Source organism: Melopsittacus undulatus, chromosome 4 (genome assembly GCF_012275295.1).
Source record: "Melopsittacus undulatus isolate bMelUnd1 chromosome 4, bMelUnd1.mat.Z, whole genome shotgun sequence".
Classification (NCBI taxonomy): Eukaryota; Metazoa; Chordata; class Aves; order Psittaciformes; family Psittaculidae; genus Melopsittacus; species Melopsittacus undulatus.
In genome coordinates this window covers 9,308,092-9,452,270 of record NC_047530.1, presented here as the reverse complement: position 1 = coordinate 9,452,270, position 144,179 = coordinate 9,308,092, and the positions used below count along the sequence as shown (strand labels likewise).

At 43.1% G+C, this 144,179-nt stretch overlaps 3 protein-coding genes across 8 annotated transcripts; 1 reads left to right on the top strand and 2 right to left on the bottom strand.

Annotated features, from left to right (window-relative positions):
• Positions 1-50,734: 50,734 nt before the first annotated feature.
• Positions 50,735-71,687, bottom strand: LOC101875364 (potassium channel subfamily K member 16-like). Of its 3 annotated transcripts, XR_004549604.1 has the most exons (7): positions 71,386-71,687; positions 69,478-69,598; positions 65,153-65,319; positions 63,448-63,616; positions 58,972-59,132; positions 52,426-52,575; positions 50,735-50,862 (listed from the first exon to the last, which is right to left on the bottom strand). XR_004549604.1 is itself a non-coding variant. In XM_034062696.1 (6 exons), the coding sequence occupies exons 1-6, from the start codon at positions 71,578-71,580 to the stop codon at positions 52,564-52,566; spliced, it is 825 nt and encodes a 274-aa protein (XP_033918587.1). In that variant the 5' UTR covers positions 71,581-71,687; the 3' UTR covers positions 52,383-52,563. The 3 variants fall into 3 exon arrangements, 2 of the variants coding, with proteins under 2 accessions (XP_033918587.1, XP_005144000.1); XM_034062696.1 differs by lacking the exon at positions 50,735-50,862 and having other exon boundaries at positions 52,383-52,575; XM_005143943.3 differs by lacking the exons at positions 50,735-50,862; positions 52,426-52,575 and having other exon boundaries at positions 58,202-59,132.
• Positions 71,688-80,002: 8,315 nt separating this feature from the next.
• On the top strand, positions 80,003-101,559 carry LOC101875529 (dynein light chain 1, axonemal). 4 transcript variants are annotated; one of them, XM_031044481.2, is made up of 10 exons: positions 80,003-80,558; positions 83,361-83,563; positions 84,977-85,159; positions 90,445-90,483; positions 92,531-92,640; positions 93,304-93,359; positions 96,094-96,149; positions 97,371-97,497; positions 97,902-98,026; positions 99,845-101,559. In XM_031044481.2, the coding sequence occupies exons 1-10, from the start codon at positions 80,024-80,026 to the stop codon at positions 99,851-99,853; spliced, it is 1,443 nt and encodes a 480-aa protein (XP_030900341.2). In that variant the 5' UTR covers positions 80,003-80,023; the 3' UTR covers positions 99,854-101,559. The 4 variants fall into 4 exon arrangements, with proteins under 4 accessions (XP_030900341.2, XP_033917309.1, XP_030900342.2 ...); XM_034061418.1 differs by having other exon boundaries at positions 97,902-98,042; XM_031044482.2 differs by lacking the exon at positions 84,977-85,159 and having other exon boundaries at positions 97,902-98,042.
• An 8,136-nt stretch (positions 101,560-109,695) lies between these two features.
• MIDEAS (mitotic deacetylase associated SANT domain protein) lies at positions 109,696-130,041 on the bottom strand. The gene is made up of 12 exons (XM_005143898.3): positions 128,587-130,041; positions 122,911-123,228; positions 121,853-122,198; positions 121,320-121,386; positions 117,247-117,389; positions 116,230-116,333; positions 114,788-114,863; positions 113,571-113,659; positions 112,286-112,435; positions 111,915-112,088; positions 111,315-111,514; positions 109,696-109,912 (listed from the first exon to the last, which is right to left on the bottom strand). The coding sequence occupies exons 1-12, from the start codon at positions 130,039-130,041 to the stop codon at positions 109,696-109,698; spliced, it is 3,339 nt and encodes a 1,112-aa protein (XP_005143955.2).
• Positions 130,042-144,179: the final 14,138 nt, after the last annotated feature.

The following is a 144,179-nucleotide window of genomic DNA, read 5'->3' as shown; positions in this document are numbered from 1 at the left end:
GCAGGGTGTGGAGTATGGCTTTTGCCTATGCACGGTCCCTCCTAAAGGACAGCCAAGCAAGTGACCGGGAAGATGACAGGGAGATGCAGAACCACAAGGAAGTTATTTATTTACAGGGTGCATTAGGAGGGGCACTTGCTGCACCTTAGAATTGTACAGGTGAGTGATGTTAAATGGGTTTAAACTGGGTAGATGCATTTCTGGGAGACAAAACCACCAGGTACAGGTACAGGCAGGGGTCTGGGATGACAGCCACCTGCTCAGCAGGCAGACACGTCCATGAGATATACCGAGATACCCTGGGATAAGTTTCGTCTATCTTGGGTTAGCTCAGATGCAGAGCCCAAAGATTATTAAAGTATTAACCATGCTATATTTTATGGTATAGAGATGCAGAAAACATGGAATGTATCATGTATTGTGTTCACATCTCAGTGTGGCTGAGCATGTATTTTAATGTCAAGGGCAGGTGTTTCTGTGTGATACCCACTTAGTGGTATTCATGGTGATATTTATTCCAAGGCTGCAGTTAATACCATTGTCCTTTGTTTTATTGCACTCTGAGAATAAACTGCGTGTCTGGTGCATCATTTATTCAATTATTAAAACCTCTTAATGAAGGTTAATAGCACAGTGCAGCATGGTTGTGCATAAATGAGACGCATAAATCTGTCACGCGTTACACTGGGAAAGGCAACTGAACTGCATATCCTGAAATGCAGATGGAGCAGACTAAAAGTGCATTAAAATAGTGCCAGAAACACAGCTCTGAGCACAGGTCTTATGGGAACCAGAGCTGGAGAAATGGAAAAGAAGCTATAATGCATCTCCCTGGTTTCAGCTGCCAGGAAGGGCTGAGCAGTAATATGGCATTTTAGGTTTCTGGCTTGCTGATCTTGGGTGAACCCTTCTGTGCTTTGAAAGACCAGCTCCAGAGCAGATATTTCTCTGAACATATCTGGTTAGGCTCTCCAGGTCTTTATGGAGACACTGGGGCTCTGCATAGCCACAAGGAACACTTTACATGGCCATGCAGACAGAAGAGGAGTCCTCCTTTTCTGGGGCCTCTGTGGTGGTGAGGACTGATCCCAGCAAAGACTATATATGATGGCACTGGGGCTATTGGAAACCACTGGTAGGATTAGACCACAGTGCCTGCGGAGGAGCTCAAGGCTACAGAAATGGTGTCCAAACCTTTTCATCACCTTGGGGAAAGGTTGTCAGCACTGCAGGAAAGCCGTGAGCAAGTTGCTTGCCACAGCAGCTACTGGGGTAGCGGTCAGAGTTTTTTGCTCCTTTGGCAAAAACTGCTTGAAGCCTGTGAAAATGCTGGAGGACTTCACTGCCATTTTACATGACACTGTTAAGTAACAAGTTAAATTTCCAAATGAGTCTGGAGTCAGGGAAACCCTGTGGCTGTCTTTGAGTTATCTACAGCTGACTTGCCACCTGATGCCTTGACCACAGGCTAAAGGCTGGCTTCATTAAAACAGGGATGATGTTTCTGTTTCACAGCAAATATCCATGGCCATCACAAAATGCTTACATGACACTTTCCCGACCCAAGCCTTGGGTGACAGCCATTGGATTCACATCATGCAGGAAGTAAAGAGAAGTGCCTCTTGCTGAGCAGTCTGTTGATGTAGCTACACTTATTGCCCAATGATTCAATACTTAATTGCATTGCTACCTTGATAAATTTTTAATCAACTCATGATCTATTAATGACTTTGGAGCAGTAAGTGTTTTCCAGCCCAGAATATGCCAATATTCTGGGGAATTACTGGGAAGCCAGGCTGGGAAGCCAGTCTGAATGATCCTCAGTATATCAAGTAATGCTACTGTACCCTATCTTTTGCACAGAGAGGGTTATTTAAAATTATACAGATGTCTTAAACATAGAAGCCAAAGTCAGCAGCAAAGGTATTTCCTGTCTTCTTCCAGAAGTGTTCCTGTGCCCTTTGCACATTCCTTTAGATTTAATTATTTCATTCATTTCTCTTGTGGTGAAACTACTTGTCCTAAAGCTCAAGTGCTCGTAATGTCCCCACACAATTCAATAGCCATTCATTGATCTGCTTCATGGTCCTGCAAGCATTACCATTACCTACTAGTTCGGTAGTGGCCATGCTGACATCACAACTCCCCTTCCCAGAAGTAATTAATCACTCACTGCCTCATTCTCTACAGTTCATTTACACACTGCAGCGGCAGAGGCCGAAAAAGAGTCATGTGAAGAGGAAACATTCCTGAGTACAATGTTGGTATGGTTGTGAGTACACTGTTGTGTTTATCTCTTCTCTACACATTTGCAGATCACTGGCTTTCAACGATATTGTCCCAGCTCAGACTAATGGAGAGGAAGACAGAGTCCTTCGTCAGAAACTCACTCATCTTTCTCTGTGTTCAGTCAGGTTTGGGGAACCATAAAATAGACCTTTCAAGCATATAAAGATCACCCGGGTAGAACACTTACCAGGATTTAATGGGGAAGTAACATGAGTGTCGCTGATGCAAAGGAAAGCTCTCCATCACCTCAGTTTAAGTCCCAAAGGTAATGCTCCATGACACTTCAAAAATATAAACAGTGTAGTGAGAATAAATATGATGTATGGGCTTTGCCAATGCAAATGAAAAGCAATTATCCCAAATCGCAGTCTTAATTTATAAGCAGTCAGTATAATTTGAGAAATTGAAATCTGATCTTGCTAAATCAAATTCCTGTAATTCCACTGGGCATTAAGCACATAATAAGATTACACTGTGCACTGAGCATGTCCTTGTTAAATCTGCTGGCTACTGCATTTTTATTGCTCTCCTGGGGGTTTATTGAGTTTACACTTCCAGTAAAAGGTAATGTTTTCACAGTGTCTTTGGTACACTGGCCACACAAGTCTGTTTGCAGCAGGCAGAATTGTTAAACCATATAATTTGCTTACATCCCTTGGCACCTCAGTTGGAAAAAAAGGCAATTAAAAGACACCATGCAGTTGTATATAACCAAATTAAAAATAATAATAATGAATCTACTGTACTGTAATCAGTAAGGAAAGGAAGCCATGCATAATGGTGAGGTTTAGCTGTGAGACAGCTAAATTGATGAGCTCTCCTGTTTAGATTTGGTTTTGAATGCCTGAATAGTAGTGCTAATATGATATCTGTGATTTATATACAAAAGTGACCTTGAGAATTACTGGTCTCCAAACAATAAAGAAGAATAGGATTTCCTTGCAATGGGCTGTCTGCAATCTTGGAAAATGGATGAGAATGCAGGATATAATGGGAGGACAACAGGTAACTTGGACATCGGTCAGCAAACGTGCCTCAGAGAAGCACAATATTTCCTAAGAAAGACCCAGAGGTGAAATATACCATTTTAGAAGAAGTCAGAAAGATATGAAGAAACAAATTCCCCCCCAACAACCCAATGCAAGACAAAATGAATGCAGCAGAGACACTGAAGAACTGCTGTTGCTCATGCACCCTGATCTGCATGCCTCTGAGCAATTATGAAGGGCATCCTTGCACGACCATCTCAGTGTGAATCTGCAAATGTCCTCTCCTGGTGGTTGATTCCCTCATGCTTTCTAACAAGGGTGTAAAAGTCTCCTTGAAAATGCTTATCACTAATCAGGATAATGCCGGATAATCTTGATAGACACTTTAATTTACATTTCAAATCTTTGCCATTGTGGCTGCGACAATTCATGTGGCTGTGAACAGGCAGTGTAAAACCATAGGCTCAATCTGTCCTAAGAAGTAGCATAGTTTTATTCACCGGGAGCTTATAGCATTGCATAATGATCCTGTAATATTTAAATCTCAGTGATTTTGTAGGATCATCCTTTTTCCCCTTAGTAAGGACACTTTTACAGCCAAAGTTTCAAGAACATCTCCAAGTCTGCATCTGGACACCTTGCTTTTATAGCTGAATTTTGTCAGGAAAGAACAGGTCAGTTGTGAATTCATGTCTGGAAACCAAGATAATTCTGCTCAGCAGGACTTGTGATAGCAGCATGAGAACAGTGAACCTTGCAGCCACTTAGAAAGTCCAAAATTTTTGGTTAAGACCAGGTCTGAATTAGGAAGAGAGTCTTTCTCTGACATGCTCTTGCAGTTCCCAGCAGCTGACTCTTGAAAGATTTCTTGCCTTGCTTTGAAAGAAGAGCTATATATTTATATATTATTTCTGATGTGTACAGGAAGATTCATGGACTGCCTTTTTCCTGCAATGCTTTTTTGTTTTCTGCACCAGCAGATACAGCATTACAGGGCCAAACACATGTGAGATCAGAGTATCACCCATAGGGTGTCTCACAGCTCACAACAGCTTGTGTGGGAAAAGTAATGGAGGGTAACTTATCATACACTGAATGCTGCTGCTGTCTGTGGGGACTCACTTTGCTCTGGATTTAATGGTTTGAAACCTGGAGGGGTTTCACCTGTCTAAATCCATGGGTCCTCTAGCTAGTCACTAGCTATTCCTGGTATTTGAATGTCAAGGCCAAAGTTTGCTTCAAAACTGCCTGGGCAGTTTTGGAGGCTTCTGTTTGACATTGTTGCAAACAGTCTGTTTTCTTGGGGGTCAAATTCACCAAGACTTTGACTAAATTCTTCCATTATTTGTGATTTATTGCTGGCAATGTACAAGGTCTTTTGAGAAGGCCTTAACATGAGCTGACAGTAATTCAGCAGAAGTTTGGCATGGTTTTACCTGAGGGAACTGTAAACCAGCAAACCTTTCCATGATGAAATATCACAGAGGTCACAGAGCAATAAGGATTACGGTTACAAATGTGTGCATTGCTGTCAGGGTAATTATATCTTCTAGCTCTGTTATATAGGCATCTTAAGACATCTACTTTGGAAGACTTACTGGGAGAAGGAAGAACCATAAACCTCATGTGATTTCTAGTGGAAGGTGTCCATTAGTGGAAGGTGTCCCGGCCCATAGCAGGGGGATTGAAATTAGATGATCATTAAGGTCCGTTCCAACCCAAGCTATTCTATGATTCTGTAAGTGCTGTATGTGCCATGCAGGCTGCCCCTTCAGTGTTGATAACGTATTAGCATTGCTAGGGTGGGTAGGAACTAGATTGTCACTCTCTTTTCCACTACAAATACTAGGAGGACTAGGACAAGGAAGCTTGGAGAGACTCAGAGCAACTAAAAGGAGGTGCACTTTCCCACAGTATGCTGTTGCCTGTGGAACAGCCCCAGTCCTTTCACCAACTGTGGATACACCTGCTAAAAAAATGATGTGGGTTCCAGGGAACATTAAACAAGTTCATGTAAGAGAGATCCACCCAGGGTTACTAACTGCACAGGAACCACATCTGTCTTGGGAAACCCTTATGCTGAAAATGGCTGGAAGCTGGAGAAATATCGGTAACCTCATGAGCTTAAAGTCTTTCCTAGGCATACCTTTTGAGTTGGGCTGATATGTGTTCTGATGGCTGTGGCCACTTTGACAGCTTGTTGTGCTACAATATCCCTCTCACATTTGGGCTTGAGAGGCAGAAAACAGCCCCTCATTATGCTCTCCCTTCTTCCCCCTGAGACCCTGACATGTTGCATCGGATGTGTGGGATCAGAAGCATGCAACCCTGTTGCATGACCTTAGGCATGCCATATCTTTCATCAAGAAAGAAGATGTAAGGTATGTGCTCAGATTTCACTGCAAGAAAATTATCCCAGAGGGAAGGTAGTTTTTATTGATGACCCAATCAAATTAGCCATAACTCAGTTCATTCCTGCTCAGAGGCAGTGCTTTTCCTTTGAAAAAAAGAGATGTAGCCTTTCATAAGGACAACACTTGTGTCTCTGTTCCATTGAAGAAAGATGAGGATCTTGCATGTCTTTCCATGCTGTAAACAATTTATTGCCTTATGGGATCCGGAGCTCCCCAGGAAAGCGTCATGGATTGTGTCATGATGTACACTACTTGCATGGAGTTCTTTCATTCAGCTGGCAGACATAAAAAGAAGACAAAATGTGTTTAGCCAAAATGTTCTGTAATGACTGCATGTGTGCAGCTGCAAAAAGAGCAATGGTAATTGAGCTAAGATTGGAAATTACTAGCAGCAGGGTCTGCATTCATGTGTGCTTCATTCCTGATTTACAGTTTCTTTACCAGCTGTGTAATGTAGCTTGCTATGTCACTGTTGCGTTCCCACCTAACTGTTGGCCACCCTGCTAGGTTTCCAGGGCCCTCCTGAGACCATGGCTGATGCCCTGCTCTTGACATTGGCCTCCACTGCCCAAGAGTTGGGGAGGTGCTCTTGAGTACGCTCCAGACATAAACATCTGGGGTGATGTAGTGGAGTAAGAACTTACAGGTCTGGAGAAGCTGGAAACAGACTTGGAGCTCAGGAATAGGGGCTGAAGCCAGAAAATCAGAGCCATCAAGGGAAAGCTGTTTCAAGCTGCAGTCCAACCTTTTGTATAACTCAGCCAGTAAATCCTCACCTAAATCTTAACAAAACCATCCTGACAAGACAGATGTTCTCCTCAACCTATGTTTTCCTCCTCCCCTCACCCTCAGTGGGTCTGAGAGCTTATCGACAGAGCTAATGTTGATCAAATGCTGGTTTATTACCTTTTTCACCCCCTCCTGCTGAGACGGGCCGGATGTGGGGTGCAGGCTGAAGTTTGTGCTCAGGGCAGCATGGAAATGGTTGAAGATTCTGAGGACACAACCACTTCTTTGCAGCTCAAGTAATTTTTACAGAAACCACAAGAGCCAAGTGGCCGGCAGTGGGATGAGGAAACACTCATATTTATATGTCCCTAGATTAAGCGGTGCTGCAGTCTCTCTCCACTTGCTGAGGATAGCTTGATATTATTCCAGGAGCAGACTGAGTTGAAGAAGCAGATGCTTGCAGCTTCCCAGCTTGCAAGTTTTCCCTGTATTTCTATAAGCACCTTAATGACTGAGCTAATGTCTTGGTCCCAGATTTTGGGTCTCCAGTGGGTACACTGGTCAGAAATACCAGCACAAGACTGAGAGGTCAAGCGTTGCAGCACTGTTGGTAGGTGCTCCTGTCAGCTTGCAGAGTCTGTTTGTAGGAGGAAAGGGAGAAAGAAGGATGTTTTCTCTGGCTTATTAAATCACAGAGTTTCTGCTGGGCAAAGAAGATGTCCAGATTCCTAGCCTTACAGCAGTGAGGAGGCCAAGGGACCGCTGCAAACTGGTAGTTTGAGACAAAATGCTTTCTTGCAATGAATTGTTTTTCCAGAAAGTTGCTCTGCAGACTGGCTGGAGTCTGCACACAAACCTGCCCCCCTCCTGGGACAGGCCGCAGATCTCTCCCTGGGCTGCTTTAGCTCAGAGTTCACAAGTTAAACAGAATTATTTCCTTGTGCAAATGAAATCCTGGTCCTGCTTGCCCTGAATCCAAAACTCCTTTTACTATTAACCAGCAAGCCTCTGCAGGAGCTCCACACATCTATCACAGCATTTAGAAACATCCTTCCCACTCCTGGCCAGGCTCTGCCCCATCCCTGGAAAGGATGTGGGACAAGAGCCAGTGCCCAGAGCCTGGCTGGTGTTATCCACTGCTGGGGACTGCTGAGGAGGTGGGACCTCCACTTGAGATGTGTGGTTTGTGGAGCTTGTGAGCACTAGCCAGGCACTGCCACTGGAAAGTATGGCTTTTATCTTAGAGGTAGGGAACCTCAGCAGGGACCTGCAGGGCTCCCCTATATATAACTGAAGCCCTGGGGTAATTCCCGAGCTTTGCACACGGATGAGTGGACGCTGCTGACTCAGCAGTTTGAAGTGGAATTGCGGCTGAACTTGGGCTGCACTTTGCTGTGGGCCATCAGAGCAGAAGGCACAGTGTTCTCAGTGCTTTCAGCTTCTGTCTCTGCTACTGCAAACTGCAGAGATGCTTCCTCTCACACTGAACTCTGGTGTTTAGGGAGGTGTTACTTCTGTGGAAATCATGAGCTTTTGTTGTAAGTCTTCCATCTCTCTCTCCCTTGTAATGGCAGAGGGATTCTTGCAGACACAACACAGGTTTATTTTAAAGGTTGAAACAGCAAAGTGCAAGTGTAGGTTGTACAAGGAATGGGGAACAGATCCCAGCTGTATTATTCATTTGCCTTGTAAGACATACAGCTTTTCGCCTTATTTTTTAAAGTTATTGGAAAGACGCTTAAACCTTACAAGTTTCAAAATCCTGAGCCTGCCATTGTTAGGTCAGGTCTCTGAGTCAGAGACAGGGAAGGGATGCTGCTTTTACAGGCACCCCAGCAGTCTTAGGCACCCACCTTCAGCATCAGATTCACGTGAGGGTGAAATCTGCAGATGAATGTGTCTCCAAAGAATCTCTGCTGCTGCCTCACATTTTACACACAGGTCTTTCTGGATACTTCCTTATCCTTTGCTGAGGTATTGGTTTCTTTTCCTGCAAAGGAGAAATTCCATCCCTAGCAGGGATACATCCTGTCAGACCATCACCTTAAACCCTGGTGGATGGTTTTCTGGCCAATACATCCTGCTTGAATTTGAGGTTTTATTCAGACTTTCCTATGTTTCACTGCTAGTAAGCATGAGGAGGAAGGTAATGTCTGGTATGTCAATTACTACTGCTCTAAATAACTGCTATGGGAAGGATGTGCCTTCAGCATCAGGTGTCTATGGGCTACATCCCTCCTGCTTGAGCCCAGCTGCATGCCAGCACTTCCTTTTGATAATGAGGGAAGTTTTTCCCTCTGGCTATTTGCAGAGCTGTTGAATTTGCACATAAAAACCCTCCTGGGCCCAAGACTCCCAGCTTTGATTCCTGGCAGAGTCCTGAAACTGCCCCATTTCCTTCCAGCCCCGTAACTCAGAATAAGATATGTAAAGTTTTCCATACACAGGAGATGGGGCTTGTATTGTACAACATCCTTCAGAGGGAAGAATGCAGTTTAGGAGACATAGGGTAACTCAGCTGTCAATAATCCTCTCTATTACAGAGAAGTTATTTGGAATCAGATACAATTTAATGCAATCTCAGGTCTTTTGTGCATTCCATTCTCTGTTTTCACCTGCATTTCTCCACCCTGGGTTTAGGGAAAAGCCTATGCATGGTCCCAGGGGTCTCCCAGGGCTGCTGGGCTGCTGTAAATAATCCTGTCTGCAGCTGGCCATGGGATGCTTCCAGTCACTCTCACACACTCTCCTCTCTTCCCAGTTTTACAGCTCTTTCACTGAGGCCTGCCCAGGTTTGGTTGCTTTTCACTCTATTTGCACCACCAGAGATCAACAAACACAGCAAGATGCTGTCTCCTGGGGGCAAGTCCTTAGACAGCTGAGGGTGAGGTGTAAAGGTGGGGAAAAACTGGCAGACACCAGAAATCATGCTACATCCACTGTGTTTTCAGAGCAACCTGACAGTACTTAGCAATAAATGCAATTGATACAGGAGATGCCATGTTTCAGCAAGCTACTTACTCCCTTGTTTGAGCTGGGCTGTGCTTATTCCTGCTAAATCATAAGGCTAGTGCCACAGAGAGGAAGGCAAAACTGCTCAGAGGGGTATGAAACTGGTGGAAAAGAAGCAAAGTGTAGCTGCAAAGAGGGGCTGGTTATGGCTTGGGCTTCCTTAATGGTCCTATGGCCTCCTTTGTGTTTTGCTGTGATTAATTTATCCTCATGGTTGGCATTGACTGTGGCTCTTGAGTCATTAGGAAATCTCTTGGGACTGTTGTGAGCTCTTGTCCCAGAGGGGACTCAGGCTGTGTTTCCATTAGGTAGGCTCAGACTGTAGCTTTGACGGTGTCCTGTGTCCCTGGAAGTAGGTGATAAATGAGTGGGCACTGCCCATGTGGCTGAGGTGGTAGAACCCAGTGCATCTCCCCTTGTTTTCTGCTGAGAGCCAAGTTCTCCCTTTCTAGACACCACAGAGAGGATGTGGATTCTAGCAGGGAGATGGGTTTTGGAGCCTATGTAAGTCCAGCAGACTACTTCTGGGCATTCTGAAGCTCTATCAGCCTTAGGGCACAGACCCAGGCACCTTTGGCAGAAGCAGGTACACAAGCGCACTGTGTCCTGGAGAAGAGTGGCAACATCTCAAAGGTGCCTTGCACAGGCATGCAGGATGAACACTGCTTCATAATGCCATGCAAATACCTTACCAATACAAATTACCTTAAACGCTTTGGGCAGTCAGTCTCCATGGACAATTAACTGTCCTGGAGACCAACTGGTCTGCACTCAGTTTGTCTGTAAATACACTACCAGGGGAGAAGAGGTGAAGCTGATAAGGAGCAGATTGACCTAAAATTTTAATGGAGAGCCAAAACCTTGCATTATTCCTGAAGATCATGAGTTGGATACTGCATGGAGACACCAGAGGTACCTAATACCTTCTCCAGGTGTCTCTATTAGGACTAGGAACCAAATTTATCTTCTGCACTTTCTCACTCTTTGCAAGACCCGCATGCACCATTATCATTCCTTTTGAAGATCTAGGTTCACTCTTTCTACATAGTAAATATTTTTTTTAACCAGGTGACAGCATAAATACTTCTGCAAAGTTGAACTGAATTGTCATGCAGGGCTGGCCATGTACATTGAGATGCAGCCTCCCTGTGCCATAGGGGGCTGATCCACAGAATGCAATATTGGCTCACTCCAAACCCCGGAAATGATGAACGACTTACATGTGGGACAGTGAAAATCTGTATTTTGCCTGTAGAAATCCCTGCTGCTGCTAGTTTGGAAGAACAGATCTCTGCTGAGAAGGAATGAGACAAAAGTGCATTTGGGTGTCAGGACCAGCCAGTTATGATGCTCCTTGCAACCTCCTTTGTATGTGACCAGGTCCCCTTGTCCCTCAACATCAGTTGTTCCCCTCTTTCCACACATCCAGCCCTCAAAAATCCCTGGTCTGCAGAACAGTGAGCTGGTTTTAACCACCATGCATGCACAAAATGGTCCTGTTTTCTCATTAGGATCATCCACCCATTCCTGGCTGGGATCTAGCACCAGAACTGCTGCTACGCTGTTGGACCAGCTGCTATTGATTTTTATAGTTTATTGATATTATATAAATAGTGCAGGTGGGAAACCCTGGAAGGAGGCATAAATAACAAACTAAGAAAAGCTGTAGTGGTGCAGTGAATGAAAAGCAGCCTGGCATTTACTGGAAAGCAGAGTTTAGCGGGTAATTTTTCAATGCAAAGACAGTTTTTCTACAGGAAATGTTGGGCCTCCTTTCCCTGCCAGTTATATAAGTGGAATTTGGAAGCAGCTCTGGGCCATTGGAGAAAGCAGGGTCAGAGTCAGCCCCACTGCTTTTCTCGTGCCTTTTCTCATGCTGCAGCCACAGTGCATGTTAGGCAGGAGTGTGCTGCTGTCACTGTCAAATACCCACAATAATGATGGCTCCAGTGATCTATTAGCAACCCCAACCAACTGCTTAGCAATTGCTCCTTTTTCAGCAAGACTTTTTCTTTTGGGGAATAAACTAAATTCTCTTTCTTGCTTGTGCAGGTGGATTTACTGACTGCATGACGGTTTGAAGGGGAGGGAGGCCCAACCTAGGGTTTGTTTAACACAATATGAGTTCATTATATAAGGCAAAAAACTTGCAAAATGTCCTGGGCAAAAATTATATGCTCCTTTTCTCCTATCCAGCACCTTTTATTTGGTAGATACTGCACAATGCTGTGAAAGGACAAGGTCATGTGCCAGGGGACAGGCAGGAAAAAGGGACATGTCATTTCTGAGATGGGTGTATGGTCTGAGTTTTGTTGCTGGTGTTCACCAAAGCTGCAGGTCATGCCCTGGACCCCATCAGAAGAGCCACAGGCTATAGGTGAGACCTTTAGTTTCCTCAAGAGGATCCATTTGGGATCAACACAGAGCTCCCCATGCATGTCACAGCAGCAACATGCTGGGAACAGCTCGCCTACAGTTTTCACAGTTATCCATTTATAACCTTCACTTTAGTGGAAAACATAGAATTTATATCTAGAACTAAGCCAGCTGTGGACAAAGTGAGGAAAGGACCTGAAAACTACTTGGGAAGAGCAGCTGAAAATCTTGAGTGAACAGGACAGAGAACTGGAACCAGGAAACCCAGAGTCTGTGCCCTCTGGTTCAGTGGGCTTTGAACAGGTTTTTGAACCACATCAGACAGAGCTCAGTTTCACCTAGCACCCTGTGCAGGTCCAATGGTCTCTCCCTACTTGTACAGATGGTGCAGATCTGAGAGAGGCTGCCCAGACCTTCTGCCCTCACAAAGCTGCCTGCAGCATCAGGAATCTCCTGTCCCTTCTGGTTTGTTTTTCCAGCAAGCAGCATGAATCAGTCAATTTGCCCAAGGTGCAGGTATCTGTCTGGAACTCTAATTTAAAACCCCATTTACCAAAGGGGTCTAGAAATGGTCACTGGGGGATTGCAAATAATGAAGCAAATGCCTTTTATTGACACGTGTGGAAACTGTTTAATTTGGGATGCTGTCCGTCAGAAAATAAAGCCCTTTTGTATCAGTTTCCTCAGTGAAGTGAGTATTTCTCAGAATATTGTGCTAATTTCAAGGTTTGCGCTTGCATTTTAAAGTGGGCTATTTTCAGCTGTTAGGTTTGGAGTTTCTTCATAGCAATAACTTATCAATTCAACATGCATCTAAGGGTCTGATTTGTCTCTGCTTGCAAGCTACGATGATTTCTGCCAAGAATTTCTGCCAGGAAAGAACATAAGCATTTTCATTTTTTCCCCTTCCAAATGCAGCTCTAAGCCAAGCCCTTGAGCCTGAACCCCTGGGTGCCTTTCAGCCCCCAACTTCTGATTTAGGCATTCTGCTTCCTATTTAGGATATGAAACTTGGTCTTCTTGGGGTTTCTTATATGCTTAAAAGGAGTCATGTTCTTTGTCACTTTGTTGTGCAGTCAGCAAAAAGGACCAAGATCCCTCAGAGAGGGTGATACTTAGAACTGAACAGCACAGGTTTAAAGATCAGGAATACAGCCCCTGCTAGCATGCAGGTGCACTCTTCCTTGTACTGCTAATATATGCTGGCTGTATTTAGCTCATACAAGATCATAGGAAGCCCTCAGCACCTCAAATATTGGGTGATGAACCTGGATGGTTCAGCAGGAGAGGTCTGCAAAGGGTCAGCTTTGCTCCTTGCTCTGGCTCCCACCAGGGCTGAGAGATGCAAATTTGGATCCACATCTTCCCATTGGGAACTGGAAAAAAATGTTTATTCTTATGTATGTAATGTGGGGTGAGGGGAGAGGAGGGAGAATAGTGGGATGCTGATGTTTTTGGAAGGACAATCTTGTCAAAACATCTCTGCTGCCTGGCAAAGCAGCATGCCTGGGCTGGCCCGGCAGCAGCTCTGCACAGCGGAGCTGCTCACACCCCCAGCAGAGCCATCTCTGAGAGTAAAGCTCTTGCAAGAGTCTTTAATAACATTCTCCTCTCCCAGAGATATGTATACATTTGTGCTTGTCTCACTTCTTTATTAGGAATAGGACCAGGGGCAACCTTGTGGGTCACCAAATCCCATCTCCTGCAACTGTATGTAGATATACTTTCTAATCCTTTTATTATTGTATAAGGGCAGAGGCAAACATCAGCAGGAACCCGAGTTCATGCAACCTGTCAGCCCTGGAAATGTCATTGGGAAAGGTATCTGTCAGGGTTACATCCATCTTAGGGCATGTCTGCCGGGATGGTGCAGCCCAGGAGGAGGCAGCCTGGCTTATTAATTTTAAGTGCACTTGAGATGCTGTAGTATGAAAAGCTATCATCATGAAAGTGCTCAGCAGCATGCAATCAGTGCTTGGCCTTACAAAGAGACCTCTGTTGTGCTCAGGCTTCTCCAAAGGCCAGTTACAATCTATATTATTTATGTGGAAAAGTGTTATTAGCTGAGTTTCCTTTATTTTCATGGAAAGATTTTAAGGGAGTTCTTTGTGAGGAGAGCTCAGAGGCTCTGGGACTTTCTCTGTTTCCTGGTGGAACCAGAGGTTTTATTTATTTATTATTATTTTTTAACTGAATATTTCAAATACCAGGAAGCGATATAATGTTAAAGCCAGGCTTGTCAATGCGTAATTGTGGCACCAGTCTAGCCGGTGTGGAGAATGGTATTTTCTGTGTTATTATGAGAGCCTGGGAACTTTAAGAGTTTACCTTTTAATAGCCTCCATAAGCACATGGGCACGCATTAATGCTCAGAATAGGCAATTAAAAGCAAAAACAGTTGACTCCCTATATGGCACAAGACAGGGTTTGTAATGAATTAGGCCTAGGAATAGATATTAGCAAAAAGGAGCTCCGTAATGACTTAAAAGAATGAGGTCGAGTTTGTGGCTAGATTGCACATTGCAGAAATCAGTGTGGGTCTTCCCAGCCACTGTGATAGCTGTGCCTGTGCCTCGGATCTGTGGAAAGAGGAGATTTCAGTGAGTGTCCCTTGCTTGTGCTAGCCTGGGCATGAGTCCTCCTGCCTGGTGGGCGATTGTCCTGGCAGCAAGTCTTTGCAGGCAAAAGATGGAGAATGGACCAACCTACCAGTTTTGGGGTAATCTGGAGCAGGTCGAGGGCTGATCTGCTTGTATTCAGCAACTTTTTAAAGTGTGTTTTTGCACTGACAAGGAATTACCTCCAAACGGTGGTTTATGCAAGTGGGCCCTCAAGGAGCTGTGGGTGCTGCCATAGAAGCAATGACAGAAAGAAGGCACCTGATTAGGGTCTGCTCTGGTCAGTAGCGGACTTAATCCATCTATGCGTTAACTCATTAGCTCCTTGATTTACCAGACATTTGGAATAAATAATGGTAAAGACTGAGCAATGGCTTTATGCAGCCCTGTCAGCACAGGATGATGGTCTTTGCACCTTGAGGTGCAGCCCAGCATCCCGCTGAACTGAACCCTGTACCAGGTCTAAGCTGGCTTTGGCCCAGTATCTCTCTGCTCCCTTCTTTCCAACCTTGTCATACAGCAGGATTCTTTCTGCTGTGAGTTTTACCCCTCATTTTTGGCAAATATTTACAGCATTGATTCCAAATTAGCCTTTCTTTTATAATGCAGAGAATTAATTGCTCATTGAATATTCATAATTTTAAGCAAAAAGCTGTGTCCAGTATTTGCAGTAAATATGTATAAATGGTTACTGGATCTTTCCCAGTAGCACCTGTTTCTTCTGATGAGCCCTACGATATGGAAAAAAAATGCAAACAGGAGCCTTCTAAATGTAATGACAAATTTAGCCCGTGTAATGTACAGAATACTAATGAGCAATCTGACGGAGCTGCTGCGCATTCATGCATTACTGGCACCGAACAATGACCTTGCTCAAATATGTGAGAGAAGGGAGTCTTTGCACTTGAGAACAAATAGATGACTCTGATTAAACTACAGCCACCTCACCTCCCTGGGGACCTTCACAAACAAGAACAGTGAGATTAAAGAGCTTATGCTTCCAAGCAAGTGCCTCAATTCAGTTCATGCTCTGCAGTGATTTTGTACCAAGCCTCCATTTCCCTGCAACCCCCTGAGCCCCACCACTGCCTTCACTGCCCCAGTATGATAGGTGAGCTCCCATATGAATAAAATTAGCAGATTGGCACTCTGTTCCCTCCTGCAGCCTCAAGCTGGTCAATTATTCTGCTTTTTATATGGGTGGGCCTTTGCTGTGTTTATAGCTAATGAAGTAATGAAGTGATGCAGTGATAAATTACTTTTCTGTTTAAGGAGGGGATGGGAGATGACAAGTGAAGGGCTGTGCAGGTGGGGATTCAAAGAAGTTCAGTGCACTGCTGCACTTCAGAGAAGCAGTCCCCACCCCCCAACCCCCAAATGTCTGCCTGTCTCTCGGTTTTGCAGCAATTTTAATGCTTAAGCATAAGTTTGTCTTTCATTATGCGACTGAATATGAAAACGCTGAAATTGCCTTTGTTCCGCAGGTTAATTTTCTAACTGATGATTAAAAAGAGACAATCATTTAAGACAGCAGAATAAAAATCACACTTGGGAACTTCACTAGACCAAGAAATAGAGTGAAGGGGGGTTAATAAGGGTCTGTCTAATTTGGATTTCTTTCTTTTTAACCAGAACATGGAGACTGCTTTCCATTGCATAAGATCAATAACAGGTTTTTTAAAATCCCATTTTAACATTTAATCATTTGCTCAGTATTAGTGCTGGATCTTTCTGCAGTTCAACATGACCCCAAAATCCAATGCAGGGGTATTTTCTGCAGTGGCCTCATTTGGAAGAACATTATGTCTTCCAGCAACAATTGTCATTGCTCTGTACTGGGGAGAACAAAAAGATGAAGAGCAGAGGAGATGTTGGCATGGTGGAGGGTGGGGTATGTGATGGGGTCTGAGTCTTATGTGGACTTTGAGCCAGGGAGAGGATTTCTCATCACATGTCAACAGCAAATCCCTCTGTGCAACATCTGCAGCCTGGGGGTCACTGCTGGAGTTGGCACAGCTAAAGGGACTCACGCTCTTACCTTGAGGCCCTTCCACCTTTTCTTTCTTCTTTTTCTCAAGAATGCAGGAGACCAGAAAGATTCCTCCCCTGGAAAAAAAACTTCACTGTGCTGCAGTGACTGAAAGTCCTGCCCGTGCTTGTGAACATCTGGAAGACCTCAGATAAAACAGGTAAGGAGCCTCTTGGATGCTTTTATGGGCCAAACCTTTTTTTCTCTGGGTCTCTAAGTGCTGTCATGGTCCTGCAGCTGTTATTTTGCTGGGTGATGTCCTTAGCTCCTGGTAGGAACCTGGAGCAAGGCAGCCCCCATCAGTCTCCAGAGTGTCGTGGCTGGGGATCATCATGCTTTTCTGGGTTTGGTGTGAGATGCGTGGATGGATGGATGGATGGATGGATGGATGGATGGATGGATGGATGGATGGACATCTTCAGTGCTGGTGGTGTGTGCCAGTCATGGGAGGCATGAACCACTCAGCCATGCTCTGCATCTCCCTCCATGCACAGCTGGAAACCCTCTTAGAAAACTTGTTAGAAGTTAAGTGAAAGCCAGGCTACCCTGGAGCAAAGACATCTCCCTCAAAAACAACATTTGATTTGTAACCCCTCCCTCCCCCAAGCACTGCTCAAAGCAGCCCTGTGTTCCGGGTAAGGATGTGGCTGAGCAGCTATTGAAAATATGTAAAGCTGTAGAAAATAAATGGGCTATATCTGCAATAACTCTCAGTGTAGCTGCTGGCCTCTTGAAACAACCATTTCATCACCACACACTGCTGCATGTCTCCTTACATTTACATACACAGGATGCAGCTTTTCATGGCACACAGGGAGTGGGATGAAAAAGAAGCCCTGGGCAGCCAGGATGTGATACACAGAGAGCTTGCAGTAAGGGTGAAGTACATGAAATGGGGGGGAAACAATTTCACAAGCAAACCTCACTTTGCAAGTGGGGGCAGGGCATTTAAGCAGGTTATGGCAGCAGGGAGAGCTAGTCCTGTGCCCGCTATGGCCACATACCCTCTCGTGGGGCTCTGTGGCATCCCCTTGCACACAGCTGTATGCCACGTGTAAGTGCATCCCTATACTTGTGCAATGTGTAAATGCATCTCTATATTTCAATGAGTCTGTGCTCGCTTGGTTTCCTGGTGTTGCCAGACAAATGGACAAAGAACTGGGCAGCAAGGAGGAAAGGGGAAAGATGTGCCTTCAGTGCACTTGGAGAAGTACCTGTGCACAGCCCTGCACCACACCTCTGCAGTCCTACCCTAACTGGCTGAAATTAATCTCTCTCAGCACTGTCATCCTGGTGCTGACAACTACTGCTCCAGGAGAGCAACTTTGAGGCTGAGCAGCTTCTGTGTGTGTGCCCATGACCTCATAGCTGCCTCTTCACCAAATGGCCATCAGAAAGATCTTCAGGAAAAAGAGAAAGTCTTTACGTAACACACTTTAGCTTGCTCTCTTCCAGGCTTTTTCTACTGTGTGGCTAGTTTCTGCTCTTGCTGGTAGCCCACTTCATAGAATCACAGAATATCTCAGTTTGGAAGGGATTGATAAGGATCATTGAGCCCAACTCCCTGCTCCTCACAGGATTACCTAAAACTAAACTGTATGCCTAAGAGCATCATCCAGATGCTTCTTGAACTCTGACAGTCTTGGTGCCATGAGCATTCCCTCTTCCAGTGATTGACCGTTCTCTCAATGAAGAACCTCTTCCTAATGTTTAATCTGTCCACTTGTCATCTTCTCTCTGCACAGACTTTGGAAGGTGGTGCCTTTTCTCCTTCCAGCTCTATGCAGTTTAGGCCCTGGCAACTTTTCTCTACCTGACCCCACAATAGCACCTCATATCTCTTTCTTTCCCCATCAAGAGTTAGGAAATTGAGGTTTTTACTGCCTGCTTCCCTCCTCACCTCCCTTTTGCACTCTGCAGGGTTTCTGTATGCTCATCTCCAGGGTTACAGCCCAGCTTGATTCACAGGCACAGCAGCTTCCCATCATGTGAGAGGTAGATATGCATGGTGACCCTCAAACAAAGATGTGATGAATTGTCCAGCCTGTGTCCAGCCTGTGTGGGAGGCTGTGAAGGGGGCAGACATGAACAGGCACCGGGCTGCTGACCAACCTGCAAATGACCATGCTAAGCATTGTGAGGCAAACACTGTAATGAATTATAATTCTGGCTGTGGGAAGGTGCTGCCTATCCCAGAATAATGATGTCTCCTGCTGGATAGAGCAAAATAATCTTGTCTGGCAGTATGTACTGTCCTGCATTCATCCAATGAGATTGGCCTGTGGTGGTTATTGATCCTACAGAGCAAGGGCAATAGGGAGGGAGACAACAGAGCTGAAAAGTCATTGCCTGGCACACTGGAGAAGGCCATGTGGCAGGGTATGATTAGGGAACTGGGGAACTCTTTGCCTCCGATCTTCCCCAGGCTTCCAGGCAATGGCCTAAAGTCTTGGGGAACAGTCAGAGGCAGGAGGTGGGAAGATTGGCCTTTTTGGCCCTGTCTGGTTCATGACACAAGGTCTGGGTCTGGAAGCACTCTGATGCTCCTTCCTTGGAGAAGGAATTCTCTTACCCAAGGCCACCATAACTCATCATAACTTCATAAGGATTGGCAATGCAAAGCCTGACACCTATCCCTGTACACTTTCATGCACAATACTGTTCCGTTCCGCAGCATGCCCCAAGGAGTCCCTCTTGTCTGCATGTGTCTGCATCAGCTCAAATGTTCACATGATGTCAGTCATGCACATATCCTCTGAGATCTCTTCCTGTCTTTCTCAAACACGATAAATGTGCAAGTGGCAAAGCCACCTCCAGCTTTCAATGCTATTTCCCTGCAGAAAATCCCCACTCAGGCAAGAAGACAAACCTGTGTGACAAAGCTTTTTACAGCTTGTTGGTGATCTCCTGCAGGACAGGAAAATCTTCTCCATCAGCTGAACAAGTAAAAACTCTTGAGTGCAGTGGGTGCAGAAACAATCTCTTATCTGGGAAGGTATGGATCCCAGCTGCAGGGAAATGTAGCAGCTGTATCAGTTTGGGTAAAAAGCACAAAACTGTACACCTTGATTTACCTCCAACCATAGCCAGCAGCAGATGTCTGGGGAAAAGCTGCAGGACAAAACCTGCAAGTAGTAATAAGTTTCCAACAGACTTTTCCACTGCTCTGCAATGCAGAGGGTTCACAGGTCAACATTGGTATTTTTGTCTTTAACAGAACTTGAGGGGCTTTTCTGCTATGAATATTGCTTAAACTTTGCTTAAGCAAAGGAAACGTCCAGCCATTGCTGTGACCTAGGGTGAGAAGCACTGTAGTTAAACTCACAATGCGTGATGAAGCAACTCTTTTTCTTGGTGACTATTTGGTGCTGCTGGTTTTATATACCACTGATAATTTCCCAGGATGACCCTCAGCTTTTGCAATACATGGGATGATGAGTAAAACCTACCCATTCACCATTCTTCATGAACTTTGGATTCACTCCTTTTCTACATGTCCGTGTCTCCATCTCCTGGTACTGAGCAGCTTCTGTACTCCTGAACCTGTTGGTCACCCTCCTCTGTGCATATCTGGTTCACTGTCATCTTGTTGAGATGGTGAAAAGCAAACAAAATATTCCAGGTGGAGGTCTGTCACAGCCTTATGTAGTTGTCTAGCACAGATTTCTGGCTTATTCTCTATTCCTGATCAATCATTTCTCAGTTCTCCTTGCCAGGGGTTTTCTCACAGCTGACAGCCTCAGCGCTGTAGTTTCTATCACACTGTCTGCTGTAGTGCCTGTTTCCCTTTGTGGTGTCTCTTACACATCAGTTTAGTGCTTTATCTTTGCAGCTGAGCTTTCCCCCACAGTCAGTTCCCTGAAATCAGCTGCTGAGTTGTAGCTCTTAGCAGGAGTAGGCAACTGGATCAGTCTAGGTGATGCGCACATCTCCAAGCGCCATTGGCAAAGAGTTTAGGAGATGCATGGCCAGAGTCTTGGTAGTGTCAATTTGAAATCCCTAGAGCTCTGGGTTAACTGCCTAAAAAACTCAACTGTGCATTGTCCAAAGGCTCTGCAGAAAATTAGTAGAAGATGTAGACAAATGGACAATACCATAACTAATAGGAGGTTATGTTGGCTCCTGTAGAGCTAACTGAAAATGTTGCCAGCTGGATACAAGAAAGGAAAAGTAATACTGAATAATTTATTTTTAAATAAAACACGCATATGTTGCAAAGTGACTGGATTAAAGCTTTTGGGACTTGGGGAATTTTGTGGAATGCGTGTGAAATTCAGAATGTGTAGTGTGCTGAGTTGAAGATTAGGCTGTTTCCATCTTTGATATTTCTTAGCTTTCCCTCACCTGCCTTCCAATGGCCCTGGGCAGTTTAAGCTGTGTTATCAGATGTGCTCTGGACATGTCTGATGAATGCCAAGATCTCACAGTTTGAGCAGACAGCTACCACTCTGATCTGAATCACTGCAGACTGTGTTTAAGCTGAAAGTGGGTGGTCTGAGTTGTCTGCAGACAGTCTAACTTGAGAGCAGTCTTATTCCTGGAGCATATCTAACGCCATATATCAAAAGTTACTTTGATTCTTATCAATATTCTAGAGGCAAAACTTCAAAATATGCCATTAAAACAAAGAGGCATGACTGATCTTTGTAAGAGCTCTTGGGAATTTATTGTTCTCTGAAAGTCAAACAACCTAGGAACAGAAAACATATTTTCTGAGTAGATATCTAGGTTAAAACAACTTCCTCTGTGAAAAAAAAAAAAGAAGCCTTTCAGAAAGTCTGTTTCTTCATACCTTCCTCACGTTGCTCTGATTGCACAGAACAGTCTTCTTAAAGCAGATCTCACAGTGCAGCTGAAAATTACCTCCAGCAAGAAACAATTTCTTCATTAAATAGCCAGCAAACACCCTATTAAAGGAAGTGTTCTCATTCCTTAAATGACACAAAAGCTAAAATAAGGTGCTTGCACTGTCTTTGTTTCTAGATGATGTACATTCTGAGCCTAAGAAGGTTTTCCAGCAAGAAGGGAGGGTATAGATAGTCAGAGGGTAGATATGCAGCTATGTAAATCCACAGAGATAGCTGCTATTTTATACTCATTTTTATCAGCTGAAGATAATAGAACTTCCTTCCCCACCTACACCACAGAATCATGTTATGTTTGTACTAGTTTGTTTGAAAATCTCTGTGAAAAAGGTTAGGTTTTTTATGCAAAAAAAGTGAAAGGAAAGGGAAAACTTTGCTGGGAGTTCTGTGCTCTCCCTAACCCTTATTTCTTTTGCTCAGCTCAAATTAATAAATTATTTAAATTTGGAAATGTCTTACTGAAAACTCAAGAATCAGGATGGTAAAGACACTATTACCTAAACTTGTTGTCTGTTTCATTGGAAGGGGAGGTGTAATTGACAGTGGTAAATAAAATCCCCGCAACCTCTTCCACAACTCACTGCTTGTGTTTCAAAACCCTAAGGCACAGACTGAACATCTACATTCCTTTCTTGTTCACTCTTAAAATATTGGTGAGCCAAAGTTTCTACAGCTGCTTTTGAAAGCAATCAGCTCCCTTTCAGCTGTACCAAGTGGTATTTATTTGTGCATGGCAGAGGGCAAAATGTGATTCAGCTCACTTTTCAACCCAGTGTATGCTTTTAACATATAATGCTTAGGTGATTTTAAGCAGTCTTGTGTTGGAGACAGCGCCCTTAGAAAAAAATTACTCTCATTGTGTAGTTACTCATAACAAAGCATAATGTAATTTTGTAAACAACAAGCACTTTGGTCTTTTCCAATTTCACATTAATTTTATTGGCCCAAAATTCAAGGCTGTGTTTTTGTATTTGGGCTTTTACTAGGCACAGAATATCTCCTGCAAAAATGTTGTTAACTTGCTGGCATTGTAAGCATTTCCTTCTCCATAGCTCTGCTGTGAAAGAGCTGGTAGGTTTATATACACCACACACACTTTCCTAGTGATGAATTTTTATTGGTGATAGTATTTCCTAGAGGGTGCAGGCTTGTTTCTTTGGTTTACACTGTTCTCTGACAGTGGGGAAAAGCATATACATTTGTATCGGTCAACTAATACAAAGAACTACTGTTTTAGCCCCTGTAGAGGTATATTCCCCTTGAAGAGGATTGTTTGGTCTTGTCTTTACTGCTCAATTTTTTAAATCCCTTTTTCAACCCCAGGGGAACCAGTGTTCATCCAACATCCTGAGGTAAAAAACAGGTAGTAAAACTAAAGCACCCTGTGAGATAAATTTGCAGAGGTCAACTTCAAGTGGGAACATAGCACTGACCTTGGTGAGTTACCCACTGTAAAACTCAAGTCCCCCATCTTGGCTGTGTTGTTTACCTGAAGAGGGCTGCTGGCCCTGAGTTACCTTCCAGTAACAAAAAATACAACTGTTCAGTAGTTTAGACAAATCTTTGAAGATCTGACAAAACCTCAGCTTTTGGATGTGTTGTCAGAATTTATATAAAGTGGAGATGCTGCTGGCTTTAATTCCTGAGAGCAGCCGTATCAGAAATGTATTTAGGAGCGCATGTGCTGGTTAAGCAATTCGTCCCTGGCCAAAGCTGCTGCTTCCCTACCCCACTTGCTCTTTGCTGTGTCACCTTGAGCAAGTTCACAGATGGACATGGACCTGGAGCTGGAGGGCTTTAAGTCCATTGCCAAACTGTTGAATCTTCACGCATCCAGAAAGATATATTTGGTATTATACCAAGATGAGTCAGTCTGGAGGGTGTTTTTTTGGTAGTAGGGTGATGGCTATAGAGGAGCTAGAATATGACATTAAGAGACCAAAGGTGATTGTCCTTTGGGCTTGGGAAAAGAGCTGCAAGACTTAGCCAGGCTTCACCTGGCTCAAACTTAAACCAGCTCTTCTGCAAACAAAGTGGAGAACATCTATGTTCATTTTATTCCCTGAGTTTGGAGTTGTAAAAGTGGCACTGCCAATGGTTTTACGTTATTCTGAGTAGCTTCATTGTAAAGCCTGTGTGCATACTGTTTTTCTGCTTTTCTTTGAATTCAGTGGGATGGGACAGGATTGGTGGGACCAGCACTGAGCTGCTGATGGGGTTGTTAGCATGTCTGTGGCTGCTGGCTGTGGTGCTCAGAGGCAGTATGGAAAGCAAATACCGATGGAGATTACTTTAAACAAAAAAGGAGAGTGGAGACAGGCCAGAAACCACACTGCAAAGGTCCTTAGGGAGTGGTAATAATTCCTCTTACTGGCCAAAGGCTACTTCCTGCTGGTCTGTGCAAACAACACTGCTGCATTAATGGGGTCCTCAAGCATCTGAGGAGAAGTGGGATTTGGCACTAGTCATGCTGAGCTCCTGAGTGGGTCTACAAAGGGGACCTGTCCTCTGCAGACAGGGGTTTACATAAGCCCTGGCTGCTCTTTTCGCCCATCTCCACTGGGGCTGCAGCTCACACCCAGGAATTAGAAACCAGGCTGAAGCCCAAGGTATTTTTGTTTCTGACATTAAACATGGTAGGAAGACGGGTTCCCAACCATGGAAGAGCTCTCCTTCCCAGCCAGCCACCCTGCCAGTGTCAGATCAAGAAGTGCTCAGCTTTTGTTGTTTCCAATGCTAATGTTTCAAGCCTGAGGAAGGGTTTGTTCCTGAAAAAAAAAAAAAAAGGTGAATTTATAAAAAAAAACAAGACATTTTTAGATTATCTCAGTTGCTTCTTGTAAACCTGGCCTGGAAAAAGTAACTGATCCCCAAGGGAGCTGGGTATTTGAGATGGTCCTGACCTCTCCCCAAGAGTAATGTGTGTGTAAGAAGGGCTTTCACCAGGTGTTGTTTGTTTAAATAGATTTCTGGTGGCAGCATGGTTACACATGACCTTTGGGAATGGGGTTGATAAGGAAGGAGCAGTTATAAGAAAACCCTGAAAGCAGATATGGAGACCCATCAGGAAGCTGGGGATGCAGATGAAAGTGCATTGGCCCTATAGCTCTGAAAAAACACAGGGAATCTCTCCTGTGGGGCTGCAAGATGGCTGGAAGAGGCTAGTACTTCTGGGCAAAAGAGATGTGTGAAGTGAGTCCTGGGATTACAACCTTATGTTTTTGGTAAAAGTTCTATTGTATCAATATGCCTACGTGCATTGCCAGTTTTGTTGTCTCAACCGAATCAGCCCAAAGACCTCAAATATGACCAGAAAGGGTTGTAGTGATTTATTGATGATTTTGAGGTGGGAGGTTCAGCAGGTGGGAAGCTGGCAGAGAGCAGGCAATGTGCACAAGTCTATCTAGGAAGTCCGTGGCAGAGAGGCTGGTCATGGTTGTCTTATACTCTAAGTGAATGTGCTAATTGCTAGAACATCCTTTTCTCTGACAAGAGGTCTTGAGTCCCCGTTCTTTCTCTACCAGGGCTATTGCAGAAAGCAAACAGTTCAGCTTCATCCATTCCTTAATGTGTGGGAAATAAGGGCAAGCTGATCCTCTAGCCAGCCAACAGCTAATAGGAACAGATAGAGACATTTCTCCTCTCTTTCCGTCTTCAGAGGTGCTTGGTTGGGTTTCCCTCCTCTTTGTGCAGGTGATGAACTTTTCTTTGTCTGTTCAGTGAGCAGCAGGAGCATTATCTTGGCGGCATCTACCCCTCTTCTGAATGTGGTTAGAGTTGGCAAGCTGGTTCAAAGGCTTCAAGGTGGAGACAAGCCAACAGGCTGTATCCTCATATCCTCATTTACTTGCTTCCTAAAGTAAAATTGCATCCTACACCTTCTGCACAAACCTAACCTTCTGTTGGTGTGTATGAGGCAGCTAACTGCCTCCAGTAATAAACTCATCTGTTCATGACCTGCCCTGACTATGTCAAAAGGAACCCTCTTTCAATCTCTTTTTGCTGCCACCCACCACCCTTACCACTGCACACCCAAACCTGCTCTGCCTGCCAGGGTCTTGTAGGTTTGAGATCTCCTTTGATCCAAGGCTTAGCTCTGTGAAGACTAACTCGCTCGAACTGGGATGTGTCCAGCCGTTATCTTCATACCTTTGAAGCTGCCTATCTGCAGCACACTTCCCTGTACCATTATTCTTACTTCTCTAAGTCCTTTTCACAGCCCCTTCATAGCTGCATTTGCCTCCAACCCAGGCGTTTGGCAATGAAAACCAAACAGGGAAGTGGAGCTGCCCATAACATTAACAAGATATTCCCCCTCCATCTCATGGGCTGAAGAAGCTGGTTTTGGGAGGAAGACTTGCTGGCTGTGATGAGGGCTGCTTTCATTTGCCAACATCTCACCAGCTCTTTCCCATGAAGCAAATTGCAGCTGTCTGCCATCACCCCAGGGCTAAGAGCAGCACGGCAATGCAAAACCAGTGCAGCTATCACGTTGATTGAAAATGAGCCCAGGTGAAAATCCCTGTGTCAAACAGCTCTGAGCTTTGGAGAGAAGTTTTAAATCTGGACCAAGAACTGTTTAGTAGAGGGTTTTTTTTTCCTGAATGCACTTATCCTCTGCTCATTGACAGGGTATCTGAGGCTCTAGCAGTGATAAAAAAGCAGTGTCTGCCAGATGCTGAGGTATCCAAAAGCTGATCAGATGATGTGAGTGTTGAACCTGTGTAATTATCCACCCAACAACAGTACTGGTTGTTGCAGTCTTTGCAGGACAATCACTATAGATTATTAGAGCTCATTTTGAGGGCTAGGTGAAATCTCAGAATGCGTGGTGTTTAGCTGGGAATAAGTAAATGAATTCTTCATTCAATTTGGCCTTTGCTCAGGACAAGTGGTTGAGTCTCCCCTCCCTGACCTCACTTATTGAAAACATATCTCTGTTTAAGGCTGTAGGGAACTCTTTGGAGTCATCTGTCTCTTAATCATGAAAGATTAAGGTGTGCATACATTAGCCAAAGCAAAATACATCAGGCCAAGAAGAGAAAATAAAATGGGCTGTATTCATTAGAGTGGAGTACAATTGTGTGCTGCTACACCAGTGAATATGGCCCTGGATTTCTTGCATCTGGTCCTGCACAGAAATAATTCAGGAATGAATATGGGATCTATTTGTATGTCAGCCTGTAGGACTCTAAGCGTGACTCCCAGAGGAGGTTACTTGGAACAGAGCCCACAAAGCCCCACTGAGATTCCCATTGAGATACATATAGACCATTGTGTATTGCACATTAATGCAGAGTAATTATGTCAGAATGGAAACCTTTCAAGTCAGCATTCATCATTCAGAAATCGTCTTAAACCAGTTTGTACTGCTCTTGTGCTTGAAAGTGAATTGTGCGAAATTGGCAGCCATAACCACCACTGCAACAGAGTGTATAAAAGCCCTTTCATTGTGGAGTTAGTGGTTTTACTGTAACTTCCCTGTCTCATCAATGAGCACAATAATTCACTGCAAAAATCTATAAATCCTGGAACATCCTGAGCCTTTGGCTTGCTGACCATGAGTGACTCCAGTCTGAGCTGTGGTGGGATTGTTTCTCCCCATCCCAAGCACATCATCAGAAGGTGGACAGCAAGCCTGGATGGAGAATCCCATGAAAGTTGGTCCTGATTGCACTTCCCGGGTGGTACAGCTGTGCTTGCTGCATGGAAGTAGGGCAGTAGGAGGAACACCATCCTCAGCAGTAGTCCTCTAGTTGAGCTAATATAGAGGCAAGCAGGCATTTGCAAATATCATGCTGGGCAAATTCTCCAGAGCCTCTGTCACAGCTGCAACATGAAAGAGATGATAATGAATATCTTGCCTGTTTTCTTTGGCCTTTTGGGCTGTTCCGGAGTTTGTGGCAGGATTACAGCATGCAAAAAGCAAGCCTCCAGCCTTGTGCACCAAATTAGGTGGTAAGAAATAATTGTGAAGCAATTAGTGGCTCAGTCTCATTATGTTGTTTTTTCTTTCTTTAGAAGCTGCAGTGTGCTACAGACACTTTGGAATCCTTTGGAAAAATGATATAAATAAAGGAGTTCAAAGATTTTGGTTGGTGAAGATCTTCCAGCTCAATCGGGTGTGAAAGCACACATCCAACACACCAGTGAAGAAGTACTCATCCAGATTGCCAGTGGTGAGAAAGAGTAAAACGAAAGTAAAAGCTTTTGAAATTTACAGATACACTGTCCCCACTAAATTCAGTGCTAAAACCTTCACAGAATTCATTACAGCCAGATTTTCATCAGGCTCTAATTTTAGTGAAGCTGCTCACATGCTTACCACAAGTGTCTTAATAAGCTTTTGCAAACTTGGAGCCTTAACTCATTGTCCCAGCTGCTGGAGGTATGAAAGACATACTAGTACAGCTTTTGCCATGTGGAAGACTGCTCTCTACATGACATTAATTGCTTTCTGCCTAGCTTAATAAGAGTCTGCTTTCAGCAGCCGAATATAACCATGTAATCAGAAGAATTTCTGTTTATTGTTAAAATGTTTTCATGCCTAGAAAATGAGGACTTCTGGAATGTGTCTGATGGCAACATGACATGGGCATTAGGAGTGAGTGCAGAAGTCTGGAGTGCTGAGCTGTGATTTGCTCTGCAGCCATTCCATGCCTTGCTCTGCAATCAGCTGCAGCTGATGTAGAATTTAATTTCAGGTTAAAGAGCCTAAGGCAGCAAGGGCTTTTCATTATTAGTGAGGAAATAGAGTGCCAGTTATGCTGCCTGCTTGCATGTGCTTTGTGTGTGTGAGCAGACGAGCATAATTAGCTATCCACCACAATTAGAAATGATGAGCAGCTGGGATGTGTCCTGAGCACATGCATGACTCGTGGAGTGGGGGTGAGCTGTCAGATGTGTTACTGCTTTCCCACAGCACGGATGGCATGGAAACTGCATTGATAACACCCTTCTTCCCCATGCCAGCTGTCCATACCACCCCCCAGCTACGGCTGTATCATGTGTGTGAGGAAGGAGAGGACAGTCCATCCTCTGGGGAGCCAGCTTGCACTGGCATGCAAGTGACATAGCTGTCACTTTTGGCCATGTCTCTGGCAAACAGCATCCCCTCTGGTCCTCTCCACCCCAGGAGGTTGTCCCATTTGTTCTGCACAGGGAGAGGGTTTCAGGGCACTGAGCTGTCTTTCTAGACAGGGACTTTCTCCAGGAACCATCTCCCAGGTACCCCCACCTCTTGCAGGAGCTGTGCTGGAGACACCTGGGCTCAGTAAAATGCACCTTCCCTCTTTCCCTCCCTCCCTCCAAAAAAACTAAAGGAATAAATCTCAAACTACTGCTGATCGTTTTTAATTGGGCAGCACCTTCTCAGCTAAATTAACTGGTGCTTGGCTGGTTCATCCTGTCTGAACACTCCCCCACCACAAACCCCAGACTAGGGTCCAACGGATGTCACCTGGATCTAATTAGGGCTGGAAGAAAATGAAGGAAATACATTTGAAAGCTGTGTCAGAAACAGGCATTTTTCAAAGGCTCTTTTGCTCAATGAAGAAAGATGCTATGCTGGTAGAGCAGGCTGTGTGTCCAGGGACATAACTGCAGCATGTCGCCTGCCTCTAAGCATCTTGGCGAGTGGTTCCCATAGGACTCAGTGGCTGAGCTGCTGCAGTGGCAGGGACATGTGTGCCACAGGCATCCCATGCACCAGCCAACCTTGGCTTTACCTATTTGTTTTTCAGTAAGTGCATGTGGGCCAGGAAAGTTACTGCTTTGGCTGCTTCTCCCTTCACCCATGAGTGTTTTTTTCATCTCCAGGCAGCCACCTCTGTGTGGGGCACAAGAGACTCAGTAAGGAGCAAAAAGCTCTGATTTTTTTTTCCATTGCATCCTGCACGTTTCCAAGGGGAGACCTCTCCCTTCTGCCAAGGTTCAATGCAGCTCTTATGGCCTGGGTCCACAAAAAAAAAGCAGTAAATACAGCACAGAAGCATGCTTTGTGTGCTCTCTGGACCAAGAAAAGTGTTATAGAGCAACTAGGGTTTCAAAGCTTCCTCCGATAGGACGTTGTATTCCCCATGGGATTTTGGGCACCGTGAAGCCTAGCTAACTCAGCAAATGTGTTTACTTTTGTGAACCGGAGAGCCACAAGGCAGGAATTCACAGCAACCCCAACTTCTTAGCACAGAACCAATAACATTATGAGCACCTCAGGGCAGCTGTGAACAAGGGCTTCTTTTATAGGCAAGAAAGTGTAATACAAAGTGATTCTCGGTCACAGGAAAAGGGAAAATCGCCCAGGTGAATGTGCAGTGGGAACTGCAGAGTGGATTCTTTCTGAAAATCTTAATAATTCTGTGTTATTTCGTGAAAGCTTTCCGGTATTATAAGTAATAACCCCTTCCCCCATCCCTACATGTTAAAGTAATTAGATTGCAAAATGCAATGGCTGTAGACTGTATTTTTGGCTTTTGTTATTTTGGTTTTCTGGTTTGTTTCTCTACCCCCTTGGTGAGTCTAATTGAAATCCAAATGAAATCAGAGGATGAAATAAATGGTGACAAGCTGGGTGCTCCCTCTGGGTCTGCAGCCCCAGAGACACGCATATTTTGCCCAAAGCTTCTAGAAAATGTTAAGCCAAATTAGAAAAGTCTTACTATGCCAAGATGCTTCAGGAGGTGTTTGGCTGTTCCTCAGGAACTGGTTCCCCATATTAGTTCAAGTGTGAGGATTTTCCCTTCCAGCCAGCCTAGCACAGTGGCATTGCTAAATGAAATTACACAGGGATCACCAGCACAAGGAAAGAAAACGAAAGTCTACCAGTCCCCAAATGAAAGGTTGTAGTGTATTGATTGCCCTGTCAGGCTGGAAGAAAAATCCAGCTTACAAGGGAAATAGAAATGTTAGGCTCTTTTCTGAAGAGTAAGCAACACCACTGCTAGGTGAAATTTAATTAAAGACTCATGTAATTGCTTTATATGTTTTCTAGCTGTTAGACCAGAGAGGAGTTTGAATGTAAACTGAGCAGCTACCTGGAGAGCTGAGACACGGGCAGAAGTCCTGGCGACGCTTCCATACCCGCTGAGGGTAAAAGCGGAGGTCACGTCCTGAGCTATCAGGAGGGGGAGCTCTGACCATGCAACCCAGCTGCAAGCTTCCCTGCTGACAGATACTCAGATGCTGTGCTCGCCCTGTTCTACACTGGCTTGTGCCCTAGCGTCCATCCCCATCTCACTTGGCTATATATATAGCTGCGGTAACGAGCTCTGCTTTGCTTCGGCCCGGTCAGGGAAATGAGATTCCACCGGCACCCCTGACATGTTCTGCATTCCCCTTAGTGCCTGGTAGGGTGTCCCTTTTCCTGTCACAGCACAAACCATCAGCTCCTGTGGCCCTCTCTGTGTTTATAGTGCACCAGGGAAGGTTTTCATAATCAGCTGCTCTTCATGGGAGTTTTTCACACCTACACCTGTAACGCTGAACAAGTCTTGCAAAATGCTTTTGACTAAATAAATGTAATTCAGTTATTTAAATTAATATTTTAAAACCTGCAATGCATATAAGGGTATAAATGCATGTCATAAAGGGATGCTACAGAAAAAGCAGATTCTGAGGGCTAGCTGTCATCTGCTGGTATCCAGCTGATCAATAGATATCAATCCTTGTGACAGAACAGGGCAGAAAATGAAGATAGGGATTTTCACAATCATAACTAATTCCTCTAGCACCTGACAGCTTCCCAGTGTCCTAATTAATCTGAAGGGGACCTAAGGCACAGTCCAACATGCCACCTGTGTTTCAGGTTTAGATCCTTTTAAATCTAACCCTCAGTATTTGAGGAGGACGCTGTAGCCCCAAGACATTGTTTGCTTCTGTATGCATCTGTGTTAGAGGAAAATGAAGCACTTGGGGGATTTTGTTGACATTCATTTGCAGCAGTAGGTTTCAGAAGCTTCAACAGCCCCACATGTGTAGGCAATTGTGCTTCATTTCTTCTGCCAGGGCATCTTGAGTTCAGAACTGTGCTGGTTGGCACTTTCTTGCTGGAAAAAAAACATACCAGAATTTGCACTAAGCTAAATGGTGACACCTTTCTAAAGTGGGCTTCTCTAGGACCTTTCTGTCCAAAAGCTTGCCTGACAAAATGAATATAAAAGGGCAACATGCCAGGATTAGTTTAAAACTATGCTCCCTAAGAATATACAGTTACATCTCAGATTGTATATTGTAAAGAGAAAAGGTCATAAGGTTCAGCCCTTCAAGGGCTGGATTGCAGGGAGGATGCCAGGGGAGGATGGATCTAGCTCTGTTCCAGACCATCCATCTCTTCTGAGACCCCCATGCGTAAATGTGCTTTGTTCCTTCTTTAAGCTTATGTGTGAATTAAATGGAAAGAGAGGAAATGGTTTCCTCTCATAAAATCACTGGGCTCTGAAATAAAGCCCAACAGCTGAGGCAATTGTGAAAGGGAGTTTACAATATACTCCCTGCTCAAAAATATACTTTCAGTTGCAAGTGTTTAGTTTCCTCAACCAAACTTTCCTCTTTCTAGGCCACAACATGGCTTGCACTTCCCCGCACTGTGTTTTTTTATTTCCAAGTGGTTCCATTCCATTCCATTACTTCCACTCCAGAACTTTCTCATGGGGAACTTTCCTTTCCTGAAGCATTTTTGCACTCTGCAGTTTAAGCACAGCCCCAGCCTCTTGTAAATTAGAGGTCTGCACGTTGAACAGTGAACACTCCTAACCAAGACTGAACAAAATCTAAAAGAGGTCCCAGTGGAATCAAATGCAGCTGGAACAAGAAGGCTTCCTTACATGTCTGAAATGTTCTCTTAAGGCTGAGGAATGTGGCAAAAGAGGACATTTTCCTTTGGAAATCGACACTAGAATTCCTCTGCTTCTGAATGCTGTCAAGAATACAGCCTGAAGTATAAGGGTGAGGCCAGTCCCAGTCCTTAGTTGCTTCTGGGAGTGCTGGGCTCAGTCTCAGAGTCTATGAGCGGTGTTGGGGCTGACCTGGCCATCTGGTAGTGGTGATGGCTCTTCACAGGGTTGCAGCTTCCCCCTGCAAGCTTTAAAAATCCAGTGTAAAATATCAAAATACAAAGCAAAGAAGCTTACTTGGAATGGAGCATCGGCTTCCCTCCCTACAGCTGGCTTTGTGTGCTAGTCTGAAATATGATTTGTGATGTTATGAGATCCAAAGTGGTCTTCAAATTGATGGTGTCCCTTTAAAATGACTTTCAAAAATCCCTTTAAAGTAGATGGCAGGATTTGAATACCACCCGCAGAGTTCAGCATGTATCAGTGTCACTGCTCCCATACAGCTGTAAAAAACCCTCTCCATCTGGACTTTAAAAGATTTGACTTTAAAAAGGCAAAACAGCAAACCACTGATCATTAACCAAGAATCATTTGCAGTAGACAGCTATGAAATTAAAGAGTGCTCTTGTTAAATTACTTCCATCTAGTATGTATGACACATTACATTTGTTACACTTTGGGAAATCATGATATTACTTCTGCTATTACTAGGCAGAAACATAAAAATTCCTATGAAAGAGCACACACACATGAAAAATCAGCTTCTTGTGGCATTCTCTTTGAAGTTGCTCTGGCTCCACACCAGTGAGTGGTCACAGACTGATTTGCAGCTGCCATATACACTTGCCATGTTGCTGGACACTGTCTGCTGAACTCAGTGCCAGAATTTGCATCAGTGTCTTCCTGTCTCTCGTGCTGCCATAATCACTCTGGCATTTTGAAGGCCTAAAAGGATTTTCTTTCTATTTCTTGCTTTTCAGAATATGCAGACCGTTTCTATCTTAAATGCAACAGGTGACTGCACTGAGAGAGCTCCAGTTCAGCACCAAGGGATATTGCATGCCGTCGAGGACAAAGTCACCTTTGGGCATCTTCTCCAGCACCAGTCCTACATCTTGCGCTCAGAGCCTGCTCTCTCTAGATAATAGTTTGTCCTCGTTTTGACAGCCATCTGCCTCTTGCTTTGTGCACATTATGCAAGGATATGAAGCAGGACACTTACCCTAAGTACTGATAACATTAAAGATGTGTGGGTTATCTGAGGCATGAGTTGTGAGCATGAGAAACGGTCTATTTAAATCAGATGTGCAAAACTGTTGAGAAACATGGCAAGCCCCTGTGAAGCCTTGCCTCTTCCTCATCCTCCCACATTCCAGTGTGTGTGGACCCTGCCTCCACTGAAAAATTGTACAAATAGCCAGGAACTCGGTGTGAGGGACAAGAGACAGTGAGCCTGCAAGAACATGAAGGAAGAAATGAGGAGACAATTTTCCTTGATGTCTTGCACAGGCTGATCTTTGTCTTCATCTTCTATGGAGAGATGATCTTATTTATCAGTTTCTTACAAATTCATTGTGAGATGTATGCAGAAAGGATGCCCACAAATCCAGCAGATGGATGGATGGAGGGATGGATGGATGGACTAATACAAGTAGATACACAACTTACCCTCTCCTATCTATTCTCCTGCTTCTCTGTTTTTTTCTATACAAATCTGCACACCCCATCATTAACACTTCCTTCAGTCCTGACAGCTGATGAGAAATTGTTTAGAACTCAAAGTTTTTATTTAGTTTTCTAATAAAATTATTTAAATTTACAAGTTGACACAATAGACAAAGAGCCATAAGTCCCACTGCTTTCCATTATGTGTGAATCTCCTTTGAGCAAATATATAATCACAGCCCTAAGTTATAATAATTATGCAATATTTCTTGATGGGAGCAATTGGAATCTATTGTGTAGGGAAGTAATTACAGCCTACTTTAGTTCTTTTGTTTCTGAGTGGGTGGCATTTATGGGAAAAAATTATACATGCTCAAAAATCTTTATAAATGTTGGGTTCTCAGAAAGCCTTGGACTTCCTCAGATGTATGGGATTTTTACGGAGTAACAACTTATCTTTATTTTCTGCAATGCAAAAGTGTTTATTCAGTTAACCAAGAAACATGTAGTTCTGAGGATTATAGAACATCAAGGCAAACTCTTTCCTTACAGAAAAAGGAGAGTTTATATATTTACGCATTCAAATAGGTTTGATGGGTGTGTGCACATGTTCCCTTCACACACAGAGGATGTGAGCTGCTTCCAAGCTGACACCTTAAATACTGAGTTTTACCTTGTAGCAATTTTATGGTGGAGGGTTCTTTTTTTTGTCATTAAATTGCTGAGAAAGCTTTCACAGCAGTGACAGTGCAAAAAATGTCTTGAAGGAATAAATTAACAGCACTAGCACAAAAGAAAGAATGTTCAACAGACTTCTACAACACTGTCTAATTCACTTTTCTAATTGCACCTGTGAAGGCCTGGAAATAACCAGACACAGTAATGTTTATCTGGAAATGATAAAAGCTACTATTCTGTCAGATATCCAGTTGGGTTATTAATTACCAGTGGAAATGTGAGATGGGGGATGTATTGGTTCAACTGCTTAACTACTCACTGAAGAATGTTTTTAAAGGGATTTCCTGTAAAGGAATAAGGGATGGTTGGGCAATATTTTTGAAGTTTGAAAACAAAAATGTTAAGTTTCAGTTCCTGCCGTGGTCTTTATAAGTCTTTCATCAAGTGTTTAGGGACTGGTAAAGGTTGCAGGAAGTGGGCTGAAGAGGAGAAGAGATCATAAAAACATAAATATTTATCCTGGAGGCATGGGGTGGCTTTTTATATACAGAAAACAAAAGGGCTCCCTTTATAGCACAGTGTACTCAATCAGTCCTGCACCCACTATGGTCATGCTGGGTGCCAAAATTAGTGTTCAGGAAGCTGGAACTGGTGTTTTCCATGTCAGAGGTGGCACTTGTGTCATCTTCAGTCCTGGCAATGTCTTTTCTCTGTTCTTCTCTGCTGACTCTGGAGACTGGATGTGACACCCCTCAGCATGGGGCATGTCTGGTTACAGAGATTTCTTCAGGACTGTGCTTTCCACTTGGATTTAATTTGTTCAGATAAAAAACCCCACATTTGATGTTTTAGATGTTACCTTTCTCCTTTTTCTGTGATGTTACCCTTCTAAAGGATGCTTTTCCCAAATCTGCCCCAGTAGATTGCCTTTCTGAAGCAAATTGCATTTCTTGAGGTTCAGAGTATGCAAGATGTATTTGGGGTAACACCATGGCAGCTCCTCTATCTCTGTGCCCATTGTTTAGATCAGAGCAAGAAGGGATTGGTGGGACACCAGTGGCCAGTGTCTTGTGTCACTCACTCTGCCATCCTGTGGTCTGAACCAAGGGCAGTCTTGCTGAAAGCATTTGCCAGGGGGTTTTGGGGGTACCACCTCAGGTAAGGGACTATTTGGTGCTAATTTTCAATTCCTATCTTCAGTTTCAGTGGTGATAAAGCTCAAGGAACCATCTGGGAGTCTCTGTTATCACTAATGTTTAGTCACCAGCACCAGCTGAGAAACTGGTCCATGGCTGCATTTTCTCCTGATTGACACAGAGGCACTCTTCCCATTGCACATAGACCCAAATATTCTTACTTCGTTTGACCTGATTCCCTGCCTCCTGATCAGTAGGTCAATGTTTTAGCCAGTGACCCCTTCTAACACCTTCTCCCAGCCATTAGAGTTTCTTGAATTTACAATAACAATTGCCCTGGTGGGAGTAGAAACTGGCAGCATTGTTCCAGCCCTGTGCAGTGCTTACATCTAAGTAAAACATTTCGGTGTGCAAAAGACCTGCAAGGTGGGAGCTTATTCTCAGTGGATGAGTTGTACTTAAGACTTTTTCATGCATAAATTTCATTCTGGATTCCCACCGCTTAAAAAAATGATGGCATGGTAGCAAAGCCCACCCTCTTCCACGTATTTTGACTAATTGCCTTGAAATGTTGTGTGCTAGATTCAGGCTGTGTTTTACACCCACATCATCACCATTTCCTTGTACCTTTTGTTTCACTGGCTTTCCAGTCCTTGGAGATAAATTAAAGGTCAGACTCTGCTCCTCAGTGGCATGGATAAGGAGAAAGCCTCAACTGTTCCCATCCTATGGGACAGCTCCTGCATAGTTGTGAAAAACTTCATTTGCCAAGAAGATAAAGAAACTTCATGCTGAATTTCATGATAAATATAATTGATCAGCGTGGAGCTGCTTGAAAATCCACCCCCCCTCCGGTCTCTTCGTACACGATTTTGAGAGGTCAATCACTGCTGGGTGCTGTCCTGCACAGTCCTGGCCATGAAGTCTGCTTTATCTCAAGACCTGAGTCTCCCCTCAAGGGAGGCTTTCAGGAACAGACACTTCAGGGATCTGTCAACTACACAGCTGCTGCTTACCTTATTGATGCTTTGTATTGAGATTCAAATTCTTTTTGAAAGATTACAATTTAAGCATCAGTTTTATTGTAGCTGCGGAGATTTCTTAATAACTTCCTGTCAAGTACAAAATGCAAGTTAATTTCTGATCCTAAAGAAGTGCTGTGACAAAGGCAGCTTTAATGGCAATGTTTGGTATAGCCAAGCCCCAAACCAGTCTGCTCCTGCAGGTCAGGGTGTACAGCTCATGTGCCCATAACTGCTGCCCTGATGTCCTTCACTCCCTAAAAAGTAGCACTGTAATTCCCACTCAATTAGAAAAAGGCAAGACAAGTTAAGAAAGGAATTGTTTTCACCTGAATCTTAGAGTGATAGATTTGGTCTGTTGGTTTCAGAAAGTGAAAAGCTGTCCACCCCACATGACAGCTTTAAGGAATATGCCTTATAGCTCCATAGTGTGACTTGCTTCAGCACCCTGCATTTCTTCACACGTACACTTATTTCTGCCTGCTGTGGTATTAATAAATAACACCTTCATTTTCATGGAGTACATGCCAAGATGGCAAAATGTCCCAGGAGCCAAACTTATGATTCATGAAAGAGTTAATGGGCAATCTTGTGCCTTGCAGGGAGACCTTTGCTACACATTTTTAATGGCATGGGATCTTGGTAGGTGAAAGGAAAGTTCCAAGCAATAATTCAAGTTTAAAATACTGTCTTGGTGCCAAGTAATCAAACCAGTTTTAAGCGAAGCAATTAGCAAGCATTATAGAAAGGCAGCTATTTCCTCCTTGAAGGTGGTAAACTCTGTGTCTCTTACTGTGATTTCTCTGGGGATGTGAGTAATGGGCTATGAGGTGGGAGGTTCTGAGGGAATAGGGTTTTTTTGCCTGTTTGGAAATACTGGCAATGTCCTAACTTCTTCCTAATTTACTAGCTAGAATAATGATGAGGGTGGAACAAAGTCCATACTCTTTTCTGGTGCCTTGAACAATACGTGTGCCGAAGTCAAAAGGGTGGTTTTCTCATTAGCTGCTTTAATACAGTTTTCTCTGTTGTTGGTCCAGCCTCACTGTCTCACCATACCACTGTCTTTGGGACCAGGCTAGCACTGGTGGCTGGAATGATCAGACTGGGCAAACCCTAGTTATTCTGCTGCATTTGATAGGTTTGACAGACAGGGACCACATCTCCCTAGAGGTTTCTCTTTGAAATTAGCTTTATTTTCTGCCCAGGAGAGCTCTTAGAGCCTGCATTTCCAATCTCTGCATCAGACGGGTGGCTCCTGGTGGGTGCAGCTGCATCAACAGTCTGTTTTAGCCTAAGCAGGTGCTTTTGGAGCCGATCATCCACTTGCCCTTATTTCCCACACTTTACTTTGTACCAGGAAGCTGCTGTGGTGAGCTGGACCAGGTCTCTTCCCCATTTCCCTGAAAGTCTCTCTCTTCCACCACAGCTTTATAAACTGTCATCTACATCTAAGGCTCCTTGGATTAATAAGGAATTCCTCTGTTGGCTCGCTGGGCTTTGAAAAAGTCCTCAGGAGGCACAGCTGAATGGACATGCAGCTAAATAAAGGTGAGAAGCAAGGCTGACACCTTGCAAGAATGCCTGACGTGCAGGAACATGTCCCTGAGGGCTCAGCATCACACAGGGGCAAAGGGCTCCCCCAAAGGGGAACCTCTGCAGGAAACATGAGGTCCAGAAACAGATACTCCATGACTATTTCATTGTAATTTACTCATCTTGGTTTGATTTTGGAGAAAAAAATACACCTTTTATAGGTGAAAAGTGTGAGTCTTAGGAAATACTAAAGCTATTTTGCTTTCTATGGTCTGTCATTCTTCCCCACCAAATTCAGGTAGGATGGCAATAGGCAGGGAAACCTGAAAAACAAATTCTACAGCAACATTTCAGATCTGTGCATGTGCTCTTATCTAGTACTGAGCCTGATAAGGCTAGTTTTATTTTAACAAACCTAGATCATGAATTTGATCAGATGGCAGTTTGTGCTAGCACCAGCTGAAACCTGTACTGGTAGAGTTATTGCTGAGTATAAGTAAAAAACAGAAAGCCAACAGAAAAAAGCAGGAGTCTTCCCACAGACCAAAGAAACAATGGGAAGTTTGGCAGAAAATATGGAATTCTGTCCTTTTATAGAAGTCTTGGATTTTCAGGACTTCAAGAAACAGAGGGGGAAGTTCCCCTTCATTTTCCCTGGATTTTCAATCAATTTTGTCTTACTTCCTTCTCTGAACATGTAGGACAGGTCAGACTTTTCTGATAGGTGTCTAGAAACTGAAGGTAACCACAGCTCTTCTTAAACTAACTGGGATTTTGGCTGAGTGTTGGGATAAAGAGCAGAGAAGAGGAAGAAACAGAGTCCCCAACAGGTAGAACCTCAATCCAGATAGGTATTGGCAAAAGAAACTCCTGTTTTGGAAAAGAGGGGAGCTATCTCCTTTCCAGCTGTCAACTCACCTGATAAGTCTATCAGCTCATCAAAATGCTTCTTGTCTGCTCTTTATTTACTATTATCATGACATCTGTACAAAGTTTGGTGTTTTTCACAGCTTTGATTTTTTACACTTGAGTCTTTTCTGATGGAGGCACGAATGCCTTTATAGCAGTCAAAGCACCTTCTTAGTCAGCTTGAATTCACAGAGAAACAGGTCACAGGTTGAAAACTATTAGAGTGCAGCTGATAGCTAGATGTGATGTTGTCCATCAGAGACCCAGCATTTATTTCTTTAGAGCTTTTCCATCCAAGTCTGCTTCAGATAGGAATTTTTGCTGGGTGTCTCAGGTCAGGTCAGCCTCCTCAGAGATGGGCACTAATTACATACTGCTGGTCACTGTGGTCCCCAGCTTGCAACCCCCTTCTGCCAGACACAAGGGTGAATTTCTCATGATGTCAGATGCAGTCAAAGGGGATTTATACTGTGACCAAGTAAACTGCTACGGAAATGAATATTCTGACAAATCAAGCCTTGTGACCTTCCTATCTCTTCAATTCCATTCTCTGTCTCTGAAAATTTAGGTAATAGTATCATTTTGTGGCACAGGGCTCTGCTGAAGATATATCCATTAGTTTGGTGAGGTTTTCAGTCTCAAAGAGAGAGTACTTCACAGAAAAGCTCATCTACAGATTTGAAAGGTATGCAAGTGAATAAGGATAAGAGGCTGCATGATGAACAGGGAGAGAAATATGCAATGACTGCCTCATCTGGGGATGTAGTTCATTATGTATGCAGCAAAGCAGGGTCTGATGGAGAGCAGAGGAATAGGTCTATGATCATGTCTTTCTAGACCGTATCATAACATATGTAGAAGAGACTAAGTCAAAGCGAATGCCACTTTGTGTGTGGGTGTGTGGGTGTGCATGGACATATGCATATACATTCGTAACAGCTAGGGTGAGGCAGTAATTTTTAATGGTGAGTTTCACAGGAGTAAGTGTGAAGTTGACTGTGGCTGTGAAATGTATATCTATCAATCCATCAATCAATAAGCAAATAAATATAAGACATTCTTATCCTCCTATGGAAAGATCCTCTGCTGCAATGAAAGCCATCAGAACAGCAAAAACAATTAACTCCTGGTAGCAACAAAATCTTAGGGCATCACCACCCCATAACACATGGGGTCTTCATCACTTCCTGCTCACAACTGCCTGATCAACAGCAGTCTGGTTGTCCTTTAGTGGGGACCTGTGAAATATTAGGGTTGTTTCTGCAGCCAGATCATTCCAGGGCTGGGATTTGAAAGTCAGAGAATAGGCTCTGCAGCTTGTGAGGTGGTAACCTATGGCTGGCTGGATTGGGCATCTGGGACTGAAAGAGGGTTATAAACCTTAATCGAGGGTTATGGTCACTACAGAAGTTGGGATGTGTAACACGGCTGCTCCTGCAATATACTGCTAAAGCTTCCTTGCTTGGAGACTGAATCCTCTATATCCTCTGCTCTGTGTTCTTTCAGGCAGGCCTGATTCCTGCTTGAAATATTCCCATTACATCCAACTGATCATGATTTTTCACACTGGAAGAGAGTGCATTTGCCCGGTGTGTATCCACTTGATTTGCCCAGTGCTGCATTATTAACTTGCAAAGCTACGACCTTGAAGGCTTTATGTTTAATTTATTTCAACATTCCAGCCATAGAGATGTTTGCTCTGATTAGACCCAGCAAATTACCCTCCACAGATGAATTATCAGGGGATTTTCTATTTTTTCCTGCCCATTCTCAAGCTATTCAGAATGAGTCCAGGTACATAGCTGTGTGTGTCTGGATAGCTTAAATGATTCCTGTTCCATAGCAGAGGTCTCTGAACAGTTTACACTGAGTTTTCTGAATGATTGCTCATCATGTATGTGCCATTTATGGTGTCACCCAGTGGATAATTTTTTTATCAAGACTTGTCAATTATTAAATAAATCACAAATTATTTATAGTTTTGGCCAGTGATTAGCAAATCAGTAGCAGATCCATGGGGATATGCAAACCTGCACCCCAATAAGGCATAAGCAGCCATTCCTTTGGCATTGTGGGAAGTAAAGGATCTATCTTTTCACTTTAGGGAAGGAGACATTCAAATAATGAAAGAACAACAGAAGATCTGACTGAAAGTTCACTAACCCTGGCTTTCTAGAATTAAGAATCTTGGTTTATATAGTCTGCTATAGCAGTGACTGTGGCTTTGCTTGCAGAAATGTTCGGTAATAGAAAAACAGGAATTTGGTCTTGATGTGTGAATTTCAGACACACTGACCATCTGGGAGGAAAGCTGAACCAAATCTTTAACATTTTCTAGATCTGTATAAGCAAGAGGTTTGCTTTTTCTGCAATATTTTTCCACCAGAGACATAGCAACTACTTGCAAGCAATTGAGTTACAGGAACTTAATTCTTTATCACTTTTGCCCCAGCAAGAAACCTTGTGCAACTCTAAGCCAAATGCAAATATAAAGGAAAGTGTATTAACACCAGTCACTCTGCAGGGTCATTTTGTTTTGCATTTGCAGAAGGCTAAAAGTTTGCACGTGGATAGTCACCGTAGCTTTACTTTACTTTGTTAGCAGTAACTTCTGCTGAGGTTTTTTAGTTTGCTCACCTACAGCTGCGTGAATACATCCCTATGGAAGGAATGGGTATATCAGCATTTAAAGAAAGCTTTTTCCAAAATGACTAATCATAAAGATAAAAAATAAGAATAGATGAACACTTCTGAAGGTATTTTTATTCTTTGGTGGACATATTTTCTTTGAGCAGGAGCTGTAGCATGTGCAGAGGCCAGATTTACACCAGTGTGCTCAAGATTCCCATAGAGCAGTCAAAAAGCCTGTTAGGTGTCCTGCATTCAGCAGTAGCAGTCATTTTTCTCCCTCTTAGTAGCTGGTACAGGGCTGTGTTTTTGGCTTTAGTCTGAGAACACTGCTGATAACACACCAATGCTTTTGGTTGTTGCTGAGCAGTGCTTACCCGCATCAAGGACTTTCCAGTCTCCTGCTCTGCCAGTGAGGAGAGGCACAAGAACCTGGGAGGAAGCAGAGACAGACACCTGACCCAACCTAGCCAAAGGGGTATTCCATACCACAACACGCTGTGCCCAGTATATAAACTGGGGGGAGTTACCCAGAAGGCCCAGATTGCTGCTCAGGTCAGGCTGGGTATCAGTAGGCAGGTGGTGAGCATCACTTGTGCTTATTGTTTTCTTTTCCTTTCCCCTTTTAGTTTTATATACTCTCCCCTTGTTATTTCCATTACTATTACCATTATTATTCTTGTATTTTACTTCAGTTATTAAACTGTTCTCATCTCAACCCATGGGATTTACATTCTTTCGATTCTCCTCCCCATCCTGCCTGGAACAGGAGGGAAGTGGGGTGTGAGTGGCTGCATGGTTCTGAGTTACCACCTGGACTTACACCACAGCACAGGGCAAACATTCACCCTGCATGATCCAGGGCCAGGCATCCTTATCTGTCATCCACTGAGCTTCCTACAGGCTCCTCAGCTTCACCTCACCTCTGGAACAGGGATGAATACTGCCTGCTTCCCTGCACCTTTGTCCTCACTTGCTTCCAGCACTGGGCTTGGTGACTTCATCAAGAGTTTATTACATTCGCAAGAACAAGATATTAATCATACAAAAATCATTATTTGCTAACACCTCTGCAGCTCCATAAGAAGGTTTTCCCCCACAAACACATATGCTAGTTCAGATGAGGCTGGAAATTATGCGAACTGATGGCTCTGAGTACCCTGACATTGTTGGATAATACTTCCCAGATCTGGACAAAGAAGGGCTGGGAGGTTTTTGTTTTTATACTGAGGACTGGAAATTGTGATTTAATCATCGAACTGTGTAATTAGAATTCTAAATGCAGAATTACTGGGAAATGCACAGGGTCTACTTCAGCCAGGAAATAACTTCACTAAATGTTTTTTGGATCAAAAATACCCAAAGTGTATTTTACACTTTTCATATCCAAAGAAATGTGTTGCAATAAATGAGGATACGTGCTTATTTGAACTCTGGCATAAAATAGTAACTTAACATTCTCTTGCACCATTAGCTCTGTTTCTTTGGGGTATGTATAGCTACAGGCAATTCAGAGCTTTGGCAGGTCAGGGTAACATTTGCTTAAAAAATGTTAAAGTCTGGGCTCCAGTGACCTCACTAACCAAATAGATGAAGCTAAAAATAATGTGAGATGCTGTAGACACACAGGAGCCCCTGTTCCCCCAACTGTTTGCGAAAGGAAGAGACTGATTCTCCTGGTTTCAGTTTGTCATTGGAGATAAGAGCTTACATCAGACAGTTTGGGTGGGGGGTCCTTTGGTCTCATTTTCTCAGACAGCAAATACTGCATAGAGATCCTACAGAAATCCTTCCTGCTCTCTGCATTCCCACTTCCCAAATACTTCAGGCCCTTGCATTTAGATAATGAGGCCAGACCAAATCTGTCATCTGATCTCTCTGCTAATGTAGCAGACAGAGTTTTCCAATTCCAGCTTAAGCCGATTTTACTGTGACCTCTACAGCTGATGAGAGCTGAAAAAAAAACCCTTCTTCAGTTCAGATTCTGGGTTTTGGACAATGCAAACTCTCTGCAACCCATTTGAAAATCAGGATGACTATTGAGTAAAGATGCTAAGTTCAGAGTAATAATTGGTTATCTTAAGCAATTAATTAGCCTTCATCACAGAAGTGAAATTTCCTGTTCACAGTCTGAGAATCAAATGGACATGATACAGGAATATTACAATAGACAACAGACAGTTGTCAGTTTTCCCAGGCAACGTGGGTACAAAATGGTTTCAACAAAGGATTGGACATGCTGCGCTATGAGACATAAAGATCACCTTCCATGGGTCTGGATGAATCTGATTCTTCTGGAGATATAGGAAGCAGAAGTAGATGATGGTAGCTGGTTGTGAAGGTGCAATCTTCACGCTGACACAGCTCTGACTGTATTGATTCCTTTTGTTGTAACCCCAAGGTGAGGCTGTGAGGCATGTATCTGTTGTCTAGTGGAGTGCTGGGAGACCCAGAACACCCACAGCACTGAAGGTGTAACTGAGACAACTGTACAGACTGAATTTCCCCTAAAGAAGTCTCATAGGCAACTGGCCAAACCATGACAGTCAACATTGGCATGGACCTCTACAGACGTGGTGATCTCTGCAACACGCCATGTTGTGGGAATAGAATGTACCCATTGTTCCTTCCCCTCTTAATTAGGTGTAGCCTTTTAACAATGAGGCTGTCAGATGCAAAGGATCTGGGTTCTATGGGCTGGGCAGGGAGATTGTCCATCCCAACCACAGGCTATTCCCCAGACTGAAGCAATTTCCTTCTTTTGCTATTTGGAAGGGGTCGGGGGGGGAAGAGAGGGGAGGGAGGTATATCAGTGTTCTTTAGAGGATATTTTAAATGATTTTTCATGCTGGCAGAAGGGGAGGAGAGGCTTCCAGGACGAGACCTGACCTTTTGTATGCTGCAGCACTGGTTCCCAGGGTAAGCCTGCTGAATTCTTCCCTAATGAGGAAGAACTTTGTTTTTGCGTCTCAGCCGAGTTCACCGAGAATAGCCCCGTTTTCCTGCCAATCAGTTGGAAAACTTCCTCTCTCAGGGCTTGCATAGGCTCCTCTGAGCAACAGCTCACCCCATCCCCTTGTCCACAGGGAGCCCACCAAAAGCCAACCTATGTGACTTTCTGCCCAGGAGCAGCTTGGTCTCTTCAAGCACTTCTTCCCCGGGTGACCATGAGGTCCTCTGCAATTGCAGTCAATTTAGGGAGCTCCAGGAGCTCTGACTAAAGCCTGACATTCCTGAGTAAATCTGATTTGCCTCTAATACATCTTAAAAGATCCTCACAGTCCCCATTATTCCCAGTGGAGGAAGTTTGGGATGTGCAGACAGCTCTTTTCCTCGAGGAAAGGCAGAGATAGGTCTCCTCCACTGCTTGTTCCAATCATTGTGACCCAGTACCCACTTTATGCAGTCAATTCCCTTTGCTCTCCACTGTAACCTCCTCTCAACCCTCCATCCCTTCTTCATTGCCCTGGAGCTGGTAGCTGTTGGAGAAGATAAAGTAAAACTGCACACTGCAGCAGAAGATATAAACTTGGTTTCCCTTCCTTGCTCCATGCTGAAATGCAGCTTTGCTCATTTTTACCCTCTTCTCTCCTATAGTCATCTTCAATGAGCTTTATAGGGTAACCCCAGTGTCAGTTCAGCTCTCTGCAAATTTCTTTAAAGTTATGTAAAGAAAACCCCCAAATATGTCCCTTTTTGGGAAAAACAAAACAGAACAAATGAAAAAAAAACAAACAAAAACCACAAAAACAGACTAGTAGGAGTGTGTCAACTGCAATAGCTGCAACAAGGTGAAGATGAAGCAGTTGGAGCTGGGATATGAAGGATGAAGGTAGTTTCCACCCTGGGATGGAAGGAAGGTTGAAAAGGGAGAAAAATGGGTAGAGGATGCTTGACAAAAGGGAGATGGAAGAGAAGGCTCAGTTTCCCATTTGCTCCCTGCTGGTGGGGCTTGGCAAGAATAGGATGGAGCTTGAGACTTGCAGTTGAAACTTTACTTCCTTGACCTCGCCTTCCATTTCTGCTTTTGGCCAAATCACTGAGCCTGGCTAAATCTGCAAGCAAGTATTCACTGCATGGACTGTACACAAATAACTGCATTCACAGCACTGAAAGGCTTGATCACAGCAGCTCCAGGGACTGCATGCATAGCTGAGATCTACCATACACCCTTCTCTTTGCCCTGCTCACGAATAACAGGAGTGAATCGTGTTTGCTCTATCACAGCACCTCTGAGATGGCTGACTCATTTCACCACACAGGTACAAACAATTGCTTTACGCTGCACAAAGCAGCCGAGGGACAGAGAGTGACTGCTGAAATGTTCTCAGTGACACTGTGGCAGGCTCTGTGATGGGAATTCACCTTCATGTAATTAATTCTGAAGCTCTGTCGCTGAATCTAGTTCTTCTCAGATGAAGTCGGTGTTAAATAGGCTCAAAAACTTTCCATGTCAGTCGGCTTTGTACTTGAAAGGAGGCATGTATCTCAGGGTAAGGGGAAGGGAAGGAAGGCAAATATACTGATGACTGAGAGACACTAAGATGTGCTGGCAATGTGGCCAGCCAAGAGCCAGAGAGAGAATAAATAATCATGATTTGGTAGTCACAGTCTGTCTGGCATTGTACTGCAGTCTGCTAAGGCTTCTGTTTTAAAAGGATGCAGTAATTTAGTGAAAGCAATATGGTGAAAGTGCTATGGGGTTATTGTTTAGCTTTGATCCACAAATTGCTTCTGAGCTCCTTGAAAATGTATGACATAAGGACAGCTGTGCTGCACAGAGGCCAGATCCTGACTGAGGCACAGGTCTCAATGGTGATAGCACCACAAAACATGACCTAAAAGCCAGCTTGTGTGGGAATCAACGGGCTTTTACTAATCTGTTGTGGGCCTTGATTGGGCATGAAGTTAATGAAACCGGCTGTACTTCAGTTCTTCAGTTCCTCCTACAATTTAGGGAGACTGTATGCAGTGACCAGGAAGCCTGTTTGAAGGTCTCAGGACTTATGTGAAGTAAGGCCTTTAGAGGAGATGGAGGAGAAGCAGAGATAACCCAGACTGGCATCTAGCAGAGGATAATGAAACATGTCCCATCATGAACAATTATGAGGAAATTTGACTAGATTGCTCTCTGAGCAGTCAAACAGCTACATTTCATAGGGCCATAGCTCCTAAGTGATATAAAAACATAGAACCATAGAACCATAGAATAGTTAGAGATGGAAAGGACCTTAAGATAATCCAGTTCCAACCCCCCTGACATGGGCAGGGACACCTCACACTAAACTATATCACCAAAGGTTTCATCCAACCTGGCCTTGAACACTGCCAGGGATGGAGCATTCACAACCTCCCTGGGCAACCCATTCCAGTGCCTCACCACCCTAACAGTAAAGAATTTCTTCCTTATATCCAATCTAAACTTCCCCTGTTTAAGTCTGAACCTGTTACCCCTTGTCCTACCACTACAGTCCCTAATGAAGAGTCCCTCACCAGCATCCCTGTAGGCCCCCTTCAGATACTGGAAGGCTGCTATGAGGTCTCCATGCAGCCTTCTCTTCTCCAGGCTCAACAGCCCCAACTTTCTCAGTCTGTCTTCATACAGGAGGTGCTCCAGTCCCCTGATCATCCTCCTCTGGACTTGTTCTAACAGTTCCATGTCCTTTTTATGTTGAGGACACCAGAACTGCACACAATGCTCCAGGTGAGGTCTCATGAGAGCAGAGTAGAGGGGCAGGATCACCTCCTTTGACCTGCTGGTCACGCTCATTTTGATGCAGCCCAGGATACGGTTGCTTTCTGGACTGTAAGCGCACACTGAAGCTGGCTTATGTTCATTTTCTCATCGACCAACACCCCCAAGTCCTTCTCTGCAGGGCTGCCCTGAATCTCTTCTCTGCCCAACCTGTAGCTGTGCCTGGGATTGCTCTCACCAAGATGTAGGACCTTGCACTTGGCATGGTTAAACTTCATGAGGTTGGCATCAGCTCACCTCACAAGCGTGTCAAGGTCCCTCTGGATGGCATTCCTTCACTCCACCATACCAACCAAACCACACAGCTTGGTGTCATCGGCAAACTTGCTGAGGGCTCACTCAATCCCACTGTCCATGTCACTGACAAAGATGTTAAACAAGACCGATCCCAACACTGATCCCTGAGGGACACCACTCTTTACTGGTCTCCAGCCGGACATTGAACCGTTGACCACAACTCTTTGCATGCGGCCATTCAGCCATCTCCTCTGTGCCATGCTTTCTGGACTGACTTCCCAAAACGTTGTCATGTCTCAACATTGCAAGGATTATTGCGTGTTTCTGAATGCACAGCTTAGATCCCTCAGACACAGATTTCCTATAGCTGTTATATCACTGGCATTGTGAGCAGGGCTGGTTGCAAAGAGTTGGACTCATGCAAGGATCTTTTCATGTAGGCTTAGGCTTCCATAGAGCCTGGAACTGGCAAATTCATTGCAAGTTGCCAGCAAGTCTTTGGTATTTTTGGCTGATGATCCTTCAGGGAAGCACATTCTCAGCATCTGGTGATTCATGTCCAATATTTTACTGCATCAAGGATCAGCTGAGGTCAAATTTGACAATGCCCTTGGCGTCTTGCCAGCTGTCAGATGCATACTGTAAGGCTGGAGCTTCTTAAAAGAAGCTGTATATGCAGGAGAGTACCCCCTTCTCATGGTTTGACTGTAGAAGAGAAGCAGCTTATTTTAAGCATCTAGCCTTGCAATGATCTTCAGAGTGCTCCAAAGCTGACTAGGGAAGTCATGGCCTTTTCTTTGAACCATCACTGCTTTCTCATGTGTCTTTATGGACGGAACACTTGCCATGTCCTTTTGCAGGTGGTGCTGTAGCTTTCTTGACTCACCCTCCCATGGAAGTCTGTACCCACCTGGTTCCAAGCCAGTGAAATAATGTCCTTTCAAACTACCACTGTTTCTTCAGGATTAGGCCATGCACGCTGGTCTTCATGGAGTTGGGTCCAAAGCCCTGAAGTGTCCATGGAGAAATTCCTGTTTGTTTCTGCTTTAAATCTGGTGCCAAGTTCTCAGCACTATGCTGATTATAAGCTAGAATCCTGCTGGATGCAGTATCTGATGCAGCACTATGTCACTACTTTGGATTCCCTGACTTCAGCTTTTAAAACCCAGAATAAGTGCTTCAGTCATCTCTCTATGGTTATTCAAGAACACTTTCTTGAATCATCCAAGCTAATCTTCTGCTCCCTCTGGCAATGATGCCACTCAAATCTTTGCATAAATCTCAGTTTTGTCAGTAATTAAACTGTTTGGCCCTTTAATCTATGGCTAGTCTCTCAAGTATGTTGCATGATTTCTCTGCCCAATATGCAAGTGTGTTGCAGAGTCTTTTCTAGCAGAGCTTGACTGCTGTCATTATCAGCTCACACCTTCTATTCCCACCCCATCTGTGCAAGGCACTGTTTTCATGCATAATACATCGATCATCTGCAGCCTGGTAGGGGGGACATCATCACTTCAAGTCACTTTTCTGAATTGAAGCCACATCTGAGCTGTATCTTTTGCTGAATTGCGTATCTATAGTCTGATACAGTGGGCAGGGAAACCAGACAGAAGATCTTAGGCTTCTCCTGTCTGCAAGGACTCCAAAGCAAATATTGCTTGCATTCATAAGACTCTAAATGCAATGCACATGTCAATCCATACAAGTCTTGCATCCTTGCAGCAACCAGCTAATACCAGGCAAAGGACAAGGGCTGCATGTGTTTGCATATCTTGGCTTTCTGCAACACAGTCTCTCCTGTTTTGCAGATTGCCTGTGATCACATGAATGTTTACTGATTTTCAAGTATGCTACTCTGGATTTACACCAGCACTGTTGGGAAGAGCGCCGGTGTTTCTCTCTGGAAGTCAGATCTTCAAAGACTAATGTACACTTAACAAACTTTATTTTGAAGTCGCTCAGGAAGGCTTTGAAAACAAAGGCTCAAATTCCAGAATAAGTAGAAAGTCCTTAGTTCCTAGTGGTGAAAGCCTCCTACCAGAATTATTCCCAGAGGCAGTATAGGCTTTGCATTTTGCCTCATCTGAATGCATTAGGAGGAGTATTAAGTTTCACACGTGCTGCATGTTGATGTAATTCTCCTGACATGTCTGTTTGCGCCATTATGAAATAAGGGATTTCCTTTCCCTTTCTTTCCACATTTGCCTTGCTCTCTAGGGATCTCAAGGATATGATCCATTCGCACACAAGGATTATGCCTTTTACACAGAGGACTTAAAAAAAAGCTTCGTCATTGTGCTAACAGAGGTCTTGGGACAACATCCTGCATTAGCAGTGCTTGAGTTAACTAAGAACCTGTGGTTGGAAGAGATCCATCAATCGTTTGTGTCACCATCCCTCTTGCACCCTCAGCCTGGCTTAAACTGCTATGTGCAGCTCTGCTCTTGGGATGAACACTTTGGTGCAGGAGGGCCTTGAGGTTCTTTTCATACAAAAACAGTGCTCTGTGCCCTACAAGAGATGGGCAAACTGGCACCTTCTTCATTTGTTTAAATTTTGGTGTACGTGTTTAGATAACCCCCCCTGAATCTCCCTCCAGCTATCTACAGATGCAAGGTTAGGTGAAGGATGATCTCTGCCACCCTGCACACCCCTCTGAAGCCTGTGGAAGGGTGACTGGCAGTCCCCTTTGGTTCTCACACCTCTGCTGCCTCAACGCTTGGTGTCAAGGGCCTTGCTGCTGTACTTGTGAGTTTATCCTGAGTCAGCTCCACACCGTGACAGGCCCCAAATTCTGCCCACTTTGAGCAGAATTTGGGGCATTTCCCTTACTAATGGATTTTGAATGCATTTAAATCTTGTGGGTTGTAAGAAGAGGGCAGAGATTGGCATTTTTAAGTCTTTTTTCTTTCCTAATAAGCAAATGTATGCTAAAAGAGTGGCATAAAATGTACTTAGGCTGGAGAGTAGAGGACATAAGCAGTTTCTTGATCAGTTAACATTGACTTTACTACATAGGCTTGAAGGCATGCTGCTTTACACCACTGGGGGATCTGTCCCGTACTTATGTTCTCAAATCCTTTATCCAGGGCTCATCGCTGCGTTTCCCAGCTCATCAGCTACATGGCACATGTGTGCTATGCGTACTGGAAGAGATGAATACGCATACAGTCAGAAAAGGTACTGGTGGATATACCGGTGGATATACTTCAAATTTCATGAGAAGTTGTCATCAAAAAGCCTGTTATTCTTAAGACTCAAAGTTATATATATTATACGGGTATATATAGTTGATGATATATCTATATAGACAATGAGCACCCATGCACAGAAGCACTCATGATATACATCAATATAATGTGCATGTAGAACGCTTGTGTGTACAGCTACGAACTACATCCCTCGGTTTTGTCTGTGAACTGAGCACTTTTTCCAGGTGAATTGGAAGCTTTCCTGTCTTTCCATCCCAGGTAGGAGAGCAGGTACTGCAGGAGACTTTCTGGAAGTCAAAGCCTGCATCGTTTGCACTGTGAACCTCTCTTGCTTGGGTGATGCTGACATCTGGAGGCTATGACGTGGTAATGTGTGTGCACAGTTATTCATGGTTTTTTGCTCATAGTCATGGCTTTATTTTGTAAGAAGCACATTTTATAACCTGCTCTGCCAGGGTGATTTGACCCTGGGGCATGCCTACTTGTTTGGATATATTTGCTGAAATCCTACTGCTGATTTGGGTAACATTTAGCATGTTTGCTGTGGTTCCCTCTGTTAATGACATCTGCTTGTACTGTGGTCAGTAGACATGAGGACAAGCTTGAATAAAGCAGGTCTGGATACAAGACAAGATGTCATCTGACCAAGTTTAAAAGCCAGGGAAAACTGAATTAGGTTTTCAAATGACAGGAAATAGACTTCTTGTCTCAGCTGATGGACATCTGGAGCATCTCCGGTGTTCGTAAGGGGGGGTTCACCTGCAGCACAGGCTATCATACACTGCTGATCCCCAAAATGAGCACTATCCATAATCCTCTAGGGAAGAGTGCTCTGCCTGTCCTTCTTCTCTGTGCCAGTTTTCCTCACCACACTGTTACCCTGTCTGACCTATGCCCTGCAGGTGGAATGACAGCATCCCCCTAATTCACTTCTTTCCTTTTTGGCATCTGTGAGGTAAGGAATGGGTTTGGGTGTTTTAGGGTGAGGTTGCTATTCCCCACTTTTGCCCATGAACCCTATTAACTGAGAAAACTGTTTGCCAAAGCAAGGCTCTATATGGAAATTTCCAGTTGTGCTCTTAACTTGCCAGAAGTGTAGCTGAAAGGCACCCTGGCTGCTACACCAAAGCCCTGCTGACCTTAGTATGGTTCATTATTGTTTATTACTACACATACCAGTATGCAAATTGTCATGCCCCAGAAATCGTGCCTCTCCCTTAACATTTGCATCCTAAGAGGATGTTTTCCACCTTCACTGGTTGTTTTGCCACTGCAGGGTGAGCCCCAGAGAGGGCTGCAGGACAATGACTGGGAATCAGTATTACCAAACCCCAGCCCTACAAATGAGTCACACTCGAGCAAAGAGCCTGGACAGCTTGTGTTCAGGCTTTTGGTCAGAGACCTGCTGCAAGCAAGGAATAGACTTTTGCAACCACTGCTGGGAATTCCTCCATTTCATTTACTCCTGGCAACTTCTGACTATTTGGCATCACCAACCTGTGCTACTATTGCTGCTATTACACTCCACTTTTAAGACCTTTGTTGACCTTGCTGCTGAGCCATGTTTCCCCAGGAGCTGCCCGAAGATTTCTGGGATTGTAGTGAGCTCTGCTGCGTCCATTCTTCATTCCATCACTAAATTGAAGGCTGTAAGGAAGAAATTAGAAAAAAAAGGGAAAAATACATTAAAAAACATTTTTATATTGGAATTTTATACTGGCAATTTGGGAAACTGACCAAAGGGATGGGCATTTAATCTCTAATTGATTTATATTTACTTTTGGGCAATACACATACCCTGAACCCAGCATTTTTGTTACAACAGACTTGCACATTAGAGATGCTGAGTATCTCCTGCATGTTTTGTGAAGAGGCACGCTGCTAAAGTAGAGAGAATTGGTTTCTAGCAATTGGAAGGTGCTTCTTGCATCTTTCTTGTTCTGAACCAGTTTGTATTATATTTTGAGATGAAATACCTGAACTTTTGAAGTTGAGAATAGACAGATCTCTGTTCATGTTTCTTCCATGGTTTCTAGTAAATGTATAAAACAATTTTAAATTTAAGATCTTAATGTTCTTTTTAAAGCATTCAATGAGTCATTTAAATTAATTGGGCTGTGAATTCTGGGGAACTTTCAGCAAGAATTCTAACTTCTGCTCTTTTCTGGTCTTGATGCATGATTTTCTCTATGCCTTGCTATGATGAATAATCATCTTTTACTTCAAGAAGCTGGGTTCACCTCAAGCCACATTTGTTCTTCGACAATATTGGCATCTTTCTCACCAATCTCTCTCAAGGAAGCTACTAACTTAAATTGTAAGTTGTACCTCCATTTTTTAATGACATATGCTTGTTATTATTGTTCTGCTTATCAGTATATCTCTCTTTCTGGGGATGTATTATTTCATGCTTTGGCACCTCACTGTACTCACAGAAGTACAGCTCTGGTTTCCAACTGCATATATGATAATAATTGAAGGGGAAATTTAGAAGGTTTTTATTCAGGAGACATGTCTCCTAAATTACGTTGAACCAGTAATTAAATGGATTCAGTAATTGCCCTCCCTTTTAACTCAGCGAAATGACTTAAACCTTTCCAAACCTGTGGTAGAGAATTACCCTAATCAAGTCCAGAACCCCTCATGATTGATAGAAAATGCTGAATTTTCTAAGCAGCTTTCCCAGTGTTGGAGTTCATGTTCTCAGGTGGAGATGAGGCCAGCTGTCCAGATCAAAAAACATGGAAAAAGTTCTCTGGAGGACAGCATTTTTGCTGCCCCCCAACATTTTAGCCCCAAAACATCTAAATGTTGACTTTGCTATCATGGAACTGACAACACTGGTCCAGGCTGGCTCTCAGCCTCACATGCTAGGAATCCCAGGGATGCCCTCTCCTTGCAGTGTGCACGCTACTATAAAACTTCACCGGAAATCTTCAACACCACTTTGAATCCTGCTGGAATGGTACAAGGGGGTTTTGCTGACACCAGAATCTGATTTTTTGTTTCTTTGGGTGTGATTATGAGGGATGGAGAGCAGGCCTTTGGAGAATGATCAATTATGTTTGTTAAAACAGTCCTGAGCTAGATACAGTGTCTTTTGGTCATGAGTCAGGCAAGAAAGCACATGTCCAAGTGTGACAGAGTGGAAAAGAGCATGTGTGTGGCCCACATATAGTAACTTCTGTAAAAAAATTATCCCACTGGCTATATGATGTTACATTAGCCAAACTTTTCCACTTCTTTAAGTAGTGTCTCTGCTTCCAGAAAAAATCCACAACCTTAATCTCTCCAAATGAACAGGCTATTAATTGAAGGAGACCTCAAAAGTCCCGAAACAATCTCATATACTAATTAAAGACAGATCAAAGTGCAGTCTCCCTTATTCTCTCTGGAGGCAATATAATTCCTGAGGGGCTTCTTTCTGAGGGAAAGATAATTCCTCACGGCATTTCCTTGGTTTCATGTGCAGAAATGCACACTGTTTGCTAGCTGGCAAACAGCAAAGACGTGGGTGCTGTATGAGGAGCAGCCCAGACTGCTGCTGCCACTGAATTTAAGATAATGTGATCATATTCCTGGAGGTTTTTCGCAACTGGTTTAATACATGGGAAAGTATTTGGCTTACAAGCTGCAATGGGAGAGCTGGCAGGTGCACAGGAGGCTGGATTTCCCTGAGTGGCACAGTGGGGGTAGGTCACAGCGAGGACTTTTGAACAGCTCCCAGGAAAGGCTCCACACTATACAGATCTGCTGATGAAGAGCCCCTCTGCCTGGTCTGTGGAGGTTTGCTGCCTCCTTGCTGCTCGGCAGAACAGGGATTTCATTTTGGGATGGATTTTATCCCTGTTTTCTGCCCTTTGGGCAAGGTGAACATGCAGAAGAGCTGGAGCCTGCCTTACACTGCTGAATTAGAAGTCTTGGGATCATTTTAAATCTCCAGCTGTGGAGGAAAAGCTTTGTTCTAACTCTCCTGTCAATTCAAGATTATTTTTCTTAACATTGGCAACTACAGAACCAATAGCTGTGTCTCCCTTATTCATAATCAATACCACTACACCTGATTCTCCTTGAGAAAGCACTAGACATTGATACACTTTATTTTCTCTAGGGCCCCTACTAGCTGTATAGGAAGCAACAGCTCCCATTTTCAGAGGTGATGTGAGGACAGGATCTGCTGCTGTTGTGCGGTGCTCAGAGGATGATAATGCTGGAAGAGGCCACTTACTCTAGCTCTGGAAAGGTTTCTTGCTGTGCCTAAGCCGTTTTGGAGACAGCTTTATTGTTTAGCATGAGCATGAGGAAAAACACTGCATCTGAAAAAGTTCCTATCCCAGCGTGGCTTGCAGCTTGCTTCGGCTTTCCCTTGCCTTTCCCAGCAAAGAGGACCACACACAGTTTGGTGCTGGTTCTTTCTTCCACGTATCTGCAGCTTCTATCTCTACCTCTTCTGTTGCATGAGGCACTGCTGGCACTCGAGACTACCACAGAGTAGGGCAGCTCATCCTGCACTGAAACCTTTTGCTGTGCAGATCTTTTCTGACCAGTCCCTTTCTCTGTGGGACAGAGGGTGTGTGTGCCTCAGTCCTGCAGCAGACATTACGCAGGGGAAGCAGATGCATGGGGCACGTGATAGGAGAGTACATTGTTGTCAGCACTGTGTGTGCTGCCGGTGAGGATGATGGTCTGCTGACAGAAAGCTGTCACATCCCCAGCTGACAGCCACAGAGCTGTTTCGGTGGGAGTACAAGGCAGGATCCCCTGTTGGACCAGTTCAGGGCATCCATCCCCATCTCTTTCCTGAGAAATAGCTATGTGTTAGGTCTTAGCAAGCTCATATGAACGGCATAAAAACACAGGGTGGCTTATTCTGGCTCACACTGACAAACCTGCTGTACTGGGACTTGCACTGGGCAGAGCTGTACCAGTTACATCAGCTGAACTGCACAGCAGGAGGTAACTGCACTAACCTGGCAGAAATGCCAAGGGATGGGGTCTGCTGCACGCAGCCACAAGAGGGCACAAGAAGCAAAGCTTCTTCCATAGGCCTCCCTGCGAGTGAGCATTTACGGCTAGTCTTTCTTAGAGCAGTTATTTTAGTTTCTCTTGAAAAGCTTTTATGTTTTGCATGCTTATTGGTGCTTTTTCTCTGTGCCCAGGCTGGCATCTACAGCTGAAGGGACATGTCAGTTCTTGGTGTCTGAAAGAGGACAGCCCCATGACAGCCAATCCTGGCTCATGTTTCCCACATCCCCTGGCCTTGGGTGAGTTTTTCAGTCCCTCTCTGCTTTGCCTGGAAGGACACAGCCTTAGCCAGAGAGCATGGCCAAAGAGAAAGAGTTAAAATGTGAGTTGCTTGCACTCTATGACAATAGCTGCATAGAGCAGACTGACCTTTGGAAACAGTAAGTCCTTGGTTTCATGGCTTGTTGTTAAACACCCACCAGTGTGAAGGACAGAGAATTCATCCTGTTGTTCTCTAAGAGCCACTGCCTGGCTCTGTGCTTGCTATTTACAGTCAGAGTCCCTGTGCAATCTCTCTTGCCCTTCCTGAAATGTCTAAACAAGCATCATTGAATGCTCTCTGCTGCAATGGGACATTACCAGCTTGTTTTACATCTGGGTTGTGTTATTTATGACAAGGAGCAACCAGGACCATGGGAATAAACTGAAGAAAACTCCTCAGAGGTGTGTTTAATTCAAGATGTTCCTTGTAGGCTTTTCTTTCTCCCCTGCAATAGGAACAGCAAATAGACATGCATGGTGCTGGCCCAGAGGCCGTGTCAGCCACCTGGGGTGGCATCAAATGCCAGGAACTGACCTGGAAGGAATGATGAGAAGCTGTGCAAAATGGCCATCACACCCCAAGACAGGACCACCTCTCCCTAAACCAATTCTGACAGTATCTCTATTAACAGACCTTCTGGGAACTGGTAGGAAAATACAGATGAGAAGAAATGATGCCTGGAAAATAGTAATGTGAGTCAATGCTTGGTGAGAGAGCAAAACTGAGATGTGAAGAGATCCCGGCCTGGGAGCATCCATCTGCTTTCTCTACCTGGCTATGATGTTGCCTTGTGATAGTAACAGGGTCATGGCTTGCACAAGGACCACTGCATCCTACAGCACCCCTGCCACCTTACCACAGTTTCACTCAGTTCTAGTTCCTGCTGCCTCAGAACGATTTACTGACAGTGAGATACATTAGGTGAGAAGTTAGGCTTAAGGGTAACACTGGAAAACAATTTGGGAGCAAAAAGAAATTACATATTTGGTCAGTTCTATATGCCAGGTCTTGAACCAGCAGAGTTGTTTTGACAAGAAGTGTGGTTTTGTTTGACTGAAATAGTCATGAATTCAAGGCTGATTGCATCTTTATAGCCTAAAAATGCTTTATAGCTGTAATTTATTCTCCCTTTCACATAGGAACAGCTCAGATCACCTGGAGGGTGATCTGAGAACAATTACTCACTGACAAAATAGGAACTTGAGGATATCATAAAAACCTGTCAAGCAACATGTTCAGCACCATCAAAGGAAGGTCCTTTGTGCACTAAATGTATGGGTTGCCTTGAGTGGGTCCCGTGGATGCTGATGTGAGTTCAGCATTTGGGCAGGTTCATGGTCTTTGAAATACAAAGACCCCACTTCTCTTTTGGGCAGCCTTTGAGCCACCGACTACTAGAAGAGGAAGCATGGCAGAGCTGCCTTGTTCTTGTGCTATTTGGAGGCATATGCTAGTAGGGATGGTCAGAGACAGGACATTTGACTAGAATGACTTTTAGTATAACCATATACACCTATGAGACTTTTCATCTCAATGACTGTGTTTACCACAGCTGCTTTACCAGCACTTCAGGGTAGGGTTTTATGAACTTTTGACACACAGAAGGCATCTGACACATATTTCAGGCCTTTAAAAAACAGGGTCTTCAGCCAGTGATGGCCTGCATGCCAGGCAGTACATCTGAAACAGTATGCCCAGATTCAACATCCTTTTTCTACCTGATGGAAATTAAGGCTGCACTGCTTAGACAACACTCACACGTGAAAAGCAATCTTGGCACAGGACAGTAATTTTAAACAACTTTATAGCTTCAATGGAATATAAACACCACAGCAAGGTGCTGATGCAGTGAGGACTCCTCTATTCAAACCAGTCTCTGTTCTTATAAAATTATTATAGAATAAAATTACTATAAAATTTGAATTAAAGACAAGGTTTTATTTGTTCTTTAGGAATATAATCAGAAAGATTTTTCAAAGCCACAGGGATAAAAGGTGAAATTGCCTTTATTCATCTTAGTATAAAAGAGGAAGAGGTAGAATTCACAGTTTCTAACATGCTAAATTTTTTCTAGCACTGTTCATCAGATGCTTCTAGTTTCTCTGAACTGAGCTCGGGTCTTGTCCTTTAAAGTCTTTTAGGGCATAATAGCTTAGCCAATATGATGGCTTAAATCAGACATCTATTATGTTATATATCCTTCTTTCTGCTTCCAAAGGTACAATGCAATGCCTCAGAAAAGCTTGTGCGTGCCAGTTCCTGGAAGAGACATGACTGCAAGCAGCAAAATTGAAATAGAACCAGCAAGTGCTACCATGCCTCTCCTCTGCATTTTCATGGAAGCACCTTAAAAACTCCTTGTAAAACAAGTGCACATCTCAGGCTGTCAGCACAACCTAGCTGTAAATTGAGGAGCAAATTTCTTACCATTAATATTCAGGCTTTGTGTAACTAAGTCTTGAGTTCTGAAAGGTCGTTTCTCAGCCAAAGGTAGGAGAAATTTTATTTCCATGGGAATTTCTTTAGAATAATTAACTAGTAACTCTCCAATGAAGAATTCAATTTTCATACGTTATGGCAACTTTTTTGCTCTAAGAAAAAGCATTTTTTTCAGTTTTTGTCTGCTCAGAATCTGGTTCTAATGACTCCATTTTCTGTGCATCCCCTCCAGCATGTGGTGGTAGTAGCTCTTCTTCTGGAATAAATTGAGCAGGCCAGCATCTTCTTTGTTGGCTTGCTACATTGTCCTTACTCACCTTTCCAATTTGATGGATATCCTTGACAATTATTTTTTCAGTATCTTCGAGTACTGTTGTCAATAAATTAAATAGGAGTGCAATCCAAGCAAGACCAAAGAGGATCCAGATGGCCACCAGTGTTCGATAGTAGGAAAAGTAATTCCTGCCGGGTTGTTTACCTGCAGATAAGGAGGGAGAAAGAAGAAGAAAATTATCAAGTTAAAATTTCTCTGTTGGTGTAAAACAGGCCAGCCTAGTGGATTCATTGGTGTATTTTATGTTGAATACTTTAAGGTGACTTTTCATCATAGCGGATTTTCTCACTTCCCCAGCATTAAGTCAAGGCTGGGGAATCTCTTGCTGTTACAATAAACTTGTACATGCTAGTACAAACATGCTGGTCTGTAAAAAGGTATACTGGATTTCACATATTGATATACTGAATTAGCAGCAGAGCAGGACATTTTTTCCCTTTACAGCATACCAATCCCAGTTCAACCTCTACACCTAAATGCAATGATGTGGGAAGTAGTGTAAAAATGTATTATCTGGAAAATATTCCCAAACTCACAAAGCACAGAAAGCAGTGCACAGTGGACCACTATAACCACATAACTACTACTACCAAAGTTATTGTAATTCTGTGTATTTCTATAAAGTGTGAATATAACTTCATAAATATTTGCTTTAAATTATAGTTACCCTTGAGCATACAAAGAGAGTAGCTGCAGTTCCTAATTTACTTTTGAATAGTCTGAGGCACTTCCTCCATTAAAAAAAATAGATGGTTGCTGAGAACTCACTGACACATGCCAAGAATACAATTTTCTGTGTTGGAAACCAGACCGAAGCTTACTTCATGCAGTCAAAATCTCTTACCATCAGCCCATATCTTTTCTGCATGGGTCATTTTATTTCTGCAGTCAACAATACACCATCATACAGACAGAATTTGCTCCTACTGCACTTAGTCCCACACAATGTTATCATGACACAGCTTACATGGCTGTGCAAGAAAACGTGGTGATACTGTGTACCGAGTGCTTTAAGTCACTGTCAAGGGTGACTCCACATATTCGGTAACTCATCAGGGTGCATGGACAGGGAGATCACAAACCTGGTGGATCATTTACCTTTGTGAAGCTTCCCAGAAGGAGCTTCACAACTGGCAACTCTTCAAGTCCTGCAGGACTCTGTAGTGCATAGATCAATGTGCAGGATTTTTGTATTTCATCAGGAAAGAGCTGTGGAAATGGGGCAGAAGTGGGCTGGTTTGACCTCATGGATAGATATCCAACAACTGTTTCTGCTGCTGGGGTTGAGCTGCCACAGGGGATGCCAGGCTTGCTACAGAGCATCTCCTTTTGTGTTCTTATCTGAAGTTCATGATGTGGGGTTAGCAAAGCAACTAGTAATGTCTTTGTAATGTTAACTCAAAACTGGATTTAGCAGGCATAAATTCAGTTTACAGCCCAAAAGGAGTTTCACCCTAGAGGTATCACCTATGTGTTTTACAGTTAAATACAGACTCTGTCACCTTCCTACCCAAAACAGGCTTTATCTCATGCTTGAAATACAACAGCTTTTGAATTGCTAAATACAACGGGTTTTAATTATTAAACTGTGAATAAACTCAAACCTGTTATGTTCCACTTGGCCAGCACAAATCCATTTGTCATCTGTAATAAATTCTAAACAAATAATACTCAGAGCAGTCATTGATTCTGCTTGTTTCATTGTGAGGTGTGAGGCATTAAACTTATCATTTTATCACCTTTGTTTAAGGCAAATTGAGATATATATTGCAGGGAAAAATATTTCAGCTCCAGTTAAGTCATCCTAATGAAGATGAAATCACAGTGCCAGAAGGCCTATCTAATTGTTATTTTTTAACTGTATTTGTAAAATAATACGTCTGCAGAGCACATAGTCACAGCAGCCTGTGACTTGCTCTCATTACTGTAGAACACGCTTGTAATTTGGACAAAGGAAGAGAATGTACCAGTTTAATGTTCACTTTTTCTCCTACATGGCACCAATCTTTCTCCATCTTCCTGTGTTCCACATCACTGTGTTTGAGGTTATCAGTCCTATAGATGTTCAGGAAAGAAATGCCTATGCCCTTTTGTCCTCCACTGCAGTGACAAAGATTGTCCCCAGCTGGAGAAAACAGTAAGCAAAGAGGTCACTATTGTGTGATACAGATTCTTTGCTCTTGCTCAAGTTCTGTATCATGTCTGTGGCAATGCTGCTTAACCATTGTTGGAGACAAGGAACCTTTCACTGGATTATGTGAAAAGACAAATTTCAAGGGACACATGTTTCCTATGCTTTGTAGCAAGAGGGAGCAATTAGCTAGCTGGGATGACCTGGGGAAATATCGCCTAATCAACTCGTTGCTATTGCATGAATTAACCATAAGTTAGTCTACAAGATTATTACAACCACTAAACTCAAGCAAACAAGCCAGATGTCAACTGGATTGTCAAAGCACTACCCAGCCTCTTTAGCAGACTAAGAGAAATTAAAGTCAGCAGGAAACATTATATGATATTTGAAACAAGGGGGACACAAACTCACAAAATGGAATATATAAACCTTTAGAATTAGTTTTAAGCAATGTTAAGTTTGATGGCTTTGTAACAGTAGCAATGGAAAATTACTGAGGTGCATGATACATAGAAAAAATAGAGTACAGCTAGAGAACATACTGAGAATTCTTGTACAAGACAAATAGTTATAGTTGACATAGTTTTAAGAAAAACAGTCTAGAAAAACAGGAAACAGGGATAAGGAGTATCTGGGAATGGCAGGTGTCCAGCATGGGCTACAGTTAAACTAACTGATAAGTAGGAGAATAGGAGGATAATTATGTCTCTGGTGCTAATGAACCAATTAAACTGGTATAAGCATCTACTGCACGTGCTTCAAAGGCTGCCAGAGGTGATGAACATTGTTGGAAGAAGTAAACGACCCTCAGAGACCACCACCACAATTCTGTATGCATGCAGGGAACTTTCTGGAAAATAACGTAATCCATACGTAGCCTCGTGAATATGTATGTATGCCCAGGGACTATATAAGGATGGCTTGTGTAGCAATAGAGAGACACACATTAGGAGGAGCTATCCCCCCATGTCTCCTGACGCCGCAATAAAGAATACCTGCTTGTCAGCTTGAAAGCTTTGTTGGCAAGTTTATTCCTGGAGTTTTCTCCAAATCAATTTGGCAACCCAGATGGGACCCTCTCTGCTCGGCTGCAGGACCCGCTGAGGACAGGGCTCCCTAGGGCCCTCGGGAATTTTTCCCAGAGGGACCCCTTGACTCATTTGGATCACTGTGGGAGCAGACAAGGACCATCTTCATAAAAGGTATTCTTTTCTTTTGTACAGTCTGTAAGGTGCAGGGGGCATCTTGCATAAAGACTACATTGATAATTGGGATAATTATAAAAACATTATATGATTATAAAAAGGACATGGAACTGTTAGAACAAGTCCAGAGGAGGCCATGAGGATCATTAGGGGACTGGAGCACCTCCCATATGAAGACAGGCTGAGAAAGTTGGGGCTGTTCAGCCTGGAGAAGAGAAGGCTGCATGGAGACCTCATAGCAGCCTTCCAGTATCTGAAGGGGGCCTACAGGGATGCTGGGGAGGGACTATTCATTAGGGACTGTAGTGATAGGACAAGGGGTAACGGATTCAAACTCAAACAAGGAAAGTTTAGATTGGCTATAAGGAAGAAGTTCTTTACTGTAAGGGTGGTGAGGCACTGGAATAGGTTGCCAATGGAAGCTGTGAATGCTCCATCCCTGTCAGTGTTCAAGGCCAGGTTGGACAGAGCCTTGGGTGACATGGTTTAGTGTGAGATGTCCCTGCCCATGGCAGGGAGGTTGGAACTGGATGGTCTTAAGGTCCTTTCCAACCCTAACTATTCTATGATTCTGTGATGTGTAAGAGAGTAAAGAAGGCCACTTTCATGGTGGTATCTATGTTTAAGACCCACTTCTCATAGAGTGAGTAGATTTCCCTGCTTTGACATGACTGGGATTTCTACCTGTTGTGTAAAATCACGTCTTCTGAAAGACAACCACTTATTTCTTTAGTATACATTTTGAGACATAAGTCTTAGGTAAGACTTATGCAAAGATACATGCCTTATTTTGTACGACTGTCCCAAACTGTTCCCTTTTAGTATATGCAAATTCCTATACTCCTTGAATTCTCTCCCTGCACTTCCCCTTCCCTCCCCAAAATGCTTGGCTTCTTTGCACCCCAAAGAACCACATTTATTATATTTAGACAATTTTGTGTTTTTGCCAGCAACCCCAGAGAAATGAGTAATATGCCCAGAACTGTACAAGACAAAGACTAGTCAAAGACTCACACAGATTTGCCCCTACAGTACACTGGTGGTCTGTGCAGTCAACCCATGCTAATTACGGTCATGCCCCTGGTGTTTTATTATGTCTCCTCTCTGAAATCAACCTTACCTACTACATAATCTCCAAAGCCAATGGTGCTGAGGGTGATAAATGCAAAGTAAATTCCTTCACTGTAGGACCAGCCCTCTGTTTTCTGGAAGAAGAGTGATGGCAAGCACAGAAAAACTAGGATCCCCGTTGCCAAGAAAAACAGAAGAGTCAGAAATTTTATCTTCTTCTGAAAAAGAAACCAGTTCAATTATAAGCAGGATTTGACACACTAGTAGGTCCTATATAATGATGGCTATTCAAAATGTGTGGATATCTAGGAATACCTACTAGGACCACAGGAACTGAAGAGTTTATACTGAGTACTCTTCCTCTGAAAGTACCCTAGGCTTGCATTGAAGCAGGGTCAACCCAGGTATTCTGGGTGTTACATGTCCACAGTAGCACTGGGAGATGTAGTCTTTTATTTGATTGTATCAATCTCCAACGATTGTGAGTATAGGAGGAATTTCTTTCAATTAATTTTATGGGAGTCAGACTATTTCCACTTTTCATCAGACAACTTTGCTTTTATTTTTTTAGGTATTTGGGTATATTTACACTGTTTCTGACAATACTATCTTGAACAGTCTTGATTGTGGACCTAATTTCTCATTGTGTCAGTGACACAACTTTGTTCCTACACAGTGGATACCTTACTACAAGAAGACCTTTAATAAATGAGCTCTTGATGAAGAAGTGCCTGGAAAGTGACTTTTGAACCGTCCTACTTCTCAGCAGTCATGAAGAAGCCTTGACTGGAGAAAAAGACTTGTTATGTATTAAGATTTATCAGCTAGACACACATATACAGAATTTTCTAAGTCTAGATTGTCTGGAAATTAATAGCAGCTGTTGGGTAATTTTTCATGCCTTTGTGCCTTGTGCATGTGCTTGAGTCTACATCTCATCAGGCCTTACGTCCTATTTAAGCTCACCAGACACAGGGAGAAATTTAGCAATTTGAACAGGGCTGTCTGTAGCATTCATATGTTTTATTGGAAGAGAATTACAGTAGGAGACACAGAAAAGCTATTCTCAATTCCTTGGTAGTGACAAGAGAAGGGGACGAGCTGCAGATAACTTGGGGCATAATGAGCCAAGACACATCCCGTCTCTGGCTATTTACAGGTGCTTCCTCACCTTTCAGCAAGTGGGCTCAAATGGATAACTTCAGCCTGTTGTTTCCTTTCTGTCAAAGCTAAGGGTGGAGAGGGACTAAAGGACTGCATAATGAATAAGGAGGGGCGACACACTAAGTATTGAGTCAATATTATTGACTAATTATAGTATTTAAACCCCTATAGCTCACTGCTTTTTATAGCTTTTTACTGCTCACCTGCTTTATGCTGCCTCAAGATGAGATAATTAATCATCTCTCTCTTTGCTGGTTATAAAGGGAGACCTGTACTTCCCAAGAGAGTTAGCTTCTGAGGTAAGTGTCTAGAGAAATAAGATATGGTGTCCACTCTCTCCATTGATTAATGAAGGGGGCTGGATGTCTGCCATTTAGATGGATAGATAAAATGCATCCCTTTCTAAGAATATCACGTCTGTGGCTGCCTTGTCTGTTTAGCTCTGCAAGCAAGGAATGTCTCTTTCCCTCTCCTAATGCAATGCCTAACACAGAATGAGAACAAATGTAATAGGGGATAATGCCAGCACAAACCCTGAAAATAAAACTAGAAATGAGCATATAAATGCCCAAGTAATTAAAGCCAATTACCTTTCTCATTCCTTTCTCATACAGGAATTTTCCCAGCTTTTTACACAGCAGTGAGAGCATCTTACCAACACGATGTAGAAAAACAATATTCAGAGGGATTCCAAACAGAGCAAAAAAGACACAGAAGATCTGGCCTCCAGCAGTTTTAGGACGCAGTGTGCCATAGCCTATGAAAAAAACAGGGTCAGAGGAGATATTCCAGAGAACTGGAGCAGCCACAGTCACATTCTCACCTACCCCAACCAGGCCTGCCTTTGACCCTAAAAGATGTGGCTAGCACATCTTAGTCAACATGCATACTATTTTCCAGAAAAAGGCAGCAAGAAAGTGATTCACCATGTATGTTTTGGGGGATGCAGAGAGCACTGTGTGCTCCCAATCCAATCTTAGTGGGAACGAAAAACACAATCTAAAAACAGTTATGGGAAACATGCACTGTCCTGTGACAAATACATGGAAAGACAAAACCCAGAAGTCTGGGGTCCTGAAAGACATCAAGGCTGGAGTCACAAACCGTTTACCATGTCAGAATCACACACAGCCATCACTAACTTGTTGTCAGTCTGCCTGTCTGCTAGTGACCTTGGCTAAATCCCAGCAAGCTGAAATGTTCAGATACTGGCTCCAGTCCTGGAGCAGTGCAGTGTGTATTAGACTAGACGGTGCTAATTAGGCCAGACCTTACTGGTGACTGATTTATTCATGCCAGAGAGATATTTGTCATAAAGTCCTATTAAAAGAGGATTTATCCCCAACAGCAGCTGCAGAACTCCATCTTTACATGGCAAATGTGCAGAGAAAGAGACTGTCCTGGGACGATCCATTCACCTGTGCTAGTGTTGGCAGATAAAATTTTCTTCTTACTAGCTAGTATGGTGCTATGGTTTGAATTTGTGCTGAAAACAGTGTTGATAATTCAGGGCTGGTTTTGTTATTGATGAGCAACGCTGAGCAGACTCAAGTCCTTTTCTGCTCCTCACCCCACCCCACCAGTGAGCAGGGTGGGGGCGTACAACAAGTTGGGAGGGTACACAGTCGGGACGGCTGATCCCAACCAACCAAAGCAATATATCACAGTACATCATGCTTAGCATATAAAGCTGGGGGAGGAAGAAGAAAATGAGGTAAATTTAGAGTTATGGTATTTTGTTTTCCCAAGTAACTGTTAACATGTGATGGAACCCTGCTTTCCTGGAGATGGCTGAACACCTGCCTTCTGATGGGAAGCAGTGAATCAATTCCTTGGTTTGCTCTGCTGGTGCATATAGCTGCTGCTTTACCTATTAAACTGTCTTCATCTCAACCCATGAGTTTTCTTATTTTTACTCTTCTGATTCTCTCCCCCACCTGACCGAGGCACAGTGAGAGGTGCATAGCTATGGCTGGGGTTAAACCATGACACTGCCTCACTAGGGAAACAAACTTTACGGTAAGTGATTGATTTGATTGGCAGAGAAATGTTGTAATGAAAAAATACAGTAATACAGGTGGGGGCAATGAATGGATTGGCTAGTAGCAGAATGCTGACAAACTAGGGAAGCTTTATTGATACGTGAATGTTGTAACCATGGAACATTTGTCATTGATTTAATGGCTCGAAAGCCTTTCTCTCTTCTATAGCAGGAGAACTCCTGCATGGGTTCGTGCAACATCTGCACACCCACCATGATGCTGGGACAGCACTGGGGCCCTTGTGACATGTCACACTCACATCTCAGTGCAGCAGCCATAGAATCATAGAATAGTTAGGGTTGGAAAAGACCTTAAGATCATCAAGTTCCAACCCCCTGCCATGGGCAGGGATACCTCACACTAAACCATATCACCAAAGGCTTCATCCAACCTGGCCTTGAACACTGCCAGGGATGGAGCATTCACAACCTTCCTGGGCAACCCATTCCAGTACCTCACCACCCTCACAGTAAAGAATTTCTTCCTTAGAGCCAATCTAAACTTCCCCTGTTTAAGTTTGAACCCATTACCCCTTGTCCTGTCACTGCAGTCGCTAATGAAGAGTCCCTCCTCAGCATCCTCATAGGTCCCTTTCAGATACTGGAAGGCTGCTATGAGGTCTCCACGCAGCTTGTCTTCTCCAGGCTGAACAGCCCCAACTTTCTCAGCCTGTCTTCATACAGGAGGTGCTCCAGTCCCCTGATCACCCTCGTGGCCTCCTCTGGACTTGTTCCAACAGTTCCATGTCCTTTTTATGTTGAGGGCACCAGAACTGCACACAATACTTCAAGTGAGGTCTCACAAGAGCAGAGCAGAGGGGCGGGATCACCTCCTTTGGCCTGCTGTCACGCTCATTTTGATGCAGCCCAGAATACGGTTGGCTTTCTGGGCTGCAAGCGCACACTGAAGCTGGCTCATGTTCATTTTCTCATCAACCAACACCCCCAAGTCCTTCTCCGTAGGGCTGCTCTGAATATCTTCTTTGCTCAACCTGTAGCTGTGCCCGGGATTGCTCCAATCCAAGTGTAGGACCTTGCACTTGGCATGGTTAAACTTCATGAGGTTGGCATCAGCCCACCTCACAAGTGTGTCAAGGTCCCTCTGGATGGCATTCTTTCCCTCCGGTGGATCAGCCGAACCACACAGTTTGGTGTCATCGGCAAACTTGCTGAGGGCGCACTGAATCCCACTGTCCATGTCAGGGACAAAGATGTTGAACAAGACCAGTCCCAACACCGATCCCTGAGGAACACCACTCATTACTGGTCTCCAGCTGGACATGGAGCCGTTGACCACAACTCTTTGCATGTGCGGCCATCCAGTCAGTTCTTTACCCACCGAGTGCTCCACCTATCATATTGATGTCTCTCCAATTTAGAGAGAAGGATGTCGTGTGGGACAGTGTCAAATGCTCTGCACAAGTCCAGGTTGGTGACATCAACTGCTCTAACCCCATCATAGAAGGCCACCCTATTGGTCAGACAGGATTTCCCCCTAGCGAAGCCCTGCAGGCTGTCACCAAGCACCTTGTTGTTTTTCATGTGCCCTAGCATGCCTTCCAGGAGAATCTGCTCCAAGATTTTGCCAGGCGCAGAGGTGACACTGACTGGTCTGTAATTCCACAGGTCATCCATTTTCCCCTTCTTGAAAATGGGGCTTGTATTTCCCTTTTTCCAGTCGTCGGGTTTGGATTGGAAAGGACCTAAAGATCATCTAGTTCCAACACCCTGCCACACACAGGGACACTTCACACAAGATCATGGTGCTCAAGCCCCATCCAACCTGGCCCTGAACACTGCCAGGGATGGAGCATTCACCACTGCTTTGGGCAACCTGTGCCAGTGCCTCACCACCTGCACAGGGAACAATTTCTTCCTTCTAGCTAACCTGAACTTCCTCTGTTTCACTTTAAGCCCATCACCTCTTGTCCTCTTGCTACCGGCCATGATCAAGAGTCCCTCCCCAGCATCCTTGCAGGCCCCCTTCAGATGCTGGAAGGCTGCCATGCGGTCTCCACACAGCCTTCTCTTCTCCAGGCTGAACAGCCCTAACTTCTCAGCCTGTCTTTGCCCACAGTGTAGTGTGAATGAGGTCTCAGCTTTACTCTGAAGAAACATAGCTTTGACTTTCACTGCATTTGAGTGTGAAGTGTGAGCTAATGGCACGGATTTTATGCTTAAATTTGGCAGGCCTGCACTTTTTGGGATTTATGTTTGAGAGAAAGGGACAGGTAGGCAGGCCCTAAAAAGGTTGAAGAAGCAGTGTAAAAGTCTCAGCATTTGTTTCGCCCCCTTTCCCCTTTTTCCATCCTGGCATATTACTAGTTCAATATGTGCACAAACAGCTCAGGATAGATTATTGAGACAGTGTCCATGCACAAGGAAAGCTCACTTCTTTCTTGTAATTCTTTTATGCTTTACAGCACTCTTGGATTTATAGAATCATAGAATCATAGAATAGTTAGGATTGGAAAGGACCTCAAGATCATCTAGTTCCAACCCCCCTGCCATGGGCAGGGACACCTCACACTAAACCATATCACCCAAGGCTTCATCCAACCTGGTCTTGAACACTGCCAGGGATGGAGACCTATTTTACCCTAAAACAAAGACGAGGAAAGTGAAGTTTGCCTCCCACCAACAGCTGGTAGCAGACTGAGCATTTTAACAGATGGCTCAAAAAGAAACAAGCAGAAAATAAAACGAAAATCCAAAATAACTGTACGAAGAGTTGTGTGTGAGGTCTCAGGACCAAGTCTGTTGTTGTCTACCATCCATGACAATGAAGGGCTGAAGTTTTTATTCTTTAAAATATCAGTTCAGGTCCTGATAACCAGGCATTACACACATATACATGCAAAGCATCAGACTTACCTATTGTGGAGACAACTGTGCCTGCAAAGAAGAAGGAGTTACTGAAATCCCAGTTGCTGTCTTCAATCTGTGATTCATTTCCAACAGGGTATACTCCATTCTGAATGGCTTCAGTCAGGTTCTGGGAGTGAAGGCAAACATTTGGTATCAACACAGCTGTTTTTCTGTAGTGCTTGCTGCAAGAATAGATTTAGCCAGCTACTGTTCCTTTCCTGTAAACACCACGCACCAGTACTCAGTGATGCTCTTGACACTATTCACACCTTCACCTCCAGTATTTTTGAATGTCATTCTTTTGCCCTGTTTATGCTGAGTGCTCTAGTGGTTGTTAGGAGACTAGGAGAACTTGCTTACTTTAGCATGATCAAGGATATCTGCTCTTTTAGGCTAAGTACTTTAGAAAAAGTGATCCTACATATAATAAGAATGTTACAGAGCAAGACAGCCCAGTGACTTATGTGATGGAGTGGCTGGTTGATAGTTTTGAGTTTGCCCTTAAGATGACAGAGGTGGATGCAAGATCTAATCACTCACTTGTATGCAGGCACACTGAGCAGTGACTCTGATCCCTCCCAGAGGGCATCAGTGGGTTATACCAGGGTACATGTGACATCCAAGAGAATTTCGTTTTAATTTTGTATTCCAATTAGTATCACAGATTTAAATTCAGAGAAAGTCCATTGATTTACAAAGCATTACTCTTGGTGTCACCACAACCACAACTTAGCCTGACATATGCACTCTTCTCACAACTGCATGCATGAACACACATACACATATTTACAATGTGGTCTTTGAGATGAGGTTAGATGAATTAAAAAGCCAAACAGTTGCAGAAGTCCCTGCCTTTAGCAAGCAGAGAACATTGGACTGGACATCTGAAAAGCAGGCTAGTTAGTACAGAAACAGCAAGAGAAAATCCAGAGCTGAACCCTGTCAGAGGCATGACAAAAGCTGGAATAAATTCCACCAGAAAAAAACTTCCTTCACTTTTCCATGCTCACTGTCTTTAGTGCTGATGTTCCAGAAAATCAAAGCTAACAGGAATTATTCCACAGCCCTTGCACAAAGACTTCAGTGTCTTCAAAAGTTTCCCCTTTTTTTAGCCCACCACCCTCAAAGAAAAAAAAATACAAAGTGAAGAGGATGCAGGCATATATGAACTTGGGCTGGATCACTAGTTGTGTTATTAGACATATCAGTTCTTCCCCTCCTTTCCTTATCTTGTGAACTAGCTATTAATTTCCTATGCAGAAATGCTTACCAAAAGGCTAATTGCACTCCCCGTTTCCTTCTTCATTGCAACAGTTAGAACTAGGATATACCAACAATTTGGAGACAACTGTACTCATCCTCAGCCTCCTGTGCCATGACCAGAAACACCTTTCTCTTGGCCAGGCTGTTTTACTTCTGCAGCATCTTCAAAAAGTAAATCCTCACTATTCCACCGTCCTTTTATTGATTTGGGCTTCTTTATTTTTACCCAACAGATTACTTCTGACCCTGCCATATGGTCTCTCTGGACTATCTCTGATACTGTTCTACATGGCAACCATGCCCATTCATTTCAGACAGCTTCATTTTTCCTGTCATGCCACCCATTGTAGATAATTCAGCCACACCAAAAGCTGAATCAAGAGGAGTCAAGACCCCAGAGAATCAGGACTCTGGAATGGAGACTGTTATCAGCTAGTACATAAGGTTTTGTCAAACTGCACAAGCTGTATTTACCATCAGAGTGACCTGCCTGCTCAGACTGGAGAGCGAGCCTGGGGTTTGGTAAAAGCATCCCGACGACTACATCAGTAGGAAATCAGAGAAAGTCATCTGGATAGCAAGGCTAAAGAGGAAACAACATGTGATGGGGAGACAGGAGGGAGAAAGGGCTTCCACAAGGCTGGCACGCACCTTCATAAACTGTTCCACCTCCGCCACTGTGAGGTGAGTGAAGTTCTGCAGAAAAGCCTCCTTCATCTGGGCAGCTGCCATTTTCTCCTGCTTCTCAGCAGTTCTCTCCAGTGCCTGGAACACAGCAGCACCCACAAGCAGATAGATAAAGTAGCCAGCCACCAGCAAACCTGTCTGCAGCTTGCCACTGTGCATGGCCTTCGGTGGGACACAGCAAAGGACAAAGAGTGACAGATGAAGATGCCTCCCGCAGGCAGGAAGAGCCCTCCCAGCTCCGGTTTCCACTGGGATTCTGCACTGACAGCAACAGAGAGCTGTCAAACACATTCATGGGGAAGCTGGGGAAAAAAAAAAAAAACAAAAAAACAAACAACAAAAACCAAACCCAAACCACAAAAGAAAAACAACCCTCTCAAAAAATTTTTCCACTTTCTGGGCTGCATGCTGTGTTAGGAGTTTCCTCTTGTCTGTGAAAGTCTGTCTTGCTGAGTTCTCAGGAAAAGTGGGTCAGGATGTGAGGAGCTGGCAAGTGGCCATCTCCTGCTCAAGAGGCTCTGGGGACAGGTGAGGATAGCCTGTAAATGGTCTACAGAGAGCTTGCTAGGAAAAACGTCATTTCCCCTCCTCTGCAGCCTGCCGACTCCAAGAACTGGTCTCCAGAGCAAGGCCAAATGACCTCAGAAGCCCATTGTAGTGAAGTGGATGTTTGTCCCTACTCTCAAGTAACAAGCCCTAGAGCAAGATGAAATAGCCTCAAGCTGTGACAGGGGAAGTTTAGATTTGCTACTAGAAAAAATGTCTTCACTCAAAAGGTCGTCAAGCACTGAGTTTGGAATAAAGAGCAGACAGATCTGAGTTTGCCTGCAGGAGGAACATTCTTAACACTCAGATTAACTTGCTTGATCTTAGGTTTTTAAGCATTTTGTTTTGTGCACAATTTCTTTGTTATTTCAGCAGATGCCCTACTTTAGTAATGAGAAAACACTGAAGCAAATCAGAGAATCATAGAATAGTAAGAGTTGGAAAGGACCTTAAGATCATCCAGTTCCAACCTAACTGCCATGGGCAGGGACACCTCACACTAAACCATGTCACCCAAGTCTCTGTCCAACCTGGCCTTGAACACTGCCAGGGATGAAGCATTCACAACCTCCCTGGGCAACCTATTCCAGTGCCTCACCACCCTAACAGTAAAGAATTTCTTCCTTAGAGCCAAACTAAACCTCTGCTGTTTAAGTCTGAACCCGTTACCCCTTGTCCTATCACTACAGTCCCTAATGAAGAGTCCCCCACTAGCATCCTCATAGGTCCCCTTCAGATACTGGAAGGCTTCTAGGAGGTCTCTACGCAGCCTTCTCTTCTCCAGGCTGAACAGCCCCAACTTTCTCAGCCTGTCTTCATATGGGAAGTGCTCCAGTCCCCTGATCATCCTTGTGGCCTCTTCTGGACTTGTTCTAACAGTACCATGTCCTTTTTATGTTGAGGACACCAGAACTGCACACAATGTTCCAGGTGAGGTCTCATGAGAGCAGAGGAGAGGGGCAGGATCACCTCCTTCGACCTGCTGGTCACGCTCATTTTGATGCATCCCAGGATACAGTTCCTTTCTGGGCTGTGAGCGCACACTGAAGCCAGCTCATGTTCATTTTCTCATCAACCAACATCCCCAAGTCCCTCTCCATGGGGCTGCTTGGAATCTCTTCTCTGCCCAACCTGTAGCTGTGCCTGGGATTGCTCTCACCAAGATGTAGGACCTTGCACTTGGCATGGTTAAACTTCATAAGGTTGGCATCAGCCCACCTCACAAGTGTGTCAAGGTCCCTCTGGATGGCATTCCTTCCCTCTAGCGTATCAACAGAACCACACAGCTTGGTGTCATCGGCAAACTTGCTGAGGGCACACTCAATCCCACTGTCCTTATCACTGACAAAAATGCTAAACAAGATCAGTCCCAACACAAATCCCTGAGGGACACCACTCATTACTGGTTTCCAGCCGAACATCAAACCGTTGACCACAACTCTTTGTGTGCAGCCATCCAGCCAGTTCTTTATCCACTGAGTGGTCCATTTATCAAATTGATGTCTCTCCAATTTATAGACATTCTCTGAAGAGGCAATATGCCACCTCTTCTGCACTTTGAGCCTTTTCATGTCTACTGAGTTTGAAAACACAAGAAAAGACAGAAACTGTGTGAGTAGCTCTGCAGAACTGGTGTAGACAAGAAGTGGCATATGGCAACAGTCTGTCTTGTGCAGGTTGTCCTTTCACACATAAATCTGTTTGGCCTCAGAAGCAAACAGGAAAACTGTGAAGGAAGGTTAAGCACCTCTGCAAGCCCTTAAAAGTTTGAAGATTTTCTTCAGTTACTGGAAAGGGTTTGTAGAAACCGGATATTTCACGTTTCCTTTCACTGTTTTGAAACTTCAAGGTGTCAATGTGTTTCTTCCTCAGATTTAAACTATTCCTATACAAATAATGTCACCTATGGCCTCACCCTTGCATGTGTCTAGACTCCTAGCCCTGTGAGACAAGTGAAATCCCTTTACATGTACAAATGGAGCATTTCCTCATCTGCACAGCACACATGAAGGTAGTACAGGTGGATTCTTTCCTCAATATATCTGAGGGGGAAATGGATGGAAAATAAAAGAAACTTGTGAGAATTCTGATATTGTCTTCAGTTGAAATGGTTTGATCAGGGTGGGTAAGGGGCCAGGAAACTTCATCTTTCTCATGCTGTCTACTCTAAAGTTTAGATACACTAAGTTGGGTTTCCTTCTAGCCCCATTTCTAAGATAGCAGGTTTTCTATCTGTGCATGCGTCTACAGAAGCCCTTGATTGCAAGATCCTTTGTTTTCCTCTAGCTCTTGAACAGGGAATACACATCACCTTTTTTCAATTTGTTTCTTCATACCTGCCTGCAAATCTTTAATAACAACTAGAGATTTTTCGACATGAGAGGAGTACCCTATCACACAACACTTTGCTCGCTCTTCTTCTTTCCCTCTTCAAGTGTCAATCCAAGTATCCGTTCAGTACTGGATTGTTAACAAATAGAGTTCTTTGGGGAAGAAAGGAAGGGATAATCCATATTGCCTCAGTGGAGTGTTCCATTTGAAGCCATCCCTCATAAAGTTAATGATAACTTCTGTTAGCCATGACTGTGCTTCTCTCCTTATTTTGCCTAGATTAAAAGCTGAAAGCATGATTTTGGTGGAGGCTGCTGGAGCTATCACTTGTTCTAGCTACTGAGAGTTACTGAGAGAAAGGGAATATGGGCTGAGCACCATCATTGCCTCTTTTCCACTCCAGGTATCTATACACTGGGCTAAACAGACACCATTCACCCCAGTCATGAAAACTAAGTGTTTCCTAAGTGCTGGAGGTACAATATCCTCATCTGATGCTGAAGCTGGCATCCCACACCTGCTTTATAATCACAGTTATAACCTGTCTATATAGCTGGGAAGGTAAATGGGGACTTTCTTCAGTCTATCTGATGCACCAGCCACCATAATTTCTGTGCCCTGGGAGATCATGAATACAGCCTGCATGGACGTAAGTTAATACAAGCCTCCTAGATGCTACTTAATCAAAACATTGCCAGTGGGGGCAGCTCTTCTCTCATGCTCCCCAAGACCTTGGGCCAGCTGGACTGACAGATCTACTCAATGCTGCTTGTTCCTCAAGAAGGAGCTGAAGAAGTGGATGTAAAGGTTCATAACTGTAGTTTTTAGTTATGGAAACCAACAGAGACAGCTATCAAGCAATAACACTTCTCCAAAACTCATAAATTGACAAGAGGACTTCTGCTGGCCCAGTTCAACCTTCCCTTGGGACTGTTCCATTGCCATCTAAACTGTAGCTTGCAGGTACAGTAGCAACAGTATCTATTAAGGTTTAGAAGCTGAGGGTAGGTTGGGGTGTAGTTTTCTGACAAGGACTTTCAGCAGAACTTAGGTATCATTGCACTTCAGACACTTAGTGCTAGGGTGCAGTAAGGGCAGCAGCTCCCTTCAGGGAGAGGGACAGGCACTAGCAGCTGTGGTTTTGGCTAGAGAGAGATCCTGAGCCATGGGCAGGGTGGAGGAAGCCCTGGGGATGCTGATCACTGCCCTGACAATCATGGAGGCAGTGTGTCTAGTAAAGCAGTTAATAACTATGTTTTGTTCCTAAGCTAGGAGAGACCTGTGATGGAGTTATGTGACCAGGGAAAGAGAAGCAGTGCAGAGTTCTCACACCTGCATTATTTACCAAGTCCATTCCAGGGAAACCCACATAGTGAGATCTGCTGGTAATGGAGGGCAGAGAGCATTTCCTGCCTGTGATATGACATGCTGGGACAGGGTTTTCTTATGCCAGGTCCTGCTCTAACTCCCTCCCATTCCCATCATACCCACATTTCAGCAATTTCCTTTTTCTATATATAGCATTAGCTATCTTGCTGCACTCTTACGTGATCTGTGTCCTTAGGCAGATTATAGTTTGAAATTAATTCCAGCTTAATGGAAAATGTTATCAGTTGCCATGGAAATTCCTTACCATGTGATTGTGGTTGCATTTCCTGTTGTGCTTAATGCTAAAACTATTAGATGACTGTCATTTTTACACTTTCTTACATTTCTCCTATAAATATCTATTAGATAACTTGTTAGAACATTCAGTCTTCTAACACAGGTAATTTTTGGTTTTATGCTGTGAACTTATGCCAGGCTATTAAACACTTACACTAAAGCTTTCTTCAACACTTCCTGTTGTGTTATTTAAGATTTGCAAAGCCAAATTCCGAAGGACAACTATCAAGGAAATGGGCTGATTTCCTTGAGTAAAGAAAATCCTAAAGTTGTTCACTTGCCTTTGCTAGTTGACTGATACTGAGAAAAGAGCTCTAGTACCTGGGAAAGGTAAGGGCTGCTGTGCTAGGCACCCCAGCATGGAAAACTGCTCAAGTGCTTTGTGACTCCCATTCACAGTGTTGGCAACTGTTAACAGCACCTCCCTTGCTCAGTGTTATATCTACCATCACTAACAGCCCTTATGGGGATCTGTACTGGCTCTTTCTTTATTCATCACATACATTAGGAATTCAAGTAATGCAGTTTTGTACAAGCTCATCTATGCTGTTATGATCCAAGAAAAGATTCAACCAACAATCAGCAGTGCCCTCTCAAACAATTATAGGACAAAGCTTTCATTACTGATAGCTCCACCTGAAGGCCTCCACACCAATGGAAACACCTCCACTATAAGGTCTTTCACCCACACAAGCTCACCAACATCATTTGGTCTTCATTGTCCCAGTCAGATTAACATAGATAAATGTGGTTTGGGAGCAACCTTTGGTGGTCTTTAGTCTAATCCCTACTCAAAGCAAGGCTAATAGCAAAGTTAGGACAGGTAACAAACTTCTAATGTTGCCAAAGAAGAAGATTCCCCACCCTCTCTGGCTACCTCTTGCAGGGCTTATCTGCTTTCATGGCATGCTTCCCTTGGTGCAATGTGTAATCATTGCTTACATTCTTTCACTGTGCACCTCTGAGAGAAGACATGCTCTGCACAGTGGAAGACAGTAATTAGATCTCCCTTAGCCTGCCTTCTTGGACAGATGCAGAGCTTGACAGCTGTGGTGTGGTGCAGTGTATCTATGACTGTCATCCTCATACCTGCCGATAGAGCTGCAGCATCAGCCTGTCACAAAATAAGAGAACCCATTTCTTGAAACCAGCTTCCCCTAGAGCAGCTTCTGCATACAAACAGGTACAGTATAACCTATGGGATCCTCTCTAGATATCACACTGTGTTAAGCACTCCTGCACCTAGGCACACCTCTTGGCGTACTTGCACAGGGCCACTGGCATGGACTGCAGGCTCACATACAACTTTGACCTACTGTTATTCGGCAAATAGTGCCAAGCATAGATTAATCCATATACTATTCACAGCATTTCTTTCACTGCAGGATTTTCTTACAACTGGAAGCTTGAAACATGAGCATCCCCTGTGCCTACAGACCCGTAGAATTTAAAGGTACTCACAGCTGCACGGAAAACCTGAGAACAACCTACCTTTTAAGCAGCCTGCTAATGACAGCCATTCTTCCTTGGCATCTTGGGACTTCCAGGAACTATAACAGAATAATAATTCCCTCTGTGACATGAATTCTGTTTCTGTAACATGACAGCCCGAGGACTCAGGGAAAAGTGACTACAAACAGCAAGATGACAACATTGCAAGGCAGGTTCTCAACACAAGGACACAAAGGACATTGAGCTGCCTCACAACTGCCTCATTCCACCTCCGGCCTGTCCCCAGCAATCTGCAGCTCCCAGCCCCGCTCCCCATGTCATGGGTTACAGACAACTGCACTTCTGGCCTCTTTGTACACAGCCACTGCTCTGAACGCTCAGAGTCTCTGTAGAACCAGCAAACGTCTACTTCTCAAGAACTGATAAACTGGGAGAAGGGGTATATTTGTGTCCTCCTACCTACAGGTCCATGGCGGCTTCCTGCAAAGTTTGTCAAGCCTTGCCATGAGCTGGACAGATGAGTGGAAGAACTCGATGCATCAGCTACAGGAGCTGACCGTGAAAACCCCAAGCAGAATGAGATAGAGAGAAATGAATGATTGCAAAACATCACTTGGGGGCAACTGAAAAGCAAAAACTTGAATATGTGTGCTTGTAAATTATTAGAGGCTGTGATTTTGCATATAAACCCACCTGTATTTACTAACCAGTTGCTAATAAGAAACTATACCTTGTATTGCATAGATTTGTCACTTGTAAAAGAGATGTTAGAGCATGCACGTTAGCAGTAGCTGCTAGAAAATGCTAAGGCAAAAGCTAGAAAGATTCTAATATGATGGTAGTGTTATAAAGCAGGTAATGGAACAAATTAAGAGGGTGGGGGAACCCCACTGTAAGAAATTTCTTTGGTTAGTCACTCACTGCCATCAACATCTTCAGCATGCTGCTGCACTCTGTGATAGTTACTCTGCTAATGTAAATCTGTGTGTGTTTTGCTGTAGTAGTGACTTGTTACTGGGTGAAGCAGGTGAAACTCTGCATTGACAACAAGGTGCAAGGACAGAGATTGACCAAATGCCTGCTACCACAGTCAAGGGCAAGACTGGGTTGGCCTCTGTGTCTGCCACCAAGAAGAACCTTTAGCTCCACTGTTGGCTGCAACCCAGCAGGTGTAGAGCGGTGGAGACACATGCCATGCCAGACCTTGATGTGAGGGATGACCTCCACTGTTATCAGAGAGCCATCAAGGAGAAAAAGGGCAGGCCCAGCTGTGTACAGCTATCAACAGGATCATACTGACTGCCAGAGAAACATATAAAGGTAAAACTCAAAAACATAAAGAAACAGCAATGACAGAAATCTTTGTAATATCTGTTCTATTATGTGTGACCATGGGTAATGGACAAGTATACTGGGCACATTTGTTAAATCCCCATTATTCCATCCTGTTATATGGTGTGTAGGATTCACTAGTATGCCACATGTTATAAAGGTTCAAGCGATGTCAAATCAGACTAATCTTATTGACATAATGCTGCCTAGAGCAGTGGGTTGTTATGTTACACAAGTCAAGCAGTGATAGAGCAGACACACCAAATTGTAAAAAACTTTTAGTAAAACTAAAAAGGGGGAGATGTGGAGACAGTGTTCTCACAGCAGAATGGATATTTGGTACATGAGATCTGAATAACTCCGAAAGATACAGCAAGGCCATGAGAGGCCCGAGGAAGCTTAAGCAAGCAAGAAGCTGGAATTCACTGAGTGATGAGAACTCTGGACTGTTGGCAAGTTCTCACACCTGTGTACCGCCATACTTCCCCTTTCACTGTGAGTTAGACACCAAGCATACTAGACAAACAGGAGAGAGCTGATGTGGAGTCTGCTACCCCATTTTAGCTTCTTAATAGGGGACTCAAAGGCAGTGGTTGAATATAAGAAATATTCAGTTTCTCCCTGCCTGTACATTCCCTTTATGGCTCCACAGCTGCCTGCTTGTAAACGCTGATAGATATAGCAAGTCCGTGAAGCAGGCATGGTAGCTCCATGAGGCAGCTTTGCTTTGCCATGGAGTAGCGCCATGCAGGCAGGTTTGTGGCCCTGCATCGTGTCTCCGTCCTGCCAGGACACACATGCCACATTCCCTGAAGAATCAGCCGAACGCTTCCCAATTCCTGCCTGGGGATATCCCATAACTCCTGGCACCGAAGTGCGAGTCTGAAGTGAGAAGCACTGAATGTCGCTCGTGGGGTGCTGGTGCGCTGCGTTGTTGGATACAAGTCAGGTTTCAGTGCATCAGTGCCGAGGCAGGTGGATGTGGTCCGGGCTGTTCGTGTTGAGGTGAATTCTGCAGGTGTGTTTATGCGGTTTGCGTTCCCTTTACTGTAACGGATTAAAATCAAACGTTAGCCAACGGCTAGCTGCCCAGGACGGACTGGGGGAGGCTCCGGGGGACGGGAACGGCCGCGGCTGCGATCGGCCTCTCCCGGCCCCACTCTGTCCATGCGGGAGAACCGGGGACTCTGCTATCGATTGAGGCTGTCTGGGCGGGGCGGCGGCAGCGCTACCGTTTGTGCCGTTGGCGCAGGGCTGCCGCCTACCTGCCGCCATCATGTGGAGAGCTGTCGCTGTCGCGTCGGCCCCGGCACGGGTTCTGTTCCGCGCTCCTCGGCGACCGGCCGTGAGCGTGGCCGTGTCCCCCGCCGCCGCGTTGGCAGACGAGCGGGTGGAGACGCGGGTGGCGGGGCTGGGCCCGGGGCAGCCGGTGACCCTGCGGGCGGTGGCAGCGGATGAGCGCGGATGCCTCTTCCAGTCGTGCGCGCACTATCGGGCGGACGGCCGCGGCGAGCTGCACCTGGGCACGGACGCCTCGCAGGGCGGGGACTACACCGGCGTGGAGCCCATGGGGCTCTTCTGGAGCCTCGCCCCCGCCGGTATGGAGAGGCCTTACCAGCGGCTCGTTCCCCGCAGCACCGGCACCCCGATAAAGGTGGAGATGCTGGTGCACCAGGGCCATAGCCAGCCCGGCGCCTTCCCCGGGCCCGTGGTGGCCAAGGCCGAGGTGGAGAGGTGGTTTACGGCCCCCGGCGTGCGGAGGATCCGGCTGAAGGAGGGAAGAGTAAGGGGCTCTCTCTTCCTGCCGCCGGGTGAGTGCCCGGCCGGAGACCTTCGTCCTGCGGCTGGCGGGCCCCTGCTGTCTCTGGCCAGAGCAAGGAAAGTCTTTAAAAGAAACAGATGCAAAGGGTATCACCCGGGAAATCCATAAGAGATCTGAACGCCACCCTGCAGACAGGGGTTTTTTCCTTGAAATCTGACGGAGACGTTTCCGAATGCTTCTCGGGACGCGGCCCGGCTTTTGTACGGCCACACTGCCTGGTCCTTACCGTCAGCACTGAGCAGAGCAGGCACGGGCAGATGGCTCTTATGGGACAGAGGCTAAATGAGTGAACAGGGATTGTGAGTGTACAATATAGCTGCGCTTGGCCTATGTTTTTTCTATAGGCTTGGTGTTTGCTCTGGACTTGCCAAATCTATAACACTGAAAAAAGCTAATACACTTCATTGTGTGAGCCTGTGCAAAATCTCCCAAGGATTTTACCCTGAGCACGATCAAATTGAAAAGGCTTTTTTCTTCCATGTGAAACACATGCCAGTAAGCAGAGCAGTGGAGGAGATTCAGGAAAATACAAGTATTCCTCTGTTACACCAGAGCCAAAGCTAAGTTAATAGTTGAGCTACTTCAGTACTTCAGTTGTAGTGTGCTATAAAGGCAAAATAGATTTCTGAGCAAGTTCTACCTGTTCTGCTTGTGGGATGGTTGTGCTTTATGAGGTGTGATATTCTGATGGACTGGTAGTGCTGCTGGAAAATGAAACTTTATATTGATGATGGTGTGTGTACGCATAAGCCATGATTTCTTGTATTTCCCTGAATGTCATGCTACTAGAACTGCCCTCACTATTGCCTCTAATTTGTAGCAGCTTGGTTAAGCAAATCCTGTGAATATCACTACAGTTATTAGGGATTTAAGTATTAAGGAATTATCTCCAAACCAATAATCTTTTTATCCATTTAGATAAGGATCCAAAGTCCACTGAAGAGGGGAAAAAAAAGGCAACAACAGAGATTGAACTTTGAATTTTGGTTCAGTTGTTTAATGTGCATGCTGGGCTTTTCATCACCGAGACGTGGTTGTTTTGATATATCCTCCCTTAGAAGGTGAGCTGGATTTCTGCTGAGCTCAGTGGGAATCCAGAGATCTGAAAGATGGAACTGCATTTTTCCCTTCAGAAAGTGTAGTGTTGCAATAGCATGGCAAAATCTGGAATCATTGCTTAAGTGATACTGGCAAAGACTTCTTGATGGAGGATCCAGTTACAGCGTTGCTACCACAACTTTATTTGCTCCTGGAATGGGAAAATGTTAATATTACTCAGATAGGAATGTTAAATGTGAACCAGAATTTAGTAAAAGTGAGATGACATAAGAGGGCTTATACTGTACTTTTGATATGAAAGAGGTTTCTCAATTCAGACGTAAGAGTTACACAAAGGTTTTGTTTTTAAGCAATAGTAAAGGTGACTAGCCCATTTATTCCTTCTTTTGATGAGCTATGCAGAAACTGTATGCTTGGAATGTGAGGGCACTCAGGAAGGCAGTCCAGGATTCTTGTGCAAGTTAAAGGTTGTCTTCATGAGAGAGAAGTACATTCATGCTTGACTCTGTTCCAGTCACATGCTTGCTAGAAAGCTTTCCAGGTAGAGATGATAAATGAATGCAGACTTTTTTTTCCTAGCCATCTAGGCTGACTGTTGTTAACTAAAGGTTACTGCTGATCATGGCATTATGATAAATTTATCCAGGCATGTTTTCTCTCAAGTAGAATATTGAACTTTTGTGGAAAGTTACAGATCAGAAAGAAAAAGAGCCCAAAAGCATGTTTAAGTCCTTCTCTGACTTCCAAATGCTTTAAGTTAGGAGATTTCCACCATCTAGTATGTCTTGTCCAAAACTTCCTTTTCTTAAGCACCTTGAAAAGCCAGAGATCTTGCCTTTGTTGCACATAGGCAATGCCAAAGTTAATGCATTCTCACACAAGCATGTACTTTTTCTGCAAATTGTAGCAAGCTGGATCCGTGCACATCCGTGGTGACATCTGGTGGCCAGGGGTCTTTTGTAGTTCCAAGAGGTAGTATCCTTAGCCTTTTAACTCCAGATCTGCTGGCATGGCATACGATAATATCACAACACAACCTTGGCTGCAAAACCATGTTCATTTCAAGTTGTGGTTCTGATTGTTTCTGTAGGTTTGTGGGACTGATTGTACATGTCTGCACATGTTTATCTGTGTATCAGTCATACACACATAACCATACCAATACAGCTCTCAGTTTTACTCTCTTCACATCAGAAGTAGCAGTTCTGCTGCCAAATGTTACAGTGCTGATGTTGAGATAGAGATATTAAGCCCAGTTGATTTCATAGAGTAACAGGTGTCTCTTTCCTGTGCTTTGCTCAATGCACTTTATTCCAGAGTTTGTGTAAGTTTTGTAGGGTTTACTTCCAGGGCTCAGTGCTCTTGCTTTGTTAGTAATGAGCTTGCACTTTGCTAATCAAGGTATGACTTCTTTGTGGGGAAAAGAGATGATTCAGGGTCTGATTGTTCTGAGGGAGGTAGGTTAAGACCACTGAAAAACACATTTAAAAAAAAAAACAAGTTTAACTGTTCATGTATTTCTTACAGGAAGGTAAAAACCTGTTCATAGTTTGAAAAAGGCTGAAGTGGGATACAGCACTGGTTCTCTTATCTCTGCTCTGCAAATGGAAAAGTAATGAGTATTAATAGAAAATCTCTTAAGCCATCCATATTTTATTGTTCACTCTTCACCAGATGGTTTTTAGTGTATTGTTTGATAACTTGTCCTCTATACCCCTTCTTTTTAATATAGGGGATGGCCCTTTTCCAGGAGTGATCGACATGTATGGGGATGAAGGAGGTTTGGTTGAATTTAGATCCAGTCTCCTGGCTACCCGCGGCTTTGCTGCTCTTTCTCTGCCGTATTTTGACTTTGAAGATCTGCCGAAGGTCATGAAAGAATTCCAGCTTGAGTACTTTGAGGAGGCAGCTAGATTCCTACAGCGTCACCCCAAGGTGAGTGGAATGAGACACCTCAGGACAAGGGAGGATTCAGCAGTCATGCCCAAGTGGTGGCAGTAGTATTTTTGGAGTGTCAATTTCTCCTGGGAAGGTTTAGGCCAAATAATGGAAAAAGTGTAGGTCCTGCATAGGTTGATATGCAGATGACTGCAGAGTGACTACTAACACAAGCTGGATATAAATTCATGCTAGAAGCTAGATTTCTGATCATTAGAACAGTCAAAAGCAGCGTGACCAGCAGGTTGAAGAAAGTGATCCTGCCACTCTCCTCTGCTCTCGTGAGACCTCACTTGGAGTATTTTGTACAGTTCTGGTGTCCTCAACATAAAAAGGACATGGAACTGTTAGAGCAAGTCCAGAGGAGGCCACGAGGATGATCAGGGGACTGAAGCACCTCTCGTATAAAGATAGGCTGAGAAAGTTGGGGCTGTTCAGCCTGGAGAAGAGAAGGCTGCGTGGAGACCTCATAGCAGCCTTCCAGTATCTGAAGGGGGCCTACAGGGATGCTGAGGAGGGACTCTTCATTAGGGACTGTAGTGATAGGACAAGGGGTAATGGGTTCAGACTTAAACAGGGGAAGTTTAGATTGGCTCTAAGGAGGAAGTTCTTTACTGTGAGGGTGGTGAGGCACTGGAATGGGTTGCCCATGGAGGTTGTGAATGCTCCATCCCTGGCAGTGTTCAAGGCCAGGTTGGACAAAGCCTTGGGTGGCATGGTTTTGTGTGAGGTGTCGCTGCCCATGGCAGGGAGGGTGGAACTTGATGGTTTTAAGATGCTTTCCAACCCTAACTATTCTATGATTCTGTGAAGTGCTGGAATAGCATCTAAACAGGAGCATGATGAGAATTATTATTTAATTATTTTTTAAAATTAAAACAATTAGTTTAAGAGAAGATGGTACAAAGCTGCTCAATAGCCAGCAAAGGAATGGATTTGATGGCTTGGGATGTTGTTTTCAAGTTTACTGTCCGTGTTAGAAAAGGACTAGACTAAAAATTACTTCTCTAATCCTTCAAATGTCATTTGTGAAGTTACTTTGTCTGAGACATGTATAGCAACAGACTGTGCTTGATTTTCCTGCTGCCTGTTTTGGGAAAAAGAGAAAATAGCTTCAAAATAAGCAGTTAGGACTAGGTGATGTCCAAATGATGGTATTTCTTGTGTCTGTTTGTGTTGTTTTATGGGATTTGCCAGCCCTTGTTGTCTCTGAAAAACAAGACACTAAGCAGAGGGAGGAGCCAAGGTTTAGGCTGTAGCTTTCCAACAGGTCGCATCAATAAGTAACCTATTTTTTTATTATTTTTTTAATAACACAACTCCAAAGGCATTTAATGGCTAAACCCATTATAATTCACACTTCCTTTATTCCTTTCTTCCCCTCTTCCCCACCCCCTATCTTATCTGAAGGTGAAGGGACCAGGAGTTGGAGTGATTGGGACTGGGAAAGGGGCAGAATTAGCACTCTCCATGATCACCTTCCTGCCTGAAGTAGTGGCTGCGGTCTGTATCTCCGGCTGTAGTTCAAACACAATCGCAGACCTCCATTATGGTGAGATGAGTCTGCCTGGGCTGCGTTTTGATATGAATAAGGTCAGTGTTTCTGACAATGGTGTATTTGACATTTTTGAAGCTCTGGATGACCCAACAAATCCTGCCAATTCTCCTTGCACGATCCCCATTGAAAAAGCAGAAGGTCACTTTCTCTTAGTGGTAGGGGAAGATGATCGTATGTGGAAGAGCTCCTTATATGCTGAGCTGGCAATTGGGCGTCTACGCCAGCATGGAAAAGAAAACTTTAAACTCTTGAGTTATCCGGGAGCTGGTCACCGAATTGATCCTCCTTCTACTCCGTTTTGTCAGGTAGCTATGGATCGTGTTCTGGGCGTGCCTGTTCTAGGGGGTGGGGAGAGCAAGGCACATGCCCATGCACAGGAACACTCCTGGGGAAAGATTCAGGAGTTTCTGCGCTTGCATTTGGGATGAACACTTAACCACCTGCAAACTGCGGCAGAACTGCAGAGGACTGAGCTTGAGCCAACAAAATGACTGATGAATTGGAGGGACTGACCGAGAAAAGCTTTGAAATGTGAAATAACCAAATGACTACTTAGCTACAAGCATAAATCAAAAAAGAAAGGGATTTCTTTGGGCTAGTTTAAGTTATTTTATCTGGGTATGCAGAGGTTAAGTGAAACAATGATAAATTGACTGCACTGTAGTACAAATTGGACATCCTGAATTGGTCATGATGTCAAGAAACAAGTTCCTGAAGAGAGTAGTAGGTACTTTTTTGCTCGCAGTATTTATGACTCAGAATTTAATAGCTAGCCTACACTCTCAGCAATTACAGACTGGATCACACCTCAGAAATGATAGCAATGAATGATAAACTTTGACATCAAAATGATGGATGATTCTGGCTTTTGATCTTAAGTTACCTTAGCCCAGAACTCTCACATTACAACCATATACACTTTGGAAATATTCCCTGTATACATGAAGCTGGGGATATCTATTTGTAAGGAGGCTCGTATATCTTGATCTTTAGGTAGTGGTCTTCTGGTGATACTATCTGTTTCTAACAAAAACTCTAGTGTGGGACAACAAAGACAACGTCTGTCATCCAGGGAGAATGGCAGCACTAGCACTGTCTTGGATTAGGGATTTAGCCATCTGGTCCTCTTATGTCTTGGACTGGCATTTGACACTCAGTATTCAAATGCTGTTGGAGAGGTTAAAGTACGGTTAAATTAGTTATGCTGCATGCAGGTCTTAAATCTCTCCTCATTGCTTCTTTCAAACTAATAACACCTGTCATTAAGTTAGGGATTAATTACTTGTGGGACTCATTAGTAATGATGTCAATGGATGCTGACAGTTGTTCTTAGGAAGGAAGTGGAGTTGAGAGACAGAAAACCTAGTTAATAGAAGATTTAAGACTGACTGTAAAAAGCTATCACCTTATGGCAATGATTAACTTAACAATACTAAAAACCACAAACTGACACACTCCTCTGTCCCCATCATCCCTTCCTCCCCCCCCAAAAAAAAAGCAAACCCAGGATATCTTTTCCATGACTGCCTGAGATTGCTGAGGGTGTGATTTTTAATCTTAATGAATTTTTGGCTAGTGCCTGATTTTTCCCCACCATTTAGGCAGAAAGAAGCAACTTACTCCTAAATGGGTTGATCTCTCACAGGGGTCTCGCTGGAGTGATGCCAGCATTGAAGGCCTGTTGTCAGTACATTGAGGGCCTCCGTCAGTACAATTTCTCCTTTCAAGGTCATTTTGTCAAACCATTTTGAGAGGAAGATACAAAACCTCATCTGAGAAAGGCTTTGAAATATGAAATAACCAAATGACTACTTAGGTACAAGTGTAAATCCAAAAAGAAAGGGATTTGTAGAATCCAGGAAGATACAAAACCTTCATCTATGGTACTCGGTTCTGCTTTGCTCTCAGGGATCTTTTCTCTCCAGTTAACTGTCATTATGCTGCTGTTCAGGTCTCATTAACTTTCTGCAACTCTTATTACTCCTTATCATTTGATTGAAGTCACATGTTCTCCAGACACCATCGCTGCCAATTGAACAATTCATCCACTTCTTACAAGAGAAGCTCCATCCTGCTCACTCCGCACAAAATGCCTTCATGCCCAGTCTCTCCAAACTCCCTCACTGGCTGAAGAGGTGTTTGCAGAGTCCTGGCTGGTGCTTGAACCTCCACTAAAACTGGCAGCCCAGGAAGTCAAGAACCACAGCCTGCTGTGACATGCGTGTTAGTGTCATCCATGGTTAGTATCCTGCCTTTTATTCAAGCTGCAGCCATAGAGGAAAGGGTTGTCCAATGGTTTCTGTTTGTTTGGTCTGCTTCAAAAGGTGCATCTTAAGTAGTTAGAGCAGTGTTATTGTGGTAAGAACAGCACACCCTCAACTGTGTTTTGTTACCCACCTGTGACTCCACACTGCAGTCCTACCTCAGCATATCCGTTGCCATGAACAATTGTGAGCTGGAGGTTCCGGAAGTAAATATTAAGTTTTTAATAAATCAAAAACCAGGTAGCTTGAAAGTCCTTGGACTTTGTTTCTAAAGCACAAGCCTTTAAAGTAATTCAGTGTTAGATGTTGTCAGATATATGCAATTTGAAAGAGAAGTAAAACACTATATAAAAAAGCAAGAATTTGATGTTATATTTTTGTTTCTGAATAGTTCATTTGTTTTGAAAGCTGAATGATATTTTTTTAAACAAAGGAGGAAAAATAAAAGATGTAATTTTACTGTGAAGATCCTTTTGTGAACGGGTCAGGGCGCTCCTGGACAAGGTAAGTCACAGAAGGGCCTGTAGAAGGCCTTTTGCACTAGTATTTTGTATATTTACAGTGCCACTGGAGACCAGAGCTACACGGCAGACCCTCCATAGGTTGTGTACACGCTGAACTGCGTGCCTACTGCCTGCCTTAGCCCAAGCCACGTTATGTTGTGTTGCATTGCTCGCCCGGTGCAGCTCCTGTCGCGTTTCCCGGAGGCAGTGGCTGGGATGCCAGGAGGAGGTAGGGGCTGGGTGCCCGTGGGCTAGGAACAGGGTCTGGCAGGGCTCTGTCCACGGGGGCCGGTGTTACCGGGTACTCCGAGGGCAGGAGGTGTGTCCGCCCGGCACCGCCAGGGGGCTCCTGCGGGACTACCATTTGTTCCGTTCCTCCACCCGCCCTCCAGACACGTCCCACAATGCCTCGCGGGCCACCCCCTTTACGGGACTTCCGGGGTAGGACGCTCTGTGTGGCGGCGCAGCTCTATGGTCGCCAGGTGCGGTTGCCTCCGTGCTAGCCCCCTCCGCCTCGCGGTGCCGGCGGCGCTGCGCATGCGCGGGAGGCGGGTGTTACATAGCAACCGTCGCGGTAACGGTAGCAATGGCGAAGGTGGGTTCTGTCGGTGCCGCGCTAGCGGGGGGCGGCCGGGCCGGGCTGGGGCCGGGGCCTGCTCCTGCTCCTGCTCCTGCTCCGGCGTGTGGAGTGAGAGCTGAGCTGCTCCCCCGGTGCGGGAGGCGGAAGGGGGCGGGTGGGAGCGGCATCCCCTCAGGGCTGCCCCTGAGCAGCTCCCGCTGCCGGCTGTGGCGGCGCCTCCGCCCCGGTGCTACCGGAGTGGCAGCGCAGAGCAGAGTCCTCCGGGGACCCTGCTCTGCCGAGAAGGTGTCGGGCGCGGAGCAGCGGGCACAGCATAAGCTGGCCAGGAGTTATCCAGCGCTTGGGGCGGTGGCTGAGGCGGGGAATCTTGCGCTGTTACTGTGCATGGAAACGGGGGATTTCAGGGATAGATCAAAGTACGGGGAGTCTGCGGTGTCATCGTACGGAAACCGTGTAACATGACTTTAGTCTAAATAACTGCAGGAGACTGATCAGTGTGCAGGTAGAGAAACCCTCAAAATAGGCTTCTTGGAAGGAGGTTTCTCTTAAGTAACCTCCCTTGACAGGAGGTATCTACAGACATTTTAAGTATGCTTTAAAGCAAACAAAATCCCTGGTACGTTTTCTCCGCATAACCCACTGACCAACGGGAGAGACAAGGCAGCAGAGGTCAAGGGAAGAAGCCGCTCCTTGTACTCACATGGATCATTGCCTACAAAATCCAGTCTGGCGTTAGACACCAGTTTGAAACAGAAGCAGGCACTGGTCTGTCTTCAACGTGAGTGATCAAGATCATATACCTGAAGGCAGTAACGGTTGGCTACCATAATTGTGGAAAATGCTGTGATGTGACTGTCCAAAAACCCCAATTTACTGGAAGCAGGCTGGTTTTGCTGGCACACTGGTACCTGTTAATCAGCACAGCTGTCTCAACTGTTGTCTTTTATCACTGGGTCCAGAGTTCCCAGTGGTCTAGAATTGAGTGACCAGCACTAAAGCTCTGTGGCTGAAGTGATTGTAAGATTTTGGGTGGAAGTTAGTTTGTTGGTTTTAACTCTTACAGTCATTGATCTCTGATGACTTGAAAAGCTGCTCCTATCCACATGTGGTAGTGCCATATTTAAGAACAATAGGGATGCCCAAACTAGAGTCCTCCTGGGTTTGTAGAAGAGGCTGTTGATCAGTTTTTGTGAGAGATTGGTCTCTGAAACCTTTTGAATCCAAAAGACATCTTGGAATGTGTTTAATGTTTAGGTTATATCAGAGTTTCTTGATATACTACTGTTTTGGGTATCCTTATGTAGTTTTAATGAGGCTGCTGTGAGGTAGAAAAGTTGGAGATAGTGATAACAGAAAGTTGGTCAGTGGGTCAGTCCTTAAAAGCCTTCTACAGCAGCTATGTCCTGAGAAATACATGTTTTCACATCACATTAATATGACTCAAAATGATTGAAGAAGAACAAACATAAACAATCCAGATTGCTCTTGACTATTGGCAAGAAGTACTGTATTTTCCTTGATGAATCTTGAGAGGCTGTATCATTCTGTCTACCCACAGATTTGCTTTCAGACAGGAAGTTGCTAATGCACAGCAATAGAAAGTGTGGGTGTTTAAAAGCATTAGACCACATTTTTAAGTGCAGTAGCTTTTCATGCCATTGAATTGAATTGAATTGACTTTCACCATCAAAGCTAACAAGCAGCACCCCAAACCCATGCTTCAGGCAGGGCAGAGAGTGAAATCAGTAAGATAATGTCCTTGCATGAAACCAATTGGTTGCTTCTGAAAATGCTATCAAGTAGTCCAGAAAATAAAATTATGGGACACTGAGGAGCTCCAGCTGGAGGAAGGTAATACAGGGAAGTGGTGGGAGGGGATAGACAAGCAGGATGGGGAGAGAAGGGAGAGGAAGTAGTGAACAAGGCAACTGAAAATTTGCAATGAATATTCATTTACTTTTTCATCTTTTTAGGCGAAAGCAACAACTATCAGCGAAGCTCTAGCCAAATGGGTAAGTTGTAGAAACAGTATCGAGCTGCTTTGCAGTACTCTGTGGCATGGGGTTTGACTATTCAGCTCATTGTTTAGTACCCTCAGTATTTCAGGGGGTTTTCAGTTATGTTTGTATATCCCACAGACTTCACTCCCGCTCTCCTCATAAGGACTAGAATGCCACAACTTGCAGACATTAACATTACTAGAGGTGTGAACTCAGTATTAAAAATTTTCTTTTCCCCCTTCACTCTTTCTGCCTTTTCAACTCCATGTTTCCTGGTAAAGATTTATTTTCCATTTGCTCCTCTGTCACATGTCTCTTAGAGATAATAGACCCGTGTCAGGGAGTTTCTATTACAGTTAGACATGAAGTGCTGAATTTGATTTTCTGATGATGTTACTGGGGTTGGGTCTAAAACTTCCTTTCTGAGGCCATTTGAAAAATTGGATCTGGTGATGTGTTGCATTACGGATGGTTTTCTTCCCTTTGGCATAAGGGTTTACCTATGCACTGCAGTCAAGCTGACGTTAGTTACATCAGAGCAACTTTAAACCAAAGCAACTTTAGCTTAGCATGTTTTTAAAGAAATGTCTGTTCTGTCTGTGGGTTTTCTGTGCCTTTTTGTGGTTGTTCAGCTGACCTTTCTTCCAGAAGCACGTGGCAGTCGGGATGAAGTTTCCTCCTGCAAGTGCTCACCACTGGCCACAGTGTGTTGGAAGCTCTCTCCCTTTCATGTTTTTAAGGAAAAAAAAAGAATTCATTGTTGGTATAAACTGAGTATAAATGCAAATAGATACAGTGTTGTTCTTGGAAAAGAAAAGGGAAGTTTCACATTTATAAAGTGATTTCATTTGAACACATGCACTGTACTGTAGCAAAATAGCTGACATGCTTATTCACTGAATGGTTAATTTTGAGTAGAAGTGATACCACATGAGATTTGGATAGAAACTGGAATACAAGTAAATGCCAAGCTGACATGCTAATGTCTTTTTTTTTTTTTCATTAAGTTGCCCAAAATATTTTGGGTGCATAAGAGAGACAATAGTGCTGTCGAAACCTTCTCTTGTGCTCTGAGATTCTTAAAGACTTCTGGGATACAATGCATTTAATTGCAAAGTAGCCATATAAAACAGGCCAGAGCTCAGCTTTGGCTTTTCAGTAGCTGCATAAAAGTGGTGGAGAAAACAAGAGCCCTTGTTTTGAAAGCGCCGGGTAGATTTCTCCTTTGTTAATGGACCTCCAGTCCTCCCACTGGACACTGGACAAAATGCTCCCTTTGTGCTGTCAGGGAGGCAGCTGTCAAAACTGGTGACAGTACCTCAGGAGATACTTGTTCCAAGTGTTGAGTCAATAATTACCATTGCTTCAGAATTTTGAAAGATTTAATAGACTATAGTTTTCAATAAACCCAGATTTGGTTATGGTGTTTTATTTCTGAAGCTCTGAACTTTATAAAGTATTTAGTCCAGAAAGTTATTAATCTAGGTTGTAAGTAGGAAATCTGTATTTTGCTGTATTCTCCAAAGTGTGAAATCCATTCTTTAATGGCTAAATAGAAATATATTTTTTATTTCTGATTCTTAACTCTGTGACTCTGTTGAGGTTCTTCCCCAAAATGCAGTTTGTGCTGTGAGTTACGTCTGAGTTCTGAGTTTCTGGGTGATTTTTCTGTCAAAGCTTTTAAGAAGCTGTGCTACAGATCACCCCTTGCCAAGGCTCCTGTGTGTCCGTCTTCATGGAAGTACCATTATTCTCAGTTTTAGATCTCTATCTATTCTGCATTTCTTTACAGCTTAGGACCCTTAATTAAATTGCTCCAGCATAACACAGCTTTCAAAAAACACATGTGTAATGTGCAAGTGCTTTTAATGTCTTGAAAAGAAGCTGCCTTCCCCTTTTTATGCTATGCCAGCAGGAAATGGTATTCAAAATGCTTTCTCTTTCCAGTTACATCTTTTAGTACTATATTGGCATTACTTCTATAGTAATTACTTTTGCAGTAAATTTTTAGTAATTACATGTAGCACTGAGCCTCTTCTTTACATTCTCTCTTCTTTAGGAAGAAAAAAATGGCCAGAAGGCTTCAGAGGCAAAGGAGGTGAAGCTGTATGCTCAGATTCCTCCTGTAGAGAGGATGGATGAATCTCTCTCCGTGCTTGTTAACTGCGAGTAAGATCAGTTGAAAACGAACTGGAAACGAAATATTCTCTTCCCTTTTTATGAATTTTCCACTTTTTCTGATGTTCACTGTGCAAATATGTATTAACTATATTTAAGTGTAGCCTTCAAAGCAGCAGCTCTCCCCTTTATTTCCTCAGCTGAGCTTGTCTTTCCACATACAAAGAAGTTCTTTTTTTTTAATTCAGAGATCCCTGTCTACAAGTTAATGTAGATTCTGTATTGTTACTTGTCTCCAGAAGCATCACGTACTGTTTATCAGCATAATTACAGCTCATGTTTGGAGTCTATCAGCTAACTGGCATATTGATGTTTCATTCTGAAATTTATGCAGAAAGAAAGGAGACTTCAGCAGGACTTCCAAAAAGAGATTAGAGCCAGTTCAGAAATACACAGCCATGCGTCTGATAAGGTTAGGCACACAGATAATCCAGTATGTCCTGTAAGTAACTACTTTCCCAGAAGCTTGGAAATAAAGTTGCAAATGTGTTGATGGTTTCGGGATATTTTGAATCTGTTCACACATCTAGTTAGTTCACCGTCTAATGAGATAAGAATAGACAATTATTTCTAATGCAGTGGTGTTTGGACGTGGAACTCTTTTGATACAGCGATCCCTTGTATATTGTGAGTTGATTATTCTTGCTTTTAAAGGAAACTCTCGCTGTCTACAAACTGCATTGAAAGAATCAGCAACCTGAGCAACCTAAGTAAGTGACAAGCCAGTGATTATGTTTGTTTTCTAATTGCTTGGATAGGACATACACCATGACTTGTTATATGTGTCCAGTTTTATACCTCTCCTATTTTGTTCCTTCCTCTTAGAAAATGACAAGTGACCTTTAAAATTATCAGTCTTACTTGAGAATGCATGTTAAGTGTTAAAGCATGTATCCCTGAACTAGCCTTGGCAGTTGTCTCACTGTGCAGGTGATACAACTGTGGGAGAACCCACTAGATTCACAGAGTTAAGAATCAGAAGAAAAAAAAATCTGATTAGCCATTAAAAAGGAGTGGATTTCACACTTGAGAGAACACAGAAAAGGGCAAATTTCCTATTTACAACCTAGGTTGATAACTTTCTAGATTAAATACTTTTTAAAGTTCAGACAACAACAAAATCTGTTCAGAAAGCACCTTTGTACCCTCCAGTGGGGCTATTTTTGATGCTCAGCATCTCATCAGTTCTAGAGTGATTTAATGACCAATTTGTGTGCTCATCACAGAGGTGGTTTGCAGTTCAACAACTCTGGAATTGTGGTATTGGTTGGAACGAGGTTGCAGTGTTGTAAGCCTGGATGGAAAAATGTCATTCTACTTTGCAGAGGATCAGATATACTTGGTTTGATTTTGTTCATACTTGAAAGGGATGTGCCATCTGTTCTATGGAACTGCACTTTTATTTCTTGGGCAGCTGGCTATGAAACCTTGAAATTTGCTGAGTTATTGAGTCAAGCAAACTAGAACCACATGGTCCGTCTCTTTTAAAGGTATAGAATATATACTGTCTCTTGGCTTCAGTGAAAGACAAAGAAAGGAGCACTGAGCCATGAAAAACAAGCCACTAGTTATTGCATTATTGCCTTTGCTTAATGCAGAGAGGAAGCTGAGGAATCTTTTTAAGCGTCTGCACTGTTTTCAGACAGAAAAAAATTACTATTGCTATGTATACCTGATATTGTAATTATGTTGAGTAGATAATCATAGGATCATAGAATGGTTACAGTTGGAAAGGACCTTAAAATCATCTGTTTCCAACACCCCCTGCCAGGAGCAGGGGCATCTTACAGTAGACCATGTCACCCAAGGCTCTGTCCAGGCTTGAACACTGCCAGGGATGGAGCATTTACCACCACTTTGGGCAACCTGTGCCAGTGCCTCACCACCCTCACAGTAAAGAGGTTCTTCCTTATATCTAAGGTGAACTTCCCCTGTTTAAGTTTAAACATTACCCCTTGTCCTATTCCTGATGAAGAGTCCCTCTCCAGCATCTGCACACCTATGTATCCATAACATGTGAATAATAGTATTTCAGATAAAAGCAGTAAGTGTTAGTTCTGTGTTTTAGAGAGTGTAAATGTTGCATGAGGGAGATCTTTCTTCCTTTAAAATATAAAATATCTCAGAACAAGAGTAATAAAAACCAGTGACAGCAGTTAGAAACAATTTTAAGGCATGGCTTTTTAAGTAATCTTTCATTTTTGTAATTGTAAGGGCCCTTTCATTTCTTACAAATTTCAGAAGCTAGTGCAAATACATAGTTTATAAATATGAGCTCCAGAGAGAATAGCTAGCTAGAACAAAAGGCCATCTCCCAGCACCTGTGGATGGGGATCCTTAGGGATATATTCTGGAGAATATTAGCTATAGTAGGCTAATTGATTAAAGTAGACTTACTGATTATGATTCTTCATTTTTTGAGCATGGTCATGTATTAAGCTACTGTGTTTCAAACCAAAAAGAATGATTATTGTGAATCAACTTTTTAATGGCAACTAATCTTCCTGTTTTAGAATATTTGCCAGGTGTGGTTTCATCAAGTGTGCTTTCATCTCTGCTTTTCTTGAGACAGAACATACAACTGTCTGTTCTAGATCAGCCTGGAATCTCTGTCTGTAGTAGCCTCTAGCCACTGCATGTGCTGTATGGACTGTCTGTTGCTACTTGGCTGAGACTTTCATCAGGCTTGTCATGAATCATTGTACCACACATTTTCAATCATGCATACAAGAGCAAAACAAGATTATGAAGTATTTCATCCTTAATGCAGTTACAAAGAAGTGTTAAAACATTAATGAAAGGTATAGATCCAGAGTTAACCCAGCTGCATGCTGTGACTCAGTTTGCTTATTTACAGCTGCAAGAAAGCTTGTGAGAAGAATGAACATGAGCTATACAAAAAGATGCTATTTTATGTTAGCTTTGAGTTAGACTAGTATTACACTAAACCCCAGCAAGAACAGCTCACTTGGAAAGGAGTTTTATCTGGGTGCTAGAACAAGTTAAAAAGCCTCTCATCAGGTTTCTCTTAAGGTAGCTTTGTATGCTGCCTTCATTATAGAAATTGAATCTGCTGCCTTAAAATAAGATTAGAATAACTTTTGCCTGGAGAAGAAGGAGTATGAACTGTGTAGCATCAAAGCTAACAAGTTAGCAGTTAGAGTTCAGGTGCAAGGCGAAATAATAATTTTTGTTTAGTATTTATCTGGACTGAATTTCAACTAAGTAACCTACACATGAGCAGCTTTGTATCTGTGAGCATGTTCCTGAGCTGTTCACTGCATCTGCTCCTGATGATCTGTATAGGTCAGGAGGCTTTGTTTCTGTTATGTCATTCTTTCTTAAGCTGTTCAGAGTGCAGTTCGTTTGTAAGTAAAATATGTCATCTTCTTATATTTAAAAATGCCCTCATATTTATTAACAAAACCCTTTTATCTGTTACAGAAAACTTGAGGATTCTGTCTTTGGGAAGAAATAACATAAAGAACTTGAATGGATTGGTATGCGCTTCTAAGTATCAATTCTTCAGTAACGATGGAGTGCTGTCTAGAAAGTGGGATAATTCCCCTATGTTCAAAAATGTCTGCTGAATTTACATTGTTGCCTAACCATTTATTTTCTCCTTTTCTATGATCTGTTCACCGTTTTATATCATTGCGTCTGAATTTTCAGCTGGTCTTTCTCTCTTTTTTGTTCAAACATTCCTAATGTTTGAAGATTCTTCAGGGCTAATTTGCTGCATGAAAGGATTTTAGAAAGAGAGATTTAATTGTCTTTGGTAAAGATGAGCCCAACTTTTATTGGAAAACTGCTGTTTATCTGTAAAGCCCTCTGAATCCACTGACTTTACATGAAAGTAATTCCTGCAGACTTTTTGCATGAGGAATTTTCTAGCTGAAGTTACTCAGGCTATGCTTCTTTACTACAAGTATTGGCAGTCCTATGAACACACACGTGACAAAAGTCCTATTTATATTAACTGGCACCTGGAGCAATATGGCTTTCAGGGAAAAGATGGTGGGAGGACTAAATCTACGAGGTAGGGAAAAAACTGTTGAGGAAAATACTGGATCATTTTTGTTACAACTGAATTAAGGGCAGAAGAACTTTTTAAATTTTTTTTCAATCAACATTTTTTTAATGACTACAGAAATTATTTACTCCCTCAAGAGATACTGTATGTTTCTCCCACAGAATGTTTCTCTTCAAAGCTATTCCCACCTTCACAGATGCCCTATCTCTGAAGTGTGAAATGCAGAGTCAATGTGTAATGGCTGGTTTAAAAAAACCCTCTCTTTTGAGAGAATTATGAAACCAACAGGTACAAACATACACGCACCTGAAATGAATCACTCATATTGTATAAAGCCCCTTCTAAAGCAGTTGTTCAATGGTAATCACTTCATGTATACTTGCAGTGCACCAGCAGCCAAATTTGTCTCCTCTGCCCCTATACCTTAAGAAAAACTAATCCAGGCAGCTGTTCCTTGTCTTATTCTAATATTGTGATTTCTGTCCTCCTAAATCTATTTCAGATCCTTTGCTCTTAATTCCCATGAGTATTTGTCATGCATAATTAGGGACCTACTTAAAAGTAAATGAGGAACAATATATCTTAGTATTTTCTCACATGTGGTGACCTGGGGGGGGGGGGGATGGTGAAGAGAGAATCTGAAGAATAAGGAAAATATTCTTCCCTGAGTAGTCCTATCATTTCCCAGGAGGCAGTTAGAGAGACTTTAGAGGAGCTGTGGATCTCATACAACTTCATTGAGAAACTGAGGGGTATCCATGTAATGAAGAAGCTGAAGGTTCTTTATATGTCAAATAATTTGGTGAAAGACTGGGGTAAGCCACACCTCTGTTCTGTTACTTCTCTTGCAGTATGGTGAATGCATGAGTTAAGTCACCAAGTAGAAAGTAGTTCTGTGTGTTGCAGGGCTTTGTCTCTCTGATAAGCCTGCAGACATGCACAGAATCCCTAAATGTCCACTCATGCAAGACAGTAAAAATAGTTAGCATCTTGAATTTCACTTCTATGCCCAATGGAGTCTGTTCTTTAAATTATCTTTCTTGGACTTCTCTTAAAATGCAAACCTGTTCTTTAAACTGATACCAGTTCCAGCCCAAGCAATCTCTCTCCTGTTGTATCACATTATTTATGTTTGCACTGAGCTTGAAAGGACTGTGTGGTGCAGGTGTACTTTCTGTGTTCCACAACCTGGTTAATATTTTCACCTTTGTGGTTGCAGCAGAGTTTGTGAGACTGGCAGAACTGCCATTACTAGAGGACCTGGTGTTTGTAGGCAATCCACTACAACAGAAATTCTCTGATCAGAACAGTTGGATTGAAGAAGCAACCAAACGGGTACCCAAGGTGCGAAAGCTGGATGGTGAGTTTGGGGCATGAAGCAATTGGTGTAAGTTAGTAGCTTCATTTAAAGACAGCCACAGGGAAATGAATCATAACCTCAGAAATTCATCTGTGTGCCTATGTAATTAATATTCCTCCCTTCTCTCTTTGGAATTAATCAGAGGTTGTTACTCAGATCCTTCCTGCAGGATCTTCCAAGAATGTTTGATGGATTTTGGAGTGTTAAATCCAAGTGGTCTCGAAGTTGGGCGCCTGTCAAATAGTTTTAGCATATAGCTAAAAGGGATCTGAAAGATTTAGCAGTAAGTTAAGTTCACAAGACTTTTATCTGCCAAATGGAGTTACAGTTTTCTTAGCAAATTTGATTTAGTTTTCCCAACAAAAGTGTGACATGGGGGAATGGGGATGGACAGGGATGCACTCTGTTTTGCTTCTGGTGCAAAGGGCCTAAATGCCTGAGTATATCCCTTGTCACTGCAGTAAGCCTCGATTTGTGAGCTCTCCTTTTGAAGTCACTGATATGAAAATGTATTAAAGCACGTCCTGATTTGTGACTAAAAGTGATATGATTTTAAAATCAGGTTTTGAGTATGTTAATTTCTGTTCATGGAGATGTTAGCACTTCACTGTTATCCCGTTTGCTAAAGCAACAAAGAGGAGAGCAGGACTAGTAATACTAATACAGAGTCAGAGCAGCAGCAGGGAATATACAAGTGTGGGGATGACGAAAAGGGGACAGCCTCATTACAGGGAGCAATAGCTGGGAAATGGAAGTCAGATCAACTGAAGTAATAAGTATTAGGAAGTGGAAGACTGGTGAGAAAAGCGTACCTCTGTGAAGGATGGCCTGCAGTAGTCTGCTGTTGTATTAGGAAACATTCTGAAACAATGGAATAGGGCAAATATCTGTATGTGCAAAGACTAGCCTCCTTAGTGTAAGGTTAGACCCTTTGCTCCTGAAGTATTCTTGCAGCCTGGAGTCATGGACAGCTCTGAATTAGCACGTACATTTCCTATGCAATGCAAAAAAAGAGGATGACATTTAAGAATGGAAACCTCAAAAACTAAAATCTTGAGCAAGAGATGTCAGAAATGCTGCAACGGGCCATAAAGTTCTTGCTGTTACACTGTCCCAGGATCCTGCTATGCCTGTGTACTATGTGTGAGATGACTAATAAAGGGACCTCAACATCTTTGAAATGGTTGAATATGTTCTGGACAAAAATAAGCATGGAAGGTCTCTTTCAACAGGAAGGCATCTCTTCTGTTAGCTCCTGTTAGATTTTTTTAAGTACTCAAGGGGTGAATATAGACTGTAACAGTACTGTGTAACACAGCTTTATTTACATGATATCCAAGCTATCCCTAAGAGATGCGACCATATTGCTTCTTGGATTCACATTAATATAATTGTATTCTGTGATCTGGACATCCTAGTCTAGTATCAGCAAGGAGTATGTTGTGGAAGTAGCAGCACAAAGGGCCCAGCAACAGAAGGGTGATGTGCTAGTTGGTTGATAGCAGTTGAACCGACATGGTGCACCTCCCATAGACCAAGTTAGGCTGATCTGTGCAGGTCCTGCTTTAGTACCTTTTTTTATTCCCTGTTACCTGAGAAGAGTTGGAAAAACATTCAACAGGAGACTCGTTGAAGGCTTTTCTCATTAAGAGCAGTTCAGGTATGCAGAAGTTCACATCCTCTTTCTGCCAGCCTGATTTTTTCCAGCAGTCCAGATAAGCTTTCAGGTGTATCAGTATTAACTGAATCTTTTTATGCATAATCTATCTGTAAATCTTTGCAAATTTTCTTTTCCCTCTTAGGTGTCCTAGTTATTAAAGAAAAAGAAGAAGGAGCAAACTGATGACATTTCTTCTTGGGTATTTAGTTATTTAGGTAACTCCAGATAGCTCAGCACATAGAACTTTTTATATTAAATGTTTGTTTTGAAGAGAATCTTTGGGCAATTTTGAAAAGACCAGTTTATCTCTACAGTTTCTCATCCAAAGAGTTAGTTACCAAAATGTGGGCACACCAGTTTTGTCAAGTTTTTGACACCTTCTTTAGAGACCAGTGGAGCCGAGTTCATCTGCTGTTTGGCTAGCAGGAGACCTTTACCTAAACTAACACGTAACTGGTTTTAATCCCTGATAAGTGATGCTTGTTGTTGTAATAGAACTATTTTAGCTTGTTAGGTGCAGCTGGCCAACATTATAATTGGAAAAACCAAGGCCAAAAGAATAACGTTGCTGTTTAGAGGCACATGACAGCGTTTGTTGTGTTTACTTTTGCAATGGAAATCCCTCAGTATTTTAAATATGCGATTTTTCCGTTTCATCCCCTTCACTGTTACACCAAACAGGCCCTGCAGTTGTGGACCTATGCACAAGGAAGTGTTGGTCTGATGATTGCTTGTTACTGGCCTTAAGATCTGAATTGGGCTTCTTGCATTGGAACTCAATTGCATTGCTTAGAAAGCCATGTATAACTTAAATGTTTATTTATTTTAAAGAGGTTCTACACTGGACGTGGTGGATGACAGAGGTGGTAGAATTAAAGCAACTGATTCACATATTGATGGTGCTACACCATGTCATGTATAAGCTAACACGAAGCTTAGCCTTCACACCAGTGGGGAGCGACTGAGTTAAATGGTGAAAGGCTTCTCTTTCTGTATCACTCTCTGCTCTTCCCTCTCACACCACATCCAATGAGGTAGTAAGCACATTATTCTTCATTGATGAAAAGAACACCCATGTAAAACTTGCAAGCCATGTGGAATGCTGCTTTTCCCAGGGACATTATGGAGGATGAGCATCCACTTTATTCTTTAGAGAAAGACCCTAAAATTAAATTAGTGATAGGAAATAGCTAGGGTTTTTTACCTGTTTGGTAGCACACTGACCTCTCCTCAAAGAGCTTACATATGCAGTGATTATATTGAGAGCTGCTGAGGAAGTATGAGAAGAGACCTGGGAACCAGCAAATGACTTGGGTTACACTAGAAGTAGACCAGAAAACCTTTCAAGCAAGAGAGCACTTCTAACATCACCTTGGGCTATATTTTGCATACAGTAATTTTGTAGCATGATGAAGCTGTTAAACTTGCTGTTTTTAAATTGTATAGGCCCATGTTTATAAATGTTATTCTGTGAAATTTGTTTAAAAATAATATAACATTATTTTAGACAAACCTGTTTGGCTGTTGTGTAATTAAATAGTTCAGCTTGCAGAGAGCATTCAGAAATTGAAGTTTTTTCTCATTAAACTTTCCTAGTTGCTCAGGGAGCAATGTATTTGTAGTATGAGAGTATGTAAATGCTGTTCTATTGCCTCTATATTTTAGAATAGAAAATAACTTAAGTCTTTTTAAATGCTGATATATTGTGATTGTTGTCATCTGAGACATAAGTATTTTTCCATCTTCTAAGATGCTGTTTGTCAGACTTTGTTCTTAGGTCCTAAGAGAAAAGTGTACTACTGCTATACAGGGAAAAAATCCAAATAAGTTAAATAAATGGCTAGACTTTCTTCAGTACAAGATTACTTTAAGTTTTGTTAACAGCAACATACTATCAGTTCCATTAAACCTGGACAAGAGAAGGCTGACTCATTAATAAGCTTCTGTAATAGAAACTTTGCCCTTCCACAGACAGTGTCACTGAAACCTAATTTCAAATCTCCAATATAAAGAAAAAACCCCACACTCTCTAGCAGTTGTTCTCAGTAATGCCAGGAATGGCCTCCTGCAGTGATTTCTGTAATGCCATTAAAAAAACGTACAGGGAATCACTGCAGAATTCCTCACAGTGCCACTGTCGTGGTTTAAACCAAGTCCGCACAGCTCGTTCACTCACTCCCCCCCTTGCTCCCCCAGCTCCCGGAGGGTTAGGAAGGAGAATCCAAAGAATGTAGGCCCCATGGGTTGAGATAAGAATGGTTTAATAGCTAAGGTATAACACAAATCACTACTGCTACTACTACTACAAACAATAATGATAAAGCAAATAACAAGTGAAGAGAATACAACACCTCACCAGCCACCGACCCATAACTCACTCCCTCCATCCCCCCAGAGCTCCAGCCCTTCTGGGTCTCTCCCGGTTACCTCCTGCGTATGATGTGCTATGGTATGGAATACCTCTTTGGCTAGCCTGGGTCAGGTGTCCTGTGTCTCCTTCCTCCCGGCCTCCATGGCAGAGCATGAGGCTCAGAAAAGGCCTTGGACAAAACCAAACATTTGAGCAGTAACTCAAAACATACTTGCTATCAGCAACCGTTCTCAGCCCGAAAGTCAAAACACAGCACTGCACCAGCTACCAAGGAGAAAAATGACTGCTACTGCTCAAACCAGGACAGCCACTAACTCAAAAGCTTACTAATCACTAAAATACTTTATAATGTCCCAGTAGTTTATCTAGCAGCTTGAAGGATTATTCCAGAAGTTTGGGCTTGTATCCATCAGTTAAAAAAAAGATGAAAAGCAAAATGTCCAAAACTTGTGACTTTTTGATCATCCAAAGTGTTTGCATGGCTTCCCACTTCTAGTACAAAGTAGTCAACCTTCAGCACCTTTGCCAGTTGGCTTTGACAGGGAGGCAAATACGTTATTTAAAGCCTTAAAGTCTTGGTCTGCTACCTGAGGTGGAAGCTTTGATGTTCCCTCTCCCTTTGCCCACCAAGCAAAATACCACTTAACTGCTCCAAGTGTTACTGCCAATCAACAGCCAAATCCACAGGAGTAAATCAAAGCAAAGGCTTCTGCACCGAGTTGAAACAAAGAGCAGTTTAATGTCTTAGCCCAAGCCTTCTCCTGCCGTCTTTGCCAGGAACATGGAAAACACGCCAGCATAAATTAACAACTCAAAAGAAAACACGTGTGCTACCTGGGATTCTGACTGAAATCCAGCACCTGCTTTTATGTAGCGAAGCATTTGCAGCTTTTAAAGACCTCATGCCCATAGGTGGGAGAAGCACCTGTGTAGCCTACTTCACCAAAACCAGGTATCTACCAAAACAGAAGGAACCTTTGTTTGGAGGATGGGTGGAGGCATGTTAATATTTAAAATCATAGCAAGAGATCCAGCTACTGCCAGAGGAAACACAATTAGTGCTGTATAAAAAACGCTTAGATTCAGGTAACAGACACATGCCTTCTAAGACAGCATTTCCTGAAACACTTTTTAAACTCTAGCATTAAAAAGTAAGCAATACAACTTGGAGCTGAAGGCACTGTTTTACAGACAGCGGATTCAACTCCTCGACAGCAGGAAAATGTTAATTCTTTCTCCAGCAGCTCTGGATTTACTTTAATCTCTTATTTTCTGTCCCTGCCAAAGCCATCCAGGAATTCAGGTGTGATACGGGCCCCTTGGGTATTAAGTTAACTCCATGCAGCCTTTGTAGGTTTCTCAGGTAGTGTCAGAATCCAGCTGGCCTTATTTACAGCACAGTGGACCTAGAACTATACCCAGGAATTCCTAATGCATTATCAAGGTCATTCCTAGCATTCTGGGAAGGTACTTGGCTTGGAGGCGGACACACACCATCAATTCTTCTGTAGAGCAACTGGAGCTGCATCTGCCTGTTTTTTCCTGGATATAAGACATAAACCACACTGCAGGGTGCTGTCCTTGGGAGAAGTTCACATTGAGAAACAGCTTCAAGGGTTGCTACGGAAAACACAGAGGTGGGCATGCTGACTCATAATTCCTTCTAGTGTCACTATCACCCTGACCCCCCTCAGCCATCAAAACACTCCGCTAGGAAACTATTTTTTAAACCTCATTTAATAAAAGGTTTTTTCGATATATAGCGGATATTCAGTAAATAAGTTACATAGTACATTACAATCACATCAGCAAGATTTCCTTTAGTGTATTAATACCTTATAAAAAAGCACACAAAAAATAAATTCAGTCCAGTCTATCACAACTGTACAGCAACAGGTAAATATATTTATATATGTACATTTTAAACACGTAACAGTCTTTTAAAAGGTGCCCTAGGCAGCAAACACACAAAAGGAAGTGTCTGCTTACTTGTTAAAATAAAAGTAATATACTTTATTATAAAGCATTTATACAGTAATTACAAAGGCTGACTGCTCCTGTACAGTACACCAAAGCTTGGACTACAAATTTAAAAACAGAACATAAAAAGAATGAACACAAAAAGTTTATATCAAATCTGAACTACAAGGGGGGTGGGAAGGGGGAAATACATGTGGAGAAGCTGCAGGAAACTGGTTTTTAAAATATACAATTACATTTCTATAAAAATATATGTAGTCTTCTAATCTGGAGAAGTTAAGGGGTTTATTCAGGCTCAGCTGTCAATGGAATCCTGGGCTTGGAAAGAAAAATCCTTAAGACAGCTGGGGATTTAAAGTTTGTGTCATCCTAACATCTGACACAGGAGAGAATGAGGGCGAATAAAGCAGCTGAACCCAAGTGATAAATTTACACAGAAACTCACCCACATAGAACTCAGACACAGTCTGCAGACACTGCTCCTCCATCTCTTTAAAGCTTTGTAACTGCTCAGACACACATCAGAGGATGAAACAGGGAGAAAGTTTGTGTGAGGAAATGTGGTTTACAATAAGGTTTTTGGCAGAGGTAACCATAGGACTGAAAGTGCTGATGTATGAAAGCAGACCAGACTTCCATGGCTGCAGTCCTCACTACTCCCATTCCTTTTAAACTAGGATGTGTTTGTATCAGAACTTTCTAGTCCACTGCCTGAAGAGAATTAAGAACTGTGTAATTGCTGAGAGTGAGAATGCTCACTCTCTGTGGTTTAGGAAATGCTTTTTTTGCATGTTGATTTTAATCTAGGCTTGTTGCAATGATAAAAATGACCAAAGCCTCAGTTTGATAAACTGGAGGGTAGTTTTAGCTAATTTTACTTCACATTACATGTCTAGTATGGGATTAACAGATGAGTTACCTTTAAGATTTAGAATTTCCACCTTTACCTTGCCTTTAGGCAGCTGTATTCCTACCTGGTCCTAGCTAGCAAAATGTCATGGTCCATGCACAGCCACCTGAACTGCTGTAGGCCTTCAGCTTACAGAACTGAGTTCTCTCAGGTACATGACCTGTATCAGTAAATGAGAAAACATCAAATAAATTAAAACGCAGAGCTGTTCTTGCAGCCAGACTGCAAAACACCTATAGCTATATCAGATACACATCACAAGTGCATGCATACACCTACTCACATTCTATGCACACACAGAATATCATCAACCTGATATATCAACTTTGATATCATCAACCTGAGATGCTATCCAATGCAGATCACAAACCTGAAAGACTGAATCTTATCTGTAAAGCACAGACAACACAGGCAGGAGGTACGTGATCGGGGCAGAACGTGACCTGTCACTGCACAGTGCCCAGTGGTGGCACCAGGCCTCAAACAGGTCATGTTTCTGGAATACAGCCTCCTGACTACACAGTGTGTGACCACTGAAGCCTGATCTCGCACTGTAAAAGGCAAATCTTTTAGTACACATGTACAGAACTGCAGTCTGTAAATCTTGTATGTGTTCCCATAGGAAAGACAACTAAAGCAAAGTGAGGCCTTGTTCAAACTCAACTCAGTGACTGAGCATATACTGCCTATTTTCTACACTAACAGCAAATTCTTACACTAAACAGGGATCAGTAAATAAGCCTTTAAATGATGGAAAGTAACAAGCAGAGGGCTTTAAACTGGACAAATCAACAGAACATAGAAAATTGTATATTGTAATTCTAACTGGAAGCACGCACCCTTCAGTTAACACTGCACTGCAAGAAAGAGCCACTCAAGCTGTTATCCCTGCTAAGAACAGAATTAATTCCAGATTTGACAAATTCTAATTGGCTCAAATGCTTTGTCCATAACAATCAGGGTGGGTTGGGCTGGTGGTTTAAAACAATTCTCTACCAACTTTTGCTAGCAGGCAAGATCCAATTCAGGTGTAGGATCAATTCCAAACTCCTACCATACGCCAGTGGGCAGCAGGTTTGGCTTTGCTTGTTTGTTTTTACATAAGACACTCAGAGAATCATTTTTACTTATTACCATGACAGAAAAGAGACCTTCTGGTGGCTAGCAGCAATATGTAAACAGGATCAGAAACATCTCCATTTGATGCCACTGACTTGGAACATTCACCTGATTTTTGGTCAGTGGGTGCTAAACCACAGCCATTAGAGGCTGTTGTCAAAAAGAGCCCTTTTCTGATTTGCTTTCAATGACAAGACCTTCCCTGCTTCACATCTTGTTCTCTTCTATTTCTACTGCAGCAAGGTGGGAGAGAAACCACCAGTACTGGAGTCAGTGTGTCATATACACACTAGTGTTGTGCAATTAAAGAAAATCAGATTTGTTCTTATCAGCACCTCAATGATTTATCCTTGATGAGAGAAAAAACTACTCATATCTGTTTCCTAAAATAGGGAGAATCACTGAAAGATCTGGTCTTTGAAAGACTGTAATAATGCTTGCATTCAAGCATCATCATATCTGAAAGAAGATTAAACTGGTACTTAAGGCAATCCCCCAATTTGCTCCCTAAGCCTTAGTGCTGTGTTTCATCTGATCAGTTGTTTGTCACCATAATTCACTATGCCAAATCTAAAACTACTTCAAGCTTGAAAACTCCTGAGGGCCATCATTAAATGTTTGCTCATTATCACCCAGGCATGCTTCCAGATGCTAAAAATACTGGAGTAAACACAGATGATGGAGCAGATGAGCAAAAGGCAGAGAAATGTCCCAATTTTCTGCCTGGCAGATCAGCACATTTCAGCACAAACCTCTCCGCAGATTTGTCTTACCAAAGGCGGCACATGGGTTCTTCTAGTTCAGCATCCTATTCTCCAGCTGGATCTATACCCCCTAGTCCATACTGGCCCTTGCTTTCCCTAAGCATCCGCTCCTGATTGCTGTCAGAAATAAGACCTGGAGCTAGACAGAGCTTTGCTTTGTCTCAGTATGAAGAGCCTCTGTTTTGCGCTAACGGATGACATACTGGTTGATTTTGCACTCTTCCAGCAAGGACTGTAAAAGCATCTTTATAAGGTTTTCTTTAACCTTATTTAAATTCTCAAGTTTAGCCAAATCTCTGATCTAAAAGAAATCTTCATTTTTTGCCATGTTCTTCACTATGTGCCAGTTCCACCTCCATTTCTTTGTTACGTGTTTTAGGCCTTCCCAGTCTCAGTTAAGTAACTGTACACCCTTCTACTTCTGTGACAGTGGCATTCCAGGCAAAGACAACAGTATAACAATATCTACATTACCTTAAATCCTTCTTAGATACCCTCACAAGCCCTGCTTGTTTCTGAACTGTTGCCTTGCAGTTCTCAAGATCTGGAAACTATCTGCAACTTCCCAGAAACATAATTTGGAACTTTGTTTAATTGCATCATTGCTTTACTGGAGTTAATCCCAGTACAGCAAGTGGACCACAAGGTCTGGCTGCTTCACCTCCTGTCCATCCTGGAGCAGTGTGCTAAAAACGCTATTCTCTCTAATAATGGTAGACAAGAGTTTTCTTCAATTTACAAAAGGAAAAAGATAACAACCAACATTGAAATTCTTAGCAGGAAGACTGATTTGTTCAGCTTCTGTTTAAAGACCAGTAGCTTTGAGTTTTGTAGCCATTTTTGCATGATATTAACACTTCGTGACATGCCATCTGCTTCCACAGCTTAGTTAGTCAACAAGACCCCTGCATGCAGGGACATGGAACAGTTGTCCTAATGCTGAAAGGAAACCCGGTTTTGTTAGGAACAGAAAAACCCAACCTTGGCAGAAAATTGAACACTTAAAAGTGTCAACATTGTTAAAGTGTAGTCCGTAATGGTACTCCTACTTATTCTGTAAGAGTAATAACTATGTCAGTAAGAAAAAGGATTCTATGCAAAGGCATATCTATGTCAAAGCAAACATACTATACACAGCCTACCAGACTTAGAGTGAAGCAGCCATGGTTGTATAAAACCAGGGAGCAGGAAAAAATGGGCAGATGGCACCTTCCATAGTTAGTTAACCTGGAATTTATCTAGCAGCTTGAAGGATTATTCAGTCTGGAACACACTGCAGTTCACGTACAGCAAACCCCCTAGGATCCCTGCTTGGGAATGCAGCAGTGACCAGCTCCTTTGGTATTGCACCACTGGAGCAGCACACACACAACCTGACACAGTGCCAGCACCAAGGATCAGTGCTGCATCTCAGCACTGGCTGGAGGGAGGGAGCTGAGCAGCCAGGGTAGGGACTAGGACTGTGAAGCACAACGAAGTGATCTGATCCTTTCTATCTTTATGAAACAATGATAAATGTGGGCTATAAAGATGTACAGAACAATCTCTTGCAGATCTAACATCAGTGTCATCTGGACCACTTTACTAGTTCTTAACCCTCTTATCAGCAGGCTTTTGGTGGCGAGAATCTGTGGGCTATGGGCTATGGGCTATGGGCAATGGGCATGTGTCAGTTCTGAAGGAAAAGTCAGCCTTTCAGCAAAGAGCAAAGCTCACAGCAAGATAACCCAGCAGGCATGGCCCTCCAGCCACCAGTGTGGAAGTGACAAGCTTCTCCTGCATGCACACACTGTCTGACACAAGTGCCTGGGAAACTAGGGCCTCACCACACTAGCTCTTAATGATGCCAATTTCAGGGAATACACGAGGGCTGCTGCAAGAAAGAAAGGGATGTGTTGAGAGGTAAAAGACATTCATAGAGGGATCACTGCTAAAGATTAGAGTCCATTCCACCCATTTCTGAGGTGCACACAAGAAAGTCTTGGTTCATTTTTGCTAAACAAACTTGCTCCCGTTTATGCAAAGTCAAACCCAGCAGTTTACATGTCAAATTGCACTTGTGAAGCCCAGACTACTCTCCATTAAGTTAATCAAAGACAGACTATTTTGTTTTCCAAGAGAAGACAACCCGCAAGGCCTGTGGCTACTCTAATCCCACGTGGTATTTTTACATCCATTGCTGCATTCTTAATGGTGTGAAAAACAAACCACCTCAGGCTCCCTTTTGGAAAACTTGCTCTCAAAAGGAAGAAGCCCATCTTGCTCATCCCACTCCTGTGAATCAGAGGCCAAAAGTGCACACCATCTTCCCACAAAACTTATTGGCTGCCTGAATAAATGCTCAGAAAGAAAGGCAGGAAGTAACAGGAAGGAGAACTTGCTGAGAAAGGAAACATCTAGAAATCACCGGTGTCACAGTAACTGGACACACTTGGCTCAGAGTAGAGCATCATTTTCTTGCTCCAGTCTGGAAACCTTTATATCCAAGAGTCCCGTTAGCATGATTCCTGACAAGTACGAAAGAAAGGTCTGACTGACCTGAGAGAACTTCCTTCCGCTGCAGGTGACATTGTTCTATTATGTACCTCAGGTATCATTATAAATAGAATAGAAATCTTATTTGTTTAAAAAAAAAAAGAAAAAAATCCAAGTTGAAACAAATCTTTTCATCCACCATTCCGGCTGGGTCAGTACTGGCAAGGTGAAGTGGACCATGTGGCATGAGGAAACGGCAGCACTAAAACTTGAGACCTGACAGTTCAGGGAAGAAAACTGCAAGCAGAAAAAGTAAAGCCATCAAGAGGGAGGTTGGGTCCAGCCTTGCTACTCCCTCCATTTCTGCTCTGCTGCTATATTTCTCCTTCTTCATCCGAGCTCGCACTGCTGCTTCCACTGCTGCTGCTCCCACTCTCGCTGCTCTCTTCCTGCTGCTCCTGGCTGTGGGCTGCTGCTGCTGCTGCCGCTGCTGCTGCCTCCTTCTCTTGCTGCTTCAGTGCAGCTGCCTTCTTTTCCTGCTCTGCGTGGCTTTTCATGTGAGCACTGCGGCTCTTCACCTTGTAGAAGACCCTGAGGAAGCACACACATACCTTAGCATTGGTCTCTCCCACAGCTTCCTGCATTAATTCTCCAAAGGAGCTTCTGCTGCTCTAGCCCCATAAGTTTGTGAGCTTCAGCACAGGAACTCAGGTTGGCATTGGCATAGAACATCTACAGCAAACAGCACTTCTGATTCTGTGTGTGCCGCCACTGGGTGGAATGCCAGCAGGAGATCCTGAGCACTCTCAAACTGCTCACATCATTTCTTATTATGCCCATTTCCTCTTATTTTTCCTTCAGCTCTTAAAATGTTTCTAGACAGGCAGTGCTGGTACCTGAAATACGCACATGCTGCTTAATACAAAAGAGCACTGGGTTTTAGATATTCCCGCTATGCTGCAAAACTCAATAAACATGGAGGTGACCTAAGCCTTGTCCACACAGCCAGAAACACTTGAGCTTTTTCCTCCTGACTTCACACTTATGATCCAGCTCTCCATCTTTCCTAATAACTACTTGGATTTTGCACCAGATGCCGCAAGTTTAGACACCATTAAGAATCCTTCCTTGCTCCTCCTTTATCAGTGGCCAGGACCAAATCCCAGCTGCCTGACTTCTCACAGCACTCCCCTCTCCAACACCACACGCTCCCTGAGGGCACAGAGACAGGGCACCTTGTCAGGGCCAGTGAAGTCCCAGCCAGAGCAGGAATCTGTCAACAGCCCTGATGGCATAGACAGAATTTGCATTTTCTTGCCATCCCCTTGTAGGGTGCCTTTTTTAAATGAAGGTTTCACCACTGGTATGACAAGACCATTGTTTAAAAAGTAAGCAATTTATGTAGGGAACTCAATTTTCTTGAAGTTTATGAGTCTCTTGGCAACAAACCTACAAATCCTACTAGAACCATGTAAGGGTAGACAAATGTGTATTTTATGGACACAAAAGATAGGTGCAAGTTTAACCAGATGAACTGTGTGCCCATGGGCCTAATACCTGCTGTTATAACAAAAGTAGTGTCTTGCATTTCTATGCCACTGTTCATAAGTAAGTCTATACCATGTTCTTAATAGGTGACTTAGCAAATATATAGAAATTACTTGTTCCAAAAAACATGGCATTACAGAGGGGCAATACGGGAGCTGTTTGAAAATGCAGCTTAACACCAAATAGTGCACACAGCTGGAACGCAGATGGTGTCTTATTCCATCTGAGTAAACAGTCAGCAGAGGGTAGTCATCCAAGTAGTGGTATCTTAATATCAATATACGTAAAAAACACTAATCTGTGAGTATTAGTGGGGTAATGTGTCATTAAAAGTATTGCCAGTGTCTCTGGCCTAAACAGCTCATCTGAGAATAAGCTTCCACAGGAGATGCACCGCTCCAGTTCTGTTACTACTGCTGTATTGCTATAATGGACTTTCTCTTACCTGCCACATTTTTTACATGGAAATGCATTTTCTGTGTTCTGAGTTTTACTGGTAGTATCTGATTTTATCTTCTGTTTCCGCCTCCTTCTCTGCACTGGAGCACCAATAGGCTTTCGAGGCTTCACTGTTGCCTCCCTCGGCTTCCTTCCAACTCTGCCTGTGACAGTGGCCTCTTGACTCCTCAGATTGGCATCATTGGCCTGTGGAGAGAAGGGGACAGTTAAAGCAAACTGAAACTTAAACCCACCATCGAAAGGAAAACAATGTCTGAGCTCCTGTGTTTCATCTATTCCAGACCACGGGTTTATTTAATGAGAAAGCCTTCAGCATATTTTCTGGACATTTCCCATCACAGTCCTATGTGCACCAACCACAACGAATTATATTGGGTTTTTCCCCCCCTTACTCATCCCTGTCTCCCACCACAGCACACAGTCTGGTTGCTATGAGTACTCTAAGCTACCTCAGCCCAGTCCCCTGCTCTGGGAGAAGTCAGAGGTGGAAACTTTTTACATGTGGAACCGTCCACCTGCTGTTTTCTAAACCAGTTGCAGAGTGAAGGTGGCACAGAAAGCACAACACACACAACGCAGCACTTACTGTTACACCATCTTGTAGTCTCTGCTCATCTTTGAGAGGAACTGTGCTGCTCTTTCTTTTATCCAACCCTTCCTCTGCCTCCTCTTCCTCCTCCTCTTCTTCCTCCACATGCCCCTGTTCTTCACTGTAAATGTCCCTTCTGGGAGGAAGAACACGTGCAAACCTATGGGAACTCTTCACCAGAAGACAAAGGAACGGTTAATTTCAGTGTTTGTAGGTAAACATCATTATGTGACACAGGACACAAGTTTGAGTCTGGGCTCCTCCACACTGGCCAGATTGTTCCAGCTTTTGATTTTACCAGCAAGTGAGACAACACAAAGTCAGACTTCACACCACCACCCAAACATGAGAAAAAATAAGGAAATTACCTTGATGTCTACTTCAGCTTCATCTTTCATCGACTTCTCGTTAGCAGCATCAATGTCCCCAAAGATTAAGGTCCCATTCCGACCAATTTTCACCTGTTTCTTGTATGTGTAGTAGAACTCCACACACTGGGCCACTGTTTTGGTTTTTATCTGGTGTTTGAAACACATGGAAGTCCAGTTGATAACATGATTTTAAGAAGCCTCATAATTATGAAAGGTCCAATAAATACACTTTGTATTTTTCTTTCCTCAGTAGTCTCCATTCCACCACAACAGCCATTCAAGCCTTCTTTTCTGTGTCATATTCACCCGTATGCCCAATCCTCCCCACAGCCCGTCCCCCACCGCCACTGTTATTCACTGGCAACTACAGGACCAACTTTCCAAAGAAAAGATGGTCAGTGTAAAGGTGACAGAACCTGGCATTTTGTAAGCTTAATGCACCTCTTCACCTCTGAAATGTTCCAATTGAGCTGTCAGGCTTGAGAGCAGCCTTTGAGTTTTATGGGGATGCTTTATTTTCCAGCAGCACTTTGGAGAAGACCAGGCCAGAATACCAAACCAAAAATGGGAAGGAAGCTTTGCAGACCTTTCCCATTTTGGCCACATGCATTTCATACACATGGTGCCAGCCAATGATCAGCATAGACCTGTGATGGCCTACAAGTTCTCTGTCAGTGATCTTTCTGGAAGTTTTGGCATATATTCTTAGCTTCTGGGCTTTTGCAAGTTAAATGCCTTTTATATACAGCTCCTGCTGTGATTTGCCCCCCACTGAAGTGTCATGCCTCCTGAAAGTAGATGAGGGCAATCATTTTTTCTATCATTGTCATAGTAAACTAGAGAGAGAGATCCTAAATGATTCATATATCATATCCTTCTTTGGTAGCTTTTATCTGTAGCAAGAATGTGCTTCTATTTAGTTTTATAAGCCAGCCATTTAAGCTGATCCAGAACATTACCAGTGCTCTGCTCTGTAAATACACCCTGCAAAAGTGGTATCTGCAGTGTGAACTAGTGGAACTAATGCAGTAAGTACAAGGACTGAGTAAACAAGAACAGCAAACCAAACACTATCATTCTAGCTTTCTAGTGAGATTTTGTGCTGTGTTGGATGGTAATATTTCTCTGAAATCTTCAGTGCAGAACTTAATGCTTAATACTGAGGTTTCAGCAAAATCAAGAACTCCCTGCATTAAATGCTCAGTAATCATGTAAGGATATACCAGGGATGTATCATTGCTGTCATTAAAAAAACAACAAACAGGGCAGGAACATAACTTACAAGCTTTTGGACCAGGAAAAAGTCTTTCTTGTAGATTGCGATGCCTTTGTTGAAAAGTTTTTTTTCAGCAACTTTCCACTTGTCTGATCCTGTGGAAAAAACAGTTGTAATGCAAACCATTCCAAATGTTTACTCTTACACATGCTTTGCCTTCAAGACCAATACACACATACAAAGGTGCACTCTCTCATCACACCTCATTCAGCTTCGCTCCTCTACTGCTTCAGCCCTCCTCTCATCACTTGCCCTGTGTTAAATCTAGTACTCATCACCACAGGTTAACTCAGGTCAGCTTGCAAAAATGTGTCAAGTAGATGAGCTAAGACAGTTTGCAACAAAAAAAGCAGGGTGAATAGACACACTTTGTGGTGACCCAGTCATTAGATTCTATATAAGGGAGACGATGGGACAGGAGACCAGAGCTTTTCTTTCAGCAGCAATCCACTGTACTTGAAGACAGCATTGTATCTCAAATATTCCTGCTATCCTAGTACTCTTGCCTCTAATAATAAACACATTTTAGGATTTTCTCCTGCCATACAGATATTACTCAAATAAGATTTCCCAACCATTATAGGAAGAACATGCAATAATGAAGAAATGTAATCTCTGCGCTTTCTTGTGCCAGCTATTAGGCACCTACTAGATGTTACTTTATATCAAGTCTTTCAGGTGTCTGGGTTCACTCCTAGATCACCAAAGTTAGAGTCACACACCTGACTATTTTCTAACTGGATGCACTATTACAAAGGTAGTTCATGGCATTTAAATTCTGTAGAAACGCTGACATGCATCAATAGTTGGCTGAGCTTTCTTTAGCAAGCTTGAAAACACTTTCCATAAAACCTCCTCTGAACTGCACTCTAGAAAACTATGCCAGCAAGGCCTCAGTTCTGAGGTTACCACAGCCTTTCTGTATGTATTATCTATCTTTCTCCATTCTCTGTGGCTTAGTTTAAGGGATCATATTCCCTTTTTCCCACAAAGGGAATCAGAACACGCACATGCACATATTCAGAGAGATGCAGTACTGCGTTTCTTATGTTTTAAGTGTCATAATTTGCACAGGCAGAACTGCTAGCAAGCCATCATTCAATTTATCAGAGAGAAGAGTGATCTTTTCATCTTATTGTAACATTCAAGAGTTCCCCAAAAGAGCATAAAAGGATAGAAAAATTCCTTTATGATAGGCAGCAGAGTTTTTCTGGCTAACCAACCTGTGTAGTGATAATCTGCCAAAGGGTGGGTAGGCGATCGCACTGGCCTCTGCAACAGCAGTTTGGTCAAAGCTTCCTAAGATAAAGACAAACAAAATCATTCACTTAAGGTCTGGAGTATTTAAATCAATGATCAGGCAACTGTTAATCCTCTCCTTTCTGGTATGCTCATTGAAAGGAACCATAGCGCAGTGTAACATTTGGGACAGTTCAACATTTCGGACAACTTTAAAAATCACATTCTTGACTATCAAGAAAGAGTTTTGAGTACCACAGGCACGTGTTAAGCTCTCAGCACCAATTCAAATCTCTGTGAATTGATGCCTTCCAATGCAACCACCACAGTACTGGGAGAGAGTTAATTCCATAGAGACCATGCAGCAGTTTCTTCTCATTTACTGAAGGCCTCAGTTACATACTCACATCCCAGACTGCTGCCCTAAATGATGTCAGTCTGACACATTCAAGTCATTGTGAACTTATCTCACTTAACTAAAGCAATACTTCAAAATAAAACACAGCAGTCATGTGACAAAGATTACACACAAAAAAACCCACAAACTTCTCATGCTTTTTACTTTGCATTTAAACTAGAAGTGCTTTCAAAGTCAGCAGGAAGGAAAGAGTGGAGTCATGCTTCCATCAGCAGTTTAAACCAGCTAACAGTGAGTTCCTGCTCCTCCCTAATGCCAGCAACAGCATTCACAATGGTAGACTGGTTCTGGGACCCTAACTAGCGCAAACCTAACATGAACACACAGAAATTACTTTTTATTTGTCTTCTTCTCCAGCACAGACCAATGCAGTCTCACACGTGTCAGTGCTGGCACACTACAGGGGACAGAAAACAAGCAGCCAGGCAAGAGCATGGGATATTGCTGACTACAGGGCTGATTTATGCCAGGTCAAATCAATCATAGAACTATAAAAGGATGACAGCCCTGTGCCATATGCTCTGCTCTGTTCTTTGATATTACCTCCTAGGGGTGTCAAAAGGCACTATGAAGGTGAATCATGTCTTACAACATCAATATATAAACAGCAGCACAGCTGTCCCCTACATGCGTAGGGAAGTTAAACGGACCTGCCAAAAGTAAGGGGAGCAAGACATTGCACTTTATGGTCTCAGCTTCAGCCCAGCCTCTTATTTTTCCTTACAACTTGGTCACCTTCTAAGAAGACAACATTTAAGATTCATTTAACAGTCTTGGCTCACTCACCCTTGTCAGCCTGTTAAAAAGCCAAACATGAAGTTGGAAACATGCAAGACAGTAAGTGAACATGGCATGATACATCAGGCAGAACCCACTTTAAGGACATCCAAGGGACACTAAACAGTGAGAATCAGATGCACAGAAAGGAGTTTGGAAGGATTTCCCCTCAGGAATGGGCCTTCATTAACGTCTTTGACCACATCAGGGTGAAAAGCTGGGAAGACTCACCAGAATGCTTCCCTTTGCTTCATGTAAGAAATGCAATGTCAGCTCCTGGTTGGTTCCAGCCCCAGGAAAAATGCTTGAACAGGCAGCAGCTAGCAGGTTTTCCACTATTTCCACAGAGATACCAAACAAATTCAGATAAGAAGATTAAAATGGAGTTTCCTACAGCATTCACACAGTTCATTAGCTCTTTTGAAGCACGGCTAGACATAACAGAAAATAAAACTATCGGAGAAGTTGAATGTCCTTGCAAATTTATCTAGGTCAAATTTGGATGCCAGAACCACGAGGTCATGTGGCATTACTCTGCATTCAGCACTATTTACACATGGAGTTTCTTGCAAATCTCCTCTCTCCTACAATGTCTCCCCATCTCCCTTCACCTCAGAGATTTCCTGAATCTCCCCTTATATTTTAACTTCCATTTCCCCACACCCTTTTTTCTCTCTCATCAGAAAGATCTCTTCTAAGTCTGCTCACTTCCTCTTCCCTTCAGGATTTATACATGCTACAACCTACGTGCACCAACAGCAGACAGCCGCCCAAGTCTGCTACTAGGTTGCCACAACTCCTGCTTCCTCATCCTGACTTCCACCTACAACTTGATTCTTCCAAAATGCTATTATATCTAAAACACCCCTCGAAAATACAGAAGTTGAGAGGATGTGGTTTTCAAATGTTAACAAAGACAACAAAGCTTCACTGAGCAAAGGCTGCTCTTTGCCTGACTAGTAACAAATGGTCCAATTTTATCTTAATAACATAAATCAAATTTATCTTAATTAATGGTCCAAATTTATCTTCATTAATCTTAATTAAAAAACCAACCCTATTAACCTCCCCACCAACAACTGCAACCTGATAATAAGTTTTACTTCTAAGACTGTACTCAAGACTACTCAAACTTGTTTGGGACTGGGAGTTCTAAGAGAGTTTTAGTTATGCCTGCAATAGATATGTGGTTACCCCTGCAGCTACTGTGACAATTCAGTCCTATTTACCAGCCTTCCACATTCTTACCATTCTCTTGGGTGACTTTGTTGGTTTCCAGGTCCCCCCACGGCTGCCACACCAGCTCTGCTTTATGTTCATCAGCTGCTGCCAAAGATCTGTCTTGGAGCAATGGGATTTCTGCTTGAAAGCGAGTTCCTACATTTATTCGCCTGCAGAAGAGGTAAGATGTAACAGTCAGCCCCCCTTTACAATATCCAGAAAGTCTCCATCTCTGCTAGAAGCACTAATTATGAAATTGAAATGCAGCAGGATCTTGCATAAAACATGAATTGCTTTCAGGTGTTGCAGGTTACATTAATAAGCATGACTCAAAAGGTGAGAGGTTTTACATCCATTACCACTTCCCATTGTCTTATCAACAATGCTTGAAATTGTATTTAAATTGGGATCCCCTAATAACTGCTCAAAGAACAGTTATTAGGTTTCAATAATCATCACTTTCTGAGAGGCTGTCACACAGACTTCTTTTATGGTAAGTTTGCTCCTCATGAATAAGAGAAGCCTGTTTTAGTATTAATGTTTTGCCAGCCATAACTACAGAACTGTAGCACTATTTATGCTGAAAAGGGCTTTTGGAGACTATCTGGTCCAGCTCGCCGTTCAAAGCAGGAACAATCTCAAAATTTGGTCCTTTATGATCTTGACACAACCTAGTATCTTCTAGAAACTATTTCTAATAACTGAAACAAAAAATATAAACCAATGAATGCTGTATTACTCATTCTGTATCAAAACCAAATCTCATTCTTTTAGCAACAACCTCATACTTCTAGAGTCTGAATTAGCACACAGATTTTTCACAGCATGCAATCCACATGCTTTAAGAGAGCATCCACAGAGATTCTACTCTTCACTAGAAAACATGATTTTGTGCACAGAGATAGGTAAAAAAAAGCATGATCTAGCACAATAAGGAATAGTAACAAAAACATAACCGAGAAATACCAGCCTCTTCTGATCCTCTGCTGTTCTGAAATACCACTAGAAGACTTTGGTATCAAAAGGAAGGAAGAGGGTATAATTTTCTGTTGTGGAAGGGGAATAAGGAAAACCCCTCATTCTCATTCTTCTGCTTAACACATCATTTTGATAATTGCCAGTAAGGATCTGCATCATGAGATCTCATAAGTAGGAAAAGCTGGCATTTAAAACAAATGGCTGACTTCTAACACACGTAAAAAGATATTTTACAAACTATTTCTTTTGCATCTGTAGCAGATCCAGATCTAGTCCCTTGCACTTGAGGGGAATGGCTTACAATGCATGTGAACATAAACAAAGAGATGTATTGTATAACTCCCCTACACACTTGTTCTGACTTCATCCACAAGTTCAGCAGCAGCCTGACATGGACAGGTTGGGATTCCCACTTGGACAAGCAGAATCTGCTGGATACACAGGCCGATGCTAACTTCCTTCCAGCAGGTGACATATGAGGTTAATGTGGAGCCTACTGCTTACCTGTGATTAGTCTCCCTTATTGTTTTGGCCTGCAGTTTCACAGGCCACCGAAAAAGTTATGGATTTTGATCCACCCTGGAAGGGATGACTGCTTCAAACTGACACACTGATGTCAGCTGGGAACAGGTGAAAAACCTGTTACTGCATTAAGAGATGTGGGAGATTTTGTGTCCTAAGACACAGGACTCCTCTGGCCTCACCTGTGAGAGGGAGAGAGGCAACTGGAAAGGTTGGAGTGAAAGAAGTAGGCCACCTCAAAAGGCTATCAGAAGCTACTTTTCATATTAAAATATAGCATTCCCAAGCTAGAAAAGCCTAAGAATTAGCCCTTGTACCTGCAATGCCCAAGTAAAACCAGATTCCTACTGAAAAGTTCACCTGAGTAACCTGATCTAATTTGGCCTGCTCCAAGCAGGAGCTTAGATCAGATGACCTCCAGAAGTCCATTCAAGCTATGTTATTCCACAATCCCTTCACTTATGAAGCCTATATTTCAGTATAGCAAAAGCTCTCGCCTGTAAGCACCAACAGTGCTCCTGGGATGTCCTAGTTTACAGCTGAGTGTGGTAGCATCCAGAATTGAGGCTGTGACTTGGGAAGGCAATTCACAGCTGAGGCACCACAGCTATACTTAAGGCTGGCTGAGGGGTGACTTCACGACTGAAGCAACTGAACTACAAAGCCAGCAGGACACAAGGATCTGCAACATCAGCTGCCTATTGTACTATTTCACAAGGAGAAAAATTAAGCTTCATTACCCCATTTCCTGTTGTAAATCTCTGCAATACAATGACTTTCTGAAAAGCATTAGCAGAAGGTCTTGCAAGACATAAGCAATTAACACAATATCAAGTCATCACAAGCTACAGTCAATGTCTAATGGAGTCAGTACTACAGATCAAATTAAATGTTTAAAGAAAAGCTTCTGGCCATACTTCCTTTATAGAAGGTATGTCCACATAACTGACTGCAACAGTGCTGCACAAGCTAGCTTTAGAGCAGCAAACTGGTTACTTTGACAACACAGAATGTCAGCAGTTTGTTAATGTATCTTGGTTAAAAGTTAAGGCTATCTATGTACATAAGCATCTGCTCAGTACAACTGATGACAGCAAGACAACTCTTTTGTACATAACACCCTTTTGGCAACAGGAAATCGGGTTGTGTTACTAAATGACTATGATTTAAAATTTCCAGCAACAAATCTGAAAAAATTCACACAAGACTAAAACTGCAGCTAATTTTACATCATTAACTTCAGCATTTTAAACCAGGCACAACAGCCAAAGACAACTGCACCACACCAGAGACAGATCAAACACATTAAGACGGGGGTCAGGAGAGGAACACACCAAAAAATCTGTTCAAGAGGACGTTCCCCTAGATTAGTGTGAAATGAACCACCAACAAAAAGATTAATTAAGCCATTTTCAAAACAGATTTAGACAACACCGAATGTGCTTGTTTCCACGAACAGGCTCAGTCTGGAAGGGATTTGCATAGGTGACAAGAACAACCTGGGTTCATTCACAGTTAGAACATCTGCTCGGGACAGCCTGTGGCCAAAGTGCAGAAAATTCGGCTTCAAACGGGAAGGCAGAATGCAAGGATGAGGAAAAAAAACAGACAGCAAATGCTCCAGTTAAAGCATAAGCCATTTTGGAAGTAAAAGCAGCCTGGTATTTATCTGGGGAGAGTTTGAGTTAAATATCTCAAATGTTACAGGATAAAGTGCAGTTAGAGCAGGGATTCCTGACTGCAGTCAGCAATGCAGAGCCACATGGGTGATTTTATGCTATATGGGTGTTTCCATGCCATGCATCTCCATGTTCAGACTTCACAAGAGCTCATTAACCTAGGTGTAATAATTAATTGGAACTACCTTGCTGTAGTTTTGCAGCACTGAACTTAAGCTAGTAACACTCCCAGGTTTGCAAGGGCTATGCTATTCTGTTTTTTTTGCTACTCTGCTCAGGTTTAACCAGACTGGCACCAAGTCTAAGCTCGTAACTCCAGCTTCAATATCCTCAAACTGTGTTCCCTAGTGCTGCTGAGTCCACATATGTCTGAACTTTCCCAGCACACAGCCAGATAAAAAGATTAATGAGGCTTATTAGCTCAGGCCACAGACACTGTATGCAACTGGCTGTAGTGCTTTCAAGACTGAGCCAGCCCAGGATGGAGCAAAGTCATGTTCACAGTTGCACTGCAGCTAATACCCACCACAATGATAACCTGCAATCTGAACAATCCACGTGAGAGCTAACTACATTTTTCCATACTATGTTTTGGCCTCCCTCTAAAAAAGCATTATTTCCTCACTCTAAACCTGTTTTAAACAACAAAACAGGACAAAATAATGTTTAGCTAACCAATAATTTCACCCCAGAGCAGCAACAGAAAGCAGTTAACACCACCAGAATTACAAGGTGCATTTGCCCATACAAACATTATTTATCATGTAGAGTAATTTTTAAATAAAGGCAATTTTCAGTCACCAATATGAATAGTTTAATGGTTCTAAAACACCCATCAGCTGTACAGGGAGCAGCTTGAAGGTTTAGGAAGAAGAAAGGAAGCGCATTTACTACCAGGCTAAGAATCTACTGGGAACTTACGGTTCAATGCTGACCGGCGTGGCTTCCCCCACTACCGTAAGAACAGGAGGGGTAACTTCTGAACTGTCTGCAAGGGAAAGAAAAAACTGCTCAGAGAGCTCATCTTCACACTTGAGATACATGTTTCACACAGCTTGTAAATCTAATCAGAGCTATCCATCTCTCAAAAAAGGTACCCATACACTAAAGGGCTTTAAGATGACCAAGAACTTACCTTCCAGTCACCACCTACGTCTTAGTAATAACTATTTGCTGTCCCCTCAATTCAAGACACCAAGAATCTCTTATAGAGGAACTGTCTTTTCCATTCCTAAGAACGTCAGTAGGGGGTGTTGCAGATCACTTGTGAATGCATTTTGCCGTATGCCCCGATAAAACCGACACTGCACTTCCTCCATCCTAGCTCCCCAGACTATCATGAAGAAGCCACAGTTCCACATAACCATGCTTCTTAAAGTCATGATCTTCCTTCTATTACTCCACAGTTCCTAATCACAAATTAGCCAAGAAAGGAAAGATAAAGCAGAACTTACTTGATCTAAGCAGAGTTCTGTGAGCACTTTTAGGAGTCATCGGAGGTGGAACAGAATGACCACTTGAAGAGAGGATAGCATTAAAATATAGCCCAGATCCTTCTCTTACTGGACTAAGAATTGGTGGGGGAGTGTAAGGAGGTAGCTCGAAGTTCCTGTCAGAAGGATGATCTGCCAGACGGACAGGTGACCGTAAGTGGCTCTGATATGGAGTAATGTTAGAATAAACAGGTGGTGCAATGAAGGTGCCAGCTTTAGGTGGAATGAAGAGTGGCTCAGGTCGTGGCCTCTGCTTTGGTTTCCGGGCAAAGCCCTCTGCTTCATCCTTTGGAACAGCATCTTCATGCTATTAGAAAAAAAATCCATTTTTAGTTTCATTTTGAACCTCAGGTCTTTTAAAAAACTGCAGTGAGATGACAGTTTTCTTTCATGGCAGCTCAAAGTCTGGACAGGACAGCTGGAGGGTGTCTCAAGAGTTAGCACAAAAGGAAAGAGGGAGGAAGATGATGGGGAATGGAATGGACACAGAAGTATTAGGTAGCAATACTAGCTCTGAGTGCTTATAAAGTTATATTTTACAAGAACTACATACATGTCCTGTCCAACCTAGTGACCTCATGGTAGCTTTAAAAGAGGACATAAAAGTATAGTTGATCCCCAGTACAGATACAGGCTAACAAAAAATGGTCATAAGAAATCTTAATTTTGGATTTTATTCAGATACAGAGATAAGTGCACTACTCACAGTTTATTATCATCTCTGTATACAAGGAGAAAGCAGTCTTTATTCAGACAATTTATTCTAGTGTTATTGACCATTTGGCTTTATCACTGTTCAATATTGGTGCATGGCTTGGCTGTACTAGCATTAGGTGTAGGTAGGCCATGAAAAGCTGGTGATGTCCAAATATATGGCAATATTACAATGGCAAAAATCCACAGTCCCCAGACTATATCTATTCCAAGTTCAAGCCTTGAGATCAAACGACTTAGGGATAAAAACCACATCATTAAATCTACAGATTTGGGTCATCCTTGGTTTCTTAGTCTACCCATACCTGATTTGAGGTTTCCATGTTAGTATTACGATTAGATCGCCTCCGAGTGACTATCACAGAAGGCTTGCGTTCACAAGGAGCTCGATCATTTGTTTGGCTTCTCTGCAGCTTTCCATCCTCAGACTTCTCTTTTCCAAGGTTCTGCAAGTCAATTTTTCTCACTGGCACAGACACAGGAATGATAAGAGGCACAAGGCTGTTATCCTCTCGGGCTCTTTTGGGAGCTGGTGAAGAACTGGCAAATTCCACCACGCTTTTTGCAGCTGTAGGTCCTGGAGCTCCTATCAGCACACTCTTTTCTTCTGAAGTATCTGCTTCCTGAGAAGAAAAATAAAGTCTTTAAAAGTTCTGCAGTACCTACATAACAGATCAGAGAGTATCTCACTTTCAGTGTGTATCAAGTTTCTCAATGCAACCTGCAAGCTGAAATGGATTTAGAAAAGAATTATTTGAGGGAAAAAGAATACTTGAGGATTGCCTGAAGTCTCAACTGCTAGAATATTTGTATACATCATCCTTCAGTCTCACTTCACTACCTGTGGTTTGACATTTTATTTTCTGGATGAACTTGTGCCCTGTCAGATAACTTCCAGCAAAGTTTCTTCAGATTTAGCAATGATCAAAAGCTGCAGGTTATTAATTTCAAATACTGGGCCTCTGTTCCAGGAAAGACTGAACCATGATAATCTTAATTAAATCTCTCATACAAAAAAATGGAGCTATGTTCTTGCTGCATTTTTTCCTCATTTACATCACAGAAGCAACTTTCGTTATTAAAACTGAAGCCTTTGAGGTTTGTTTGCTTGAGCCTGAAGGAATTTTGCTCAGCAGAATCAATAAGGCATACCTGCAAGCCAGCACTTCATGCACTGGTATTACAGCTTCCATGCTTCTGCTTTCTTTTACACTCATGGAAACCCCAGGAAATTGAGCTCCAAGGAGACGAGAATGAAGGATGAGTTACTGAATAAATACACAGTTACCATAACACCAAATGGCTTCATGCACTGTCAGATCACTGATTTCTAGTCCTTCAAATGACTACCTACATGTTCATTCCACTCTTCATTCAAAAGCAGTTGCCAGCTCACTTAAAAGCTACATGTTAAAGTACAACTTTCCAAACCACCTGTCTTCAGCCTTCTTAAGCTCTGAAAGAGTGCAATCTAGAAGCCATAGAAGATGCTCCTTTTGATGTTTCAGAGCTTCTCTCCAACTTAGAGCTCTGTTTGGAAAGCCTTTGGATAGAATGAGGTATGCAAGCTTATCAAAGCCACCATCTACTAAGGCATCTCTCTCTACCTGAACAGCTATGTTTTGTAGGTGGAAACCAAGGCACATTATCTCTCAGGTATGACAAAGAGGTCTCTCACCTGAACTTACAAAGTTTTGCAGAGATTTACTGAAGATCTCAAAAAGAATCTATTGTGTGCCACTAAGAACATTAACCTTGATTTAAAAGCTAGCATAAGGAGGTTCTGTCAAGTATTCAGACACCACCACCACCACCCCAGTCATTTCATTGTGGTCACAAATCATGAAAGCTGACTTCACTGATGAGAAAACATGCTCTAGCTGGCCCAGGAAGAGTCAACCCATAATAGCCAGAAGGACACTAGACTAAAATCTGACTTTGATAGTATATTTATATTGAGGGAAGCACAACTGTGTTGTCACAAGGTGTCAGTCAGAGCCTGGAGTTAGTGCTCTGGCTGCTCTCCAAATCAGAGTCCTGGTATTTTTTGTTGCTTTTAAGATCAAAGAGTCCAATCTGAAGCACTAAGCCTTGAAAAAAACTAGGTGCCAAGCTTCAGCAAATAAAATCAATCATGTTAAGAAGATTTAAGACTGCCTCCTTCCATGATCTTTATTAAAGTAAGACTAAGAGTGCATAGAAAGGTTTATCCAGTAAGTGACACTGCAGTTTATAAGTCTGACTGCTTCTTCACAAAGACTGGAGATATCTGCCCCCCACCACACAATGATGAAACATACAATTGAAAAGTCACAACTGGCATCATCTGCCCCAGACTGCATTGCAGAAGGCATTAATGAGCTCTGAGGACCTCCCTTCACTCCAGGCTGCTGATATACACCTGTACTTTCCCATGAGACTACTGATTCTGAATTTGGAAGGCACTGATCATGCTGACAAGTATGTTACTAGGGACACCGCTACCTCTAGACAGTAAGGGGCTCTTGTAAACTGTTGTAGCCTCCCTCCACCACTCTTGGAAAGACAGACTAAGGATGCCTTTTTAAACATACAAACAGGCTGGAATCAGATGTATACTTCCACAAGTCCTGCCCATATGTGAAGAAGCAGCTCACATATGGCTTCATGCTGCTGTACGTGGGCCTCCATTCATCAGGGAAATTTATGCTGAGGTCTCCTAGCAGTGAGTTCCACAGCATTTTGTACCACTGGTTAGACCAGTGCATTCACAGTACATTCTTTAGACCACTGCCTAACTGTAGCTGTTTCTAGTGCAAGCACTCCAACATACTTTCTGGGTACCTGAGAGAATAACAGCAATCAAACAAGTAATGGCAATATGAATGTGTGAACAAGCACCAACTCTGATCAATCTACAAACCTCAGATACTTCCTGTGTGCAGGTCAAGAGACATAACTAATTTCCTGACTGCAAGGAGGAAATTCTGGCAGCTCATCACACAAAAGATGTCACATTTCTCTGGCTCTGTGATCAGTTAATCATGCTCCTTTTAATTTTCAAGACTGGGAGGTAACCAGCAAATGACCGTCTTCCTTAATGATGGGAAAGTTGATCCCTTTGAGAGAAGAAGGAGACCGAAACAGTAGTAGAGGTAAGAGAGAAGGCACCACTGGGAGCTTAACCTAAATAGTTCAGACATCCTTAAAGATGCTGTTGTTCACACTAGAACTTTTCTGTTCATGAAAGATAGCACATACCTAATTTTACTAAGAGGGGACATGACCAATATTGGAATTAAGCTGTTTGTTTCAGATCCCTAAATAGTTTCTCAACTGTTTGATTACACTCAGAGGTAAGCAGAAAGAAGTCACCGAACAAAGGATAGGACAATCCTTTGTAGAACTGCTGGGGATTTTCAGCTAGCTCAGCATCTCTCTTGCAGAATCCAAAGCTTGAGGGCTCCTGGATAACTTCCAGGAAGTACAACTTGTTGCACTTCTACTTAGACTCTTGCATAGGTACAAGGGATGAGCTAGTGATCTGGAGTCTTCCAAGACATGCACAGAAACCCATCAGTCATTCTGGCATGGATCCTGTTTATCCCTCAAGTGGTTTCTAAACAAATTTAGAATTCACAGACAAAAGCCAATTGTGACAGCTGAGAGAACTGCTCCAAGGCCACTGCCGTGATCAGACAAGAAACCACACCAGCCTTTTCAAAACACTTGCCCATATAGCACTCTCTGACAGCATCCTGCATCACCTTGCTAACAGTAAAAGCAGCTTCTCTCTGCAGTCAAACAGAAGGTTGTCCATGAAGGAAGGTGAGTCCAGAACTGTAATTCTACAAATATTCCTCCTCCTCCCCCCCTCTAACCTTCCCTTTATGTGTGTGTCAGCTGATGCCCTGCCCTGTGCAGGGGGAAAGAGGCCAGGTCACTAAATCCTCTTTCTCCCTTCCATAAAGTATTTAAATCCAGACACCCTTTGAATACCATTTTAGATCTGAGAAAAGTTTTCTGCATTATCAAAGAAAGCAAACTATACCATGTTTATACATGCAACATTTTGTGTTAAATGAAGCCATAAAACCAAGAGCTGGGAATTTGCTGCAGAGCCTATAAGCAGCAGTAAGTTTGCACCACCAGAAAAAGGCCCGCACAGTACAATGGGCAGCTCTGGGGCAAAGCATCAGTTGTGCGCTACATGTAGACATATACTGCTGTCAAAAAGATTGTTTTTGCAAAAAGTACACACACCGAGATTGGAACATTCAAACAACTGGTTCAAATTATGAACGCATTGTCTGTCATTAATAATTTAATCCTACGGCTGCCTTACATGTTCCTCACAAAACCTATGCTAGAGATAGCTTCTAGGTTGTTTGTAACAGAAAGACACTGATAAAGAGAAGCAGACCACTCTCCTCCATTAAACATGTTTTCTTTTTCTCCCTTACGTGTCAGCCACCCCTTAAGCATGTAAAATCCATCAGACCTCAGGTAAGAATTTTATCATCGAAACATCTTCCTGAAAGCCTGAAGAGATTGAAACATAAAGAGTTCTTCTGCTAGTGCCATCATGGAAGCAAACAAGCTGCTTGCGTAACTGCAAACAAAAGAGCATCTGTCAAAACACTTTTCTGTTTGGTCTTTACATTACGAATCAAGCTGCAAGCAGACATGCCTTCCAAAGTCCGATTACTTGCTTCACCTCTCAGGGCCTTTTCCTAGATGCTCTGTTTAGTTTCTTGGGGGTGCTGGTCGATGAGAAAATGAACATGAGCCAGCTTCAGTGTGTGCTTGCAGCCCAGAAAGCAACCATATCCTGGGCTGCATCAAAAGGAGCGTGACCAGCAGGTCAAAGGAGGTGATCCTGTCCCTCTACTCTGTTCTCATGAGACCCCACTTGGAGTATTGTGTGCAGTTCTGGTGTTCTCAACATATAAAGGACATGGAACTGTTGGAACAAGTCCAGAGGAGGATGATCAGGGGACTGGAGCACCTCCTGTATGAAGACAGGCTGAGAAAGTTGGGGCTGTTCAGCCTGGAGAAGAGAAGGCTGCGTGGAGACCTCATAGCAGCCTTCCAGTATTTGAAGGGGGCCTACAGGGATGCTGGGGAGGGACTCTTCATTAGGGACTGTAGTGATAGGACAAGGGGTAACGGGTTGAAACTTAAACAGCAGAGGTTTAGATTGGATATATGGAAGAAATTCTTTACTGTTAGGGTGGTGAGGCACTGGAATAGGTTGCCCAGGGAGGTTGTGAATGCTCCATTCCTGGCAGTGTCCAAGGCCAGGTTGGACAGAGCCTTGGGTGATATGGTTCAGTGTGAGGTGTCCCTGCCCATGGCAGGGGGGTTGGAACTAGATGATCTTAAGGTCCTTTGCAACCCTAACTATTCTATGATTCTATATAATTCACTGCAGGTCAATCTCAAATAGGATGCCATAGACTTTATCACTCCTGGTACAACTTCATCCAACTGAGGTTTCTTTAGGCTTTTAGTATTTGCAAAATATTGAACACAAATTGCATTGTGTAATTTTTAAATAGCACAGTTCAGAACCACTTCAACTGCTAAAACTGGAAAACTGACAGGTAAACAGCAGTCTTTTAACATAAAAAGAACATTAATTGGTAAAAAGACATCAAGTGAACTGCTCATACTCAAAATACCTATATACTCTCAAATCCTGATCAGCTTGAGGCCTAAACTGAAAACATTCATTTCTGAAGTTCTGGGCTAGAATCACATTCGGTATTGGTGAAATAAAACTGCCCTTAGGTGGTTTCACTGCACTAGATCTCTATTGTCCTGTATCTATGAATTACAGTAGTTGAACTTACATACCAGCACTCCACAGAGCTGCCCTTGCTGCACCACAACACTTCCTGCTTCAAGATACTATCCTATCCTGCATACAAATACCTAAATTACTTTTAATTGAGCTCTATTTTAAATCCATACTATATTAGTAAGAATGCACACCTTACCTTTACATTCTCAAGAGAAGCCAGCTCAACAGCTTTTTGAGCCAAAGTTAGCAAATTGGCTTCTTGAGAAACACGCCGTCTCCGTCGTGTACTCTGGATGACACCACCTCTGACACCCTGAAAATCATTAGTTCTCTGAGTGTTTTCATCAGCTGCTGCTGCCTGTTTCTCTCCATCTCTGCCATTCTGGGCTGTGGTTTGCCTGTCTGTTTCCATCTGGCACAGCACACTATTGACCAGGACATCCTTCTGCCCCAGATCCAGTCTCTTGGGGTGCAAATAGTTGCTTTTGTTGTGGGCCAGTGATTCAGGTGGCTGCTGTAATGGGACCTCTTGCTGATGTGTTTGCCAGTGATGCAGAAATAAATTGCTAGGTTGTTCTTCTGACTGCTTGGAAGCCAAAACTTCTCCTGCAGAGGTCAGCAGGGCACCTTCTTTGGAGAGTCGCCGTGACCTTCTTGGAAAGGGAATCTGGGTCTGAGGTAGCACAGTCTGTTGGTTCTGCTCTGTTAGAGCCTTGAATAGTTCCTGGTTCCTCTCTGTTTGCTGAAACTGGTGTGCCATCATGTGATGCTGAGGTGCTGCAGCTGCCACATGAGGCTGTGCTATGGAAGCAGTCTGCTGCAGGCTGAAGGCTTGTGCAGCAGCCTGTTGCTGCTGCTGTTGAGGATAAAAGTTTTCAAACAGTTGTAGTTGAGGAAGAGCTTGCTGGTTTTGCTGAGCAGTATAGGCTGGACTGGAAGAAGCTGGGGCTTCTTGAAAGACATGTAATAATTCAGGAAGACCTTGCTTTTGGCCTTGGTGACCAAACGCAAGTTGGAAAGGCTGTAATGGCAGGCTCTGATTCTGCTGCTGCTGTTTCTGCATCTGATGAAAAGAATTCATTTGAGCTTGCTGCCTAACTAGTGCTTGCTGTTCCAGCTGAGCCTTCTGGGACATCATCTGCTGGACAGCATCTCCATACAAGTCCAGTTGTGACACAAACACACCTTTCTCTTGATTTCTTTTAAGGGCTTCTGCATGGCCATAGAAGCCTGGGGCACCAGCATTGGAGTGGGGTCCTTTTGGGTTGCCTCCAAAAACCATACCATGGTTCCACATCGAAGGAGGAGATTGCCAGTGGCCATCACCCCTCTCTGGCAACCGATTGCCCATTAGGGAATTCTGCCATTTGACAGCTGTTACTGCCTGGGGCATCATCATTGATTCTCCCCTATCTTGATTGTAAACAGAGTTCATCAAAGCAACATTGTTGGGGGCACTTGTTAATCCTCCTGCATGAGAAATCTCCATAGTTTGGGAGACCGGTATATTCCCTCCATGGCCATAGTACTGTCCTTCCTTCAGCGGCTGCTGAGGTTCTTTTGATGACACAGCTATTTCCTGTTCATTAAAATAGGCAATTCGTTTCCCAGTCCTTTTGCTTGAAGACTTTTGCTGAGCCTGAAGATTCATGGTTCAGTCTATTCTCCCAGCTGCACACACTGTATTTACAATCCACCCATCCCTGAGGTGGGGGGAGGAAAGGCACAGAAGTCTCTCTTTTCCATTCAGTTCTAGTAATAAAGGGCAGGAAAGCAGTCCAGAGGAAAGTGCCTCACTTGCTTTTTCTTTACTTGTTTCTCCCACTTCTTTTCACTCTTACGCTTTGTGGTTCAGAGGCCAATAGGGTCCACTTAGTTACAGGTCCTGAAATAGAGAAGCAATTGCAATGAATCATCAGACATAAGCGGCATATAAACATGATAAGCTACAATGTGTCTGTCCCATTTCCCATGACAATGAAGATCAGGATGATATGTGTAAGAAATAACAGCTCTGACCTCCTAGAATGTTAAAACAAAACTTAGTTTTATCAAACAGATATCAAACTGTATTTGCATGATGCAACTCCTAACTGCACACAGACTTCTGACTCATCACTCAAGCTCATCCTGAAGATTTTTCTCCCAAACCCCCTCTCATTTGGCCGATTACTTCTATGTTGTTCTGTAGCCAGAATAATCTCGTTTCAATCTGAACTCAAAAACGCAAACAAAAAAATCCTCGTGACCTGCCAAAAGGAAAATAACATGTCAGGCCACATTTCCCAAAGACATTTAAAAGGCACACATGCACATGAATGAAGCCAAACATGCAACAAGCTGCTGGATTCGGTGTTTTGAAGGAAAGGATCAGGTGGCAGTCCGTCATTCACACCCCTCCCCAATCATAACAGTTGCTCTGCAATTAAGAACTGCCTACTAAGCACCCCAGCACTGAAGACTAAGGCCTGGCTCAAGCTGTTGCCCTCTCAGATGCTTTCTTCAACAGCTGAAAGCAACTGCTCCTTCTCAGGTCACACTCATGGGAAAAGTAGTTCAGGCAGATTGTCACAGCTGCTCTCAGACACCAGCAAGTATCTGCCAGTGCACAGCTACAAACGTAACAGGAGAAAGCCTTTCTGGAACATGCAGTCTAAGACAATGCTACCCTCCTCTTCCACTGAGAACAGCTACCCACAGACTCAAGCCTCTAAAAGCCTAGTTTGCAGGATTAAGGTCAAATGTGTTCAAACGTACACTGCCATTTCTATAAGAACACATAAAACCTTTTAAGAATCTTAGTTTTAAATTAAATTCTAACACTCCTAACACTCAAGTTAAAGCATCTCTATTACTATCTCTTTTCAATACTCACCCTGTTCCACTTCAAATCACACTGCTAATGTATTTCAGAAAGGTTTCAATAAATTGTTAAAAACCTATTCTTGCTGCTTCCCTTCTGCTAGAAAATCAAGTTTCCTTGAGTGGAGCAGGTAAGACCGACACCCGTATCTCCTCCAATAAAACCTGCAATCCATTTATCTCTCTCTATAAAATGAAAAATAATAAACCAAAAGCATACAGCACATTGCAGTCCTGTAACTGAAGCTTCCTCTGAACGGATATGGCTTCAGTGAAGATTTTAATACCAAGGTGGGGTTGGGAGCATGAGCAGGAGAAAAAGACAAAGCGTTTAAATGAACTTACGCAACTTCCACTTCAGAGGCCAAGCCTGGCTTCAGCGCTACTGGAACCATGGGCCTGTGTTTCAGAGCGTGACTCACTTCCTCAGGCTGTTACATAGCTGTTCCCCCTGCACTGCCTCCCCCTTTGCCCTGGCTACAAACCATGGATCTCTGCCACCCTGTATCACGGAGCCAGGGCGTTCCTACCTCCTCTAAGGATCTCAGCTCATTTTCCAATCCTTTCTGAACAGAACAAAAATAACTGTAGGAGAGAAATTATGGACACGTGAGATGGAAAATTCTCTCTAAACTGCAACTAGTACACAAATGAGGATTTCATAAAGTAAGTTTTTCCTATTATCAACACTTCACTAGGAGAGGAAAAAACATCCTACAGTAGGAAACTAGATCCCTGGTAGCAAAAATGTAGAGGTGGAAAGGTTGCTATGTGCCTCTCAGGAGCATTAATGTTACACTCTCTCCTTTTTGCAGCACTGCCATAAATGTGAACCACAATACCTGAGGTAATATGACTTAAAAGTGGTTTCTGACAGTATCTTCCTTTTTCTGAAATCATCACAATCTATTTTTCTCTCCAAACCAGACAACCTTGTAACATTTTCCTTCCACTGATGCTTCTGCATGCCTTTTTTTATTGATCAGTCGCATGATTCTGATAAAGAATGTAAGTTTTTCTGTATATCAGAAGATACTGCTGCTAGATCAAATTTAAATTTAAAACTGCCCAAGAGCTGACATCCTACTTCAAGAGCCCTTGGGTTTAACCCTTCTAAAAAAAACAAGAACAGCTGATGCTGTTCTTAATAGTGGTGACTGAGATTTGCAGCTACCATACACAAGTATCCACACACACAAGTTCATAGAGAAAGGGCTCTGAGGTTAGCAAGGAAGCGTTGCATTAGCACAGCTCTCCAAACCTCCACTTGTGTGGACTGTGGCTTTCTTTCTTCCATTACTAGATAAGAAGCCACCAGCATTGCAAAGCCTAACTTAGACCAGTTTAGAACTGCACCTACCTAGGAAACAGACATAACAAAAGTATTAAGATGCAAAGCTTACAAAAAACGCAGTAAATTCAGAGATGACCTAAAGAAGGAAAGAAGAATATGTACTTATGTATTCCATAGTCCTAAAAAATATTACATGCCTCTTAGAAAAGTTATTTTGTCACTTGAGAAGACTGTAAGGATTGAAGAACAACTGAAGTTGCAGCAGCAGAAAAACCAAGATAATGAAAATGAGTGAGGAAGAAAGAGATTTAAGCTACTTTGAACAAAGCACACTTACTGAACATCCCAATTCTCCCAACTGCACACAAAAAATAAAACCAGAATATCACCAAGAAAAAAAAATTGGTGCATCCAATATTGGATAGTAAAACAAAACATCACAAAAACAGCTTTTTAGAATTCCTATCTATATAGAAAAACTGCAGGAAAGTATCTTCTAGCTCGTCCTAACAATAGAAGTCCATAGTTTAAACTGAAGTGATGGATACTCAAACTGCAGCATGATTATGCTCCAGGAAAGCTCACACTTGGCAGCTTCACTGGCTGAGCATTGCTGGCTCTGTGACTAAGCAGGCTTCCCTCCTTGAAGCTGAGGGATGAGCTCACGTTATCGTCATCCTAGCCACTTACCAGCTTTGGGTTTTTTTGTTTTACTTTAATTTCAGCACAGGAGTCAGCCTGCAGTAGCACAATAAAATGGCAACACACTTTGGAGCAGTATGCCCTGACCATTTCTTACCTTTGAATAAAGTACAGAGCCAGTTGTGATATAATTCCCAGAAGATACTGTGTCTTGCCTCCAGATATACTGAAATGTTATGATACCTTGCATTTTACACTGCACAGACAAAAAGCAGAACCTAGCATCAGTATATTTTGGTTTAATAACTCTTAAGATTTGGCATGCAATATCATTGGTTATTTTCACTTCCAGGAACTTCTGGCATGCCAGAACTTCTCCCAGACTTCCTTCAGATGAACAGGAATTGTATGTCACTTGCTTTAATACTGTACATGTTGTCAGATTTATGAAGAATTGTTCACGTTGCAAGGCTTTCTCTCCTATACCTAAAATGAATGTCAAATTAGATACACATATACCCAACAGGCACTTATGCAGTATTTTCTGGAATGAAAAAAATACATAAAGCAAAGTAACCTATAGCACCTTACTCAGAAGCTGGGGTTAGCATTTTTAGCTAAGACTTCTCCAGCATATCTGCACAAGAGCAAAGAAAATCAAACACTCATGGGCTAGATTTAGGCAAATCTTCCCAAAGGACTTATTTATGTATACAAGACTAAGAAGAAATCTCTGCCTGCATCCAGGATGCTGTGCTCAAATTAAAGTCCTTTCAAAGCAGAGATATCTGATGAGTGCAGGGCACAGGCACTCAGTCACTTGCTGGGCTGATACCAGCTCAGGATACCCATTAGCAGATTTTACTCAACCCAAAGTAAGTTCACCACTTGAATCTTAGCTTTTAAATACTTGTATTTTTTTTTCCATGCAAAAAACAAAGTCTTCCTGGGTTCTAGCTAATGTACATTCTCAGCCTTAACTGCAACATTGCTGTCACAGCTCCTTACAGGAAATCTGCTGAATTAGATTGATGGGAAAAAATTCTCACTAAACCCTCCTGCTGCCAGCAACTCAAATTACTGATCTCCCCCGTAAGAAGCTCAATTACTTTTAACGACGATGAACAGATTCCAAGAACAATTTTTACATTTAAGTCAAACACAGCAAGCTGCTGGGTGTACTTCTGAGATGGAGCAATCGAGCCTTCCTTCTCTAATTTGCTCATTATTATGGTCAAATCCCACATTTATGGTGAAGAAGCACGACACACATTTTACTAATGAGGAACAAAAAACCAGAGGAACTAACTCACTAAGATCACACAACAAACCAGGTCAAAAATCAATAACAGAATATAGGATATTAGCTACCAGCTCCACTCCAATCCTGAAAGAAAAAATGGGTTTAAATCTACATGCAAAAGACAAAAATTGTGTGGGCTTTTTACATGTGTGCAGAAAGAGCAAAGAAAATTCAATTCCTTGGTGCAACAGCAGGATAGAACTAGTTCAGTTCAATAGGGTAGGTTTTGTTTCTGGGTTCTGTCTTTTTGTGTTGAGGGATTGTGTATTTTTGGTTGGTTGGGGTTTTTTGACTGGATACTTGCAGGGCATCACTTGTCCCAGTTAAAAGAAATTTGCCCCTTTTAAACAACCAGCACCTATTGCCAGTCTTGAGTGAGAATCAAGAAAGCAATGAAAATATGGGTCGGTTTTGTGCTTGCTAAAAGACCTGCAAAGCTTACTGCACAGCTTATCCATCTGCTACACTTACTCTGCTGTATATGAAAACACCTTCAGGGCCTCCCTCAAAAGCCTCTCTTGCACACTCACTTGGGTCACACTTTCTTGCAGACAGCTACATCAAAATTCCTGCAGATTGTTTGCAACCTCCCACTAACCAGCTTCAGACACCTTGAACAGGAAGGATAACAGCACAGCTTCCCTACATAACGTCCTTGGAAGGGAACATGAAAAACCAGAAAACAGACCATGCTTGTAAATTCTAGCAAAGCACAGCAACCTATCTTCTGAAAAGGCAGGGAAAATCTCAAAGCAACTGAAAAACACAACATTGTCCAAGAAAAACTAGAATATAAATGGAAGATGATTCTTTGACATCCCAGTCACCTTAACCCAAATGGTACAGCATTTTCCACAGATCCCTAGAAAGCTTGTCTCTACAGCAAAAGACATTATTTTCCAGGAGACAAGTACCACAGAAGGAACAGCAGCTGAAGCCCAAACTGAACAAGCAAAAAGAACTGAGGAACCAACTGAACAGTCTCCAGTTAAAAGAAGCCCACTACAAAAGAATATAAATAGGTAACTACCATTTCGCCCTCCTCAACACCTCCAAATAAGAAACCAATCTAGGGAACTGTATCAGATGAAAGTCCTAGAATCAATAAAGCCTATGACATGGAGGGAGACTTACTTGTCTGCATAACTTCACATAGCGAAAAAGGGAACTGTACAGTTCTGCCCATAACAGAGGCAGAGATCAAAGGAAAGCTGCTTCACAGACAGGGAGAGACAACAAAAAAGGAAAACACAGCATCCAGAAAGCTTTACAACTTCCACTGTTGCCTTAAGGTGCACTCCTGGGGCTGGCAAATGCATATCTAAGCAGTAAACATCTAAGATGTTTATGGCCTACCCAAATATTCACATGATCAGCCCATTCCTGTTGAAGAAAGACCAAAGTTAATGACTGCCTTCAAGGGCACCTCTGCCCTGAGGACAGCATGGTTAAAATTACTTTGGTACCACTTTCACTTTCCCATTTTCAGAGAACAGGGACTGATAAATCTGGATTAAAGCACTGTACTAACCAGAGATTCACAAGTAAAATCCATTAGCTCTGCAATGTGAAGCAGGAGAGACAATGGGAAGGACTGAAGGACTGTGCCAGCAAAATCACATAGCTTGTATTGCATCACCAGATGTGACAAACTACTGCTCTAGTCTAGACCATTCCTGACATTCAGCATCATAGAAATATTTTGGTCTATTACAGTAAAGGATGACATAAAGGAGAGGCAGTGAAAATGTGTTCTCATTTAACTGGATAGCTTCCAGTTTAAATTCACAGTTCCTGTTAAAATTTACCTAAGCATGCATTCTATTTTGACCTAATACTTATATCTGAGGACAGGGTCTTATTTCTCTCCTATCTCCACAATTTCCACTTTCCATCTAAACACACAGATGCATTCTAATATGCAAGATGTAAGAGAGAAAGATGTGCACCTCAAAAGGGAGTTTTGAGGTAACAGTTTTAAGAGAGGAGTTGTGTACTTTCAAAATGTAACCTGTATTTTGGGTTGTCTTCCTCAATTCAACCTGTAAATTCTGTACAAGTATTGAAGGTTCCCTTTTCTACATGCATCTGGGATTTTCCACCTGATTTTGTTTTAAAGGGATGAAAACGACACAAAAAGAAAATGCCCATTAAGTGCTGGTTAGTCTTGCCCTTACAACCAAGGATCCAGGCAAAACCTGCCTTACACAAACAGTTCCACCAGAACAAAATCGGCACGAATGAGGAAGAAAAACCTGTTAAAAAGGCAGACTGGAATTTTAAAACTTAGCAGATTAACAAAAAAAATCCTCAACCCCCAAAAAAAACCCACAAAACAACAATCCTGATTTATTTTTAAAGGAACTGACAATGTTGTTTCTAACAGCTACTGAAAAGATACTACAGCAGATACAAGTTGGATCCTCAATTTAATTTATCCTCATGCAAAATTTTGAGTGGTATTTCCAAAATAACTGAAATTTTGCCCAAACCTCATCTCATGAAAACAGAAGATTCATGATTCGCACAAGATTAATCTTTGGTCTTGCAGAGAAACAACATGCAGTTCTTGGAACTACAAGAAAAGGATGGCTAAATTCGCAGGAAAGCCCATCTTCACAAACGGCTTTGCAACAGAGCGCTGGCTTACCCTTTAACAACATCGGTATATGGCACATCTCTTAATTTAGTCACTGTTTATAAACTGTACTGAGGTTAGGAGTATTAGTTATTACAATCTGTCATGATAAATACCATGATCTTAAGAGGCTTGGGCAGCCTTAGAGTGAAGAGAGATCACAGCAATTAAGGAGTATGAAATGCTGCTCTCAGGCTTTGTAAAGTTTCATGAACATACTATACTTTCCCACTGGAAATGAGTTAACAGTCCTTCCAAATGTAAGCACTTAGATAGCTATTTTAAGCTTTTTTGTTTGGAGCTGTCAGGGAAGGCAGTTGCTAGCAACAGAGAGACTAACATGCAGGAATCGCAGCAGGCTCTAAAGGCAGAACAGCAACGAGCAGGCCAAAAACTACTCCCTGTCCTCCCATTCACACAGCTGATATAACCACAACAACCCCTTCTCCAAGTGCCTCTCCCACCACAAACACACCAGGTGCAGATATGCTAGGATCCACCCCAGCGACAGAGCAAATCTCTCTGCACTTTAGCCCTGCACCACCTGAATGCACTGAGCAGCAACAGGAAAGACTGCTGCAGGCTCATTCACTTCCACCTTGACCTCTCCAGCACTCCATCACCAAACCAGATATATGCAGATGTTCAGTGTTTGCAACACCACAGCCTAAGTGCTTCACAAATTTCTTCAAGGCTTTGCAAGAGGTAATGACCTGCAAATAGGAGAAACAGGAAAGTTCATAGAGATGACACTTTCCATTCTCAGAAGTATAAAAGACATAAACGCACTCAATACCCAGACTATAGCTCTCAGCAGATGCCATCAAGCAGGCATCATCACCCATCCAAGTCTGGCTGGAAAATAGCTGGGACTAAAAGTGCAGGCAGAGCCTGGGTCTGAGATCAATTTCCAGCTCAGCTACAGGCATGCATCTTAAGCAAGCCACTTCAATTCATAAAATACCTGAAACCCAATACAATGATATTCATAAAATATTAACCTTAACAGTACACTCTAACAGGATAGATGGGGAACACTGAAAAATGCAGGCAAGCATGATCAGCACATGGTGGAAATCAACAAGGTCTAAAGAATCGAGGGGCACAGAAAGCATTTGATTTCTTAATCTTTAATTAATCAGAGCACTCCCCAAACTGCCAGATTTAGAGCTCCCTGCCAGTTACCTGGCAGACACCTACCCAGTCTCCTTATTTTAGCCACAGGGATTTCAGTGGAGGAAAGTAAGAGCAGATGGTTGGCACCAACCGGATCAAATACAAAGCAAAACTTTTCCATTTTTGTAGTGGCTTATTTGTACCCTTACTAACATTATAAAGCACTTCCACAACTGGGCATAAGTAACACCAGTATGTAACATACATACTCAAAGTAAAGTCAGAATCTTCCTAAAGATTCAGCTCAACCTGCCTACCTGAAACCAAACCACCCATCCTGCACTTCATAACTAGAAAGAAGTCATCCAACAACAGTAGTGCCCTCTAATAAGAACCCTTACAAAGCCATTTTAAATTGTGTAGAATACACAGTTCTTAATAAAACACAAAATTAAGGCTACAATGATCAAGTTCAATATTAATAGAAAAACTAAAGTTTACACATTCATCCACTTGCACGTGGCATTCTGTGAGTGTTGAGCAGAACATAGTTTACTTTTACATCGTTCATTCTGCAAATCCTGGAACAATACATTCTAACTGAAGTCATAACATTTTGGGTCAGTAATCCCACACTACATTTTGCATAGCTATATTTGCTAAAGATACAAACTATGTAATTGCTTTTAACAGGAACAGTAAGTACTTCCCAACTGTGAAAAAGGCAGGCCATAAGTAACTGGAAAGTCACATAGCAACTGACTAGAAAAGCTGTTAAGAGGATCAATGCTAAACACTTGACCATCTTCAGAATTGCTAAGCATTAAAAACAAAACAAAATCCCTTACATAGTAGAGTTTTCACTCTCAGAATAAAAGGCTAATAAACTAACCACCTCTTCAGGTGCATGGATTCTTCTCTCACATTGAGGAAAAAGAAGTTCTGAAATTGATGCTTCTTTACAATCCATAATGCATTTAGTGAACTCTAAAGGATTTTTCCACCAGCTCAATAGCACTCTCTTATTTCAAACAGTTTACCAGCTCATCTTATATTCCACAGCTTCTGATGACTGCTATTTTCAACAAGTCTCCAAACAATAAGAAGGAACATCCGGTCTCCTGTCATCAGGCTGAGATTCCCCCATTTGGGAGAGATCTAGGAATCAACCAAGGCAGAAAAACTTTCTACTGTAGCTGCTACATTGAATCACAGAATCATAGAGTAGTTAGGATTGGAAAGCACTTTAAGATCAGCCAGTTCCAACCTACCTGCCATGGGCAAGGACACCTCACACTGAACCATGTCACCCAAGGCCCTGTCCAACCTGGTCTTGAACACTGCCAGGAATGGAGCATTCACAACCTCCCTGGGCAACCCATTCCAGAACCTCACCACCCTCACAGTAAAGAATTTCTTCCTTATATCCAATCTAAACTTCCCCTGTTTAAGTTTGAACCCATTACCCCTCATCCTGTCGCTATAGTCCCTAATGAATAGTCCCTCTCCAGCATCCCTATGGGCCCCATTCAGATACTGGAAGGCTGCTATGAGGTCTCCACACAGCTTCTCTTCTCCAGGCTGAACAGACCCAACTTTCTCAGCCTGTCTTCATACAGGAAGTGCTCCAGTCCACTGATCATCCTCATAACCTCCTCTGGACTTGTTCCAACAGTTCCATGTCTTTTTTTATGTTGAGAACACCAGAACTGCACACAATGCTCCAGGTGAGGTCTCATGAGAACAGAGTAGAGGGGCAGGATCACCTCCTTTGACCTGCTGGTCATGCTCCTTTTGATGCAGCCCAGGATGCAGTTGGCCTTCTGGGCTGTGAGTGCACACTGAAGCCGGCTCATGTTCATTTTCTCATCCACCAACACCCCCAAATCCTTCTTGGGCTTTTGAAAAATTGAAGAAAAATTCTGTTTGGAGAAAGCAGTTGAAGAAACTTGCCCACAAACTTGATGTTATTGGAATACTTAACATTTACATAACCCTTTGTAACAGTTAAAGTAATGTATTCACACCAATTCATCCAACCTCACAATGTGTCATGTGCAACATTCTGTATTTTTAGCAGTTAAATAAAGAGATATGAAAGAGCTTGTTTTGCACTAAAGAGCAAACAGGCAGCCAATAAGAGGTTATTCTTATGGAACTCCTTGATCTGTTTTGTGCTGTGTTCACTTCCTTCATATTGCGCAGATACAAATTGCATTTGCAAGATGCCAGGTAAAGCATCTTCATTTTGAACAGATACACTAAAATTCAGAAACTGTCATAGAACACTCCTTCTTAAAATACCTTGTATAACCCCCTACATTAACTCCTGTAAATGTTAAGGCTATTCTGAAATAAAAACCATGGTATTTTCTAAATCACATGAAATTTCACCAACCCCTATCTGCAGAAGAGCTCTATCATTAATATGTATCTATGGCAGTGTGTGGTGGTTTAAAACCAATCTGCACAGCTCGTGCACTCACTCCCCCCCCCTTGCTGCCCCAACTCCCAGAGAGTTAGGAATGAGAATCCAAAGAATGTAGCCCCCACAGGTTGATATAAAAGCAGTTTAATAACTAAGGTATAACACAAATCACTACTGCTACTACTACTACAAACAGTAATGATAAAGCAAATAACAAGTGAAAAGAATACAACACCTCACCAGCCACCGACCCATAACCCATCCCACCCTTCCTGACCAAGCACCTGACCTCCTCGATCCCCCCAGAGCTTCAGCCCTCCTGGGTAACTCCCGGTTATATCCTGGGTATGATGTGCTATGGTATGGAATACCTCTTTGGCTAGCCTGGGTCAGGTGTCCTGTCTCTCCTTCCTCCCAGCCTCCCTCCTCCCTGGCAGAGCATGAGGCTCAGAAAAGGCCTTGGACAAACCAAACATTTGAGCAGTAACTCAGAACATGCTTGCTATCAGCAACGTCCCAGCCCGAAAGTCAAAACACAGCACTGCACCAGCTACCAAGAAGGAGAAAAAATTACTGCTACTGCTGAACCCAGGACACTAGATATTGCTAACCAATACTCCACAGATGCACCATTCTACAATGCCTTTGTAGGTCCATGAGCTCTGCCCGGAACTGCAGGCTATGGGGAACAGCTCTTCCACTCGCATAAAGTGTACTGGTTGGGGCTTTTGTGTTTTGTTGTTTGGTTTCAGAAACTCTAGCCAGGTGTACCCCTCTTATTGCCCATAGCTTCATTTCTTGCACTGTAGTACAGAAACTGTACTGCTGCAATGTCTATTTTACCCAGATGCATGGCCTCATAAACCATAGCATAACAGCACTATATACTCTAATGCACATACTCTGGCAACACATCTTTAAGGGAGGGAACTACTATTATTCCCTTTTTATTGAAGAGGACTAAGTCAGAAAGAGTGATTATGAAGTGACTTGGCCTGAAAAGGTCTGTGACAGAGCAGGGAACCCAACTCAGTGTCAAGCTGTTGCCCTACCCTTTCAGTCAACTTCAGTCTTGTTACTCACTTAGAAATCCCATCCTAAGGATGGCTAGGTGCAAGTGAAACTTCCCTGCAACATTTCTCCCTCCTTCAGCCTGCCCACGAGACTGTATGCCATGCATAAGAATAAACTCAAGGTAAGTATATTGCAGTCAATGCAGGTTTATTGTGGAACTAAAAATACTTTCCTAGCTTTTATTAGAGTTGTCACCTATAAGGCATACGTACATAGTGATATGTCAGCCTTAACTGCAGGACTGTCCAGGGAACACACAGCACAATTCAGGAATACTAGGCAGAGCTATTCAGGTGCAAACATGACATTGCTACTCATTCTGTCTAGGAATGAGGTAGCAATGCTGAAGAACCTCTTCAAATCCCTTCCCTGCATGCAATTACAAATTCAAATGAAGAAAGAAATGAATTAATATACTGATTTACAGCTAAAGTAGATTAGATTTAGTATATATTTTCATCTGTTCCCACTGCTTATGATCACCATACACATAAAAGCACACTTTGGAATCAAGAGAATAAAAAAAAAAGAAGAGGAGCTCTTAAATCCTGTAAGACAGTGCTTTTAGCAAATACCGTGACATGCATATGCCATCTATGCAACCTCCTTCCCAACAACCACTTCAAGGAAAACGAATTTTTGCTCTTTTCCCACAACTGCAACATCTGAGGCACCACAAATAAGAAACAGCTTTCAGGCCCACAAGAAACGGATGCATCAGAATAGCACATGTTCAAGGCCCACCCGTGCAGGAACAAGCTTCTACCCCTTGATCCCCCTAACTGCATCTTCTGTTTAACCCTGCCTCTGGCCAAGTTCAGAGCAAAACTTGTAGGGGCTTTTTAGCAGGAACATGGTAGAGATCACAGCAGCTGGTTTGCAAGAACAAAAGGATTCTTTCAGCAGATCACAGAAGGGGCTCTGCTGCTGCCATCTCCGGCTTTTCTGATGTCCCAGAGGTGGGGTGCACCATGGTTCTCTGCCCCGGTTCTGCTCTGCAGTCGCAAACATCATATTTCTGTCATTTAAGGAGGCAAGAAGGGGAAGGGAGGGGCAGAACCAGCACACATTTGGTTGTGAAATATAATGAAGTGTCATGGAAAAAATAAAACAGGGCCCAGAGTTTTTTAAATGCAAGCATTAGAGATGAAATTGCAAGTCTTGTTTTTCCCCTTTCCCTAAAAAGCTATGTATTTATACCAGCTGCTTATAAAAACAAACAAAAAACAACAGTAACAAAAAACACACAACAAAATAAAACAACAGGCCTTGAGAGTTATGCATGGGGAATACTAAGTCACAGTATTGCTTAGAAAGAGCAAGTACTAATTTGCACATAACTGTGATGAAATTCACCTATTACAGTAAATTAAGTCAATTCTGCTCCCAAATCTCCTACCACTTATACTTGTGGCTTTGTTCTCTCTCTTCCTTACTAAAAAACTTGTAGACTCAGCACAAAAGATTCCCTTGCAGACAAAATCTGCCAAATCAGTCACAGAAGTATTGTCAGAGCCACAAAAAACAAACAGAAAACAATAGAAAATTCACTCTCATTGCTACCTGCACATAAGGCCATGAGGGAAAAGGTTAACTGAAAGGAATGGCTTCTACTTTCACATAGTTCCTGCACACAGCAGGCTCAGCTTTTACTACTGTAGCAATTTCTAAACTTATGGCTTTGCTTAAGAAAGGTTTCCGTATCCTTCAGTTATCTTCAGCTCACCTGCAAGATGCACAACCCTGGTTTTGGCATAAAGCTTCACAGTAGCATCTGCACAGACAGAGGGATTCCCCCAGGCAGCAGTTTCAGAGGCCCAGGGTGAAGAGTTTACCACTTTTGATTTTAGATTGAGGTCACGTACAATGATTGTTTCCATTCCTGTTGCCACATGTATGAAGCTAACCCGTGAGAAAAAGGTGAGACCATAAAAAGATTAGCAGAAAGAAGAAAATACCTCCCTTCTGAAACTACAAGTGTATCGGGCCCTGAAGATGCTTTTCCTCTTACACCTTCATAGCCAGTACATTTTGTCCATTTTCTAGAACACAATGCCTTCCAGTTAAATATACTTAGATACCATGGTAGGACAAACTCTTTCAAAAAACATGAACCACCCATCCAAGCCAGCAACTGTAATAACTTCAGTGTGCCCTACTCCCTTGCCCTTTTTTCAAAGTTGTCATGGTTTAAACCCAATCCGCACAGCTCGTGCACTCACTCCCCCCCTTGCTCCCCCAACTCCCGGAGAGTTGGGAAGGAGAATCCAAAGAATGTAGCTCCCACAGGTTGAGATAAGAACGGTTTAACTAAGGTATAACATAAATCACTACTGCTACCACCAATAGTAATAATAATGATAAAGGAAATAGCAAGTGAAGAGAATACAACACCCCACCAGCAGCTGACCCATAACTTACCCCACTCTGCC

What these genes read in the sequence shown, in the direction of transcription:
- LOC101875529 (XM_034061418.1), top strand. Translation starts at nt 80,024, where the DNA reads ATGTGGAGAGCTGTCGCTGTCGCGTCGGCCCCGGCACGGGTTCTGTTC. An exon ending in CTCTCTCTTCCTGCCGCCGG is followed by an intron (nt 80,559 to 83,360) that starts GTGAGTGCCCGG and finishes TTTTTAATATAG; the next exon opens with GGGATGGCCCTTTTCCAGGA. An exon ending in TAATTTGGTGAAAGACTGGG is followed by an intron (nt 97,498 to 97,901) that starts GTAAGCCACACC and finishes TTGTGGTTGCAG; the next exon opens with CAGAGTTTGTGAGACTGGCA.
- MIDEAS (XM_005143898.3), bottom strand. Translation starts at nt 130,041, where the DNA reads ATGAATCTTCAGGCTCAGCAAAAGTCTTCAAGCAAAAGGACTGGGAAA. An exon ending in ACATGGAAACCTCAAATCAG is followed by an intron (nt 122,199 to 122,910) that starts GTATGGGTAGAC and finishes TTTTTCTAATAG; the next exon opens with CATGAAGATGCTGTTCCAAA. An exon ending in GACTACAAGATGGTGTAACA is followed by an intron (nt 111,515 to 111,914) that starts GTAAGTGCTGCG and finishes TTCTCTCCACAG; the next exon opens with GCCAATGATGCCAATCTGAG.
- LOC101875364 (XM_005143943.3), bottom strand. Translation starts at nt 71,580, where the DNA reads ATGCACAGTGGCAAGCTGCAGACAGGTTTGCTGGTGGCTGGCTACTTT. An exon ending in CACAGTTGTCTCCACAATAG is followed by an intron (nt 65,320 to 69,477) that starts GTAAGTCTGATG and finishes TTTTTTTCATAG; the next exon opens with GCTATGGCACACTGCGTCCT. An exon ending in CTTTGGAGATTATGTAGTAG is followed by an intron (nt 59,133 to 63,447) that starts GTAAGGTTGATT and finishes CCTTATCTGCAG; the next exon opens with GTAAACAACCCGGCAGGAAT.